Source organism: Rana temporaria, chromosome 4, assembly GCF_905171775.1.
Source record: "Rana temporaria chromosome 4, aRanTem1.1, whole genome shotgun sequence".
NCBI classification, from domain to species: domain Eukaryota; kingdom Metazoa; phylum Chordata; class Amphibia; order Anura; family Ranidae; genus Rana; species Rana temporaria.
In genome coordinates, this window is record NC_053492.1 from 404,845,553 (window position 1) to 404,989,731 (window position 144,179).

General features: G+C 43.9%; 2 protein-coding genes across 2 annotated transcripts; both read left to right on the plus strand.

Annotated features, from left to right (window-relative positions):
- Nucleotides 1-11,453: 11,453 nt before the first annotated feature.
- LOC120937766 (N-alpha-acetyltransferase 20-like) lies at nt 11,454-28,891 on the plus strand. The gene is made up of 6 exons (XM_040351243.1): nt 11,454-11,645; nt 21,148-21,172; nt 21,319-21,409; nt 23,663-23,798; nt 23,886-24,031; nt 28,662-28,891. The coding sequence occupies exons 1-6, from the start codon at nt 11,593-11,595 to the stop codon at nt 28,745-28,747; spliced, it is 537 nt and encodes a 178-aa protein (XP_040207177.1). The 5' UTR covers nt 11,454-11,592; the 3' UTR covers nt 28,748-28,891.
- A 21,212-nt stretch (nt 28,892-50,103) lies between these two features.
- Nucleotides 50,104-120,891, plus strand: SLC1A4 (solute carrier family 1 member 4). Its single transcript, XM_040351244.1, has 8 exons — nt 50,104-50,791; nt 78,661-78,703; nt 84,273-84,335; nt 91,259-91,425; nt 94,313-94,546; nt 101,885-102,079; nt 112,376-112,510; nt 119,634-120,891. The coding sequence occupies exons 1-8, from the start codon at nt 50,262-50,264 to the stop codon at nt 119,866-119,868; spliced, it is 1,602 nt and encodes a 533-aa protein (XP_040207178.1). The 5' UTR covers nt 50,104-50,261; the 3' UTR covers nt 119,869-120,891.
- Nucleotides 120,892-144,179: the final 23,288 nt, after the last annotated feature.

Sequence of the window (144,179 nt, forward strand, 5' to 3'; positions counted from 1 at the left end):
AACAGTTTTGTGCTTTTTAAAAAAAAAACATTAAAGTTAGCCCAATCTTTTTGCATAATATGAAAGACGAAGTTACGCCGAGTAAATAGATACCCAACATGTCACCCTTCAATATTGCACACGCTTGCGGAATGGCGCCAAACTTCGCTACTTAAAAATCCCCATAGGTGACGTTTTAAATGTTTTTACTGGTTACATGTTTTTAGTTACAGAGGAGGTCTGGGGCCAAAATGATTGCTCTTGCTCTAACGTTCGCAGCGATACCCCACATGTGTGGTTTGAACACCGTTTTCATATGTGGGCGGGACTTACGTACACATTCGCTTCTGTATACGAGCACGCGGGAACAGGGGCGCTTTAAATATTTATTTTTTATTTTTATTGTTAATTTTACTTTATTTATTTTAGTTTGACACGTTTTTCCCCAAAAATAAATGTTTTGATCACTTTTATTCCAATTACAAGGAATGGAAACATCCCTTGTAATAGGAATATAGCATGACAGGTCCTCTTTACAGTGAGATATGGGGTCAATAAGACCCCACATCTCACCTCTAGGCTGGGAAGCCTGAAAAAAAACAAGAAAAAAAACGATCCTGGCTTCGATCGCAGCGGTGAGTCAGAAGAAGCACCGGAGGGCGAAGGGAGTGGGGACGTCCCTTTTTGCCTCCCGTAAGAACGATCAAGAGGCGGAACAGCCGCCATGATCGTTCTTATGGTGTAGGGAATCGCCGGCTGAAAAAAATGATATCTGAATAATGCTTGTAGCTGCAGGCATCATTTAGATATCCCTGCACAAAGTCAAGGACCTCATATGACGTGGGCGGGAATTGGTTAAAACACATTTTTTCCCCAGAGTATTTTCTGGGTATTGCAAAGTATTGGCCGGGGTATTGCAAAGTATTGGTGCGGGGGTATTGCAGAGTATTGGTGCGGGGGTATTGCAGAGTATTGTGCGGGGGTATTGCAGAGTATTGTGTGGGGGGTATTGCAGAGTATTGTGTGGGGGGGTATTGCAGAGTATTGCGTGGGGGGTATTGCAGAGTATTGCGCGGGGGGTATTGCAGAGTATTGTGCGGGGGTACTGCAGAGTATTGCGCAAGGGGTACTGCAGAGTACTGGCAGGGGGTACTGCAGAGTATTGCGCGGGGGTATTGCAGAGTATTGCGCGGGGGTATTGCAGAGTATTGCGCGGGGGTATTGCAGAGTATTGCGCGGGGGTATTGCAGAGTATTGCGCAAGGGGTACTGCAGAGTATTGCGCAAGGGGTACTGCAGAGTATTGCGCGGGGGTATTGCAGAGTATTGCGCGGGGGTATTGCAGAGTATTGGTGCGGGGGTATTGCAGTGTATTGTGTGGGGGTATTGCAGAGTATTGAGCGGGGGTATTGCAGAGTATTGCGCGGGGGTATTGCAGTGTATTGCGCGGGGGTATTGCAGAGTATTGCGCGGGGGTATTGCAGAGTATTGCGCGGGGGTATTGCAGAGTATTGCGCGGGGGTATTGCAGAGTATTGCGCGGGGGTTTTGCAGAGTATTGCGCGGGGGTTTTGCAGAGTATTGCGCGGGGGTTTTGCAGAGTATTGCGCGGGGGTTTTGCAGAGTATTGCGCGGGGGTATTGCAGAGTATTGCGCAGGGGGTATTGCAGAGTAATTGCGCAGGGAAGGCAGAGCATTGCAGAGTATTGCGCAGGGAAGGCAGAGTATTGCAGGGGTTAATGCAGAGTATTGCACAGGGAAGGAAGAGTATTGCAGGGGTTAATGCAGAGTATTGCACAGGGAAGGAAGAGTATTGCAGGGGTTAATGCAGAGTATTGCACAGGGAAGGAAGAGTATTGCAGGAGTTATTGCAGAGTATTGCACAGGGAAGGAAGAGTATTGCAGGAGTTATTGCAGAGTATTGCAGGGGTTAATGCAGGGATGGCTGAGCAGGGATGGATGGATCTGTGACTGCAATAGTCACAGATCCATCCCACACTGCTGCTGCCATCCGCGCTCTCCTCTCACACTGTACCGATCGGTACAGCGAGAGGAGGGAGGAACCGGCGTCATCAAATGACGCCGGTTTGTTTACCTGTGATCGCGCCGTCATTGGACGGCGCGATCACATGGTAAAAGACCGCTGTTGTCGGTCAGTCACCGTGATCTGTGTAGCGCCGGGTCTCATAGACCCGGCGCGCACAGAATTTTCTGTGTGCGCGCCCGAGGCGGCGCGCATTACTGCTTCTGGTGGGCGCCGTTTCAGAACGGCGACCCCCAGTTAAGCAACCACCTTGCCGCCGTTTTTGGACGGCGACTGGTGGTTAAGTGGTTAAGCACCTAGGTGCAGGAAGTGGGAAGATTAACTATTCTGCCTAGCAACAACACTTTGAAGGCATCTAAAAAAATGTTTTTTTTTCTTAAAGGACTAATGACATTTTTTTAAAACTACTGATGTAATGTTATATTTATGGGTGAAACTCCACTTTAAAGAACCCTAGTAAACAAACAGCATCATGAAGGCCAAGGAACACACCAGACAGGTCAGGGATAAAGTCGTGGAGAAGTTTAAAGCAGGGTTAGGTTATAATCAAAATATCCCAAACTTTGAACATCTCACGGAGCACTGCTCAATGCATCATCTGAAAATGCACAACTGCAAACCTACCAAGACATGTCTGTCCACCTAAACTGACAGGCCAGGCAAGGAGAGCATTCATCAGAGAAGCAGCCAAGAGGCCCATGGTAACTCTGGAGGAGCTGCAGAGATTCACAGCTCAGGTGGGAGAATCTGTCCACAGGACAACTATTAAGCCCTGTACACACGATCGGTTTGTCTGATGAAAACAGACAGATGGACTGTTTTCATCGGACAAACCAATCGTGTGTGGGCCCGGTTTGTTTCCCATCGGTGAAAAAAAAATAGAACATGTTTTAAAATGTTCCTATGGATAAAAAAAAACATAGAAAAAAAACGATTGTGGAACTCCATTGGTCAAAAATCCACGCATGCTCAGAATCAAGTCAACGCATGCTCGGAAGCATTGAACTTCATTTTTCTCAGCACGTCGTAGTGTTTTACGGACGCGGTTGGATTTTTGACTGATGGTGTGTAGGCAAGACTGATGAAAGTCAGTTTCATCGGATATCCGACGAAAAAATACATCGGATTAGATTCCATCAGATATCCGATCGTGTGACAGGGCTTTAGTCGTACACTCCACAAATCTGGTCTTTATGGAAGAGTGGCAAGAAGAAAGCCATTGTTGAAAGAAAGCCATAAGAAGTCCCTACGGGGACCTTTTCACAATCACAAGATGCATAGAGGGGCCCCAATCCATGGAGCACCTTAAGGTGTTCAAGGGACATAAATTACATATCTAATTTTCTAACTACTTATCACATTTTTGAAGGCCCTGGAGCACCAGAACAATCGAAACCCCCACAAAAAAAATCATTTTGGAAAGCAAACACTCCAAGGTCTTACCTGAAAGACATAGTGAGATGTAAACATAGCCAGAATCTGGCAATTTGTTTCTGTGCCAGAGCTTTTTTTCTCAGAAAATAGGTGCAGGAACTCAACCACGACTCGTTCAGATTTCACAAACAGTAGAAGGGTCTTAAAGGGGCATTAAATACCAGAATTGCATTACATACAGAGTGCAGAGTTCAGGGGGTTACAAAGCTGTCACTTGTAAACACAGAAACCAGACTTCTGTGTTTACAAGTGATTGTGGTGAGCAGACACCAAAGGGTCTGAGCCAAAGGTGGTGGAACTGAGTTCCCCCAAGTTCCCCCTGAAAAAAAGCCCTGTTCTGTGCAATATATAAAAGCCTAAGTACAGCAATATTGATCGGGGGAGTAAAAATTTCCTTTTACTTGGTCTTGAATTTAGTGGGTGCAAGGTGGATAAAGTTTTGGGCGCCAGACACTTATTTTTTTGCTACACACAGTCAATTTCTGTGAAACAAAAAACAACGTTTTGAAAAACGACACAAAAAATTCAAGCATGTTCGAATTTTTTTTTGTCGTTTTTTTGAAGACATAAAATGACGTTTTGTCCACACATGATCATTTTAAATGACGTTTTTTTAAAACGTCGTTTTTTTTTCATCACAAAAAACGATCGTCTGTACGCGGCATTAGGTGTAATGCAACCCTTCTGTGGGACTACAAGTGTCAGCGACAGTCTGGATAGCAGAAATCCTCTATCAATCTCAGTCAATTACTTTACTGGGCAAGTGCCCGCTCACCGCTGTAGGTCCTCAGCTGGCTGGTACACCTTGCCTGGATGATGACTCTGTAGAAAAAATAGCGGTGTCACACCAGTCCCAAAACTCTCACCGGGAAACAGCTTCAAATGCTCTCAAGCGCGAACCGATCTACCTGCTCTGCCAGCAGGGCTGTCCTCCAAAGATGCCTCTGGGGTGGATGATCCGACTCTCCGCTGTAGGCCGCAGTCTCTAACTCTCAGTCGCACACAGACCTCCTGCTGGCTGTTCGATGACGCTATGCCTTGTGGGTCCGCAGCTTAGCATTGTGGGTCTGGTAGTTCTGAAACTCATTTACACAGTAAGAGTCACTTCCTCATTAAACCACACATCCCACGATGCATCACTATTATCCTTTTAACCCAGATAGAAATGTTCAAATAACTTTCAATGGTTACCAGAGGGAGTCAACCCCTTTGCTGAATAAACATTACATAACCTAATGCAATAACTTTCAGTAGCAATACCTTGGCTACAGAAGGTTTTGTATGCCAGTCAATAATAACAAAAGCATCAATGACCCAAGGATTTCAGGTAACAGTATATATAGAATTCAGATGTCTGTAGAATGTGTAACTTATATAGTAAAAGCAACTAGCCCTTCATGTTGAAGATTTAGGCTGGGTTCACACTACTACACTACTTTCATCCTACTTTGCTCTGTGTTCAATGTTTCCCTATGAGAGCGTCTTGTAGCGTCCTACACAAGTCGGTCCGACTTTGAAAATGCTCCCTGTACTACTTTTGGTCCTACATTGATCCTACTTCAGGCCCATTGAATATCATTGAAGTCGGACCAAAGTAGTATCCTGTTCATGAAAGTAGGATGGATGTAGGACCAATGTAGGATAAATGTAGGACCAATGTAGCAGAGCAAAGTAGGATGAAAGTAGTGTAGTAGTGTGAACCCAGCCTAAGGCTGGGTTCACACTACTACACTACTTTCATCCTACTTTGCTCTGTGTTCAATGTTTCCCTATGAGAGCGTCTTGTAGTGTCCTACACAAGTCGGTCCGACTTTGAAAATGCTCCCTGTACTACTTTTGGTCCTACATTGATCCTACTTCAGGCCCATTGAATATCATTGAAGTCGGACCAAAGTAGTATCCTGTTCATGAAAGTAGGATGGATGTAGGACCAATGTAGGATAAATGTAGGACCAATGTAGCAGAGCAAAGTAGGATGAAAGTAGTGTAGTAGTGTGAACCCAGCCTAAGCCTAGGTTCACACTGCTGCGAATTCAAAATCGCGGTAAATTTCGCGGCCGCGATTTTGCTGTGATTTCAGCCGCAATTTAATGTAAATCGCAGCCCGAAATCGCAAAAAGTAGTACAGGAACTACTTTTTGAAATCGCAGATGCGGCGTCGCACTGATTAGGACAGTGCCATTGCCGACAATTGCCGGCAAATGCCGCCGATTTGAGATGCGATTTGACATGTCAAATCGCATCTCAAATCGTTTCAAATCGTACCCAGTGTGAACCAGGGCTCAAACCAGGTATCTAGAGATAAAACATTGTCATCAACATCAGTGAAATTGTTCTGGTAAGTAACTCCTATAGCACAAACCAAGACCAAAATAATTAAAAAATAAGTCAAAGTCAGTCTGTGTATAGCCATCTGAGTCTACCCGTGAAAAAATGTGAAAGGAGAAAAACCATAACCTTTTCCAGTTAGGGATGACTCTGGTGAACACAACGATGGGCAGGAGATGGCAGTATTTGCTCAGAAATGTTGAGAAAAAGTTTTTATAGTGATCAAAGCTGCCTTAGTGTTCCTAAATTATATAGGAGCATCTGCCATCCTTATTCCTGGTGGGTACTTGTAGAAAAATAGTAATAAAAAAAAGAAATAGAGAAATGTAAGTGTAGCACTTACCCCCGAAGGAGCTGCTGAGTATTTTCGTGTGGCATGTTACCTCTATCTTTTCGCTGTCCAGGGTAATAAAAGAGTCTAAAGAGTTCCAATGACCACAAGAAAAAAGAAGTTTGCAGAACTTAGTAGAAAATAAGTAATTGTTGGAGAGGAGCAATAATGGACTTTATAGGCACCAATTATGACATTAAAATACGTTTATTGATGCAATTTCCCAAGAGGGTTATTGGATCAACATTACAGTAAATGCATATAAAAAACACATTAAAAACAAAGAAAGATTAACACAGAAAACTGTATTAAACAACAGAGGATCAGATTAAACCAATAATGATCCAGGAAAGGCATCAAAGGAATATGATGACTAGCATATGTAGTGGTAGATCACAATCAAGCTCCACATGTTTCGCGGGGAACCGCTTCTTCGGGAGCTAATAATATTTCTAGAGAAAAAACTGACTGTTATTGGTTTATAGGTGTATATTGGTATATACCTATACATCATATATATTAAACAGAACATATATAATATGTGCACTAAAGCACTGTATCACAGGGCATGCGAATATGACCATAACCACCATAGTGCCATCAAAGGAAGGGACAGCGTGCTGTGGGTCCCATAAGAAGGAAATGTAGGGACACATCAGGAAGAAAGTGGTATAAAGAACAAAAAATAGTAAGTTGGTACATGCAAGGATATGGGTTAATTGAATGATGTATTCAAGTATTGTAACCAACCCAGATGATCATACAGAACCATTGCAGGAAGTAGGGGTGTGCACTAGGGCAGGGAAAAATGGCAAAAGCACCAGAGAAAGGGAGTGCAGTAGTAAAGAAAGTAATAATAAAAATTATTATCATTATGCCTACCATCCAGGGTACTGGATAGAGTCTTTTAAAGGCCCGTAAGGAATTATGGATCAGAAAATATAAATTGTGGTAATAGATATGATATTCGGAGCTTGTCGGTAGGTCCTGGTGAAAATAAAGATGTAGGTGCATCTAACATGGAGTTATTCCATGAGAAAACAAACAAAATGAACAAAGTTAGACCTTTTTACTGGGAACGAATTCAAGTATTAATGTGCAGCAACTCTGTAAAGTAGGCAATAGTCACTGCAATGATCTATTGCTGTGCACCTCAGTACATACCCAATAAACAGCCGGGGAAGGAATGAACATGTTGGCCAGGTAACTTAATATGTAAAGATGGTGAAACCACCAGAAAACATAAGAGGAATCGTTATCCCATAGGATTTAGATAGTGCTTCTAAAATTGGTGTGGGCCACAGAGCACCTTGTTGGCTGTATCATGGGTAGATTGATATGCAGCACAAAATTGCACATCAATTTATCCTTGCTTATTTACTTTTTGTTTTCTGGCATGCGAGTATGACATGGCCTCATTGCCATCTCGGGATTAGCGTGCACCTTGTATCCCTTAGCTGGTCATGTACGGCTAGGTAACCGCAGGGCACAATTAATATTTCGCTCTGCGGGTTGGGGGAACGGAGAGACGGTCGGATCTACTCCTTCCCGGTGAGCCAGCGTCCTCACATCACCTGGCAACGGACGTGCTCTTTCGGCACGCCCCACTGGCTCCCATTGGCTTGGACGATCTCCTTCCTCCCTTCCCGACGACGCCTCTCACGCCCACCTCTTGCGGTGCAGCGTCATTCGACGCTGTTGCTTTGGGGCGGGCGTTTCGATTGGTCTGTCGGGACTTTGGCTGAGTCACGTGATGCGGAAGTCCCGGCCGCACACGTGATTGGAGACACATATAAACACGGGGGTGTGCAGCCCAGTAAGGCAGATGACATCTCCTGACGATCACCAGGCTGTTGGTTCCTAAGCGGTCTTGCTGGTATGTAACTTTGCCCTATCTTCACTCTTGATGTTCCTATTGGTTAGCGGGACTCTGTCCCACAAATAGGCCCAATTTTAACCCCTGTTTCTTTGCCTTTTGGCTTGGTCTTTTTTCTCTTATAGATATCTACCAATGATACAGCCAACAAGGTGCTCTGTGGCCCACACCAATTTTAGAAGCACTATCTAAATCCTATGGGATAACGATCCCCCTTATGTTTTCTGGTGGTTTCACCATCCTTACATATTAAGTTACCGGGCCAACGTGTTCATTCCTTCCCCGGCTGTTTATTAGGTATATATTACTGAGGTGCACAGCAATAGATCATTGCAGTGACTATTGCCTACTTTACAGAGTTGCTGCACATTAATACTTTAATTAGTTCCCAGTAACAAGGTCTAACTTTGTCCATTTTGTTTGTTTTTTATGGAATAACTCCATGTTAGATGCACCTACATCTTTATTATCACCAGGACCTACCGACAAGCTCCGAATATCATATTAATTACCACAATTTATATTTTCTGATCCATAATTCCTTACGGGCCTTTAAAAGACTCTGGGCCAGATTCACCAAAGAGATACGACAGCGTATCTCCTGAAACGCCGTCGTATCTCTGTGTTAGGGCTGTCCTAACTATGCGACTGATTCATAGAATCAGTTACGCATAGCTAGCCCTAAGATCCGACAGGTGTAATTGAATTACACTGTCGGATCTTAAGGATGCAATTCTAGGCCGGCCGCTAGGTGGCGAGGCCATTGCGGCCGGCGTAGAATATGCGAATGAATACTTACGGCGATCCCCGAACGTCCGAACGGCCCGTTGATCTAACTGTACGTCGTTTCCGTCGAGTTGCGCCGCGTAAAATTAGGGCTTAGCCCTAGTTGTCCTAAGCCATGTTAAGTATGGCTGTCGTTCCCACGACAACATTTAAAAATCAACGTCGTTTGCATAAGACGTCCGTGAATGGCGCTGGACGCCATTTATGTTAACGTCTAAGCAAATGACGTCGGTGCGACGTCATTTAGCGCAATGCACATCGGGTAATTTACCCGACGGAGCATGCGCAGTACGCTCAGCGCGGGAACGCGCCTAATTTAAATGGTGCCCGCCCCATTTGAATTGGGCGGGCTTGCACCGAGCGCATTTACGATACACCGCCGCAAGTTTACAGGTAAGTGTTCTGAGAATCAGGCACTTACGCTGTAAACCTGCGGCGGTGTAACGTAAATCACATACGTTACGCTGCCCAGGAGCAACGTAATTATATGTGAATCTGGCCCTCTATCCAGTACCCTGGATGGTAGGCATAATGATAATAATTTTTATTATTACTTTCTTTACTACTGCACTCCCTTTCTCTGGTGCTTTTGCCATTTTTCTCTGCCCTAGTGCACACCCCTACTTCCTGAAATGGTTCTGTATGATTATCTGGGTTGGTTACAATACTTGAATACATCATTCAATTAACCCATATCCTTGCATGTACCAACTTATTATTTTTTTTATTTTTTGTTCGTTATACCACTTTCTTCCTGATGTGTCCCTACATTTCCTTCTTATGGGACCCACAGCACGCTGTCTCTTCCTTTGGTGGCACTATGGTGGTTATGGTCATATTCGCATTCCCTGTGATACAGTGCTTTAGTGCACATAATATATATGTTCTGTTTAATATATACAGTGCCTTGCGAAAGTATTCAGCCCCCTTGAACTTTGCGACCTTTTGCCACATTTCAGGCTTCAAACATAAAGATATAAAACTGTAATTTTTTTGAAGAATCAATAACAAGTGGGACACAATCATGAAGTGGAACAAAATTTATTGGATATTTCAAACTTTTTTAACAAATAAAAAACTGAAAAATTGGGCGTGCAAAATTATTCAGCCCCCTTAAGTTAATACTTTGTAGCGCCACCTTTTGCTGCGATTACAGCTGTAAGTCGCTTGGGGTATGTCTCTATCAGTTTTGCACATCGAGAGACTGAAATTTTTGCCCATTCCTCCTTGCAAAACCGCTCGAGCTCAGTGAGGTTGGATGGAGAGCGTTTGCGAACAGCAGTTTTCAGTTCTTTCCACAGATTCTCGATTGGATTCAGGTCTGGACTTTGACTTGGCCATTCTAACACCTGGATTTGTTTATTTGTGAACCATTCCATTGTAGATTTTGCTTTATGTTTTGGATCATTGTCTTGTTGGAAGACAAATCTCCGTCCCAGTCTCAGGTCTTTTGCAGACTCCATCAGGTTTTCTTCCAGAATGGTCCTGTATTTGGCTCCATCCATCTTCCCATCCATTTTAACCATCTTCCCTGTCCCTGCTGAAGAAAAGCAGGCCCAAACCATGATGCTGCCACCACCATGTTTGACAGTGGGGATGGTGTGTTCCCAAGATACCAACCTCTTGCATGGTCCTCTCCAGGATAGGTCCTCCCCTGGCTTCCTTCATCAAGTGGCTTCCTCCTGCAGGACAGACAGCACAGGATCACCTTGAAAGCGTAGACCCAGTCTGACTACTGGGCCTACTAAGCTAAACCACAACCCCGAACCAACGTGGTCCCGGAGCCGGGATTCAGGAGCACGCACCCCAGGCCAGGCGGGCCACGAGGTGCGTGGGACGGCAGACCGACGACCCCGACACAATAGCGTCTGCCCATGAGTGGCACAAGCGGAGCGTCGGTCATTCATCCATCCATCCATGTTCAGCATAAAGCAATATTAGACCTCTTGTGTTTTGGGGGTCTAATGATCTGGCAAGCAGATTGGTTTGGTGGTGGCAAGGAACGCTGGATTAATAAAGGTGGTGCAATCCAAAGGATACACTTCACATTGGACTTTTTACTTTTATAGTTTATTTTTTTTTCAGAATTTGTTGTTTTTTTGCACTCAATTGTTTATTGAATTTAACAGCACAACACATTGGGGGTTATTTACTAAAGGCAGACCCACTTTGCACTACAAGTGCAAAGTGCACTTGAAATTGCACTGAAAGGGCACACAGTAAATACGAGGGGGACATGCAAGGAAGGTAAAAAAAACAGCATTTTAGCTTGCACATGATTGGATAATAAAATCAGCAGAGCTTCCCCTCATTTCAGATATACCCCTCAGATTTACAGCGACTGCACTTCCAAGTACACTTTCAGTGCAATTCCAAGTGCACTTTGCACTTGCAGTGCACTTGTAGTGCAAAGTGGATTTGCCTTTTCGTAAATAACCCCCACTGTTTATATATATATATATATATACAGTATATTCACCAAAAAATCCCCAGATAAAATGCTACGTTAATTGTGGCGAAGTAAGAAGTTCCCAGGCAGACAGACATGTCTGTATGCACTTAGCTAGTGATAATCTTGACATAACAGTCCACCTGACAGCTGTCCGTGATAAATGGCAGCAGGGGGAACGACCAGAATAGAAAGAGAAGCACAAACTCTAGCTTCAGCCAACCTATCAGCTGCTGAGTTTCACTTGCAGTGCCAAGACCACTCATTGTGAATTTGTAGTTTACCAGGATCCTGATGCCACTTCCATTCTGACTTAGTGCAAGTGCCACTCCAATAAGTATACCAGTGTGTGCCTTCTGTCCGGAGGATGACTTCCCTGAGACCCTTCATCTGTGATGATCTCTTCCGATTCAACAACATGTAAGGATATGGAGATATTTGGAATAACCATTTGTAATGTCACTTCCATTATAATGAAGACTAATGCCCCGTACACACCATCACTTTATGTGATGAAAAAAATCACACCGTGTGTGGGGGAAAACGTTGTTTTATGTCTTCTAAAAAACGACCAAAAAAAATTGAAGCATGCTTCAATTTTATGTGTCGTTTTTCAAATGTCAACTTTTACTTCACAGAAATTGACCATGTGTAGCAAAAAACGTCGCTTAAAACGAAGTTTTTTCACCCGCGCATGCCCAGAAGCTACTTATGAAGCGAGCTTCAATGGAAAAACGTGGTGGAACGTAACCTCGCTTTGCTAGAACATTGTGAGAAAAACGATGGTGTGTAGGCAACTTCGTCTTTGAAAATTGAAGTTTCAAAAACGTCATTTTTTACTTCACAGAAAATGTCGTTTTTTTTCATCACATAAAGTGATGGTGTGTACGGGGCATAACATGCAACTTCATATATATTTTGCAAACAGATAAGAAGACTTTGCAGTAGTTTTATTTAAACAGAGCAAATTATGTTAAATTATTCAACGCTTTAAAGTTTAACTGTTTTTGCAGGTTTCAATAAACATATGTGATCTGATCAGCATGATTTGCAGCGAATGACACAAATTTTAGGAGTAGCAGTTTTGCCACAAGAGTATTAGATCAATGCACTCTGTTCTGTTTTACTCTATTCACAACTATGCATGGTACAAGTACTTATAACTGTGCAAAAGTTGTTATATTTGATATAGTATATTTATCTTCAGGGCTTTTTTCAGAGAGAACGTGGGTGAACACAGTTCCGGCACCTCCAGCACTGAATGTATGTAATGCCCTGTACACACAGGGCTAGATTCAGATAGGTTAGCGGATCTTTAGATCTGATTTACGTTACGCCGCCGCTATTTATTTTTTGAAGCAAGTGCTTTATTCAGAAAGCACTTGCCTCTAAAGTTGCGGCGGCGTATCGTAAACCCCCCGGCGGAATTCAAATTCCGCGGCTAGGGGGCGTGTACTATTCAAATCAGGCGCGTCCCCGCGCCGATCGAACAGCGCATGCGCCGTCTGCAAATTTTCCCAGTGTGCATTGCTCCAAATGACGTCGCAAGGACGTCATTGGTTTCGACCTTAATGTAAATTACGTCCGGCCGTATTCGCGAACGACTTACGCAAACAACGTAAAAAATTCAAAACTCGGCGCGGGAACGACGGCCATACTTAACATAGGATACGCCGCACTTACCCAGGGGTAACTTTCCGCCGGAAAAGGCCGAACGCAACCGAACGCAAACGACGTAAAAAAAAAAAGCGCCGGGCGGTCGTTCGTTTCTGAATCGGCGTAAATGCTCATTTGCATATTTGACGCGTAAAAGATATGGAAGCGCCACCTAGCGGCCGGCCTGGAATTGCAGCCTAAGATCCGACAGTGTAAGTCACTTACACCTGTCGGATCTTAGGCATATCTATGCGTAACCTGATTCTATGAATCAGGCGCATAGATACGACGGTCGGACTCAGAGATACGACGGCGTATCAGGAGATACGCCGTCGTATCTTCTTTCTAAATCCGGCCCACAGAGTTTCCGATGTGATAAAACACAATGGAATTTTCCGTTGGAATTCAGTTCAAGCTGTCTTGCATACACACTCTCAGACCAAATTCCGACCATCCAAAACACTGTGACGTAAAACACTACGACGAGCCGAGAAAAATGAAGTTCAGTGCTTCCGAGCATGCGTCGACTCTTCATTCTGAGCATGCATGTTTTTTTCTCCGTTGGAGTTCCACACAGACGATCAGAATTTCCGATAGGATTTTTTTTCCCTGGAAAAAAAAAAACACATGTTCTATTTGTAAACTCAGATTTTTTCATCAGAAATTCAGATCGTGTGTACAAGGCATAAGGTTTGCTGGAGGGTCTGCTCTTTCTGACTGCTATAGGATCTATTGTCACTGGTGAGATTTTTTGCTGCGAGAGGGCTTATTTTTGCTGCGAAGGTCTGTTGTTGCTGGGGGAGTCTTATGTTGCCTGGGGGGGTCAGTTATTGCTGGGAGGGATCTATTATTGAGAGAGAGGCCTATTTTTCCGGCTGCTGGAGGGGTCTATTGATGCTGGCTGTTGGGAGATCTATTATTGCTGATAGGGTCTGTTGTTGCTGGAGCGGATCTTTTGTTTATGGGTGGGAGGATTTTGTTGCTGGCTGCAGCGGATCTGTTTTACTGCTTTACTTGTTATCTTTATCTAATTTCATACATATTACTTAGCACCACAAAAGGATACTTGTTTCTGTAGTCTCTAAAAGGAGCAGCACTGGGAGATGGGAAGGGGGTGGAACCAAGGGATGGTTTGTCGGAGGTGGATAGGGGGCAAGGACAAGGGGGGGAGTACTTGCACCTATTCTGTATTCTATAATAAGCCCTATTTATTGTTAACGTGCAGAATACTGTTCAGCCGCATTTGCCTACATAGGCTTTCTAGTGACAATTGTCATTCTTTGGAATTTTAAGGCCGGAGCACACTGTGTGTAGATAAATATTCTTTACAACAATACCACTAAGTTCTCATGAGCTCTTGATTTATATTTATTTATCTGGGAGTTTTGTTACAGCTCTATTCACCTTGAATAAGGTGGGAGGCAGTTCTATGAAGCATTTTTTCAAGTACTGGGCTGATCATTTGAAAAAAGAGAGAAATAAAAGTGTAATTGGGCTTTAAAGATAATAGTAAATCAACACCTCCAAAACACATGGTAGTGCTAAGTTCCAAATGAACACTGTATATAATACAATACATTGGGTAAACAAGATCTATTATTAAATTAGATAAAAATTAGATTGGGTCTATCTACAAAAAATTCTCAAGCATTCACACAGCCGTACTCACCATAATTTGCCTGATATGTTTACTTTCTGTAATCATCAGCTCCACCTAGTGGCCATAATGTGACATTGTCCCTATTGGGGTATTTCAGGAAAATACCCCAGCCTAGCCAGTCTCCAGACCTTAATCCCATAGAAAATATGTGGAGGGAGCTGAAGGTTCGAGTTACCAAATGTCAGCCTTGAAACCTTAGGGCCAAATCCACAAAGATCGTGCCTAACTTAATTTTTTCCATTTCAGTTACACTGCCCTAAAATTTCTACCTAAGTGCCCGATCCACAAAGCACTTACCTAGAAATTTTGGGCTGTGTAACTTAAATTCCGCCGTCGCAAGGCGTTCCTATTCAAATGGGGGCGATTCCCATTTAAATTTGGCGCGCTCCCGCGCCGGCCGTATTGCGCATGCTCGTGACGTCATTTTCGCGATGTGCATAGCGCGAAATTACGTTACGCCGAGCTTTGTGGATTGCGACGGGTCAATAAAGTTGCGTCGGGAAAAAAAAAAAATATGGCGCGAAAAAAATAATTCAAAATTTAAAGAAAATCGCGTCGCTGGACAGAAAGGTCTGCTTTTACATGGTATACTAACTTTACACCATGTAAAAGCAGCCCTAATTTTGCATATGCAACTTAATACTTACGGAGAAAAAACGAAGCTGAAAAGCTTCGTGGATCTCCGTAAGTGCTAATTTGCATACCCGAGGCGGCATTTCGACACGAAATGCCCCCAGCGGCGGATGCGGTTCTGCATCCTAAGATCCGGCAGTGTAAGTCCCTTACACATGCCGGATCTTCTCCCTAACTATGGAAAACTGATTCTGTGGATCAGTTCCATAGTTAGGAACAGGGATACGACGGCGTTACAGCAATTACGCCGTCGTATCCCTTTTGTGGATTTGGCCATTAATGACTTGGAGAGGATCTGCAAAGAGGAGTGGAACAAAATCCCTTCTAAGATGTGTGTAAACCTGGTGGCCAACTACAAGAAATGTCTGACCTCTGTGATTGCCAACAAGGGTTTTGCCACCAAGTACTAAGTAATGTTTTGCAAAAGGGGCAAATACTTACAGTGGGGATCGAAAGTTTGGGCACCCCAGGTAAAAATTTGTATTAATGTGCATAACGAAGCCAAGGAAAGATGGAAAAATCTCTAAAAGGCATCAAATTACAGATTAGACATTCTTATAATATGTCAAAAAAAGTTAGATTTTATTTCCATCATTTACACTTTCAAAATTACAGAAAACAAAAAAATGGCGTCTGCAAAAGTTTGGGTACTCTGCAGAGTTAATATCTTGTACTGCCCCCTTTGGCAAGTATCACAGCTTGTAAACGCTTTTTGTAGCCAGCCAAGAGTCTTTCAATTCATGTTTGAGGTATCTTTGCCCATTCTTCCTTACAAAAGTCTTCCAGTTCTTTGAGATTTCTAGGCTGTCTGTCACGCACTGCTCTTTTAACCTCCCTGGCGGTATGATTCTTTCAGAAAAAACATGCTGAAAGCGGTACCATTATTTGCAAGGAAATTTGGCGTTTTATATTGTAGGTCTGTAATTTTTAGAAATAACTCACTTAAATCTGACCAAACAAGATTCTAATAGGCATCCCGGGTATGACATTTTTTTAAAAACAAAATTATAAATTATAATATAATAAATAATTATAACAAATAATAATATAATTATAATAAAAATTATTCAATAATGTAATCAAATCAAAATCACTGAAATGTGCTCAGTTGCAGAATTGTTGCTGTCATTTTTTAATTTTTTATGACGAATTTCCCCACAAATCGCTATCGCACAATTCTGCAAGTGATTATAATTTATTATCGCTGTTTTCTAGCTGATCTAAAACCATTTTTGACATAAAGGGACACTTTTGGTTGCTATGGACAATCTACACTTTGCAGGGAGAAAGAAACTGTTTTATTATATAAAATGACATGCATGACACAGGACAGACCACTAGGGACAAGGGGGGTGTGTTTTTTTTGCATACAGTACTGTAATCTATAAGATTACTGTATACTGTATGTAAAGTGTTTGTTTACTTTTTTGAATTTGGCGCCGTTCTCCGTCCCCGTGCGTCGTAACGTCGCAGGGAACGGAGATCGGCGTCACACAGAGGCACTGTGTGAATCGAGCGAGGTCCCGCTCGCTCACACAGCGCGGTGGCATCGCTGGATCCAGGGACAAGGTAAGTAAACCATGCCTGTGGATCTAGCGAGGCAAGCCCGAGTCTGACTCGGGGTTACCGCTCGCAGCAGGAAAATCTAACCCCGAGTCAGACTCGGGAATACCGCCAGGCAGGTTAAGGTCTATCCATAGATTTTCAATTATGTTGAGGTCAGGAGATTGTGAAGGCCATGGCAAAACCTTCAGTTTACGCCTCTTGATGTAATCCCCCGTGGATTTTGAGGTTTAGGATCATTATCCATTTGTAGAAGCCATCCTCTCTTTAACTTCAGCTTTTTCACAGATGGCATCAAGTTACCATCCAAAATTTGCTTAAATTTTATTGAATCCATTTTTCCTTCTACTCGTGAAATTTTCCCTGTGCCACTGGCTGCAATACAACCCCAAAGCATGATTGATCGACCCCCATGCTTAACAGTTGGACAGACGTTCTTTTCATTAAGTTATGTGCCCTTTCTTCTCCAAACGTACCTTTGCTCATTCCGGCCAAAAAGTTCTATTTTAACCTCATCGGTCCACAGAACTTGTTTCCAAAATGCATCAGGCTTGTCTATCTGTTCATTTGCAAAGTTCAAATGCTGATTTTTGTGGTGAGGACGTAGAAGAGGTTTTCTTCTGATGACTCTTCCATGAAGACCATATTTGTACAAGTATCTCTTTATAGTAGAATAGTGTACCACAACTCCAGTGTCTGCCAGATCTTTCTGGAGGGATCGTGCAGTCAAACGTGGGTTTTGAATTGCTTTTCTCACAATCCCGCGAGCTGTTCTGTCTGATATGTTTCTTGGTCTTCCAGATCTTGCTTTAACTTCCACTGTTCTTGATGACTGCCATTTCTTAATTACATTCCGAACAGAGGATATTGACATCTGAAAACGCTTTGCTATCTTCTTATAGCCTTCTCCAGCTTTGTGGGGTCAACTATTTTCAGTTTCAGTTTTCTAGACAACTGCTTAGAAGAAGCCATGGTGATGATTGTTGGGGCAAGGTCAGATAATTCTGAGCATTTAAAACTAGGGTTGTCCCGATACCACTTTTTTAGGACCAAGTACGAGTACCGATACTTTTTTTCAAGTAGTCGCCGATACCGAATACCGATACTTTTTTAAAAATGTGTCCCCAAATGCAGCCATGTCCCCCCACATATGCAGCCATTGTCTCCCCCCATGCAGCCATTGTCACCCCCCATGCAGCCATTGTCTCCCCCCATGCACCAATGTATCCCCCCATCCAGCAATGTATTCCCCCATGCAGCCATTGTCACCCCCCATGCAGCCATTGTCACCCCCCATGCAGCCATTGTCACCCCCCATGCAGCCATTGTCTCCCCCCATCCAGCGTCTCCCCCCATGCAGCCATTGTCTCCCCCCATCCCTTATTTAAGGGACTGGTACTCTGAGGATATTAGAGGTGTGGTCCTTGAAAAAACGCCCCCCTCCTACCTGGGAGGTTTACACCCTGACATGAACCTATCAACATAGGTCTGCCTGGCCCACCTATGTGGGCGTGTATTTCTGTGCATATGTGTGTGTGTATGTGTATATATAGCCCCATTATCTCCACGGCGAGGGAGCACTGCAGACCACGTTAGCTCTGAGGAAAGGGGTACGCCCCCGAAACGCATCAGCTTTTACATCTACCGATTGGTTCAAACGATTATTCGTGTTCCACAGACGGTGCTGGACATCTGCTGTACTCACTTTTAAAGCCTGTTTTTAACTCCAATTTTGTGAGTATAACCATTGATTTTATTATTGGAATAAATATGTTTTATCAGTATCACACGAGGTCGGTGCGCCCTCCGCTCTCTTTCTTCTCTCCCCCCATCCAGCCATTGTCACCCCCCATGCAGCCATTGTCACCCCCCATGCAGCCATTGTCTCCCCCCATCCAGCGTCTCCCCCCATGCAGCCATGTCTCCCCCCCATCCAGCGTCTCCCCCCATGCAGCCATTGTCTCCCCCCATCCAGCGTCTCCCCCCATGCAGCCATTGTCTCCCCCCATCCAGCGTCTCCCCCCATGCAGCCATTGTCTCCCCCCCCATCCAGCGTCTCCCCCCCATGTATCCAGTGTCTCCCCCCATCCAGCGTCTCCCCCCATGTATCCAGCGTCTCCCCCCATGTATCCAGCGTCTCCCCCCATGTATCCAGCGTCTCCCCCCCATGTATCCAGCGTCTCCCCCCCATGTATCCAGCGTCTCCCCCCATCCAGCGTCTCCCCCCCATGTATCCAGCGTCTCCCCCCCATGTATCCAGCGTCTCCCCCCATCCAGCGTCTCCCCCCCATGTATCCAGCATCTCCCCCCATCCAGCGTCTCCCCCCCATGTATCCAGCGTCTCCCCCCATGCAGCCATGTCCCACTTACCTGCATCCCCGCTGCCGCCGACTGTGTCATACGCCGGGAACATTACAACTTTGAATCGCTGTAATGATTGGCGCTGCGTATAGACACTCCCCCTCGCTCGGGATTGGACAGTTCACCCGAGCGAGGGGGAGTGTCTATGCGCGGCGCCAATCATTACAGCTATTCAAAGCTATAATGTTCCCGGCGTATGACACAGTCGGCGGCAGCGGGGATGCGGCGAATGGCGGCGGGATGCGGCGTCACGGCGGCGGCGGCGTCGGCGGCGGCGGGGGGGGAGGAAGTATTCTATTTGGGTATCGGGGGTATTTGCGGGAGTACGAGTACTCCCCGCAAATACTCGGAATCGGTCCCGATACCGATACTAGTATCGGTATCGGGACAACCCTATTTAAAACCTTTGAGATTGGCATCACCTGGTCTTCCCAGACGATGATTGAGAACAATCCATGACACTGGCAGGTCTCAGCTTTGCAAAGGGGGCAGTGCATGCTATAAATTCTGCAGGGTGCCCAAACTTTTGCAGACGCCATTTTTTTGTTTTCTGTAATTTTGAAAGTGTAAATGATTGAAATAAAATCTAACTTTTTTGACATATTATAAGAATGTCTAATCTGTAATTTGATGCCTTTTGGAGATTTTCCCATCTTTCCTTGGCTTCATTATGCACATTAATACAAATTTACCTGGGGTGCCCAAACTTTCGATCCCCACTGTATCAATCCACTTCTGTTCAGCCACCCTATTGGATAGAAACTGCTCAATCAACAGCTGCAGTCAATGGCTGCAACACTGATCTGTGTATTCTGACAGTGGGGAAGTATTTCACTGTCAAAATACAATATTGTAGTGGGGAGGATTCCACCATCTACCATGAATGTGTGGATGGGGGAATTGATTTCGTTTTTTTAGTTCAGTCCACTGCAGTGGTGGCTGGTGCTAAAAAAAATTGGGGGGGGGCGCAAACAAACGAAAAAAAAACATCAATTGCAGCCACACTGTGCCCATCAAATGCAGCCACTGTGCCCATCAATTGTCGCCACTGTGCCATCAATTGTCGCCACTGTGCCATCAATTGTCGCCACTGTGCCATCAATTGTCACCACTGTGCCATGCCATCAATTGTCGCCACTGTGCCATGCCATCAATTGTCACCACTGTGCCATGCCATCAATTTTCGCCACTGTGCCATCAAACGTAGCCACTGTGCCATCAATGGTCACCACTGTGCCATGCCATCAATTGTCACCACTGTGCCATGCCATCAATTGTCACCACTGTGCCATGCCATCAATTGTCGCCACTGTGCCATGCCATCAATTGTTACCACTGTACCATGTCATCAATTGCCACCAGTTTGCCCCCACAAAAACGGCCAGTTTTCCCCCACAATAACACCAGTTTTTTCCCCGGCCCCCACCCGGCACTTACCTTTCTCGGGTCAGCCATCCTCCTCCAGACCTCCACGCTCCCTCGATGTCTTCTCCTGCCCTCAATGTCACTTCAGCCAATCAGGTTACCGGTAACCAGACCTGGTGAACCTGATTGGCTGAGAGGCATGTGGCTGTGCACCCTATGGTTAACTATTTGGAAGCCGATTACAGCCCACAGGCACTTCCAAAACACACCCACCGCTGTCCACCGTTGTAATTCAGATGGCCGGCGCTCACCAGGGGGCCGGCCATCTGAATAGTGGGCGGCAGCGGCATGAATGTATGTATTGATTGATGGATGCAGAAGAGAGATGGGGCAGCGCTCCTGCGCCCACTATGGATGCACTGCCACTGGTCCACTGGCTGGTTGGATTAACAACCTCCTGCAATAAGGAATATTATAATTAGTCTTTTTTGAGCCATATAAATGTGCTGTTGACTTGTACATAAAAAGTATTCTGAAATTCCTGAGTGAATGGTAATGGCTTTATAATTCATAATCAATGGTTCCACTCCTTTCATAAGAAGTACTTGTACTGTATATATTTTTAAGAGTTCACTTGACCCATTTTCAATATGCCATTTATATCATTTATTATTTTTCCGACAGAAATTTGGATCCCCTCACAGAAACTGTATCCTTCCTGAATCTCTTCTACTATAATTCTATTAATTACAAAGTACAGAAAATGCAGTGTAAAGAACCTCAATGTTTAGGATTTTAATTACAACGTATTTTGTTTTGTTAGAAATTGTTGGTTTTCCTTAATAACATTTCCAGTATAGAATTCCTTTCTATTTAGAGTACCTGTCACACTGGCCAGAGTATTGCATCATTGCGGAGGCTCCTGGAGGAGAACTTCTGGGCTACAGTAAGTACATATTTAATTCAAAATTGTAAAGTCAAAAAAAGAAGTTAAGAATTATTATAATGGTTTTAGCAGTCCCACAGCATGCTGAAGTCAATGTTTCAGGTATTGTCTGGTGGGTTGCCCAAGGTGGGCCACACAACAGATTTGTGTTACTTACCCCAACAAATCAGATTTACGCTAAGGCCCGTACACACGATCGGATATCCCGACAACAATTGTCCGATGGACGTGTTTTGTCGTATAATCTGACCGTCTGTATGCTCCATCGGACAACTGTCGGAAATTTCTGACAACAAATGTTGGATGGTGATGCTCTCAAATTGTCTGACAACAAATGTGTTCCGTCAGATTATCCGATCGTGTGTACACAAATTCGTCTGACTAAAATCCAAAGTACAAACACGCATGCTCCGAATCAATGCTAACCATAAGACAACATTAACAGAAGTTGCCCAAAGGGTGGCACTAAAGAGCAGAAAAAACATGTCGTTTTGTGAATGTTGGCTTAAAAAGTTCTGCCGTCTGTATGCAGAACAAATTCACGGCCAACGCCTTTCGGACAAAAATCCACAGATTGTCAGCCTTTGAGAGTGAAGAAAAAAAAACATGGTGTGGTGGTAGATCACGGACTGAAGAACCCTGAGTAGCTGGATATGGGTTTTTGGTAAAGCTCAGATTTTCCACCAAAAAGAAAAGAGAGGGAGGCAGGAGATTAATTCAAAAACAAGAATGCAGTGCTTCCACACTAGGAAAATAGGTCAAAATGGACTTACAACATTTTAGGCTGAGGTTGTGGTCAGCCAGCTGGGTGGGTCATGCGGCCTTCCTAATGTGGAGAAAACCTCTCTTAACGCAGGGTCAGTGTGTTTTCTCTCTATGCCTCAGGCATTCTCATCCTGAGTGTTCTTTAGGGGTTCTCAGGTGGGTGAACAAAGTGGTAGGAAGAATCAGCACAAAAAGGTTCCTTAGGTAGTTCGATTGGCAGAGGCACCTCATATGGTTGTTCAAAGGATAGGCATGAGGCGTCTGCTTTAGTAAAATGATTCAATTACTTTGTTGCACCAAATAAAATGCATTTTGTGGCTTTCACCACTTGAAAAGATTCACCCCCTGCATTCTGTACACTCTGCACTCCCAAGCTCCGCACTCTGTATACTGCGCACCCCTGAGCTCTTCTCTCTGTACCCTGTGCACCCCCAGCTCCACATTCTGTACAATGCGCACCCCACAGCTCTGCACTGTGTACACTGCACACCCTTGAACTCTACACCCTGTACACTGCTCACCCCTGAACTACACACTCTGTACACCGCATACCCCTGAACCCTGCACTCTGAACACTACGCAAACCTGAACTCCACATGGTTGAGTGTGTCCCAGGAGACATCCACCCATTTACATAGCGAGGCGCGGCTCGCGCATGCGCAGTAGGGAATAGAGCAGTGAAGTCTCTTCACTTCCTGATTCCCTCACCAAGGATGGCGGCGGGACAGCCGAGACCCGAGTGATTACTCGGCTTCGGCTGCCGACATCGCGGACATCCTGGACAGGTAAGTGTCCTTATTAAAGGTCAGCAGCTACAGTGTTTGTAGCTGCTGACTTAAAAAAAAATGTAAGCCGGACCTCCACTTTAAGCACATTACAAACTGATAAATCTTCTTAGTACTGTCCACATCAGTTTGTAGCCTACACGGCTCAACACATTTTGCAGCTGACAGTGCTACTTTTATACATTTTTTATGCACTATAACAATAAAGTGTCTTATCTTTTTAAATAAGAAATGTAAATGTTATAGAAGTTTCACATGTGGTGCCTTAAAAGTCCAAATGTTTACACCCCTAATTTGTTGGAGAGTAACTCCACTTTTGTTGAGAAAAAAAACATTCCCCTCTGGGTGATCTACTGTATGTACATTGCAAGGATTTTACGAAACTTTGTTGCAGATTCCTACCTTTTGTTATTCTGAAGAAATCCCTGTGTGTTTCACTGTGTCCATGTGGAAAGTGTATCTAATGGGAGTGGTTTCATAATTCTAAATCAGCTGCTGCACCTGCAGGGCTCTGAGGAGGAAAATTGCAGGGTCTGCATCCCTTTAGACGTGATTTACAGAACCTCTGACCATCTTTTTGCCTTTTTGATAAAGTTTATAGCATAGCAAGAGCTCATTGACCAAGCTTAGGAGACTATTTTTGGACTTACTGTATAGTTGCTTTGAACAATCTGTAAACATTATATATACGTTTGCTTTGCAGTAATGGGGAAAGCTGAGGGCTCTATGGCTCGAGAACAGTGGCATGGACATGTCACCGCAGTATCTGTGGCTCCTGAATTTCGACGTCTGGGCTTAGCCGCCAAATTAATGGAACTTCTGGAAGAGATTTCTGAGAGGTGACGGTCACCTTTTTACTATAATGCAGTGTGAGCTTTACTGCATATCAATCTTCCGCTAACTTGCTGACTTTTCTTTTCACTCAGGAAAGGAGGTTTTTTCGTGGATCTCTTTGTAAGAGTCTCCAATCAGGTTGCATTTAATACATATAAACAACTGGGATATAGTGTTTACCGGACAGTATTAAAGTACTATTCAACCAGCAGTGGTGAGCCAGATGAAGATGCCTATGGTAAGTAGTAAAGACATGGAGAATGATGGGAAAATGTCTGTTTAAAGGGAATGTATAGTAGTTTTTTTTTCTTGTTTATGACAGTATTGTTTTTTTAGTTGGCTAAAAATACTACAAATTTATATTATTTAGCCTTCCATATAGCCAGTAGGTGGGGCTCTAATCTCCATTTTGCATTAGCATGATTTGTTTTTAGCCTTGCTGAAAGAAGCTGCCTGTTTTCAGAACTCAAAAGTGTCATCAAAGCAGCGACTTCTCCCTTAAACATATGTCAAAAAAAGGATAAACGAATGGGTCTTTTGTGAAGGTGCTACCTCGCGAAGAATAACAAATGGGCATATAAGTATTATTAGAAACATATTAATTGTAATGACATAATCAAAACGCTAGTATTTGAATTAAAATCTCAAATCATAAAGACAGGATCGTTGCATTTTCACATTAATACAACAATGTGATTTATAGTACACCTCATAATGACTAGTCCATGCCTAATGCATATAAAAGTCAGTGGGCTAGATTCAGGTAGCTGCGCCCCTTCTTACGGCGGCGCAGCGTATCGTATTTATCGCCGTAAGTTTGAGAGGCAAGTGCTGTATTCACAAAGCACTTGCCTCCTAACTTACGGTGGCGTAGCGTAAATGGGGCCGGCGTAAGCGCGCGTCATTCAAATGATTTTGAGGGGGGCGTGTTTATGTAAATTAGGTTGACCCCGCATATTTTACATTTTTTTACGAACGGCGCAAGCGCCGTTCGTGAAAGAATCCCAGTGCGCATGCTCAAAATTACAACGCAAATCATCATTGCTTTCGACGTGAACGTAAATTACGTCCAGCGAACGACTTACGCAAACGACGTAATAAATTCAAATTTCGAAGCGGGAACGACGTCCATACTTAACATTGGCTGTGCCACCTAATAGCAGGAGCAACCTTACGCCGAAAAAGCCTAACGTAAACGACGTAAATAAATTGCGCCGGCCGTACGTATGTGTGTGAATCGGTAATTTGCATATTCTACTCCGAAAACAACGGAAGCGCCCCTAGCGGCCAGCGTAATATTGCACACAATTATACGCCGCCGCATTCAAGTTACGTCGGCGGAGGAAGCCTACTTTTTGAGCGTATCTGCCTTTGAGAATCGGCGTAACGATACGCCGGCCCAGATTTGAAATTACGGCGGCGTATCTGGAGATACGCCGCCGTAACAGCTACCTGAATCTAGCCCTTTGTCTATACATATCAATGTATCACCACCAACAACATTTAGGACTGATCATGCAGTAGATTGATGCATTGATTATGGATGTGGTCATAGTTCTAAACATTTGGTTTCATCAGGAGAAGTGAGGTGATAACTTACTATAATGCAACCAAGTGAGTGCAGTCTGCCATTGCCAGTGGGTAGATTTTAATCGAAATAGAAAAGTTTTGATTATGCCAATAAAATTATTATAGTACTTATAAGTCTTTTGGTCATTGTTTGAGAGATAGCACCTTCACAAAAGTTCTATTATTTTTCTCCCTTTTTGACATATGATTTATTAAGGGATTACAGTGCTCGAGGGATCCACCAAAATACCCTTATGTACATAGTATAAATTAGGTGGTATACATCTTTCTTTAGACAGCTGAATCTGTCTAATGCCCTGTACACACGATTGGTTCGTCTGATGAAAACGGACCGATGGACCACTTTTATCGGACGAACCGATCGTGTGTGGGCCCCATCAGTTTTTTTCCCATCGGTGAAAAAAAAATAGAACCTGTTTTACATTTTTCGTATGGTGAAAAAAACGATAGAAAAAAACGATCGTCTGTGGGGAAATCCATCGGTCAAAAATCCACGCATGCTCAGAATCAAGTCGACGCATGCTCGGAAGCATTGAACTTTTTCTCTGCACGTCGTTGTGTTTTACGTCACCGTGTTGGAAACGATCGGATTTTTAACCAATGGTGTGTAGGCAAGACTGATGAAAGTCAGCTTCATCGGATATCTGATGAAAAAATCCATTGGTTCGTTTTCATCAGACGAACACTTGATCACACCTGATGCACTGACAGCCTCAAATCTTGAGGCCCAGAAATGTCAAGAAAGTACAAATACTCCCCAAATTTCCCCTTTTGGAAAGTAGACAGTCCAAGGTATTTAGTAAGAGGCATAGTGAGTTGGGAAAATTAATAAATTATAATTATTATTTTTTTTTAACAAAATTATCATAATAACAAGTTATTTCTCACACAAATTAAACCCCAAAATACATTCTGCTACTCCTCCTGAGTATGGCGAAACCACATGTGTGAGACTTTTTCACAGCCTGGCCACATAGGGAGGTCCAACATGCAGGGAGCACCGTCAGGTGTTGTAGGAGCATAAATTGCACATAACATTTCCTAATAACCTATCACACTTTTTAATGCCCTGGAGCACCAAGACAATGACCCCACTTGGAAGGCAAACACCCCAGGATGGCAGAGTGCTCCTGCGGATGCCATATGACTATAGGCTGGTAGGGAAGTGGTTAAACAACTGCATTTTTTAAATCACCGTATTTTCCGGCGTATAAGACGACTTTTGGCATGTAAAAAAATGCCTTAAAACTCGGGGGTCATCTTATACGCCAATACCTGTGTGTTCTGGCTGCGGGCATCCATTATTCAAAAGCCGCGCCTCCTCCTCCATGCGGAACGCTCATTTTCCCAGCAGAGCCTCTGTTTCAGTGTTCCGCCTATCACGGATGCCTTCTCATCCTCGGTCTCGGACAAGAGGACATCCGTGATAGGCGGAACACTAAACAGAGGCTCTGCTGGGAAAATTATTGTTCCGCCTATCACGGAACAGCATGGAGGAGGAGGGGCGGCTTTTGAATAATGAACGCCCGCAGCCTGACAAACGGTACAAACAGGAGAAGGTAGGGAGATCGTGACAGTGAGGTTGGCAATGGCACAATGGGGCATGTGTAATGACACAGTGGGGCATATGTAATGGCACATTGGGGCATGTGTAATGGCACATTGGGGCATGTGTAATGGCACATTGGGGCATGTGTAATGGCACATTGGGGCATGTGTAATGGCACAGTGAGGCATGTTTAATGGCACAGTGAGGCATGTGTAATGGCACAATGAGGTAAGCAATGTCACAGTGAGGCACGTAATGTAATGGCACAGTGAGGCACGTAATGTAATGGCACAGTGAGGCACGTAATGTAATGGCACAGTTAGGCCCCCGTACACACGACCAGTTTCCTCGGCAGAATTCAGCTTCCGACCGAGTTTCTGGCTGAATTCTGCCGAGAAACCCGGCCGTGTGTACACTTTCGGCCGAGGAAGCCGACGAGGAGCTCGGCGAGGAAATAGAGAACATGTTCTCTATTTCCTCGTTGTTCTATGGGAGCTCTCGGCCCGCCGAGCTCCTCGGCGGCTTCAGGGCTGAACTGGCCGAGGAACTCGATGTGTTTGGCACGTCGAGTTCCTCGGCCGTGTGTACGAGGCCTGAGGCATGTAATGTAATGGCACAGTGAGGCATGTAATGGCACAGTGAGGCATGTAATTTAATGGCACAGTGAGATTTGAAAAAAGCTGAAAAAGCCTGTTTCTGTCAGCGATTGTTCCTGTCAACAGTTGTTCTGGCTACCCCTCAGCTTCGAGACAGACTAGTAGGAAGGGGGTCGTCTTATACGCCGAGTATATCCCAAAACCCAAATTTTAGCTGGAAAATTAGGGGGTCGTCTTATACGCCCAGTCGTCTTAAATGCCGGAAAATACGGTAGTAATAGTGTTGGTGTATTTTAAGTAGAATAAAAAAACAAAATGTCACAATTGTTTCTGGGTCCTACTACAGGTACAAACAACAAATAACATGCACATGTGATAATATCGCTGCGATCATTATGAGGAGAATTTATTTTGGGTTGTTCTTTGGTGGTATAATCCACCTGGCTATACAAAGTAATTGTGATCATATGTACAGTTTTACTAATACATGTCAAAGTTGCAATATTGGGTTTTGGTCGTTAAAGTGGAGTTTCCATCCCAATTTATTTTTTTCATTATTGTGCTCATTAGACCTAAAAAAGATAAAAAAAAAAATGTTTTACTCATCTGGAAATGCCTGTTGCTATGCAGTCACACGAAATCTGCCTTTGGAATCACCTAGGATCCTGACATCATCTCCCTCTAATGCTCCTGGGAAATGTGTGTCATAATTTCCCAGGATGCAGTGCGCTACCCAATTATCACTCCCCATCCAAGACTTTCAGGAAGTAAGTGCTTGTGGGCTTCACAATGCCCACAAGCAAAATGACAACGGTGTGGACATAGTTTTATAAACTATCTTTTTTGAATAACTATGCGGAGCGGCGGCGGATTGTAAAATAGTAAGGGACCAGATTTATATTATAAAAATGCATGATGAAAGGACATACATTTAAAAAATGCTAATTGTGGTTGGAACCCCGCTTTAAGCTTTGTTTTACCCTGGGTCATGAAGGGGTTAAAGATGCAGGCTCTAAGGCTGTTTTTTATAACTTTTTTTTTTTTATATTACACCAGCCTACAGTTTATAACTTCCTCGTGAAAAAATGGACAAAGTGATACATCTAATGATTAAACTGTATGTATTTTTACAGATATGAGGAAAGCGCTCTCAAGAGACACAGAGAAGAAGTCTATAATTCCACTTCCTGAACCTGTGAAACCAGAAGATGTTGGTTAACTTTGGATGTGCTGTTTTTTAAACTTGAAAAACGTACTTACAGTAAAATGATTGACTATTTAATTGTTTTTTAAAACATATGTATGTAACCGGAATAAGTCGATGTAAATGATAATGTTAACATGGGCTACCTTTTTTTAATAATGTTTTTCCATTTATTTAGCATGTATTTATACATGTACATGGGGGCCAGACTTACTTGATCATATGCATATTGTGCTTCTTTTGAAAAGCACAACACAGTCATAGTTTCTGACTCCTGTCACATCTCTTGCCAGTTTTTACCCAAAATTCACACACCTTTTAATTGGATTTCAATTTTAGAATCTTGTGTGAATGCTCTTTGAATTTTGTGGGAAACCATTTATAAATAGACCCCCTAGGGTCACTATACCTTAATGATCTACTGGCAATGTCAGCACCGCTGAGCAAAACTGTTTCAGGTCAGGGAATTGGCATATTTTAGGTGTTATTTTGTAAATAATATTCTTAAAGTGGAGTTCCACCCATAAATATAACATTACATCAGTAGTTTTAAAAAAATGTCATTAGTCCTTTACGAAAAAAAATCTTTTTTTGAGATGCCTTCAAAGTGTTGTTGCTAGGCAGAATAGTTAATCTTCCCACTTCCTGCACCTAGGTGCTTAATGCTTCCTAACCTACACCGCACAGACTCCTGGGAATGTAGTGGGTGTAACTTTCCAGGAGTCTGTGCACTCCCCAGTCTCAAAGAATCATGTGACTTGGACAGCACAGGTGCTGAAACCTGATCTGACACTGCTTGTGCAGCACTGAGCATGTGCGAGATCTGCAAGGCTGAAATCCAGGAAGTCATACAGTCTGGCTTCATGATGCCCACAATTAATGGCCCCAGTCAATTTCTATTTTATAAAGTGTCTAAATGCTGTAACAACCTAACAAAACGGACCTTAGTTTACAGGCCAACTTTACTAGAATACATTAAGCTTGTGTATTACAGGGGTATTTATATTTAAAAAGTGAAATTGTGGCCGGAACTCCGCTTTAAATTTGTTATAAAATATTTTATTATTACTTTTAGTATTCACTGAGCAATGGTACCAGTGCTTTATCTGTTAGATGGCGATCACCTAATACATTTATATACAGTATCTCACAAAAGTGAGTACACCCCTCAAATATTTGTAAATATTTTTTTATATCTTTTAATGTGGCAACACTAAAGAAATGACACTTTGCTACAATGTAAAGTAGTGAGTGTACAGCTTGTATAACAGTGTACATTTTTTGTCCCCTCAAAATAACCCAACACACAGCCATTAATGTCTAAACCGCTGGCAACAAAAATGGGTACACACTAGGGTTGTCCCGATACCGATACTAGTATCGGTATCGGGACCGATACCAAGCATTTGCGCGAGTACTTGTACTCGCGGCAAATGCTGCCGATGCCTGGTCCGATACCTGGGATGGGAGAGATAGGAGAGAGAGGTGAGAGAGAGGCGGGAACAACAGGAAGTCAGCGGCCGCGCAGGGGAAATCACTCACTGTAGTGTACAGGGATGGCAGCGGTGTGCGTGTGCACTCCTCCTGCACCCAGCATATTCTCTTCCCCGCCTGACAGATGCCTTCTAGTGCCGCCCCGTTGTTACATCGTTCAGCAGTTTGGGAGGAGAGGAAGAAAGTGCTGCTGGCGCTGCGGGAACAGTGTGCATGTGAGTAACATAAAATGCTGATCTGTTCACACACACTGTCTGCATAGCCCAAGAGCGGCTCTGCCCCCCTCCCCCAGCTCAACTCTCACACTTCCCTCCCGGGTCACGCTGATAAGACATGAATGATGTCTTAAAGAGGGCAGCTCTCTGATCTCTGGAAGTCTCTAAGGAAGGGAGGGGGCTTTGAGCTAATGGGGGGTCTCTAAGAGGGTGTACTGACTGCTGATATAATGTGTGGTAACCAACCATTAGATTAGCAGCACCCCCCTTGGAGACCCCCATCAGCTCACAGCCCACCTTTATATCAATGCCCCCCTCATCAGTGCTGCCTATCTGTGTCCATTATTGCCGCCTATCTGTGCCACACATATCAGTGCAGCCCTATAAGTGCTACTTCATCTGTGCCCATCATTGCCGCCTATCTGTGCCCATCATTGCCACATATCTGTGCCACCTGTCAGTACGTGCCACCTGTCAGTGCCAGCCATCAGTACGTGCCACCTGTCAGTGCCAGCCATCAGTGCGTGCCACCTGTCAGTGCCAGCCATTAGTGTGTGCCACCTGTCAGTGCTATCTTTCAGTGCCAGCTATCTGTGCCATCTTTCAGTGCGTGCCACCTATCAGTGCTGCATAATCAGTGCAACCTATCCGTGCCACTGCCAGTCATCAGTCTGTGTCACCTTTTAGTGCCCATCAGCCAGTGCCATCTATCAGTGCGTCACATGACATTAAACAAAAGTATCGGTATCGGCGAGTACTTGAAAAAAAGTATCGGTACTTGTACTCGGTCTTATAGTGGTATCGGGACAACCCTAGTACACACCTAAGTAAAAACTTCCAAATTGGGCACAAAGTCTTAATATTTTCTAGCACTACCTTAACGCTCTTGGGCATGGAGTTCACCAGAGCTTCACAGGTTGCCACTGGAGTCCTCTTCTACTCCTCCATGACGACATCACAGAGCTGGTGGATGTTAGAGACCTTGCTCTCCTCCACCTTCCGTAATTGAGTGAATCCTTGTGAGGGCTGCTAGGCGGTGACTGACCCCAAAGATTGTGACCTCATGTTTCAAAGTTAGCAATGCAATAACACAAACCCCAAACTGTGACACAGTAACCAAGTGTATTTACTGTAAAGTGCTTTCAGTGTAAGGAACAGTAATAGAGTTGGTAAATGTGTAGCGCTTAAAAAATACAATATATAATAAAATAATTATATTAACAGGTGACATAAATACTGGATACTAGTAGAAACAAACATGATATGACAACTAGTCCAATAGAGTCTCTTAAAAATTATATATATAAGTCGTGAACCAATTAATGAATGTCCATATGTGACCATAACAAAACATCCACCACATGTCACAAATGTGTTAGAAACTGGAACATTGAAGTGATGAAACAAATGATGAAAGTGACTTCTTATGTGCAGAAATAACCCTCCACCGATAAGGATGTAGGCTTACCGGAACATATGGACTCAAAGAAATATATATCTCATATGAGTCAAACAGGCTTAGGGATCGATGTGAACAAGTCATGTCTTCCTGTCTATGGTGGTCTTGGTCTTTTTCAACTCTCAATGCCAGGTGTGTCAGAGTACTGATCTGTTTCCAGAGTTGTGGCACAAGAACAATGGACCCCATAAATCAAGTGGCTCCCTTTGGAGGGCTTGTGGCTATTGTCTACTCATCATTGGGCGAATGCATCTCTGCTGTCCATATGTTCCGGTAAGCCTACATCCTTATCGGTGGAGGGTTTTTTCTGCACATAAGAAGTCACTTTCATCATGTGCAATAAACTTGTGCGTCAACTGTGCCAGTTGCTGGGCATAAAAAAATCCAGACCCTCTCCCTGCCACCCACAGGGAGACCTTCAGCCAGAGAGGCTTAACTGTACCTTACTGAACATACTAGGAACCCTACTGTCTGAGAAGAAGCAGCACTGGGGAAACCACATTGCTTCCATTGTCCATGCATACAAAAGCACGGCGAGTGATGCCACCAGGTTTTCCCCCTACAGACTAATGTTTGGCAGAGAGGCCTGACTTCCAGTTGACCTGGCCTTTGGAAAGTCTACAGACCATACTTCCCTAGCCTCCTACAAAGGATATGTTGACAAGCTGTGGAAGAACCTGAAACAGGCTTATGAGAAAGCAATAGGGAATGCTACTACTCAAGAGCAAAGGAACAAAAAAATCTTTGACCTGAAAGTAAAAATGCAGGACCTTCACGGGAGATCGTGTATTGTTGAGGAACCTGGAGGTGCAGAGAAAACACAAGTTGGCAGATCATTGGCGACCTCAATCCTATATTGCCTGCAAGAAACTCCCTAGGCTGCCAGTCTATCAAATACATCCTGAGGGGAGGACAAGCATAGAGAACGAGCACCTTGATCCCGTGTAAAGAATTTTTCTCCACCCATGCCCTTGGAAGGTTGTGTGTTTTCCACCTATTAAGTTGATCGCAACCTCAGCAGATGTAAATCATTTTTTAACTCTTCTCTTTATACTGTGGAACCACTCTCCATGTTTTTTAAGCTATTTACTACACTATAAGGGCTCTCCAGCCTCCCTCTTTTCTTTTCTGGTGGACACCCGTGGCTATACCATAACTCGCCCCCCCCCCCCTGCACAGCCTTTGCATATTGGCTTATGAAATAGTGCACTGTGTACTTTCAGTTCATCTACTATGTGTTCAAACCACCTAGAAGTGAAATTCCAGTAGAGTAGAATAACAGAAATCCGGATTCCACTAAGAAGGCGTTCCAGGTGTACAAGTGCAATGAGATCAAACTGTTTCAGCTTCTGATACAGTATGTGGAGGTGTGTATGTGTCAGATTGAGGGGGGTTAACAACAGACAGTTGGCCTAGGGGCAAAAATATAAATATATGATAGCAGAAAGACAAACACTCCTACACACAAGTGGGTACCGGGTAAACTAGGGTTGGGAAGGACGATGTCACGGGCCCTGCTGCCCTCAAGGATAGGGGCATCCTAGCGATCACAAGATAAAAGAAAGAAAGAGGGCACACCAACCTTGTGCATCATCATCCTTAGGTGTGTTTTATTAAAAAATTATGGAATAAAAAACTGCTCTCAAACAAGCGTTTTCGAAGGAACACCTTCTTCTTCTTCTTCTTCAGAGCCCAGCTTAAATATAAATATATGATCCTGATGATAAATATACAATCCCCTTTCTATTTATATTACAGAAGTAAGTACCAAATAACACAATTAGGCCCCTTTCATAGGGGCGGATAGAATTTAGCTTTTAGCTGAGGATAGATGAAGTTATCTTCCGCACCTAAACTCACACAATGCTTTCTCATGGCCCCATTCACACACTGCGTTTAGCAACGGTTTAGTTACATGGGGTTTTGTGCGGTTAGAAAATGTTTATTTTAATGCGCCCAGGACCAATCTGCACATAACTGCAGTTAATTGCAGTGTACTATTTCACCTGCGGATAGCAGCGGCAACAAGGGGAAAAAAAACAGGAAGCACATCAGAAATGGCAAGAAACGCAGCCACACGTAAACGCTGCTAATCGCAATGTACAACTGCAAGTGATCGCTGTGCCTGGAGTCTTGCAATTTCAAAATCACAAAACATGTTTTTAACAGCGGCAGAACAGCAGCAGCAACGTGTGAGAGAGGCCTTATGCCGCTGGTGGCATGCAAAGTTAGAATTACTTTAGACTTGGACTAAGCGGCAATAATAATGGTCTTTGTTTCTGTTTATCCTGAGAAACATGTGCCTGGCATGTTAAATATTTAATATAAGGAGAAACAGAACTTGTCATTCAGCTGCAATAACATTTCCCTCCTCCCGTATACCCCTCAGCATGAATTACCCTGCATCAGCAAATTTTTAGTCTGGCAGAAAGCTTGGGAAAAAGTATTTGTGTATTGAAAGGCTCTTACTAAAGAAACAAACAGAGCTGATGGTATGGTGACAAGTTAATTAAACCGTATTAAACATTACACAGTAAGGGGCAGATCCATAGACATCTGCGCCGGGCGCAGCGTATCTAAGATACGTTACGCCGCAACTTATCTTTTTTAAATTGAATCCACAACGAATCCGCGCCATAAGTTACGGCGGTGTAGTGTATCTGTCGCGGCGTAAGGGCGCGGAATTCAAATGGCTTTGATGGGGGCGTGTTTTATGTTAATACATCGTGACCCGACGTAAACAACGGTGACGTCATTCTACGCAAATTCCTATTCACGAACGACTTACGCAAACGACGTAAAAAAAATCAAAATTGTACGCGGGAAGGACGGCCATACTTAACATTGAGTACGCCTCAGTATAGCAGCTTTAACTATACGCCGGAAAAAGTCGAAAGCAAACGACGGAAAAAAATGCGCCGGGCCGACGTACGTTTGTGGATCGCCGTAAATAGCTAATTTGCATACTCGACGCGGATTTAGACGGGAACGCCACCTAGCGGCTGCCGAAAAATTGCACCTTAGATCTGACGGCGTACGAAGACGTACGCCTGTCGGATCTAGCCCAGATGCCGTCGTATCTTGTTTTGAGGATTCAAAACAAAGATACGACACGGGAATTTTGAAATTACGCCGGCATATCAATAGATACGCCGGCGTAATTTCTTTGTGGATCTGCCCCTAATTCTGCAACGCAGATCATCTATTTCTGTATGTTTTGAGAGGCCACCTGAAGTTGGTAAAATATTTGTACATAATTGAGGAATACAATTAATGACCAGCTCTGTACTCTATAAAAAGTGCCCATAGATAAATATTTCCCAATCCGGCTGCTTTTGTCCAGGATCTATTGATCCCCTTGAGCTTCTGACATCTGTAGGCAGCCATGAAAAACCATTACTCTGACAATCCTAACTGCAAGGCTCCTCCATTAATGTAAAATTTTATGGTTGGCTGAGCTGAATCTACATGTTTATCAAGTGCTCTTAAGGACAAATTTAACCCCTTCCTGCACACCCAACATCCCATTAACCACTTGACCTCCGCCACTTTTTGCGATATGGCACTGCTTTTGCGCAGTCATGCAACTCTGTAAGCAAATACAATTTATGCCATTTTCTTCCCTACAAATGGAGCTTTCTTTGGGTAGTATTTGATCACCACTGTGGCTTTTATTTTTTTGCGCTATAAACAAAAAAGATCAACAATTTAAAAAAAAAAAAAAAATCCAATAAAAAAATGAAAAAAATCAAATTTCTTTAAAAAAATTAAATTATGCCAATATGTATTCTGCTACATGTTTTTGGTAAGCGCATATTGATTGGTTTATGCAAACATTATAGCATCTAGAAACTATGGAATATATACTGGATTTTTTTTTGTTTTGTTTTTTATACTGGCAATGGCGGCGACCAGTAACTTATAGCAGAACTGCAATATTGTGGTGAACAATCTTACACTAACTGACCCTTTGCAGGAACCAGTGAACTAATACAAAAATCAGTGCTAAAAATATACACTGTACACTGTACTAATGTCACTGGCTGGGTAGGGGTTAAACATCTAGGGCAATCAAATGGTTAAATGTGTGCCTAGCCAGTGTTTGTGTTTACTATGTGTAATGCTTTTGCTAGGAAAGAAATGGATTTTAGTTCCTGCTTTGCAGGAACACAAAAAACATCCCTTTCGCCCTGTCAGAACAAAACTCTGCATTGTTTTTTAAGTCTATGCCTAAGGATCTGCGGGTGCTGGCAGACATCAAGTGCCCGGCACCCGCATATTGGCTTTTGCTGTGAATAATCACAGAAAAAGTAGCGTACACTCGCCACCTGCCAGTGAAAGTGCAGGATCATGTATAGATAAATATATATACAGTATCTCACAAAAGTGAGTTCACCCCTCACTTTTTTGTAAATATTTTATTATATCTTTTCATATACAAAAAATTTAACAACACTGAAGAAATGACACTTTGCTACAATGTAAAGTAGTGAGTGTACAGCTTGTATAACAGTGTAAATTTGCTGTCCCCTCAAAATAACTCAACACAGCCATTAATGTCTAAACTGCTAGCAACAAAAGTGAGTAAACCCCTAAGTGAAAATGTCAAAATTAAACCCAATTAGCCATTTCCCCTCCTCGGTGTCACGTGACTCGTTAGTGTTACAAGGTCTCAGGTGTGAATGGGGAGCAGGTTTGTTAAATTTGGTGTTATCGCTCTCACTCTCTCATACTGGTCACTGAAAGTTCAACATGGCACCTCATGGCAAAAAACTCCCTGAGGATCTAAAAAAAAGGATTGTTGCTCTACATAAAGATGGCCTAGGCTATAAGAAGATTGGCAAGAGCCTGAAACTGAGCTGCAGCACGGTGGCCAAGACCATACAGCGGTTTAACAGGATAGGTTCCACTCAGAACAGGCCTCGCCATGGTCGACCAAAGAAATTGAATGCACGTGCTTAGCATCATATTCAGAGGTTGTCTTTGAGAAATAGACGTATGGGTGCTGCCAGCATTGCTGCAGAGGTTGAAGGTGTGGGGGGTTAGCCTGTCAGTGCTCAGACCATATGCCGCACACAGCATAAAATTTGTCTGCATGGCTGTCATCCCAGAAGGAAACCTCTTCTAAAGATGATGCACAAGAAAGCCCGCAAACAGTTTGCTGAAGACAACTAGACTAAGGACATGGATTACTGGAACCATGTCCTGTGGTCTGATGAGACCAAGATAAACGTATTTGATTCAGATGGTGTCAAGCCTGTTTGGCGGCAACCAGGTGAGGAGTACAAAGACAAGTGTGTCTTCCCTACAGTCAAGCATGGTGATGGGAGTGTCATGGTCTGGCGCTGCATGAGTGCTACCGGCACTGGGGAGCTACAGTTCATTGAGGGAACCATGAATGCCAACATGTACTGTGACATACTGAAGCAGAGCATGATCCCCTACCTTCAGAGACTGGGCTGCAGGTCAGTATTCCAATATGATAATGAACCCAAACACACCTCCAAGATAACCACTGCCTTGCTAAAGAAGCTGAGGGAAAAGGTGATGGACTGGCCAAGCATGTCTCCAGACTAGGAATGAGCTGAACACCCCCCAGTTCAGTTTGCACCAGAAAATGCGAACAGGCAAAACATTTGTATGAACACGCGAACACTATTATGCCACGTACACACAATTGGTTCATCCGATGAAAACGGACCGATGGATTTTTTCATCAGATATCCGATGAAGCTGACTTTCATCAGTCTTGCCTGCACACCATCAGTTAAAAATCCATTTGTGTCAGAACGCGGTGACGTACACCACGTACGACGGCACTATAAAGGGGAAGGTCAAATCCAATGGCACCACCCTTTGGGCTGCTTTTGCTGATTTCATGTTACCGCGTGTTAGTAAAAGTTTGGAGAGAGCCGATTCGTGCTTTTCAGTCTCCGTCCTTTTCAGATTGTTTTCTAGTGTTCAGTTGGTGCTTGTGGGTTCGTATCTGTCTTTCAGTGTGTGCAGTCAGGTCGTATCTGTTTTGCAGTGCGTTCCTGTCCGCTCGTTTTCTGTTTTTCAGGTCGTTCTTTATAGGCCTTGCTGTTCCTCGGTGCGTTCTGATTAAAGTTCGTTCTGACCAGCCGACCGGTTTGAAGCCATGTTGGAAGTATACCATGTTGGAAGTATACCATACCATTAGTGGTTCGTGACCTTGGGGTCCTCTCAAGCGCCAGCAGGGAACCTGGTTCAGCATGGTGATTTTTCCCCATTTCTTTGGTGAAACTATGTTTTCCCTCTGAGTGGGGTGATCGCCGTGCTTCTGATCCGTCTTCCCTGGACCCGTTTGGGCGTTCTTTATACACATGTACATAATTTGGCCATTCATATTCCCTGTACATCGGTCACCACTTATATGGTGATTAATGTCATTACCCCTCAAGACCAATATTTTTATACCTATGACCCTCCTTGCTTAAATTCCTTCCCATTTTCGGGTCTTTTGTTTGCCCGTATATCAGTCCTGGTACAGCCCTATGTAGGTATAATTTCTTATGTTGCCATGACAGCGCATGACGCCAATGGACGCCGTTCCATGTGTGTTTGTTTCACACGGCGTCCATTTCCGGGTTCCTACGCTTTCGCTGGGCGTCCCTCCATAACCACAGGCACTCCCCTTCCGCCTGTTCGTTATCACCCCGCCCTCGCTGGGCGGTCCGTGGTCCGACCAAGCGCGGTGACGTCACACGCTGGTCACCGCCGCCCACAAGCCTGTCCATCACTCTTTCCTTACATCCCCGTGCTCTCACGGAGATGCTTCCCCTAGCACCAATCGGATCAAGGGGGCGTCATCTCCCTTGTTCCTCCCCGCATCTATCAGCCAGCTATTTAACCACATGGGCTGCCGCACTAGGACAGCGCCGGCTGACCGTGGTTACTAGCTACAATTCCTCCTACTAGGTAAGCTTTTCTACTTTACTTGCTAGGGTTGGAGACATGCTGGGCTTTGCTCCCCAGGTCCTCCCCTAATGGTAATTAATGATTTATACATTGTTTTCTACAGAGTCTTGGACAATTGGTGTTTTCACACTATAGTCCATCCTGACTCCTGGGACCGTCCCTGGCTCATCCCCTGCTTCATCGCAGGTATGCAGCATGTTTAGTTTTCCTATGCAATTCACGTTGAGCAATGGTTTCTCATGTGCCATATACTGTTCACAAATTATTTACACTAGATTTTAATTACTACCTATACATCTATTTTTTCCATTTTTCTTTGCTCTCTTAGGAGCCCTGTTTATAAATGATTTTGGATTCCCCTATTGGGTGCTTGGCTATGTTTTAGATGATTGGGACCATACTTGGCTGCTCCCCTATTTCCATCCAAGCAATTTAAGCCCTATTACAGGTATACGCCTCCTTATTTTTGGTCTAATTACATAACTTATCTTTATGCATACCAACAATTACTTATGCCTATTTTATCTATACTGCATTTTTTGCCTTCGCAGGAGTCGTGTGTGCATTACCCACACCTTCTTCTGCTCGCCCAGGGTTTGTCCTTAGGAGTTCCGGGACCCTTCACTGTGTCCCCTTTGGCTTGCTCCCTATCCACCTTAGGGATTCGGTACCACGGTGCTCTCCGGTCCTCTTGGTCCATATACATGGTGATGGGTATGTGGTTCATGTATTGTGCAGATCTTAATTTTTGCTTTTCTTTTCTTGTATATGAATACACCTTGTAATTTGTTTCATTATAATTTTTACTATATACAGTATAAATTTCGCATGGACTCTGGCCCCTGAAGACGGAACTCCGAAACGCGTAGGGCCTGAACTCATACCTGCGGATGCACACACCATCTATTGATGTACCTTGTTCTTAAACAATCTTGTTGCTCTATATATTTCTTTTTGTATTTCTTTATATAATAAATTTTATTACACCTTATATCCTCTCCAATTATTGTTACCGCTAAAGCCCCATTCTGGGGGAATTTTCCTTTTTCCTATCTAAACCAGGGGTGTTGGTAACCTATTAGGGTCTTCCATATAAGATACTTCCCCTTCTATTCCATGTTGGAAGTACGTTCTCATTGTCAAGCTCGTGCTGCGTATGGGCTTGTTTCTGCAATTCGTACTGTAAACCGAGCTCAGGCCGTGAACAGGGGGAGGAGGAGTTCCTGGGCCAAGAATTGGTTGCTCCAGCGGGTCCAATTCTCTCATATGCCTCTGCTGCGGGAAATCCAGGAGAATAACCCTGATGACTTCAGGAATTTTCTCCGTATGAAGGACCCCGTTTTTCACCGTCTGTTGGATTTGCTGTCCCCCTATATCACGAGGCAGGACACTGTGATGCGCCAAGCCATCACTGCCGAGCAGAGGCTCATTGCCACGTTGAGGTACCTGGCTACTGGGAGAAGCTTGCAGGACCTCAAGTTCTTGACAGGCATCTCCCCCCAGGCTCTTACGTAATTTACGTAAACGTCCAAACCAATGACGTCCTTGCGACGTCATTTGGAGCAATGCACGCTGGGAAAATTTCCGTGCGCTGTTTGATCGGCGCGGGGACGCGCCTGATTTGAATAGTACACTCCCCCTAGCCACGGAATTTGAATTCCGCCAGGGGATTTACGATAAGCCGCCGCAAGTTTTGAGGTAAGTGCTTTCTGAATTAAGCACTCGCCTCAAAAACTTGCGGCGGCGGATCGTAAATCAGATAGGTTACGCGGATCTAAAGATCCGCTAACCTATCTGAATCCGGCCCACTGTGTTTAAAGGCCTAGATTGTGATAAGATTAGGACAATTTAAGCTGACCTAGGGCCAGATTCACAAAGGACTGTCCGTATGTCCCAATCATCCTACGTCGTCGTATCTTGGGTGCATATTTACGCTGGCCGCTAGGGGCGCTTCCGTATATTTCCGCGTTGAATATGCAAATGAGCTAGATACGCCGATTCACGAATGTACTTGCGCCCGGTGTATTAATATACGCTGTTTACATAAGAATTACGACAGCGAAACTTTACCCCTCATAAAGCAGGTGTAAGTCATGTTAACGTATGGATGTCGTAAACGTCGGAACAGCGTCGTATTTTACGTAGTTTGCGTAAGTCGAACGTGAATGTGGATGGGCGTAGGTTACATTCACGTCAACAAAGCATTGAGCCGACGTATCTTAGGGAGTATTTGCGACGTGACTCTGTGCATGCGCGCGCATGTGCCGTTCGATCGGCCACTCATTTACATGGGGTCACGGCTCATTGTAATACAACACGCCCACTGCCTTGATAATTTAAATTACGCGGGCTTACGCCGGCCCATTTACGCTATGCCGCCGTAACTTAGGGCGCAAGTTATTTCTGAATACGGTACTCGCATCTATAAGTTACAGCGGAGTAGCGCATATGAATCTGCCCCCTAGTGTTTATATGTCTTTTGTTTGATCTTGTAGAAATTATGGATAAATTGAGACAGCCCGAGATTCTGATGAAATTCATTGATAAATATCAGGAATTACGCAACCTTGGGGAAATCAAAAACAACCTCTACCACAACAGTGTTGCACGCAGGGCAACAATTGAACAATTTGCCAATTATATGAAAACCTGGATTTCAGAGGCAGATTACAACATGATAAACAGCAAAATAAATAATCTGAGGAATGCTTATAAGAAGAGAGTGATGAGGAGCAAGCTGAGCTCGAAGAGCCGGATCTCAACATCTTCAGCCAGGTATAGTAGTTTACAACATATTTCTTGGCCTCAAATTATTGTTGGGAACGAGATGTTTTTAAACCAAAATGAAAGATTTTTTTTTAAAAAAACAGTCGTGGCCAGAAATGATTGTGACAGAGATGCCAACTGCTGGGGTCAGAATGAGAGTCTGTTCTATTTTGTTAATAACATTCTAATTGCAACAGTCATGAGCTTAAAAATGTGTGTGATTGATGAAGCAAAAACTAAAACCATTTCCCTTTTTTATACACATGAAGAGCTCAGCCAGGAGGACGAGGCTCCAGAATGTGGCAGCCAGGAGGAGGAAGGGGTGAGTGGCACATAGGAGGAGGCTGGGCCAAGTGGCAGTCAGCAGGTGCCCAGGCCAAATGGGAGCACACAGTCCAAGGTGCCTCCCCTCCACATGAGAGCCAAGAGACCCAAGCGGATGACACAGTTGGAGGAGGAGTCTCTGCAAGTAATCAGGGACGCAGCTGCCATCATGAAGGCCCCCCTCAACCCTGTAGAGGCCTACAGCTGTTACCTGGCCGATAAAATACAGAGAATGGAGGAGGGACAACGTGCCCTCTCTGAAGATCTGTTAGCCAGGGGAAGAAGGGGCCAGCTGACTGAGGCCACACATCTCTGTGACCTGGCCCATCCTTCTCCTCCTCCTCCCGCCACATTCTCACCACCAGAGCCACAGCCTGCAAGGGGGCGTGGAGGGAGCCGTGGAAGGAACACTGCAGGGAGCCGTGGAAGGAAGGCTACAAGGAAGACCAGAAAGTGATTCCCAGGCTTTAAGCTGCTCTGGCAGGAAACGCAGGTTGTTGTTGGAGTACCACAGCTTGGGGACATGTATGACATCTGCTGCTGCTCCTGATTTCTGTGATATGGGGACCAGATTGTGATCCCAATTAGAGGGACTCCTCAGATTATTTATTTTGCTGTTAATCCAATTCATGTTGTCTGCCTTTGGGGTCCAAAGTCTGCATATATTTGGCAGATTGTTCAATTGTTGCCCTTTTATTTTTCCAGAATAAATGGAGATTTTATTTAACCACTTACCCCCCGGACCATATTGCTGCCCAAAGACCAGAGTACTTTTTGCGATTCGGGACTGCGTCGCTTTAACAGACAATTGCGCGGTCGTGCGACGTGGCTCCCAAACAAAATTGGCTACCTTTTTTTCCCACAAATAGAGCTTTCTTTTGGTGGTATTTGATCACCTCTGCGGTTTTTAGTTTTTGCGCTATAAACAAAAATAGAGCGACAATTTTGAAAAAAATTAATATTTTTTACATTTTGCTATAATAAATATCCCCCAAAAATATATAAAAAAACTTTTTTTTCCCTCAGTTTAGGCCGATATGTTTTCTTCTACATATTTTTCGTAAAAAAAAATCGCAATAAGCGTTTATTGATTGGTTTGCGCAAAAGTTATAGCGTTTACAAAATAGGGGGTATTTTTATGTCATTTTTATTATATTTTTTTTACTAGTAATGGCGGCGATCAGCGATTTTTTTTTTTCGGTACTGCGACATTATGGCGGACACTTCGGACACTTTTGACACATTTTTGGGACCTTTGGCATTTTTATAGCGATCAGTGCTATAAAAATGCATTGGATTACTATAAAAATGCCACTGGCAGTGAAGGGGTTAACACTAGGGGGCGGGGAAGGGGTTAAGTATGCCTGGGTGTGTTCTTACTGTGGGGGGGGGGGTGGCCTCACTAGGGGAAACACTGATCCTCGGTTCATACATTGTATGAACCGAAGATCAGCATTTCCCCTGCTGACAGGACCGGGAGCTGTGTGTTTACACACACAGCTCCCGGTCCCCGCTCTGTACCGAGCGATCGCGTGTGCCCGGCGGCGATCGCGCCCGCCGGGCACACGCACGGGAGTCGGGGGCTAGCGGGGGGCGCGCGCGCGCCCCTAGTGGCGGCTGGGAGAGAGGACGTCATATTACGTGCTCTCGCCCAGCCGAGCCAACTTGTCGACGTATAACGGCGGTGGCCGGTCGGCAAGTGGTTAAGTTAAATACTTGTCTATGTGTTTTTCTGGTGAATAGCCATAAAACATTTCATAAATACAATGTGTAATTAACAAAGGACACCAACCTCCTTGAGAAAAAAAAAAGTGATAATGTTGTTGTGATTACGTGATGAAAAAAATGAATATCACCTGAAAATATTAAAAGGCAAAACAAAAAAAAAAAGGAGATGTGGAGTAAAGAAAAATATTATGGAGATCTGGCTTTTAAAAAAAACAAAACAATTATTCATGAGATCACAAGCAAAAATTACAAGAAGTCAGTATGTGAGAACTCTTAACTGTATAAATACCATCAGCAAAACAACTTATTTATTCTAGCATTAGAACGAAGAAAACAATGCACTGCATTAAATGATGCGCATGACTAAAAGAGCATAATCAACAATCGGTAAAATTAGCATATCATAAGGTCCATGTCAGTAACAAGGGAGAACAAAGGGAGAAAAAAATGAAATAAATGAATGTCCAATAATAGTCCAAAAACACTAGCGGCAGAAATCCTGAAGCAGAAGCGAGCTCTGAAAGATATACAGAAAAGAAGGAGATGCGCCAAACTAAGTGCAGTATGTAAGAATTTAATTAAAAATGATGTCATAAACAATAAATTGGTTACTCACAAACAGAGTGATAACACAGGCAAGATAGGGCAAGAAGCTGGTCCGGTGTCACAGTGTGTCATCAGCAGCTTCAGGGGTTCAAACTGGTATTTCTCAGGACCACAGTGCCAGAGGAGATTAAAATCCAAAGTCTTGGGAGCCTTAGGGAACCGCAGGAGGACTCCGCGCTGAAATAAAAAAAAATGGCGTGGAGTCCCCCCAAAAATCCATACCAGACCCTTTATCTGAGCACGCAACCTGGCAAGCCGCAGGGAAAGAGGGGGGGACGAGAGAGCGCCCCCCCCTCCTGAACCGTACCAGGCCACATGCCCTCAACATGGGGAGGATGTACCCATGATGGGGACAAGGGCCTCATCCCCACAACCCTTGCCTGGTGGTTGTGGGGGTCTGCGGGCGGGGGGCTTATCAGAATCTGGAAGCCCCCTTTAACAAAGGGGACCCCCAGATTCCACCCCCCCTATGTGAATTGATAACGGGTACATTGTTATCACATCAGGCTTTAGCCCCGACCAAACTCACATCCAAAGGAATTCCATCGGAGGAAAAGAGAACATGTTCTCTATGTAAACTCAGACGGAATTCCTCTGAATATCCAATGGAAAAACTCTGATGGGCATACACACGGTTGGAATTTCCGATGGAAAAAGTCTGTCTGACTCTCTCCATCGGAAATTCCGATCGTGTGTACGAGGCATAAAACTGATGGCATGGTGGAAGCAGCTATACTTAAAGGGGCGTGGTCATGCAGTGTTTCCTGTGAAGAGGTGGCGCTACGCTCTCTCCAGGGTTCTGTCCTGAAAGGCAAAGGGAGAAAGTTTGCTACATCCCATAACATAGCTGTAAAAGGCAAATATTAACCACGTGAATGTATCACATTTTTGTATCTAGTATTACAGTCCCCCCTCCATTTTTCTCTCTTTCCCTTTTAAGTGATGATATATGTTTTTACAGTGCATACGAAACATTGCAACTTAAAATGTACCTGTAATTAAAAAAAATCGTGTTATCTTTCCTAGTTTTATGGTGTATTTCCCCTGTGAAAGAGCCAGGTGTGTTCTAATGGTTTACTGACCCTGGGCTGTCAGTATCACTCACAAGGCACACTGCTTACCTGTTATAACCTGATAGTAGAGGTGAAACCATGAAGATGGAGTCTATTAGTTCAATGGCTGTCCAAAGGGATACCTATTTCTGAGACTTTAGCTAAGCTAGGATACTTGAACACTGTAGTGATGAATGTATATCAGATTCCTGGCAGAAAATTCCTGCATAAAAGCGCATAGATGGGTTTTGAGCTACATTCACATAGGTGTACACAATTTACTGATCCTATTATGCATCTTTTTTTAAGCACAAAAGTAATAATCAGTTTTTAAGGTATAAAACTATCACATTTTATTGGTACATCATAAAAATCCATATATTATAATTTAACAACTGTCATTTCCATGATCAGAATTGTGTATTCACATCAAAGATAGTAGCGTAGTATATATTCCAAACATGTTTCACCATTTGGAGCTTCTTCGGGGATTAAGTTATAGATAACATAAATCCATAATATAGTTTTATACACAAAAAATATATTATTTCTATGTTTATATATTTTTATACATATATTTTTGCGTGCAAAACTATATTATGGATTTGTGTTATGTATAACTTATTATTGATTGGACTTTTTTTTTTTCTGATATAGTAAACACTTTAGTAGCGGTCTGTAAAACCCCTGAAGAAGCCCTAAGTGGTGAAAACATGTTGGGAATATATACAACCAGGGCTTTTTTTCAGCTGGAACTTGGTGGAACTCAGTTTCACCACCTCTGGTTCAGGACTTCTGCTCTCTGCTTACCACTATCACTTGGAAACACCGAAGTCCGGCTTTGGTGTTTACCAGTGATAGATTGTCTCCCAATGCCCCCCACAGATCTGATATCCTCAACAGCTCCCACTGAGAGCAGGATTGGAACAAGAGAGATGCAGGTCTTCAGGGTCCACTGCGGATGCCGACAACCCAACTAGATGATCTACCTGCAAGTGAGAGACGAGGAGTCACCTACATTGTGTGGGGAGGTACTAGAGTCGGCTGGGTGCTTTAGCTTAATACAGCAACAAAAGTAAGAGATCTGGAAGACGGTGGAGCTTTTAAGGGGTAGGAATGGGTGAAGTGGAGGGAGAGTCGCATGCAGAGGTCAGTGCTGAAGAGGGGTGAAAATAAGATGTGGATGGGAGATGCAGAGGTAAGCAGCTGTGCAGGAAGGCTGGACTGAGCGTTCTATGTGTAGCGCACCCTAAACCCTGCTCCCTTTAGGCACTGCAAACCCCTGAACTCTGCGCTATGTACATAGCACACCCCCAAACTCTGCATGTAGTGCATGCCTAAACTCTGTACTAAGTACCAAGCGCACCCTGGAACTCTGCACGTAGCGCACCCCGGGGGGTGGTTTTGGGGGGTTGTGGTTGAGTTCCTGCACCTATTTTCTGAGAAAAAAAAACCCCTGTATACAACGCTACTAACTTTGATGTGAGTACACAATTTTGATCATGGAAATGACAGTTGTGAGGCCCCGTACACACGAGAGGATTATCCGCTGGAAACGGTCCTCCGGACCGTTCCCGCAGATAAATCCTCTGGCGGATTTTGATCTGATGGTTGTACTAACCATCAGATCAAAATCCGCACGGAATCCATCCGCGGTGACGTGACGCGCCGTCGCCGCGATGATGACGCGGCGACGTGCGCGACGCTGGAAGATAAAGACTTCCACGCATGCGTCGAATCATTACGACGCATGCGAGGGAGAGGAGCGGACGGATTGATCCGGTGAGTCTGTACAGACCACCGGATCAATCCGCTGGACAGGATTCCAGCGGATAGATTTCTTAGCATGCTAAGACATTTTTATCCGCTGGAAATCCATCGGCCCGAAAAATATCCACGGATAAATATCCGCTGGGCCGTACACACCACAGGATCTATCCGCTGGAACTGATCTGTGGATAAATCCCAGCGGATAGATCCGGTGGTGTGTACGAGGCCTTAGATTCTAATATATGGATTGTATACCTTATATTTTTTTCTGTTCCTTTTTGGCACCGAAAAAATCCCACTATATGTCTCTTGTGTTGTGAATATCATTGCAGGGATGTGGTGCCTAATAACTATGCAACCTAACCACATTAATATTGAAAAAAAAAAAATAATAATGATCAGTGAATACTTGAGTGAAATTGTTCTTTTTTTTTTTCCAATACCTGCATCTGCCATACTATACGTATGTTCTGAGACACAGATTTTTGGAATGTCAGTTCTAGATCTGAATGCAGTGCATGTTTACACATCTGTCTCCATCGGAAATTTTGTAGTAGCCTTCAGATCTGTCAATAAAAAACACTCATTAATACGTTTTTTCATGGCCATGTGAATAAAGTCATAAGCCATAAATGAGCGTAGTTGCATGTAAAAATTATTTCAGCTTTTCTTGGAGTGTGTCATACACATGTAAAATACTATCCAGCAACACAGATTTTTGTAAAAAAAAAAAATTCTGATCTAAATGTTTTACAATTTTACACGCTTGTGTGTACAGGCCCATTCACGTACGACTTACGCAAACGGCGTAAAATACGACGCTGTTCCGACGTTTCCGACGTCCATACCTTAACATGACTTACCCCTGCTTTATGAGGGGTAAACTTACGCCGGACATACGCCTTACGTAAACGGCGTAGCTAAATCCGACGGGCGCAAGTACGTTTGTGAATAGGCGTATCTCGGTCATTTGCATATTCAATGCGTAAATCTACGGAAGAGCCCCTTGCAGCCAGCGTAAATTTAGATCAGTAAAAAAAAAGTCTGAGGCCGCGATTCAGATACATTGTCGTATCTTTGAGCGGGCGTAGCGCATCTCATATGCGATACGCCGACGTAACATTGAGAGGCAAGTACTGTATTCAGAAAGCACTTGCTCCCAAAGTTACGTTGGCGTAGCGTAAATGGGCCGGCGTAAGCCCGCGTAATTTAAAGTAGCAAGGCAGTGGGCGTGTTGTATTGTAATGAAGCGTGACCCCATGTAAATGCATGGCCGATCGAACGGCGCATGCGCGTGCATGCTCAGAATCACGTCGCAAATACTCCCTAAGATACGTCAACTCAATGCTTTCGACGTGAACATAACTTACGCCCAGCCCCATTCACGTACGACTTACGCAAACGACGTAAAATACGACGCTGTTCCGACGTTTCCGACGTCCATACCTTAACATGACTTACACCTGCTTTATGAGGGGTAAACTTACGCTGGACATACGCCTTACATAAACGGCGTAGCTAAATCCGACGGGCGCAAGTACGTTTGTGAATCGGCGTATCTAGGTCATTTGCATATTCGACGCGTAAATCTACGGGAGCGCCCCTTGCGGCCAGCGTAAATATGCACCCAAGATACAACGGCGTAAGGAGACTTACGTCGGTCGTATCTTGCAAAATTCAGGCGTATCTCAGTTCCTGAATAAGCGCATAGATACGACGGTGTTTCTGGATATACGCCGTCGTAAGTCCTTTCTGAATCCGGGCCTGAATGTCTAAAATCCTGGCATTTTAAAGCATCCATGTGCAAGAGGCCTAGGTCTTGCTCACACCAGATGCTTTCAAAGGCATTTTTCAAATGCATCCTGAACGAATTCACAGGAAACTGTTTGCAAAAATCATCATAGTTCACACCATTGCATTCCGTTACAGGTACAGTAGCATGCATTCATTTTGCACCAGAACACGTACAAATGTATAAACACACTGGAATGCATATAGACACATTTTAACCTGCCCAGGCCAATTTTCAGATTTCAGCGTTGTCAGACTTTGAATGCCACTTACTCAGTCATGCAATACCGTACCCAAATGTTTTAATTTTGTTGATAAGAGCTTTCTTTTGGTGGTATTTAATTACCACTGGATTTTAAATTTTTTTGCTGTTTAAATAAAAAAAATACAGAAAAATTTAAAAAAAAAAAACACTTTTTTTATTTGTTTCTGTTATAAAATGTAGCAAAAAAATATATATTTTATCTAGGCTTCAACTGAAATTTTCTGTCGGAATTTCCGGCAAGAAAAATTTGAGAGTTGGTTCTCAAATTTTCCGACGGGAGGAGTTCTTGTCGGAAATTCCGATCTTCTGTATGCAATTCAGACAGAGAAAAATCCTACGCATGCTCGGAATCAAGCCGACGCATGCTCGGAATATTTGAACTTCATTTTTCTCAGCTCGTCGTAGTGTTGTACGTCACCGCGTTCTTGACAGTTGGAATTTGGTGTGACCATGTGTATGCAAGACAAGTTTGAGCCAAAATTCCGTTGGAAAAAAATCTACGTTTTTTTTTTGTCGGAATTCCCGATCGTGTGTACGCGGCATAACAGTGTATGGCCAAGTTTTGTTCTTTTTTAGGTTCTATTCCAGTCTCCTGTGAAAGATGTATATGCAAATAAATACTCTTGTTTCAGACATCCTGCACATCTGTAGAAGTGATACAACAAAGCAATAAATGATGTATAAAGAGCAATACTGAGATCCTCTTTGTGGTTCTGCTTCTACCTTCTAGTAAAGGTGTGAGAAGCCCATCACCTGCTCTATGCATGCCTTGCTCAGCCATTCTGTCCCTTGTCTTGCTGTAGCTGGGCACTGCATATGTGACAGGGCAGCAAGCCAGACTGTGAATAGAGAAATTGAGGGGTGATGAGGGAGACTTGGCATAGACAGGGGCCAGGAGGGAGGGCTATACAGACACATTTGCGGGTGGGAGGGAGAGGAGGAAGCTCTGTTGCATCAGCTGCAGCTTTTTTAGAGGCTGTGTGAGCCTCAGAGTAGAGCAGTGAGAGTCTGGAAGCAGAGAAAACACAAAGCACTGGTCAGCAGCTCCCTCTTTGCCATTGTGTGCTGAAGTCACTCATACCCATCTGATCATCATCAACTCCACACCAAAGTGTCACCAATGATGGAGAAGCCTTACGAAACAAATGGCCACATTGACAAGTATTCTGATTTCAATGTCTACCCAGTGGAAGAAACTAGAAAAGCTGCAAAGAAAAGTCCAGAGTCAAAATGTGCCCAGTTCCTCAAGAAGAATGCCATTGTCATCCTCACAGTGTCTGGGGTGCTGGTAGGGGTTGGCCTGGGCACAGCAGTGAGGACCATGAACTTGACCAAAGCTCAGATGACCTACTTTGCCTTTCCTGGAGAAATGCTGCTGAGGATGCTGAAGATGATTATCCTACCACTGGTGGTGTGCAGCTTGATCTCTGGCGCTGCCAGTCTGGATACCAGATCACTGGGCAAGTTGGGTGGCATTGCTGTGGCTTACTTCTTGGTCACCACTCTCATGGCTTCTGGGTTAGCTATAGCCTTAGCCTTCATAATTAAACCAGGAGCTGAGGCAAATGCTCTGAACTCTAATGCCCTGGGCATTGAAACCACATTCAGCACCACTAAGGAGACCGTGGACTCCTTCCTGGACCTTGCCAGGTAAAATCTTTACTCTACATTAGCCTTAGGATCCTGTGAAACCCTAAAGTTTGTTCTGAGGTGGTTAGGGGTTCCGTGGGCAGTGAGCACTGACCACTAATTTTAGGAAAAAAACAAAATTTTTATTATCTGCGTTTCTTTTCTGTTATGTTTTTTTCATGACTATTACTTAGAATGTGGTGGTATAGAGCAAGAGGGTGTAAAAAATGATCTGCCCTGTGTGTCGAATATACAAGGTATGCTATATTAATTATTCTTATATTTAAAACATTTTACAATTTAATGATCCCTCTATTGTACCACAAACTAATCACCTTTGCCCCTGGGCAAAGTAATGCTCTGGGGCCCCTACAGTGCAGGTAAACAGACATCAAGTAGGTAGGAGTTGGACAAGCGGAGCTTCCCCTTTTGGGTGGAGCTCCGCATTAAAGTGGTTATGCTACAGGTAAGCCTGGATTAAGACTTACCTGTAGCTATCCAGGATATCTCCTAAACCTGCACGGTTTAGGAGATATCCCCTGTCCCCTGCATGTGCCATCGGCACTGGGGAAAAACTGAAGCAATGGCACATATCAGTCTGTGTGCCGCTACCAGCGAAAGTGACGTCATCGTGGCTGCGGCCAATCACAGCGCCAAGCCGCGATACCTGGAAGTAACCCTTGGGAGAGATGTCGGTCGCCTGAGAGGTGTACGAGGACGGCTGCAGGGGCTTCTATATTAGATAAGTAATTAATAATGAGCTAGTATGCTATTTTCGGGGGCAGCGTGGGCTCAAGGACCAGCTACTTTGGGGAAAGTGCAGGGGCCCCACATGCAGCTGGGGCCCCAGGGCAGTGCCCAGGTGTGCCCTCTCATTAAGACAGCCCTGTGTGTACTATCACTTTATCAAGGGAGCGCTATCTTGTTGGGAAAGGAAATAAAACCTGATTATGATTTCAATGATATACTAGATATATATATTTTATTAGGGCGTGTCAGGATTTCTCTAATGATAATAATTCTAGGTGAGGAAACACCTTCCAAAGTAACTTTGAATTGGTAATATTGCCAGGAGTTGAAGATTTACAACAGCTGGATGACGATTGTATAATTTGGCCATAGGCAGGGAGATCTTCCATACTTGGGTGTTCGCCAACCTCATAGGGGCAATTATTTTTTATTTTTTATTAAATGTGCTTTTATTAGGGTTTCACGGGTTAACAGACACATGGATCATATAAGGTGCCATAAAGTGGATATACGGCATGTGCTTTGCTAGTAGAAAATTAGTAAAAAAAATTAAAATTCCATTGCACCTCTTTTTTTAAGTATGACAATATCTGGCCAGTAAAAAGATTGCTTTTTCTTTTGTTGCTATTGACTGGTTTCAAAAATGTTATACTAGGGGAATATTCAGCATCTAAAATTAGACACTTTCTTTGCTTTTAGAATTCATTTAATCCTTATATGTTAAAGAATATTTTAAGCAAAAACCTTTTTGTGTGTTTTGTATAGAGTAGGAAAAGGTTAAAACCCTGGTCATTATTTTATATACAGTAAAACCTTGGATTGCGAGCATAATTCGTTCCAGAAACATGCTTGTAATCCAAAGCACTTGTATATTTAAAGCGGTGGTTCCCCCTTAAAAACAACTTTTTTTTATTCCACTGACCCCCCACATTCTATCACGATTAAGGCACATATTTTTTTTTTCCTGCTGTACATACCTTACTACAGCATCGCTCCAGCGGCACGAGCGTCGGGCGTAAATACGCGAAGGTGTGAATGCAGCCTAAGTGTAGCAATATGGTTACATTTAATGAAGGTACAACATTTAGCAACTTATTGCTACACTTAGAGGTGCCTCTCTTCTCTTTTATACCCTGTAAAAAATGCTTAAAGCGGTGGTTCCCCCTTAAAAACAACTTTTTTTTATTCCACTGCCCCCCCACATTCCATCACGATTAAGGCACATATTTTTTTTCTGCTGTACATACCTTACTACAGCATATTCACCCGTGCATCCGGGTTGCGAGTCCCGCGGGAGTGGGCGTTCCTCACATGCTGTTGATTGACGTTTTTACCAAAAACGAGCTCTCCCCCCGTCACGTAAGCCGCGTCACGATTGGCGAAAGGAGCCGAACGGCGATGCGCATGCGCAGTATAGCGTCGACTCGCCGTTCGGCTCCTTTCGCCAACCGTGACGCGGCTTACGCGACGGGGGGAGAGCTCGTTTTTGGTAAAAACGTCAATCAACAGCATGTGAGGAACGCCCACTCCCGCGGGACTCGCAACCCGGATGCACGGGTGAATATGCTGTAGTAAGGTATGTACAGCAGAAAAAAAATATGTGCCTTAATCGTGATGGAATGTGGGGGGGCAGTGGAATAAAAAAAAGTTGTTTTTAAGGGGGAACCACCGCTTTAAGCATTTTTTACAGGGTATAAAAGAGAAGAGAGGCACCTCTAAGTGTAGCAATAAGTTGCTAAATGTTGTACCTTCATTAAATGTAACCATATTGCTACACTTAGGCTGCATTCACACCTTCGCGTATTTACGCCCGACGCTCGTGCCGCTGGAGGGGTGATTTTACATTCTTGTCTATGGAGATGGTTCACATCTCACGCCGAACGCCGAAACGCTGTACACCTGTCGCCTGAAAACAAGTCCCGGACCCTTTTTTTCAGGCGGCTTTCGGCGTTCGGCATAGACAACAATGTGTTGTAAAAAAAAAAAAAAGACCCGTTTTGTCGTGGCAAATCGTGGTACAATACGCTGCAATTTGTCGCGGTAAAATACGCTGCGTTATAGTGTGAATGCAGCCTTAGAGGCTCCTCTCTTCTTTTTTTATGCTCAGTTGTGACGCTACTCTTATATCAAAACATCCTTGTATATCAAGGCAAAATTTATTCAAACATTTTGCTTGTCTTGCAAAACGCTCTCAAACCAAGTTACTCTCAAACCAAGGTTTTTCTGTATATTTTTTTTGCCATGTGTCCCATTGGGGAGAATCGACTTTACTTCTTGTCCCATAGACTAAAACTGAGTATGATGAAATCTCTCCCAAAGAAAATCTCCTTTTAGGATTGCCATACAAGTTACAATTTGACTGTACAATCTATGTGCAATCAAATAAAAAAATAAAAAAAACATTGTTTTGGCTCTAGATACACCAAACCATGCATTTAGTAAGATTTCCCATATTAAGTGAACATGTGCTGTGCTATATGTCATGTTATGAGATGCTCGTGAGTCTATATACATCACTGGCAGGATAGGTGTTTGTTTCTCACCATGTTTCATTATATAATACAATTTAATTGACTGTAGAATAAATATTGTGTATGTTTGCCATATACATCAATGTACAAGTGCATGGTTAGCAGCATTCTCACACATTTAGCGCTTCCAAATAAAGAACTTACATTAGCAGGGTTATAGCTGCTCTGATATGATGCAATCCCACTACAGGCTTACATCTATATAGTGGGGGCACAATGCATATGCATTATTCAGAAGCCAGTACAAGGCTTTTGAACAACCATTCACAGCGCTGTTAGAACAATCATTTAAATATGTCAGAGCTGATGAATTTTACTGGCACGTGATTACAGCTAAAACTGATCCTGAGACAGAGAGCAATGATCAGACAGATGTTACATGTCTCAGTGCTGAATTGCAGATGTACAGCAAACATAATTTCTCGTATAATTTTATTTCTCTTTGCTTCTTTTTTGGTCTGTTAAATATACCATTGAAAGCGTTTCATTATATTTGTTCGAAAAGTACAAAAAAAAATAAAAATGTTGTTCAAGCCAGAAATCCTGTGAACTGATGACTCCCTGAACTTTCTTCCTCTAGGCTGTTAGTTATCATTGTTCCCTGCTATCTAGACCAGTGTTTTTCAACTCTAGTCCTCAAGGCGCCCCAACAGGTCATGTTTCTGTGGTAATTACTAAGGCAGTGAAACTGATCACATCACCTGTGCAAAATAATGGAAAGCCTAAAACATGACCTGTTGGGGCGCCTTGAGGACTGGAGTTGAGAAACACTGATCTAGACTACAAAACACTTTCCTTCTTATGGAGATGGGAGGGAGATGATATGTAGTCCTAACACACTCCCTATCCCACAGTAAGGCCGCGTACACACGGTTGGACAAAACCGATGAGAATGGACCGAGGTTCAGTTTCATCGGTCCAAACCGACGGTGTGTATAACCCATCGGTCTGTTGTCCTTCGGTCCAAAATTTTAAAACATGCTTTAAAATCGAACCGATGGCCCGCTGCCCGATCGGTCCAAACCGATGGTTAGTACAGAAAGCATCGGTTCAAAACCCGCGCATGCTCAGAATCAATTCGACGCATGCTTGGAAGCATTGAACTTCGTTTTATTCAGCACGTGTTTGACGTCACCGCATTCTGACCCGATCGGTTTTTGGAACGATGGTGTGTACGCACATCAGACCATCAGGCCACTTCAGCGGTGAACCGATGGAAATGGCCCGTCGGACCATTCTCATCGGTTTGGAACGACCGTGTGTACGCGGCCTAAAACATACCTCCCAACTGTCCCGAATTTGCCGGGACTGTCCCGGGATTTGATGTAAGTCCCGGCGGCCGGGCCATTCAAGGCTGAGTCTCAGAGTGGAGTCAAGTGCCAGAACAAGTTTAAGGACTTGGTTGCAGGAGGCGTACTAGTGCAGGCACTGGTTGCTTCTGCCCACCAGGTACGGCGCATGCGTGTACATGCTCAGAATCACGCCGCAAATACTCAATGCTTTCGACGTGAACATAACCTACGCCCAGCCCCATTCACGTACGCTTACGCAAACGACATAAAATATGACGGCTGTTCCGTTGTCCATACCTTGCATGGGCTGCGACACCTATAGAGGTGTTTTATCTTCACGCCGGCGTATGTCTTACGTAATCGGCGTGGCTTACTGTGACGGGCGTACGTACGTTCGTGAATCGGCGTATCTTGCTCATATACATATTCGACGCGTAAATCTGCGTACACGCCCCTAGCGGCCAGCGTAAATATGCAGCCAAGATACGACGAAGTAGGAGACTTACGTTGGTCGTATCTTGGCAACAGTGAGGCGTATCTCAGTTTAAGAATGCGCGCAAAGATACGACGGCGCTCATTCGGACTTACGATGGCGTATCTACTGATACGCTGTTGTAAGTCTCTCTGAATATGGTTATATGTCAGCAGACTGCAATTCATCTTTAATCTGGTGTGAAAATGGCGTAATCACATAGTAAACTTATCAGCAAATTTAGTCTAAAATAGGCATGAAAATCTGGACGGAAATCTAGATATGCCAAATTTGACCATTCCTATGTCCAAATCTAAAAATATCAAGCAGCTGGACCTTATACCATCACATTGTCGGTATAGGTGGCCTGATCTCACCAGATGAGGACAGGTTACATTAATATAGTGCGGTTACTTTGAAATCTTGTTTATTGGTATATAATTTCTTTATAGCGCAAGCTGTGCTCATACTCACTTCAATTCACATTGTGCTGTCTGTCCCCTGCCTGTTATGGGTTCCTGCACCTCAGTATAACAATAATGGGATTTTGTTCAGTGACAAAGCCCAGCGTACAGTAATGTGTTGTAATTGATTTGTGCTGCTATCCTGAACGGCGTTCCTGGAATAGATGAGGAATCCTGGGTAGACTGTCACACTCAGGGGTCTTAAATCATTTATTGGCTCCCAGCAGTGAGTGGCCAATAAAGCAGTTCTTATTCCTTCAGCCGGAAGTTCTTTACCCTGTGAATATAAATGTTTGATATTCCTTAAAAAACTGTAATGCCTCGTACACACGACCAGTTTTCCCATTGGGAAAACTGCTATGACCGCTTTTGGCCGGGAATCCCGGCCGTGTATGTACGCTCCATGGCAGTTTTCCCGACAGGGAAACTTCCGGGAATCCCGGCAGGAAAAATAAGAACATGTTTTCTTTTTTCCTGCCAGGATTCCCGGCGATTTTTAAGCCGCCAGTTTTTTTATGGGGAAAGCCTGCGGTGGAGCATACACACGGCCGGGTTTCCTGACTAAAGCTCTCATGGCAGTTTTTCTGCCAGGAAAACCAGCCGTGTGTAGGGTGAAAGAGCTACCGATCAGGTTCTCAGTTTTCCCCTTGGTTTTCCTGGCAGACTTTTTACCACCAGGCAAACCGATCGTGTGTATGAGGGTGTAAATGTATGGTCGTCTTAAGGGTCCTTTCACATTGACATTCCAATGAGATCCACCTATCAGTTTTTTTAGCAGATCTGAATGTAAGCTGAATGTTAGTCTATGAGCTGGCAGACATATGTGCGTCCATTTACATCCAATTAGCTCTGAATCTGTCTAGGTCTAAACGAGAAAAAAAAAATACTTGCATCTTTTCAAACCTAAACATGCCAGATTAGAGGTGGAAGGATTAAGCAGGTGCACATCTATTTACATCTACTTACCAACAGACCTATCATGGGTCTTGAAATTTCTGTGTGAGCTTGTATGAGTTGCCCCCAAACTAAAAAGACATGTTGATAGGTTGATTGGTTCAACTGAGTGTGTCCTCCAAAACAACTGGACACAGTTCTATGGAGGACACTTCTGTAAACAGCAGCAACGCAGTTTATTTTCACTTACAGCTGGGGACCTTGAGATATTTTATAAATCAGATGCAGCAAGACTGGAATAGTCTTTGGGTTCATGACTGGAGATGCAGTAACTTGTAGAACAGATAGGCTAGACTGCGACAGTCTAAAGATTCACAGCTGGGGACAATAAAGCTTGTAGAACAGATAGTCTAGACTGGAACAGTCTATAGGTTCTGCGCTGGGGACCATGAAGCAGCTTTAGAAGAGATGGGCTAGACTGAAACAGTCTATAGGTTCACAGCTGGGGACCATGAAGCAGCTTTAGATGAGATGGGCTTGACTGAAACAGTCTATAGGTTCATGGCTGGGGACCATGAATCAGCTTGTAGAACAGATAGGAGGCTCTACTCACAGAACCTTAAAACCAGTCCATAGGTGCAATTTTCAGGGCAGGCAGCCCCTCTCTTCTTCAGTTTACCAATCCATCCCCTTTTATGCCCTGTACACACGATCAGGCTTTAGCCCGACCAAACTCACATCGGAATTCCAAGGGAATTCCATCGGAGGAAAAGAGAACATGTTCTCTATGTAAACGCCGACGGAATTCCTCTGAATATCCGATGGAAAAACTCTGATCGTGCAGCAGTAGAGTAATGAGCAATGGAATTTATTCAGTTTTAATGCATTTTTTTTATCGACAATTGGAAAATCGGCATAAAACGGCACAGAATCAGAGCTTACTCTGGTTGGGCTGAGCTGTTTTTGGCCTCAGTACTACAAAATAATTATTCAGTGTGTCTACACCACAAGTTAATTTTTTATTACATTGCACTATTGACTCTGGATACTGTCAGCCTCAGTAGAAACATGTTACTTTATCTAACCTTTGATTTGAAGCATGTCCAAATGCTTTTTTCTCAGTGACAGATTCCTCTAAACTCTCAAGTACCAAAGTTAGTGTAGAATGCAGCTTGACATGTGCTGGGATATTTACAACATACTGACGTTATTTTTGTCACAGATATATAAAAATGGCTGACACATAATTCAAGCATAAACAGCAAACATGTTCACGGGCTAGAAAGCATAGTCAGGCAAGCTCAGATTTAGCCACAGCTCACAACTTCCCTTATTTGGAGGGACTTTCCTGCTTTGGGGACTAAGGGGCAGATCCACAGCCAGCCGCCGTAACTTATCTTTTCCCATTTAAGTTACACTGCCGGAAAATTTCTACCTAAGTGCTAGATCCACAAAGCACTTACCTAGAAATTTTCGGGTGTGTAACTTAAATTCCGCCGGCGCAAGGCGTTCCTATTCAAATGGGGACGAGTCCCATTTAAATTAGGCGCGCTCCCGCGCCGGACGTACTGCGCATGCTCGTGACGTCATTTTCCCGACGTGCATAGCGCGAAATTACGTTACGCCGAGCTTTGTGAATCGCGCCGGGTCAAAAAAATTGCGTCAAAAAAAAAAAAGATACGGCGGGGAAAAAAAAATAAAAAATAAAAAATAACAGCGTCGCGGGTAAGAAGGGTCTACTTTTACAAGGTGTAAACAGTTTACACTTTGTAAAAGCAGCCCTAATTTTACACATGCAACTTAATACTTACGGAGAAAAAACGAAGTGTAAAAGCTTTGTGGATCTCCGTAAGTGCTAATTTGCATACCCGAAGCGGCATTTCGACACAAAATGCCCCCCAGCGGCAGATGCGGTACTGCATCCTTCTGCCTATCTTTTGGAAACTGATTCTGTGGATCAGTTCCAAAGATAGAAACAGGGATACAACGGCGTATCAGTAGATACGCCGGCGTATCCCTTTTGAGGATCTGGCCCTAAATTCCTCCTTTCCTCTTTCCTTCTACGTTGTCCCTGTTTTTAGTCTGATGTATATCATTATTTTTATTATACAGAATTTGAATAGCACCAACAGTTTACGCATGCTTTACAAAATGGAAGGAGACAGTACAGTTAGAATATAATTCAATACAAGAGGGATCAGAAGGCTCTGCTCAATAGATCTTGCAATCTGAAAGGAAGGTTCAAGTGATAAAAAAGGTAAAAAAGAGGTACAAAAGAGGATGGGCTAATAGAGAATGTAAAAGTGTTAGTTAGAGGTGGGATAGGCTTTTCTAAAGAGATAAGATAGTCAGTAAGGACAGAGTAGGAGATAGTCAGGGAGAATTGGAATAAGCAGTTCCAGAAGATGGGAGAGGCTCTGGAGAAGTCCTATAAGTGAGCACGAGAGGAAGTGACAAGGAAGCTAGAGAGCAGGGGGTCTTGGGAGCAGCAAAGATAATGATTTGGTTGTTGTGGGTTTTTTTGGGACAAGGTTACTGTAGTGATGTAGCTGGGGACAGAATTATGGATGGTTTTCTAGGTTGTTGTTAGTATTTAGAACTATTATTTTTTGGATAAGCGGAAGCCAGTGGATGGATTAGCAGAGGGATAACAGACACTGAATGGCTGGTAGTTGAGTTGAGAGATAACCAGAGAGTGAATTTAGTAGCTTTGTGGTGTCATTGGTTAAGAAGGGGCGTATAGACCTCCACTAAAAGTAAAATTCAATTACATTAACGTTAAAATGTACTATTTGAAATATAGCTAAAACTAAAGCATTTTTTTTAGTTTTGGATAGAATAAGGGCAGATTTATTACCCCTGTTAGCTTTTTATTTTTTTTTTATTTTTTTTTTGGTACGTCTTGTTGGGGAGTTTTCCTTTGCTGTCTCATAACCACAACAGAAAGTGAAAGAAATTCTCTCCAAAGAGAGGGAAATCCTCTCTAAAACAGATGTCACTGGAATATGTGTATCGTATTTTCCGGCATATAAGACGACTGGGCGTATAAGACGACCCCCTAATTTTCCAGGAAAAATGTTGGTTTTGGGATATACTCACTGTATAAGACTACCCCCTTACTACTAGTCTTTCTGGAAGCTGAGGGGTAGCCAGAACCGCTGACAGAAACAGGCTTTTTCATATCTCACTGTGCCATTACATTACATTCCTCACTGTGCCATTACATCACTTGCCCCTCACTGTGCCATCACTTGCCCCTCACTGTGCCATCACTTGCCCCCTCACTGTGCCATCACTTGCCCCCTCTCTGTGCCATCACTTGCCCCCTCTCTGTGCCATCACTTGCCCCCTCTCTGTGCCATCACTTGCCCCCTCTCTGTGCCATCACTTTCCCCCTCTCTGTGCCATCACTTGCCCCCTCTCTGTGCCATCACTTGCCCCCACTGTGCAATCACTGCAAACGGTGCATTTACTCACTTTTTTTCTGAATAGCAGGCGGTGACAGTCTCCGTGCTGCGAGCGTGAATGATTTAAAAGACGCTCCTTCTCCTCAGAGTGTTCTGTGATAGGCGGAACACAAATTTTCCCAGCAGCGCCTCTCTTCTGTGTTCCGCCTATCACGGATGTCTTCTCATCTCGTCCGAGGATGAGAAGGCATCTGTGATAGGAGGAACACAGAACAGAGGCGCTGCTGGGAAGATTTGTGTTCCGCCTATCACAGAACACTCTGAGGAGAAGGAGCGTCTTTTAAATCATTCACGCTCGCAGCACGGAGACCGTCTCCGGTGTATAAGACGACCCCCGACTTTGGATGCATTTTTTGCATCCAGAAAGTCGTCTTATACGCCGGAAAATACGGTACCCATTGGAATGTTTCCCCTCTCCTGTTCTGGTGACAACTCAAAATTTTGGATCTTCTCTAGCTTTAACAGTCAGTAACTATGGTCACCAGGGCAAATTGGTAGGGTAAAGCACTAAAAACCTGTCAGTTTTTCTAATCCTTCTAACCCCTAGACATACATAAACTGCTGTTGTACTGCAACAACATTTTCATCCAATCTCTAAATTATTCCATATGTTATGTTAAAAAAATCCAGTACAAATGAAATATAGTGGAAAAAAATACTTAACTAAATATTTTTGGATTAATAATTTATGTAAATGAGGGTGTGGTCTCCACCAGGACCAGCACCAGTTAGCTGACCCGCAGCTCCTGCTCATCCTCGGCCTCCATTCTCATTTCAGCTTCCAGGTGCCACCTCCAGCCCTCTCCGACCACAGTCCTGCACCAGAAACAGGAAGTGTGCCCTGAGACTCCCTGGCCAATTGGCTCTCAGTTGGCCTGGGAGGAGAATTGGGAAGACAAAAGCGAATATTAATTTGCTGTTGTCACCCAACTGGGTGGGCTTAGGGTGCACTGCTCTGTGCACCGAACCCACCCTTTTTTCAAGCAAATTAAAACCTCAGGCTCTTATCATGAGTTTAATGGAAAAAAAAGCATTGGAATATATGCTTCCATCACCCTGCATGTAGATTAGGGCCAGGTGCATGGATTAGGGGGGCGGTGCACCTGCGCTCCATATGGATGGGCCGCCACTGCCTCTGGATGATCTATGTACATTACAAAGATTTTAACAAACTTTGTTGCAGATTTCTACCTTTTGTTACTGTGTATTTCTCTATGCCCATGTGGGAAAGTGAATCTAATGGGGGGTGGTTTCATATTTATCAATCAGCTGTGCACCTGCAGGGCTATAATGAGGAAAGCTGCAGGGTCTGCATCCCTTAAGATGTGATTTTCTATTGGTAGTGTAGGGGCCCGATGGTGAGCAGACATCCTTCCTTGTAGAGTGGGTTAACAGGCATGGTGGGTGTAATTCAAGATAAAAAGATGGGCACCAGTCACTTTTATAATGCGAACAAGAGATGTATTGTCTCTTAACAAGAACTGTGGGAGAGCGGGTTAGGACCAGGACACCCTTAGGTAGATGCTATGTTAATTGGCAGACTCTGAGACACTATAGGTAGACAGCTATACAGGGAAAGGCCTCCAGCCGGATGCCATATCTGTATAGGTAGGACCGCTGTCTCCTATGGCAACTTAACTTGTAACAGTCAGTCATACATAACAGGGTAAGGCCCCTTTCACACTTATACGATTTGTCCCACGATTTTGGACTGCAAAATTGCATAACAAGTCATTCTCCATGATTTTCAATGACTACAATTCGTGCCGACTTCAAAGTAGTTTCTGCACTACTTTTTTAGTCAAATCCCCGTATTAACGATCTGACTTATGCCGCGTACACACGATCGGTTTAACCGATGAGAATGGTCTGATGGACCGTTTTCAGCGGTCAAAACCGATCGTGTGTGGGCGCCATCGGTTAGTTAACCATCGGTAAAAAAAAAGCCAACTTGTTTTAAAATTAACCAAGGGATTCCTAACCGATAGGACAAAACCGATCGTTAGTAGGCACGACCATCGGTTAAAAATCCATGCATGCTCAGAATTAAGTCAACGCATGCTTGGAAGCATTGAATTTCGTTTTTTTCAGCACGTCGTGTGTTTTACGTCACCGCGTTCTGACACGATCGTTTTTTTAACCGATGGTGTGTAGGTGCGACGGACCATCAGTCAGCTTCATCGGTTAACCGATGAAAACGGTCCATCGGTCCGTTCTCATCGGATGAACTAATCGCGTGGACATGGCATTCGTCATGCGTCGTGCATGAAGGGGAATTCCACGCCAATTTTTTTTTTTAAACGGCATGGGTTCCCCCTCCAAGAGCAGTCTGGTATGGATTTGAAGGGGTACCCCCATGCTGTTCTTGTGGCGTGGGGGTTCCCCCCAAAATCTATACCAGACATGCAGCCTGGCAGGTCAGGAAAAGGGGTGGGGATGAGAGAGCCCCCCTCCTCAACCGTACCAGGCCACATGCCCTCAACATGGGGGTGTGGGTGCTTTGAGGCAGGGGGGTCCTGCACCCCCCACCCCAAAGCACCTTGTCCCCATGTTGATGAGAACAAGGGCCTTCTCCCGACAACCCTGGTTGTTGGTTGTCTGGGTCTGCGGGCGGGGGGCTTATCGGAATCTGGAAGCCCCCTTTAATAAGGGGGCCCCAGATCCCAGCCCCCCACTCTATGTGAATAAGTATGGGGTACAGATTGTTTGAAAGTGTTTAGTGGGGTTAGATCCAGAATTGTTGGTAATATAATCATTATGAAGGCCAATACAAGTTTTGGTAAACAGATAAACCTATCCAGGTTGATGTTATTTAATATTTGAGTTATCCAGTCAAGTGAACTCATACTGTACATGCAAGATGATATGCCTGCAACCTGTATTGTTATACTCTCATGGTAGGAATATGTAAGGAAATACCAGTATGTGTGTCTTTGAATGGAGGAAATGTAATGGGAGTCCTATTTTAAATTGCTAAACAGTGCTACAGACTAAGAACTGAGAAAGAGCCAGGCTACTGACGGAGAGCCTTTCAAAGAACAGGAACTTTGCCAGATGCCCCAAGTTTCAGCTCTTTGTTCTCTAGAAAGCACACTGCTACTGTATGAATAGACTTCCAAAATACGGCTGCTGAATGCTGAGAGCTTTATTGCACCAAAGAAAGCAGTACACTTCTGACACAGAATAAGTGAAGAACACGTTATTCACTAACATAAGAGAATATTCTGAACAGAACAAAAACATACCACCCAAATCTTCTGTTTTCTCGGCTTATCTTATGGACGATGGGCTTCTTGTCAGCAATTCTTTATTGTATGTTAGTAATTTTTCTTACATGACAATATACATTTAAAAACTCTCCTTGCATCCAGCAAATTAACCCTACTAATAAATATTCTAAATGTATTGATTTACATAGAGTTAAGGAAAGACATGGATAAAGGAAGTTAGAACTGCCATTATAGCTTGTGCTAAAGCTTTAAAAAGGAACAACACTTTTAATACATCATGTCAAATAGAGCTTCCAATAGCCATTACTTTTATTAAATGAATACATTATGAGCTTTTAGCGTTCCTTAATACATTTAGTCTAGGACCACTTTTGGATAAAACTGTAAAGCCTTGTACACACAACCGGTTTTCCCGTCGGGCAAAACTGCCATAAGAGCTTTTGGCTGGGAAAACCGGCTGTGTGTATCGCAGTTTTCCCGACAGGAAAATTGTCGGGAAAAAAAAGAGGACCAGCTCTCTTTTTTCCCGCCGGGTTTCCCGGAAATCTTTTATCCGGCAGTTTTCCTATGTGAAAAACTGCGATGGAGCATACACACGGCCGGGATTCACGACCAAAGCTCCATCGCAGTTTTCCTGTCGGGAAAACCTCTCGTGTGTAGGGGGGAAAACTTACTGAGCAGGTTCTCGGTTTTACCCTCGGGATTCCCGGCCAATTTTTTACCGTCGGGAATCCCATACATGTGTACGAGGCTTGAAACTCTGTCTTCTACTCAGTGATTGGTTGTTTTGGGCAAATACAATAGATTTCATTGGTTAGAAGGGATATGCTGTGGCTTAAGAGGCGTCAGAAGCACCCTCGTAGGGGGCTCCCAGGCTTGTAGAATACTGAGTAACACGTGGAGGATCATTGGGATACATTCTAAGCTCTGAGTAGATGTTCAGCCGATCCTACAAAGCATTATGTAGAAACAGTGTGGGGTCTTCTCTGCCTGAAACTGATGCTGCATTTGTATTACTAATGGTAGACCATTTGTCTTCAAGTTGAGGTTTGCTTTACAAAAAAATGCAAAAGCAATAATAGGAAGCAGTAACAAACAGGCAACCTATACTGCATCTATGGACCATGTCAGTTGCTGTTCAGTGTTCAGCATTCAGTAAAAGGAATGCAGTTTCCATGGGAGAGAGGAGAAGTCTCCACTTGAAGATGGAGGTCTGTAAGGAAGGCTCTAGTGCAGTGGTTCTCAACCTTTCTAGTGCCGTGACCCATTGATAAAATTACCCAAGTTATGGGGACCCCTAACAGTAACATGATTGTGTAGCGCGGGTTGTCAGCACCCAAGGCAAGGCAAGTAATTTGAGCCCCTAACCTACTGACATTTAGCGCTTCCCGAGTCCCTTCCACTCGTACTTTATTAAAACCCCTTATGGTACATTTTAGTATGTCCCACTCTTTCTCTTTGTTCTCCTTTCTTTCCCTTTTACCTTTCTCTATCTTAAAAAAAATGTTCCCCATCTCTCTCACTAGCCGTATTTTTTGTTCTCTTATTCTTTCTCTCCCTTTCTTTGTTCCTCCCCCTCTTTTTTTCTCCCTTCCATGTATTCTCTATTTTTACTCCTTGGTGGGGGGTGGGGGGATTTGGGATCAGTGGCAGTGCTGGGGGAGGAGTTCTGATCAGCCAACTTAGGTGCTCTTGATCAAGGTCATATGCTGATCTGAGAACTGTTTGGTGACCCCTGGCAAATCATGATTCGACCCCCGAGGGGGTCCCGACCCCCAGGTTGAGAACCACTGCTCTAGTGTTTGTGTGCCCTGGCACAAAGCAATGCTGCCATCTCAGTCCAAATTAGTAAAACGCACAGGTAGATTTTATATCTTGTCTGCAGAACAAACTACCTTCCAGTAAAAAAAAAAAGTTGCTACCCATCATTAGCAAGTATCTTCCCCAGGAAAAGTTTCAGCTTCCTACTTTGATAACATTTGGGTGCTGCTAATTAACCACCCAATTACCCTGCTATTATCGTAAGTGGCAAGATCTATACCAGTTGAAATGACCAATGAATGCTGTATGTTTGAAAGGGTTTCAGGTGATAATTTGGAGTAGTACAGTCAACCACCCTGTTCTGAAGGTTCTTATTCTGGCCATACACTCTACGAAAAATCGTCCGAACGAACTTTCGAAAAACGAACGTTCGGCTGTGAGAGCAAACGATATTGGCATCATGTAATGACCGATAAATCATTCAGTGGACATAAATAAAATAAAAAATGGTTATTTTTTTTACATATACCTAGTGCAGAAAGTTTGGACGGGAAAGACATTAACCTTCCGATTTATCGTTCGTTCGGCAAACTTTTTTTGGGTCAAAAGAAACGTCCCAACGATTATCAATGTTGTGGCCATTAACTGTTCGAAAAACGAACGAACTGTCTGAATGACCGAATTTCGGGCAATTTTTCGTATAGTGTATGGCCAGCATTACAAAGGTTCAGAACCATTGCTTTTTTTTTTGGAATTAAGTAGATGTTAAATTCACAAATAGAAAAATCACTTAGCTATGGAATTGTTATGTTATTCCATGAAATGTGCATTTACTGTTGAAACACCTAAAGTGGTAAAGTGGCTTCAGGATTTTTACCATGCATTGGGCAGTTATTCCAGCACAGTCCCACAACATGGATAGGGCAAAATGTCTTGACTCCTATGTTCACACCATTCAGTTCAAAAGTACTTTTTTCACCACAGTGCAGTGTGAGGCAATCCACGGACTCATACTGCATGTTCAGCAATTAAGCTTTATGTTTGACATCTCAATAAAGTTTGTTTAACCACTTTCCCCCCAAGGTACGTAATATGATGACCTGGGCTTTGAGTGGGGATATCTGAATGATGCCTGCAGCTACAGACATCATCCAGATATAATTGTGTTCAGCCAGCGATTCCCTGCAATGTAAGGACAATCATAGCAGCAGTTTAGCCGCTTGATTGTTCTTACAGGCGGCGGAAAGGGATGCCCCCTCTCGCTGCCCTCCAGTGCTGTACCGGCTCACCCGTGCGATCGGTGAGCCAAAGAAGGAATCCGCCGATGCCGAAATTTAGCCATAGAGAAAACCGAGGGCCAGATGGTCCCCGGCAGTCTCTATGACTCTCAGGGGCCCGGGCACAACATTATAATGTCACATCCAGGCCAGCGGAAGAAAACAATGCTGGGGACTTGGCAAGAAAGCCGGAGTTTGTTAATTGTTTTTTTTTTATCCAAGCCTTTCCAGCCTGGAGGAGAGATGTGGGGACTTATAGACCCCACATCTTTCTATACAGAGAACCTGTCACACACGATTCCTATTACAAGGGATGTTTACATTCCTTGTAGAAGGAATAAAAGTGATTAAAACTATTTTTTTAAAGGGAAAGTGTAAAAAAAAAAATAAACAATAAAAAAAAAAATTTAAGCGCCCCGTCCCTGTGTGCTCACACGCAAAAGAGAACGCATTCATACATCGAGCCCGCATATGTGAGATATTACTGTGAATCTTAGAGCAAGATCAATAATTGTAGCCCAGGACCTCTACTGTGACCTGTAGCAAAGTGCCGCCTATAGAGATTTTTAAGTACCAAAGTTTGGTGCCATTCAATGAATGTGTGCAATTTTAAAGTGTGACATGTTGGGTATCTATTTACTCTTATATCTTTCACATTAATCAAAAAAAAAGGATAACTTTACTGTTTTATTTTATTTATTTGAAAAAGCAGCCCCCCCTAAATACTTACCTGAGCCTTATCTCGATCCAGGTCTGTGTTCAAGAATTTCTCTCTCTCCCTCCTCACTGGATTCTCACTGTCAACTATTTTCAGTGACAAACAAGCAGGGGACAGGGCCGAGCAGCACAATGTGTGTCAGTAGACACACACAGCAAGGCTCAGGATCGAGCCTGCACATGTGCCAGCATAGGAAGCGGCTTCCTATAGTGGCATACAAAGAACAGAAAGAGCCAGGATCACGTGAGGGTGACCCTAGAAGAGGAGGATCAGGGGCGTTCTGTGAAAAACAATTGCACAGAGCAGGCAAGTATGACATATTTGTTATAAAATAAAAAATAAAAAGAAGGCCTGTAAAGAAGAACCAATTATGATCACATATATATATATATATATATATATATATATATATATATATATATATATATATATATATATTTGCCACTAGTAAAAATGTTTTCTTTTCCTTCTCTTCTCAATAGACTCATTGTTTAGGCTCACATTTTTTGCCAGCCAGAAGCTAGTTTTATATTAAAATGGTTCTAAAGCCTTAAAGTGGATGTAAACCTGATTCATGAAATTTGAGATGGGCACGTAAATCTGCAGTGTTTTCTTATCTCTCTCCAAAGCCCTAAGTCCTGTGGCTTTCTCCTGCCCCGTTATTCTGTTATCAGCATGATAACTTCTGACAAGTTCTCTGACACCTGTGATAAAAACAGTCTGAAATTTTTGTCAGGGCGGGTGCTATAAATAGATTAGTAGACAGCTGGTCAATTTACAGCACAACTATGCAAGTCTCTGCCTATGAGGAGAGGGGGTGTGTGCCTTTCCTCCAATTAGCTATCTCACAGTGTATGGCAAGACTACCCTCCCCCTGCTGGAACAGGAAGAGAAAATTCTAACAGGACATGCACTTTCTAAACAGTGTATAAATCTGAAGACAGCAGATATACATACAAAACTTATGTAGGGAGATTTGTTTAATACCTGTGTATCATCTGAGGCTGTTCACTTCACTGGGTATATGTAAGGGTTTACATCCACGTTAAGGTTTTTCACCTTGATGCAATTTATGCATTAAGGTGAAAAACCAACTGTGCTGCCACTCCCCACCAGACCCCCCTCCTACCCTTTTTTCTTACCCGAGTCCGATCCGATCCAGTGATGTACACAAATGCAGCAGCGTGAGCTGTTGTCTCTCTCCTCATTGGACAAATTGATATTAACATACACAATGGCTCCTGCTGCTGTCAATAAAATCCTGTGACATGAGTCCTGATGTCTGTTTCAATGGCTTTCAAGCGACTTTCCTTGGGGCACCTGATTAAGAGGGGGGCCTGGAGGTCCCCAGAAGAAGAGAATTTGGGGCTGCTCTGTGAAAAACTATTGCACAGAGCAAGTAAGTATAGGCATGTTTGTTATTTTTTTCTTTTTTTTAAACCTGAAGGTTTACCACCACTTTAAGGAGAAATAACTTTTATGATCATCTTCCTCAACCAACTTTTACAATTAAAAAAAAATAGAAAAGTGATGATATAAAGTACATATTAAAAATGTTGCTGATCTGTTTATACCATTAGTGAAAGAACGATCCAAAAAAATGTATGTAAAAATAAAAATAAAATAATACAAAAGATAACAAAAATTATGCACGTGTTATGCTTTGGTGAATTTAGCCATGAGGACACCATGCTTCTTGATACCACATTGGCTGCTATATCGGTCCTGGATTCATCCTTCATAAACTTTTACCTCCTTTGGTAAAGATGTCTTGTTATATTTGCGTTTTTGAACCTGATGAAAGGTATTTGTCAGAGATTATCATTTTGGGTCACATTGCCCTGAGCTGCCGCTTGATTAAACATTTTACCAGACAAAACACATTTATTAAAGTCTATTGTTAGAGGTAAAAAGTGTCATTTTTACCTACTGAATTGGACACAGTTCACCATGTAATTGAAGAGAGGGTTCATGTACGAGGGCACTGCTGTGTGTCTGTGTCCTGCTGTACTCTGTTCTGTTTTCCATTAGGTGAACAAGGTTTAGCTGGCACTTTTTTCCATAGGGATGAATTAACTAAGTTAAGAGTACATGAGACATGAGGACTCAGAATGTATGCATTTATGAGCGTTAAAGTATATTTGCACTTTCAAAGTCAAATTTGAGAAAGCCCTATTATATGTACATAAGGCACTAATGGATATACCTATTCAAGTATTCATTAATGGACAATAAGCAGGTAGTTTGTGGAGAGAACAAAGAAAAACCCCAACAACATTCACACACATTCAAGCCTATACCACCTAAGCCACATACGACCCTGTATCAATGGTACATTTTCAAGGTCCCCCTATGATAATTCCGCACAGAAAAATCCCTGGCTAATGTGTAGCCAACTTTCAGATCACTGTTCCAATGCTACATTAGTGGATAGAGACTCACTAAGTAAGTTGTGATGATAGGACATCCCCCCAAGAAATCCTCTAAGACATCTAGCCATGGTTGCCGTATTTTGGTGAATTTCTTAGGGCATGTCCTACTTTTATATATCAATTTAAATTGGGGAGAACCCCATGAACGCTACAGAAGAAGGCGTCAGCCGAAAGAGAGCCTACATCCTTCCAATGCAATAAGATGGTTTTACGTGCATAAAATAACAGTATATGTAACAAAGTCCTAGCATGTGTACGAGTAACATGATCATTAAGGACACCTAAAAGTCCAACCTCCGGGATATGAGGTATTGGCAAATGAAGCTTGTGGTCAAAAATAGGCAAATAGATCCTTCCAATAGGTCGAGAGTCCAGGACAGTTCCAAAACATATGAAAAAAGTTGGCAGCAATCAAATCTGAACATCTAGAACATGCAATATCCTGACCCAGTCCCATCCAAACTAGCCTGGCTGGTGTGTAGCGTAAGTGATGTATGAACTTAAATTGGATCAATAGGTCAGCAGTGCTGATTATATCCTGAAAACATATCTCGGTTGCCTCTTCCCAGTCCTCTTCAGAAAGTTAGGGCATTGACAGCAGCCATTTGCGATGAGAGTTCAGGAAAGGATTAGCCCCCACCAACTGGAGGCGACCATAACAGGTCATCACCAACTTGGAGATCTCCGGAAATGATAAGAGGTCCTCTATAGAAGATTACATGAGTTCAATGGTCAATGACCCAAACTGTGCTCGAATAGCATGTCGTGGTAAAAGATATTTTAAATAAGAACTTATTTTCAAGGCCATATTTATGTCTAAGTGTGTCAAAGGGCACCAAGGTATTATCCTCAACTATATGAGAGAGATGAGTAACTCCAAATCGACCCCACTAGGGACAGTCCGGGTGACCAAAGAGCTCAGAGAGATTAGGATTCTTCCACACGGGGATCTATGGCGACATACCCAAAAAGGCCTGTGTCAGAATTTTTCCCCCCTCCCTCCATGCCACAAAACTAACATCAACAGGAGAAAATCTGGAGCCACCGGATCTCCTTGACCTATGTAGCTTGTCCCTGAGAGAGGTGGAGGGTCCAAAGAGGGCTGAATGTGGAGGGAGTTTGGAGGTCAGAGTGTAAACAAGCATGAACGTAGGTGAGTTGGGAAGCAATAAAATAATTCCTTACGTTTGGACATGCCAGGCCTCCCACGGCCTTACCTGCCTGTAGTGAGGGCTTGGCTATACGTTGCTGTAACCATTCCAGAAAAAGGAAGAAAGGGTGAAGTCCACTTTTGCAAAAAAAAAATTGGGGAGAAAAATGGGGACAGCACGAAAACAATATAAACATTTTGTCAGGAAAATTATTTTAAAGATATTTATGCAGCCAATTAAATCGAGGGGCAATGACATCCAGGTATGAAACCTGTGCATCATTTGTTTGACTATAGGAGTAATATTGAGTTCTTCGTATTTAGAGAGATCACCATGTATTTGGATGCCTAGGTATTTAAAGGATGACGTTAATTGCAGATGTGACCTCTGTAGATATTCAGTGGGAATAGAAGGGCCTATGGGAAATGCCAGAGATTTTTCCCAACCCACCCGAAGCCCTGAAACCGCTCCAAACTCCTCCACTACATGCAGCAGCTTAGTGAATAAGCTCTTTCTAGCATCCAAGTATATAAGGGCATCGTCCGCGTAGAGAGAGATCTTCTCCTCTATTGAACCAGAGCGGATGCCGCACCGCTAGGGCCAAAGGCTCAATGGCCAGCGCGAACAGAAATGGAGAGAGAGGCCCCCCTGCCTGGTGCCCCTCTGCAAGGAAAATTACCCGGAAATATCTTTGTTGGTGCGGACTCTGGCCCATGGGTCAGCATATAATAGCCAAACCCACTAGACAAAGTGCGAACCAAAACTCATCCGTGTCATAGTTTCCCACAAGAAGGACCAACTCACAGTGGCAAGGGCTTTTAACACGTCTAAAGAGTGAACCAACCCACCACGTTTCACAAGTGATGCACTTGTATGGACATGTAGGAATAGCCTAGGAATTTTATCAAAGGTGCTCCTGCCAGGCATAAAACTGGATTGGTCCATCGGTATGAGAGATAAAATAACCGTCTGAAGTCTGAGAGCAAGAATTTTTGCTAGAATTTTTGCATCATTGTTCAAGAGAGATATGGGACAATAGGACCCACATTTCAGCCTATCCTTACCAGGTTTGGGTATAACAACAATAAGTGCTTCATTAATAGAGTCAGGAAGTTTCCCCTGCTTAAGAGAGTCCTGGTATGTCGTAAGGAGCCTGGGAGCCAAGTCCTCTATATGTGCCTGGTACCATTCTGAGGGGAGGCCATCTAGGCCCGGAGTTTTACTAGTTGGTAATAAATGTATGACCGTAGTTACCTCCTCTGATGTGATAGGTTTATCTCAGAGGAGTTCCCGGGGGGTTCTAAGTGCTTGGAGGTCAAAGAAAGAAACCCATAAAGGCTTGCTCGGGAGGTACAGCTGTATCCTCATATAACCTGCTATAGAATTCTGCAACGGTATGGTTGATAGTCAATGTGTCAGAGGTAGTTGACCCGTCTGGGAGTTGAATTTCAGAAATCGAATTGACCTGAAAGTCTGTGTGGGGGTGAGATATGCAAGAAGCCTACCGTTTTCCCCTCATGCTCATGAATACAAGCAGAGAGGTACAATTGTTGCTTCCTAGTCAAATCCACCATATGAAGCTACAGCGCCCTATGAGCATCCGTCAGCATACCATGAGTCTCAGAGGACGGGTTACCCGTATGATGGGAGCGTGCCTCATTCAGTAAGTTTTGGAAGCCTCCTGCGTGGCCCGCCCAAAGGATCTATAATGCTTAATGCTTGAGATATAGGAACCACTGCCTTAAAGGCATCCCAGACAGGCCCCCCTGCTGCAGAGTCAGAATTAGAGGACCAGTAGTTGACCATGTCAGTTGGAATGGACTCAAATATTTGCAGCCTGGAGATCCAGAGAGCGCTGAGTCTCCAAGCCCAAAACAACGGTCTTTGGCCCAAGTCAAACCCACCTGTACTATGGAATGATCAGACACTGTGTGGGACAGATATGCTATGGACTGAACACAGGGCAAAAGGTCACCCGTGGCCAGTGCATAGTCCAATCTGGAGAGGGCAGCATAAGACCTGGACTGGCAGGAGAACACCTTGTCCCTGGAATACTACCAACGCCATTATCCACATATCCATAGGTATCACACCACACACAAAACAATTTTGATTCAGATTGTAGAGGCTTCAATCTATCTAATTCAGGCTGCAACACAGAATTAAAATCCCCAAGAATGAGCATAGGACAGCTAGGCAATGAGGCAAAATGCACACTTAGTTCAGCAAACATTGCAGCCATGACCAGAGGGGGTAAGTAGACCGGGATCAACAGGAGGGAAATTCCATATATAGGTAACTATACCTTAGGGTCCAAAATAACCTAATGACATGAGAATGTTATCCCTTTAGAATCACATCCCCTGGAGACACAGGATGTCATGGACCTTGGAATGCTGAAGTGTATCTCCTTGAAATCTGTTACACAGTGGGGGGTCTTCTGCCCTGTCTTAAGGCTAACCCCCCCTCCAATCCCTGCTGACCCTGTTTCAAGTCCTCATTTGCATGGCTAAGAGGACATAATTGAGAACTACAATGTACTTTACAATTGACCAATAGGAAAGTAGTTGTTGGGGGCAGGGGGTTCAACTTGCTGTATAAAAGTGTGTGTACATCCAATAAAAGAGTCGCCTGTTTGAACTTACATACAGCCTGCCTGGTGTTTGTTCTGAGCTAACAAAATTGGATTTCGAACCGCACATAGCTGTAGTTCGAATCCCGGAGCATCGGATGGCCGAACCATCAGACGTTGCGATCTGCAATCTGATCCAATAGTAGCAGAGGAGTGTCGGGAGAGTGGAATCGAGCGAGCAAGGGTCTCGTTACATTGGGTGGCAGTGGTGGGATTTGCTCTCCAGTTACTGGGACACTCCAAACCACCACAGTCAATGACCAGCTATGCAGCCTGCAGGACAACCATGCTGAAAGACTTACTTGAGAGCCGCGGAGGGATCGGTGGGACAAAGAACAAGGCCACCCTGATCAGTGAGCTAGCCGAGATGGATCAGAGGGATGGTGATGCAGGACCCCGGTCAGTTGAAGACTTGTTTCAGCAACAAGTTCGAGAGCGGTTGGCATTATATGGTGCTAACCCATCAGAGACCGCCATACAGAATGCCATTAGGGACATCCAGCTGCAGGATGAGCGACAAGAGAAAGAACGAGAGCGACAAGAGAGAGAACGACAGCGACAAGAGGGAGAACGAGAGCGGCACCCTTTCGGGTGTTCAAACTATTAAAGGAAGGAGAGGAAATTGAAGCATTCCTGCAGGACTTTGAGACGAGACTATGCTGGATACATGAAGTACTGTCCCAAGATTGGGTCTCCTTACTGGCGAGTAATTTAACTGGCAGAGCGGCGGATGCGTATCGGGCCCTGGAGGACGAGGATGCTAAAGACTATGACCGGGTAAAAGAAGCTTTGCTAGCCCGATTTGCCATTACACCCGAAGCCAGCCGGATTAAGTTTTCGAGAATCCTGGAAACAAACCAACATAACATACGTGGAGTGGGCACATCGTCTGCAGCAGAAGCTTAAGGGCTGGTTCCAGGGAAGCCACACTCATACCATAGAGGACATCACCCAGCTGGTACTCTTAGAACAGTTCTTTAACCACACCCCTCCGGTAGTACGGGATTGGGTGCGAGATAAGCGACCATGGACTGTACAGCATATACATTGATCTCCCCCGCTGAGCTGTTGTATTCTGACACACTCCAATCAGCGCTCTCTGCCATTGGCTGAGAGCACTGATCAGGAGTCGGTCGGCTGCTGGTTTTCCAAACACATGGGCAGAATGTCAGACTTTTTAACCCGTAAATGTCTCTCAACATTGGGCCCGTGTGTACCCGGCTTTATTCAAGTTCAGTAACATAGACTTATGCCGCATACACAACCGTTTTTCGTTAGGGATATTCACTTTCTCCCCTAATGAAGCTGTTCCTCCCTTTGGATAGATTTACTTCCACTTCCTGTTGTGTCTACAGTAGAGGAAGTGAAGGAAAATCTCCTCAATGGGACACTCTATATTGGACTATAAAATAGCATTTTCAAAACAAATGGGCTGCCAATGCTGCAGTTATTTTAACAGCAACAGCTTCCACTAAAAATCCTGTGAACAGCAGACAAATAGCGGGATCAACAGGTAATTTCATTGGCATGCAAATAAGAGAAAATTGATGGTATCATTAAATGTGCATTGTTCTTCACTTATGTTGATTACATATTAGCCTGGAGATGCTGTGCTTGATTGCAGTGATATCAAGATCAGCAGATCGCACAATAGCACACAATAACTGTTCTCAACCTTCTACTGCTGGGTCATTCCTCCCATCCACCATCCTGAATCCAACTACAATTGAATGCTCTGCCAAATGTAAAAATGTATTATTACAGTAATGTTTTTAACATTCTGTAAGCATATCAAGGTACTTTAATGTTTCTGTGATCAAATAAGGTCAAAGCAGGGATGGACTGGCCATAGGGACTACAGGGAGTTTCCCGGTGGGCCGATGGCTCAGTGGGCCGTTTTTTAAAACAGAGAAGCTGCTTGGAGGACTTTTTTTAATGCCCTGGCAGCGCCCCAGTGTGAAAGCACTCAGGCTTTCACACTGGGACTGCAGCAGAAGCGTTTTTCAGTTGCTTTACAGGCGCTATTTTTAGCCCAAAAGCGCCTAAAAAACGCCTCAGTGTAAAAAGGGGTCCTATACTCACCCCCTCTCTTTTACACTCACTCCCCTCTCTCACCCCCTTTCCCTCAACCCTCCCTCTCTCCCTCTCATGATATACAATAATGGATGTAGGGGCCTTTTGGTGGGCGTGATTTTTCAGGGGGGTGGGGGCAGAATTTTATTGAATTAAAGTGGGCCGGTCTGGATGAAGTCCAGGGCCAAATTTTTGTCCCAGTCCAGCCCTGGGTCAAAGTATGGAAGAAAAATAACCACATGGAAAGGTTTTGACCTGGCTGTTGTCCTGTTTTAAAATGTAGCTCTGAGCAAAAAATGCTTTCTTATTTTGAATTGAATGGAGAAAGGGTAGACCCTCTGTCAAGCTTTTATTGATGACTCTATCGCCGCTCTACCTGTATTGATGACCATTGTTACCAAGAAAAAAAGTGAAGGAAAATTCAACATTTTAGAGTTGTTCTAAGAACAAGAGGTGAGGGGTCACAAATGTTCTGGGAACAACTCTAAAAGAGGAGTAATTCCCTCGCTTTGGGAGATTTTCTCTAACTTTTTGTTGTCTTTGTGGGACAGGAAGTAAAGGTAAATTTCCCAAAAGGTACACAGACAGCAAAAAATGTAATCATCTGGCAGTTTGACCCTTCCCTACTCTAATAAAAATGTTTTGGCTACACAATATTAAGGGCTGGTGGAATAGTCTTTATAATGCTTTTAGATCTAAATCTGTGGAAATACCTTACAGAGTACATGTCTTCCTTATTAAAGAGGTTGCAAACTTGCTCTGCACTACTAAAATTATATTACCTTTTTGTTATTTTTGGAGAGTTGTCTTCTTTCCTGTCCAAAACCCAGCGAGTGAAGTGGGAACAAGTGGGGACAAAGACAAGAATAAAAGCCTTAGAAAGGATCAAACCCTTGTCTATAACATTCAATGCATCAAAAATGTTTAGACTAGGCTTTAGATAAGTTAAGGTTTACACTTTACTTCAACCTGCGTATACAGTACATAAATAGATAGACTGAGGCCCGGATTATCGTACGAGTTACGCCGATGTATCTCCAGATACGCCGTCGTAACTCTGAGTCCGAGCCGTCGTATCTATGCGCCTGATTCTTAGAATCAGTTACGCATAGATTTATATTAGATCCGACAGGCGTAAGTCTCTTACGCCGTTGTATCTTCACTGCATATTTACGCTGGCCGCTAGGGGCGTGTATGCTGATTTACGCCTAGAAATATGTAAATCAGCTAGATACGCCAATTCGCGAACGTACGTCCGGCCGACGCAGTACAGATACGCCGTTTACGTTAGGCTTTTCCCGGCGTAAAGTTACCCCTGCTATATGAGGCGTACATGAGGCGTACCAATGTTAAGTATGGACGTCGTTCCCGCGTAGAATTTAGAACATTTTACGTTGTTTGTGTAAGTTGTTTGCGAATAGGGCTGGGCGTCATTTACGTTCACGTCGAAAGCATTGGCTTCTTGTGGGTTAATTTGGAGCATGCGCACTGGGATACTTTCACGGACGGCACATGCGCCGTTCGTAAAAAGCGCAATTTACGTGGGGTCACATTAAATTTACATAACACACGCCCACATCTACCACATTTGAATCAGGTGGGCTTACGCCGGCCTATTTACGCTACGCCGCCGCAACTTTGGTTCGAGAATACGGCACTTGCCTGTCAAAGTTGCGGAGGCGTAACGTAAATAAGATACGTTACGCCCACACAAAGATACACGCTTCTACGTGAATCCGGGCCTGATAGTTTTATTGTGCAGTTTTCACTGAAGGAACCTCAACTTTTTCTTATCATGTGTGAGATTTTTGGCTGAAGATCCTGAGCTTTCCTGCCTTAAGGGCCATCACTGTAGCATTTGGTTAAGGCCTATTTCTTACATTTATTTTCTGTCTCTATGAAGAATTCAAGAGAAAAATTGATAATCAGGTTAAATCCAATAGTGGTATCTGAGGTGGGAAAGTCTTGACTTTCCTAAAAGATCTTATTGCCGCGTACACACGATAATTTTTCAGCATGAAAAAAACTTTGTTTTTCAGCATGTCGAAAAAACAAAGTTTTCACAACTTCTTTATTAAAACGATGTTGCCTACACACCATCGTTTTAAAAAATTATCTAGCAAAGCGCAGTGACGTACAACACGTACGACGGCACTATAAAGGGGAAGTTCCATTCGCCTTTGGGCTGCTTTAGCTGATTCCGTGTTAGTAAAAGACGATTCGCGCTTTTCTGTCTGTTACAGCGTGATGAATGTGCTTACTCCATTATGAACGGTAGTTTTACCAGAACGAGCGCTCCCGTCTCATAACTTGCTTCTGAGCATGCGCAGGTTTTTACGTCGTTTTAGCCCACACACGATCATTTTTTACAAAAAAAAACGATATCGTTTAAAACAACGTAAAAAAATGCAGCATGTTCGAATTTTTTTTTTGTCGTTTTTCAGAACCTGAAAAATTATGTGATTTTAAATGACATTTTTGAAAAACAACGTTTTTTTTCATGCCGAAAAATGATTGTGTGTACGCGGCATTAGAACTGGATTCTGAAAGGTGAACCTGGTATGGATATAAAGTAATAAATATTATATGGGAGTTACAAAGGTTAATATTGTTTAAGCTCTATATAGTAATAAAATCAACTGAAAAGGAAAGGTCAATTAAACTATTTTCTGGCTTACATAATGTTTCACTTGGGTAATTAATATCATGTTAGTAAAAAGAAAAATCTTCCTTCTTTTATTTACAGAAACCTGATGCCTGCAAACCTTGTTGCTGCAGCCTTTAGATCGGTAAGACTCTCTCATGAGTTGTGATATAAAATATATGGCGAATTTAGACTACCAAAATTGAACAGATGGGATATCTACCTGCCCTCTGAACAGATATATTAAGTTCTGGCACCGGACATGTTAATTACTAAGTAAGACATATAAAATGAGACTACCAGCAAGGTAGTTTACATCCACAATACATCTATTCTGTCCAAAAACATTTATTACAGAGCCAATGTGTTTTGGTGCCCCTTTTATCCAGGCTCCAAAACAAAACTGGTTTGAGCTAATTCTGTATAAATGGTTCTCTAATGCCTCGTACACACGGTCGGGTTTTTGACCATGCAAAAGTCCGCCGTGAGTCCGTCAGAAGTCCGACGGAAAGTAAGAGAACAGGTTCTCTATCTAAGGTCCGTCGGACTTCCGACAAAAAAAGTCAGATGGAGGCTACACACGGCCAGACTTTCCGAGAAAAAAAGCCTGTCTGACTTTTTTCTCGGAAAGTCTGACCGTGTGTACGAGGCATCAGAGGTTGTATCTCAGTGAACTGCATTGCCAAACCAGCGACTGGAGCAGGTTCATGGAACCATATACACCATCTAGAATTTACTCAAACCAGTTTAGAGTTCTATGGAACCCACCAAAACGCATCTGATTTGTAATTTAAAGTTTTTTTTGGACAAAAAAAGTCTATTCAAGACTCAAACTATCTTGCTGAGGCTCTCATCTTCTGTTACTTCCTGGTAATTTTTGAGACCTAAACCAAGCCATGGCTTTTGGTTCATTTAGAAGAAAAGAATCAGGTCCTGCAAGAAAAAGAAGTTGGAAAATGTACGTGTGTAACAATGAGTACTTATTCTCACCCCCTTGGAAGGTGACAGATAGCCTGTATGTCCCAAGGTAAACTTAAATCAGAGGCATTGCTTACAATGCATCCGGAAAGTATTTACAGCACTTTACTTTTTTCCACAATTTGTTATGTTACAGCCTTATTCCAAAATGGATTAAGTTCATTATTTTCCTCAAAATTATTGAAACAATACCCCATAATGACAACGTGAAAGAAGTTTTTTTAAAATCTTTGCAAATTTATTAAAAATATTTAATGAAAAAAGGACATTTAGTAAGTATTCACAGCCTTTGCTCAATACTTCATTGTAGCTCCTTTGGCATCAATTACAGCCTCAGGTCTTTTTGAGTATGATGCACACCTATTTTTATGCAGTTTCTTCTTTACAGGACCCTTCAAGCTCCATCAGTTTGGATGTGGTGTGTCTGTACACAGCCATTTTCAGATCTCCCCAGAGATGTTCAATTGGGTTCAAGTCTGGGGTTTGGCTGGGCCAGTCTAGGACATTCACAGAGTTGTCCTGTTGCCACTCCTTTGTTATTTTGGCTGTGTGCTTAGGGTCATTGTCTTGTTGGAAGATGAACCTCCGCCCCAGTCTGAGGTCCAGAGCTAGTCTCCCAGTTCCTGAAAAACACAGCATGATGCTGCCACCACCATGCTTCACTGTAGGGATGCTATTGGCCAGGTGATAAGCGCCTGGTTTTCTCCAGACATAACGCTTGCCATTCAGGCCAAAGAGTTCAATCTTTGTTTCAACAGACCAGAGAATTTTGTTTCACATGGTCTGAGAGTCCTTCAGGTACCTTTTGGAAAACTCCAGGTGGCCTGTCATGTGCCTGAGGAGTGGCTTCTGTCTGGCCACTCTACCATACAGGCCTAATTAGTGGAGTGCTGCAGAGATAGTTGTTCTTCTGGAAGGTTCTCCTCTCTCTACAGAGAAACACTGGTGCTCTGTCAAAGTGACTATTGGGTTCTTGGTCGCCTCCCTGACTAAGGTCCTTCTCGCCCGCTTGTTAATTTTGGCCGGGGAGTTAACTGTGGGACCTTATATAGACAGGTGTGTGCCCTTCTAAAACATGTCCAATCAACTCCAATTAAATGGTAGAAATATCTCAAGGATGATCAGTGGAAACAAGACTCAGTTTTGAGTGTCATAGCAAGAGCTGTAAATACTTATGTACTGTACATGTGATTTTTGGTGGCTGGCGGACATCACGGCTGGGTGTATCTATTATACTAAGCATTTTGCGGTGGTTGATCAGCAAGTGGTTAAAAAAAATGTTTTTTGTTTTTTTTTAGAGTAACAAACGCTTTAACCCAATAAGGCTGTAAGATAACAAAATATGGAAAAAGTAAAGCACTGTGAATACTTTCTGGATCCACTGTATAATAACTGGGCCATCTATGGCAACCCTGTAAGTGCCTACAGACACTAGATGGCCAATCAAAAACTTTTCTTTTGAAAAATTGCTGTACAACAATCCACATTTGCAGCAGATAAATGTGCATGTTTTGACCTATGGAAGAGGGAGCACCTAGATTTCTGGCTTCTTCTTATAGAAACTTAACAGCAATTGGTAAAGAAAGTTCATTCCAGTCAATTAGTTTGTTCCATAAAGCAAATACTGGGAAATGTTGACATAAAAAACTAGAGATATAAAATCACTGCCTGATCCCGCTGTGATGGGCTGGATCAGGGGAACATTTACTCATGTCTGCAGGCCCTTTAACCATGAAAATATTTCTGGATTTAATAGGTTTGCTTTTATTGGACTGGTTACTTGTAATACTTGGCTATCAATAAGCTTTATCTTTGGTATCTATTTCCTTTCCAAACATAAAAAAGAACAGAACTCAAAACAAGGGATAAGTATCTTAGGAAAATATCACGGCCATTGATTTAAATCTGAAAATCATACAGTTGCTTCCATGTTCTCCTTGCAGCTAATTGCTGTGGATGTTGAAACATATTGTGCCCTTTTTAGAAGAAACAAAAAAAAAAGCTTAGTAATGCTGCTTACCAGACAAGAGATATTAAACTGAAAGGATTGCTTTCATCTCGGGGTAGAGGGGGTTGTGCCATAGTGGAATAGGTTCTGTTGTTACATCTAAATCTTTGGTGCAGCGATCCGTAAACTGATGGATAGAACAGAGACAAAAGTTAAGACTTGGAGATTATGAGATTATTGTGGGGCCTTGCATGATTAGATAGTTTTGTAAACTATATTCTGGTGCTCATATACATTATCCTATTTGACCATTGGGACTCAACTTGTAGCCCTCTAGTGGCCTTCATCAGTAAAGGAAAATATACTAAAGCGTAAAGTGCAAATATAAAGTGTATGTCCAGGCAAAACAGGAAAATAAAACATATTTAGTAAATATTTACAAAAAAAAAGCACATTTCTCCACGTTTTGTCTCTTTAAAAAGCTGCAAGTATCGGGCGCAATTACCCCAAAAAAATAGAGATTGCGAGATTCCACGGGATCCACCATCACGATATTCCTGGAAGGAAGTACAGAAGTTCTACTGTATTATTACTAGTGAATGTTGTGAAAAGCGGCATTTTCTGTAAACAGCATCAAGCACCCCGATCACCACATGGCTGGCAAAAGTGACAGAAATTCATAAGATTGGGGACTTGATTTTAAAAGAGACGCATGAGAAAAAATTTCAGAAAAAATGGTTTTACTGACATGACTATGAATACTCTTTGGCTTACTCATCCCTAATAAACAAATTTTCCACTAATAGTTCAGGCTGCCGCTGCTGGATCATATGGGACCTTAAAGTTTGGAAGATTGGAGTCTTTTCCAACAGCCCCCCCCTTTTCCCTTTTGCTATGTGTTCCTTTTAACCAATTACAAAATGCAGAGGTTACCGAGAGCCATTGTGTATGGAAAGCATGGCTTCTTCTCTACAATCAACTGTTTTGACCTAGTCAACCTGGGTCGATGGTTCAGCCATGTTCTCCCTTAATGGATTATATACCATTGTCATACCTGTGGCTGGCCCCAGGCCTATACCATTGTGTTCCCAACTGATGTATGATTGTTGAATTGGACCTCTGTACTGCGTTATTTTGCCAAATAAATAATTAAAAAAAAAGCTGCAGAAAAATACCTGATGATTCTGCCAAGAATCCAGTGGGCTCCTAATGTCCTGTTTGAGCTGGCAATTTTGCCCATGTTTCACTGAAATCCTAATTAGTGTTTTCAGCCCTGCCTGAGTTTTTGACTTCTAGACTACAGAACAGCTCCGCCATGTTGTAGGGTTTGAGGAGAAAGAGAGCTGTTCTGATGGACTCATCAGGAGAGAACTCAGCCAGAGAGGACAACACTATTTGGGATTTCAGTGCATCAAAGGAACTGTGTTGTCAGGTTAACGCCCCACACACACTGGGCTGTTTAACCTTGGTACATGGGGGTCCTGCATTTAGCCATTGGGGTAGGGCTCTGTCAGCGGCTTGTTAGGCTGATAGATGCTGCTGCTGAATGGTGCAGCGCGGTGCACCTAGCTATACTTATTTTGAATGCAGTATGAGCCCAGGGATGAATTCCTACAATGTAAGTCTGTATTCTGTCCATTCATCCTGAACACATACAGCCCTAAATTAAAGTACCACTGAGTGCACTGCCCAGCTCCATCCAGTCACAGCAGCTGTCAGCCTCCCATAGAGTTCCATGCACTGAGACTAAACACCCAGGCCCGGATTCACGTACGAGTTACGCCAACATATCTCCAGATACGCCGTCGTAACTCTGAGTCCGAGCCGTCGTATCTATGCGCCTGATTCTTAGAATCAGTTACGCATAGATTTGTATTAGATCAGACCGGCGTAAGTCTCTTACGCCGTCGTATCTTAACTGCATATTTACACTGGCCGCTAGGGGCGTGTATGCTGATTTACACCTAGAAATATGTAAATCGGCTAGATATGCGAATTCACAAACGTAGGGCCGACGCAGTAGGCTTTTCCCGGCGTAAAGTTACCCCTGCTATATGAGGCGTACATGCTGCGTACCAATGTTAAGTATGGACATCGTTCCCGCGTCGAATTTTGAAAATTTTACGTCGTTTGCGTAAGTCGTTCGCGAATAGGGCTCGGCGTCATTTACGTTCACGTCGAAAGCATTGGCTTCTTGCGGGTTAATTTGGAGCATGCGCACTGGGATACTTTTAAAAAGCTTTCAAAAGCGTCATTTACGTGGGGTCACATTAAATTTAAATAACACACGCCCACATCTACCACATTTGAATTAGGCGGGCTTACGCCGGCCTATTTATGCTACGCCGCCGCAACTTTGGTTTGAGAATACGGCACTTGCCTGTCAAAGTTGCGGAGGCGTAACGTAAAAAGGATACGTTACGCCCGTACAAAGATACGCGCATCTACGTGAATCCGGGCCTCAGTGTACACGGAGCCCTAACAGGTTAGGTCCCCCACTAAATTTCGGAGAGATCAACAGGTCATTTTCTGTACATGTAACAGAAAGAGAGAAAAACATGGGGAAATGTGCATGTATTGTAGCAACGTACTGAATGTTTCATTTTAGTGACCAGTGGTGTGTCCTGTAACTTGCATTCCCATGAATATTGATCCATCTCAAATAAAATGGACCACATAGATGTTAGATGTTCCTCTGATTACAATAAATTTGCTGCATAAAATTTAACATATAGTCAATAAGTTCTTCAGTGTGGGTGTAATGTGAATACTTTATTCCATTTTTTAGTACGCCACAGAATATATGACCTACAGAAGAAACACAACAGATGGCAACTTTACCATTGAACGGGTAAGTTGATCTACCAGCAGGAGTCATTTCTACCAAAATATTATGTCAACCATAATTAACTTAACATAAGGCTGTGTATATACGATTATTAGACAAGAATTTGTATGTCTTGGAGACATTTGTGGTGTTTTTATAAATTCCAAGAGGGGGCTGTCATGTTAGGGTTGCCTCTGAAATTAGGGAACCTGGATACCTTTTACCAGGGTGTCATCCTGGCAGAAGGGATTCATTGGAGCTTCAAAAACTATACAGAAGCAAAAAATGGGGCTGCTGCACCTAGCAATAAATCAAGTAATCTTTTATTTGGGAAAATGAAAACAAATATTGCACTGGTTTCTATAGGCTACAATTCTACTTCCCCCTACTTATTATAAATCAACCCTACTCACGCATGTAGCTTTACCTCTTTTCGTAATGCTGTGCAGCCAGTCTTGTGACTCAGGTACCCTGTCAGACAGACGATGGAAGTCTGCTGAAGCAGTAGCACAGCTTGGTCAATAACATGCCCCCATGTGTTCATTGGTCACAACTAATGAAAATATTTTAGTCGACTAAATTAACACCGGTCAGCACTAAGAACCAATCAGGCTCTGGTACAAGAACATATTTTGATAGGGAACTATCAAACAAAAAATGTTCTTGTACCCGAGCCTGACTGGTTCTTAGTGCTGACCAGTGTTAACTTAGACGACTAAAATATTTTCGTGTGACTAAATTAATATTATTTTAGTCGACTAAATTACGACAAAAAAAACAATTGAGGTGACTAAAATACGACTAATGCCCTGTACACACGATCGGTTCATCCGATGAAAACGGTCTGATGGATTTTTTCATCAGATATCCGATGGAGCTGACTTTCATCAGTCTTGCCTACACACCATCAGTTAAAAAAACGATTGTGTCAGAACGTGGTAATGTAAAACACAACGACGTGCTGAGAAAAATTAAGTTCAATGCTTCCGAGCATGCGTCAATTTAATTCTGAGCATACGTGGATTTTTAACCGATGGACGTGCCCACAGACGATCGTTTTTTTAACCATCAGATAATTTTACAACAAGTTCCTAGTTTTTTCACCGATAGATAAAGAAACGATGGGGCCCACACACGATCGGTTCGTCTGATGAAAACGGTCCATCAGACCGTTTTCATCAGACGAACCGATCGTGTGTACGCGGCATTAAACTAAAATGACATTTTAGTCAAAAGATTAAAATACGACTATGGTTAAAATTTGATTGAAATTTGACATCACAATTAACACTGCACTACCACATGAGAATATGTAGGGGGCATCTACTAAGCTGCTAAAAAAAAAAAAACTTTTATTTTTCTTCTTGATATTTAATGTTGGTAATACATTCAGGTAATATGTGCATGGCATTACAGTCAATAGAGTTTATTTTTTTATTATTTTTTTTTTTATATTTTCAAGTTATATTGCTCGTCAAAAAGCAATATTTTTGTTTGTTTATGATACTAGGTTTTATTTATAAAGACGTTATATATCGCAATGGCTAAATCTGTGTCTGTAGTGCATGTTCAAACCTTAATACCAGAAATAATAACATGTTTTTCGATTTTTACTCCAGGAGTATATACAGTAAAACCTTGGTTTGAGAGTTTAATGCAAGACAAGCAACAATTTTTTTATAAATTTTAACTTGATATACAAGTAGTGTCATGTCACAACTAGGTCCTGCTAGCCACATCTTTGGAGTGGTGAAGGAGCAGTGTGTTTACGGCTTCTCCACCACTTCTTCCCATTGAAAGCAATGGGAAACCGCGTCTATACCGCCGGCAATGCGCCTCTGCAGAGGCGCATTGCCGGCGGTATTAACCCTTTTTCGACCACTAGCGGGGGGTAAAACCGCAATTCCGACAGCAAAATGCTGCTAAAAATAGCGGCGCTTTACCGCACCTCCCGCCCCAGTGTGAAAGGGGCCTTAGAGACACCTCTCTTCTCTTTTATACTCTGTAGCTCCTGCTGGATTTTGCTTCTAATATATGGAGGCTTCCATTTGTGGATGTACATTTTATGGTTACACAACCTGGTCACATTGCAATAATCTTTTTATATGGACTTTAAACAGAAGGACTTATGAATAAATGGTTGTGGAATAAATCATTTGAGTTTCCATTATTTCTTATAGGGAAATTTGCTTTGATATACAAGTGCTTTGGATTACAAGCATGTTTCTGGAAGGAATTATGCTTGCAATCCAAGGTTTTACTGTAATGGGTTTGGCAATTCTAAAGAAATGCTTAAATAATGCATTCAATTTTAACTAACCCCATTAGATTTTAGTTGACTAAAATGTACTGGAGATTTTAGTTGACTAAAATAGGACAAAAACAATTCAGATGACTAAAATGCATCTGAAACTAAAATGGCATTTTAGTCAAATGACTAAAATACGACTAAAATGGCATTTTAGTCAAAAGACTATAACTAAAACTAAATTTAAATTTGATGTCAAAATTAACACTGGTGCTGACCCTCCTTGTTACGTTTAAATATACATGTTTTAGATCTCCATGATTTTTACCACATTAAGTACATACATTTTTTTTCCTCCTGGTTTACAGCTTTATATTTATACGTTTTACGAGTAAGGTTCCATGCACACTGGGCTTAAAAAAAACACCAGTTTCCTTGGCAGAAAAAAATGCTCATATAGAGCGTTTTTGTATGCGTTTAGGCTCATTTAGCACTGTTTAGCATTTTTTCCGCCATGAAGCTCCATTCAAAAACACAAACCAGTAGGGTTTTTATTTTCCTGCGTCTAAACGCTGAGCTTAAAATATGCCTCTAAATGTCCTAATATGCACGGACACATAGGATAGCATTGAGCTACTTCTACAGGCAAAATATAAAACTCCTGTAGAAGCCGCATTCTTTAACCACTTGTCGACAGTATACAGTAAATATACAGCTGTAAATCGGCTCCCCTAGGCAGGATCACGCACCTGTACGTGGACATGCACTTCTGGGTCACACAGCAGGTCACATAGCAGGAGCCAATCATCCTTTGGGGGATGGGAAGAACGGCAGTCTGCCTATGTAAACAAGGTAGATAGCCCTTCTGTGAAAAGGGAAGACTGTGTGTGATCTTGTTTTCTACAAAGCAGTAACACGGATCTCTGCATTCCCACATTGAGCCAGAGCTACAGTGGAATGGTTTAGATCAAAGCATATTCATGTGTTAGAATGGCCCAGTCAAAGTCAAGACCTAAATCCAATTGAGAATATGTGGCAAGACCTGAAAATTGCTGTTCACAGACACTCTCCATCCAATTTGACAGAGCTTGAGCTATTTTGCAAAGAAGAATGGGCAAAAATGACACTCTATAGATGTACAAAGTAGAGACATCCCCAAAAAGACTTGCAGCTGTAACTGAAGTGAAAGGTGGTTCTACCAAGTATTGACTCAGGGGGGCTGAATACTTATGACTGCAGGTGTTTTGTCAGATTAGCAAACCTGCGCATGCATAGAAAGTATTCAGCTGGCGAAACGTCAATTCCGTTACCTAATCTGACAGGTCGCTTTTTCTAACAGAACACCGTTCGACACTCTACTTCCTGATTGGCTCAGACACAGCAGTGGAGCCATTGGCTCCCACTGCTGTCAATCAAACTCAGTCAGCCAATCAGGAGAGGAATGAGGCGAGGCAGGGTTTGAACCGCAGCGCCGTGTCTGAATGGACACATGGAGCTGTAACTCGGCTCGGGTGCCCCCATAGCAAGCTGCTTGCTGTGGGAGCACTCAACAGGAGGTAGGGGCCAGGATCACAGAAGAGGAGCCCGAGAAGAAGAGGAATCAGGCTGCTCTGTGCGAATCCACTGCACAGAGTCCTGCTGGCTTCAATACTTCCACGTTATTGACCTGTAACAAGTATTCAGATCAGGAAAGTCAAAAGTCCTTATTTGTACACTTTTAAGTGTCGGAAACTATCAGAGGGTCAGGATGAAAGTCAGGCACCTAACATTTTTAGAATGAGATATTAACACGTCTCAAGTTTCCTTTCAATAAATTGGACATTAATATTGTATGATTTGCACTTACAGATTAGTAAGTCATTCCTTAACTGATTGGACCTACAAATACAGCCTGACTGGGTGCACTACATTGTTTTGCATTGAACAAGTTAGATTTAGTTAATTTCCAGCAATTCATTCATGTAATCTATCAATTAGGTGTTATTGAACTTGCACACTAATTTATAGAACATAATGCATATTTTGTGTTTCAATGTCATTTCCTATAAAAGTATATTTGACATGATATGTCCCTTGACTCACCTCCTAGTCTCAGTACGTTTCCTTCTATCTGCATACTAATGATGAATTTGGAATATAGAAAAACATCACAATTATCTCATTAGAACCTTGTCTGCTGTAGCTAATGATTCAGTGTCTGTTGAATTACAGGAAACAGGGAATTATTAAGCATTTATTACCATTCCACAATGTTCTTGTTGGATTTCCTTAGAGATTATCAGTATTTTTTTTATTATTGTGATATTAGAACAGTAGAAGCAAAGGTCAGATAATTGGCGCCACTTTTAAATCACTCTTACTTTATGACCTGCCATTTCCTTCCAAACAAGATGCAACCATAAATGTTGAAATAAAACTTTATCTGAAGTCTTTGTAATCTATGGATTTTCAGAGGCAATAAGCACATTGTGATGTTTGAAAATAAAATATCCACTAAAAAGTCTGTATTTTAGAATTTTTGCAATGGGATAATACTGAGAGAAGTAATCACTTGTTTATATCTTGTCAATGACTCCCGTAGGCCCAAAACATCTTTCAAACCTATGAAAAATGATACTAAGTGAACATAGGGTGGTAGTTGCTAGTGCCACCTATACCCTAACATGGTCACTCAGAAAGGACTGGTTGATTGGACGTTCAAGGTACTGATAACAAAACACGTAAATAATATAAAAAATAATTTATTATACATCAAAACATATAAACTAAAATCATCTGAGCCAAACCCCACAGTCAGAGCAATGATAGTAAATGACGGAGCCCCGTCACAGATCTGTTGTGGTGGAAGGAGGCTGAAAACCTCAACCGGTTTCGCGGGAAGACCGCTTCTTCAGGAGGGATATCGGTTTAGGTCCATGAACTGGTTTTGCCGGAAGAACGCTTCTTCGATATCATCTAAACCTAATTTGTTTTTGGTGAAAATATATAAGTGCATCTTCTCTGTAGAGCAGTGGTGGTCAACTCTCTTTCTAAAGGAAGCCCCTGGCATCACCAACGGGCCGGACATAACATTCAGGGGCAGTAATGCTACAGAAAGCTGTCAGTGACTGCAGACATGCAACAGGAGATGGTCATGGACTATAAACATGCTGCAGTAGATAGAACAAAAACTGTGTACATTGTGTAGGAGTTGTTGGACACTGGAAGCATGCTCTAGTAACCAATCACAGGCTAGAGACACATTACATGAGACTGCTAGAAATCACTGATCTAAAAACCATTACTTCCACATTGGTGCCCATCCTAAATTTACTTGCACCATATTTAATATTTCTCTTAGCAAGATTCATTATAAAAGAGGGGGGGAAAAAAAACATTAAAAGAGAAAAGGCATGAACGGCAAAGAAAAAAAGAAAATATCATGTAAAAGGGTTAAACCATACCATTTAACTACTAGAATTCATTTTAAAGAATATACAAGGTGGGCCATTTATATGGATCCACCCGGGTGGGCCATTTATATGGATCCACCCGGGTGGGCCATTTATATGGATACACCTTAATAAAATGGGAATGGTTGGTGATATTAACTTCCTGTTTGTGGCACATTAGTATATGTAAGGGGGGGAAACTTTTCAAGATGGGTGGTGACCATGGCGGCAACCATTCCCATTTTATTAAGGTGTATCCATATAAATGGCCCACCCGGGTGGATCCATATAAATGGCCCACCCTGTATTTTAAAAAGAGCCAGAGAAAACATCTAAGTAAGGGAAACACCGCCTACTGTCTGCAGTGACTCCCAAGGCTGCACTATAAGTGCCAAAGGGCCTCATGTAGTCCCTTGGCCGCAGGTTGGGTACCAAGGCTGTAAAGCTTTTATGCCAAGTACAAAATGTAACCTATTCTATACTGGAATTTGCAATATACTCATATGGAGAAAGCGGTAGCTTTTAGGTGACATGGGAAACAGCAGTACAGGCGGTCCCCGGGTTACAAACAAGACAGGGTCTGTAGGTTTGTTTTTAGGTTGAATCAGTTTATAAGTTGGAACAGGTACATTTTTTAATTGTAGCTCCAGCCCAAAAAAACTATTAATAAGCTTTTTAGATAGCATAGGGAATGGTTAACACTACTGTAACATTTGTTTTGCTGTCTGTGTCCCTGTTCAGAAGATTTCACCTCACTTTCTGTCCCAATGACAATTGGATTTTGAAAATTTGGAGTTATTGTGGAAGCAAGCTTTGGTGATAAAGCGTCAGTGGAGGTACCTTTTTCCCATAATAGCCCTTACAGGAGAGAATTTCCCTTCCTAGAGGTAGAGCTCCTCGCACTTCCTGTTTTCTCCCTCCGTTTGTAAGTAGGAGTCGTTTGTAAGTCGGATGTTTGTAACTAGTGGACCGCCTGTATGTAGTATCAAGTCAAGAAGGGTATGTAAGGGCAGGGAAGGAGGCACCAGGATTTTGAATGAGGGAAGATTTCCATACTGTGGTTCCAGTTTTAAACTCACTTGGAACAAAGAAAACCTGATCTGGGTGAGCTTGACCTTTAGGAATGAATAAGTGGTGATAAATGTAGTTGTACAAGTTGTTTCTCTTAATCTGTAGAAAAAAAAATGTCAAAAACGTGATTTTCTTAACAGTATGTTCAGATTATAAAGAACAAAGGAAGATATTTGACATTAAAAATCTATTCTTAGGTACCTGTTGGTACAGAGGTTGAAGGGATGAATATTTTGGGACTGGTTCTCTTTGCTCTTGTCCTGGGAGTGGCCTTGAAAAAGCTGGGACCAGAAGGAGAGGAGCTCATCCGATTTTTCAATGCCTTTAATGAGGCTACGATGGTTATTGTGTCCTGGATTATGTGGTAAGTAATTTTCAGATGCTTAATTTGCCTATACAACTACCAAAAAAAATTGTTATTGTAAATTGGAATTTTACTTGGCCAATAGACACATTTTCCCGATGGGCAATTGATAGATTTAAAAAAGTACATAAAATACCTATCTACTTAAAGCGGAGGTTCACCCTAAAACAATTATATACCATTACATCCAGCATACTTCCGACATGTACAGTATGCTGGTATTTTTTTTTGTTCGCTGTACATACGGTCTTATAGTTCTTTTTCTTTTCTCACTCCCGCGGGAAATAGGCGTTCCTATTAAGAGGCGTAGATGATTGACGTGTGGAAAATATCCGAACTGGGACTCGGCTCTATACGGCTCTATACGGCGCCCGGCTATTTTCGGAACGTCCGCGGGCGAAAAAAAAAATACCAGCATACTGTAGATGTCGGAAGTATGCTGGATGTAATGGTATATAGATGTTTTTTAGGGTGAACCTCCGCTTTAAGAGAGCAGTAGTACATACTATCACAATGAAATCAATGAAATGTCTTCCTTGTAAACAATCTCTCCATTAGCACACATACACTGATCATCTAAAGCTGGTCATACATTTAAAGATTTTTTTTTATTCAGAAATCTAACAAATTCCATCCTCAATGGTAAATAGCACATATAGGCGAATTTCCCCTGCCAGCTATTGTATTCTGACAGCGGCTACAGCTGTTGTCTGAATAATGGAACAGTGTCTGCATCTGATTGGATGCAGGTCCTGTTTGGCCATCATTTTTTTACCAAGCTCCTTCAACAAAAGTTAACTGGTCAGGGGACTTTTGGCAAGCTGGGTGGTGCTGACAGGGGCATGCGTGGCTCAAATTTCCAGCCAATTCACCATTAATCTCTGGAAATATAAGCTGTGTATGTCAGCCTTAACATATAACCAGTAACAGAAGCAGTGGTGGCCCTATCTATAGGTGGACTGCCCCCTTCCCCCCAAAGTTAGTCTCAAAAGAAAACAAAATGGTTGTAAAAAATATATATAAATATATATATATATATATATATATATATATATATATATATATAGGTCCTTTAAGTGCACTGTGTACAGTGCACTATGGGCAGTGTGATGTCTATGCAATCATGTAATTGCAGGTGAGACGCTTCATTTGCCTGGTTTTCTGAGTGCTTGTGGCGCAAAGAAATGCACCGCAACACTCCCTTATTGATCATTCGCCCTGTTGTGTTGGTTTTCCTAGGACATGGGCGATGCTTTCCTCTGAGCCATGGCGTCACTTCCGTTTTTTCTGTGCCAGTGGGAAACCGGAAGTGATGTGACTGCTCCGTGGATGGAACGCACAGCCTGAGTGGCGGTTTCTTTCATCTCTCGGCCAGATTGGTAGAATCTAAGAGAACGCTGGGCTGTATACCATATCTGTGATGCTGGGCTGTATACCATATCTATGATGCTAGGCTGTATACCCTATTTGTAATGCTGACCTATATACCCTAGAATAGAAAAATCGGTACATTTCATTCGTTTAGCTATGTTTCAGTGTTACTTTTAGGCTATGTTTGTAAAAGAGACCCTGTCACCAGACCTTACGTTTTAAATGAAGCCCTTGCACAAGTAGAAGACAGTAAGCACTTGCATGTTTCCCCACTTAAAAGAAGAAAAAATATATTTTCGATTGTCTTGACACATGTAACTTTTGATGCTGGCTGTATACTCTTGACACTATGGGTGGTATACAGGGAATGGAGTGGGTGGATTCTTTAAGGGGTGGGGCTTATGAGAAGTGTGAGGGATCAAAAAGGAAGGGCAGGGTCTGGCGCACCCCCATCATAAAACTTCATCAGCTGCCACTGAACAGAAGTAGGAGTAGTGGCCGGCGCAGACAGGAACTGACACATCCAAAAAGTTACGTGTCAAGACAATAAAAAATAATGTTTTTTTTTCTTCTTTTAAGTGGGGAAAATGCAAATGCTTATTGTCTTCTACTTCTGCAAGGGCTTCATTTAAAAAGTAAGGTCTGGTGACAGGGGGCCAGATCCTCAAAAGGGATACGCCGGCGTATCTACTGATACGCCGTCGTATCCCTGTTTCTATCTTTGGAACTGATCCACAGAATCAGTTTCCCAAAGATAGGCAGAAGATCCGGCATGTGTAAGGGACTTACACTGCCGGATCTTAGGATGCAGTACCGCATCCGCCGCTGGGGGCATTTCGAGTCGAAATGCCACTTTGCGTATGCAAATGAGCACTTACGGAGATCCACAAAGCGGTTTAGCTTCGTGAAATCTCCGTAAATACTTACGTTGCCATCGTAAAATTAGGGCTGCTTTTACAAAGTGTAAACTGTTTACACGTTGTAAAAGTAGACCCTTCTTTGCAGCGACGCTGATTTTTTTTTTTTTTCGCCGTATCTTTTTTTTTTCCCGACGCAACTTTTTTTACCCGGCGCGATTCACAAAACACGGCGTAACGTAATTTCGCGCTATGCCCGTCGGGAAAATGACGTCACGAGCATGCGCAGTACGGCCGGCGCGGGAGCGTGCCTAATTTAAATGGGACTCGCCCCATTTGAATTGGGAACGCCTTGCGCCGGCCGGATTTAAGTTACACAGCCGAAAATTTCTAGGTAAGTGCTTTGTGGATCGGGCACTTAGGTAGAAATTTTGCGGCAGTGTAACTTAAATGGCAATATTTAAGTTACGGCGGCTGGCTGTGGATCTGGCCCAGGGTCTCTTTTACAAACATAGACTAAAAGTAACACTGAAACATAGCTAATGGAATTTACTGATTATTCTATCATTCAAGGCATATGCCTTTAAGTTACTAAAACAAATGGTAAATGTGTTTTGTAAAATTCCAAATATAATGATTCATCTTGCATTGTTATTTAGGTATGTCCCTATTGGAATTATGTTCCTAGTGGGCAGCAAGATTGTTGAGATGGGAAATATCGTGCTCCTGGTGACCAGCCTTGGGAAGTACATCATAGCATCTATTCTGGGTCACATTATTCATGGAGGAATAGTACTTCCACTAATCTATTTTGCCTTTACGCGCAAAAACCCCTACACATTCTTACTTGGGCTGATAACTCCTTTTGCAACTGCCTTTGCAACATCCTCAAGGTGAGTAATTGCATGGTCGTTCAGCATCCTCAGACTTTCAGTCTAAAGTAGTATCATGTCTAAGAACATTATAGGGCTTTATTGAATGCTAAGCTCTTCCCCAATACAAAGCCAAAATATTATAAATTTAGCATTAAATTCTTCAAGATGCACGAAAATACAAGAATTAAATTATAAAATATTAACAAGATGGTACTATACGCCAGCGCGTTTAAACACATTTTTTCCTGAAATGTCAGATAGATGTTGGAGAGGCTGTGGAGAGAAAGGGACAATGCTACATACATTCTGGGGATGTCCAATAATACAACAATTCTGGGAAACAGTACGGAGAATTACACAAGTATTTACGGAATATCATATTCCAGATGACCCCTCGTTTTTTCTACTACATCATGCTGAAATGTATCCGGTGAGATATAAGGGATCAATGATGTGTCATTTGATAAATGCGGCGAAAAGTTGCATTGCAACAAAATGGAAAGACCCCGAGGCACCTCCAATATCTATGTGGCTGAAAAAAGTAAGGAAAATAGGGATAATGGAGAAACTCCTCCCAAAAACAATAGATAAGAAAGAGCAAATTAAAATGATATGGGCACCTTGGGAATTATTTTTACAGTCGGAGGAAGGTAAAAAGCTATTAGGAGAATAAGATAAAGGGTAGTAGATGGAAGAAAGAAGGAAAATAGGAGAGAGAACATTCTGCGCACGGTGGGGGGACAGCGGAGGAGGGGAGGGTTGTATTGTCTTATTAATTTTTTTTTTAATTAATTTTTTTTTTTTTTTTCTTCTCTTCTCCTAATTCTTCTCTCCGGCCTGAGGATATAGACGGCTGGAGGAGGGGAATGGGGGAAGAAGGGGGTCTAGAGGTAGGGATAAGGGGGGAGGGAAAGGGGGGATAAAATGAGGAAGGAAGTGCTGCGGGGATAAGGAGGGAATTAGTACTTTAGATAAAGTATAAATGGATATTTAGTGGGAGATGGAATACTCGGGTAGTCTGAAATTTAGTTTAGAAGTAGAAAGTATTTGGTCTATCATAGAGGAATGGATTGAAACTAGTAGTGGTACAGATATTATGAACAGTAAATAGAGTTGAAGAGAGAGAATAAATATAATTTCCATATATATGTTGATGTATAGGACTGTGTTTAGTCCTCTTCTTATGTTTCCTGTATCACTTTCTTGCTTTCTGTTTTCTTGGAAAAGATACGAAATAAAAAGGAAAATTTGAAAAAAAAAAAAGAATGCTAAGCTCTGAATGGTCTTTAGCTCTTTATTTAATGGGCTACAACTAGGGGGACTGTTTATACCCTACCTTATACCTTAACGACCACCACACCACTGCAAAATCCTCTGCAATGCTAGGCTGGGAGGCTGAAATTGGCCAGGAGCATCTTGCGGAGGACTGGTTTGATATGGTCGCCAATTTGCATAAGTGTACCTGCTTGGTTGCCATTAAAGAGACTGTGGTCAAACTTCCTACCAGATGGTACTACACCACTGTTAAGATACACAGCTTTTTTCCATCTATTCCAGATACATGTTTCAGGGGATGTGATGAAAGAGGTACACTCCTCCATACCTTCTGGAGCTGTATGGCTCTGCAATCTCTATGGCAACAGACCTCTATGAAGGTGCTTCAGATAACTGGCACACCTATCACTTTGACCTACCAGATGTGTATTCTGTTTTCAGATCTCCCATAGGTCCCTCCCCCAGATCAAAAACAGTTTCACGCACTGTTTAGCCCTATTCACTGGACTGGGCTATAGTTTTTAACTGGTGATCCCCAACAGTTCCTTGGTCCCAGGTACTTCTTCGAATGGAGTCTATTAAATTAATGGAAAGAATTCTTATGGACTCCATGCAAATTTTCGACTGCAAATGGGACTAATGGCCAGCCTATTAGGTAACCAATGTGGGCAAGATTCCTCCTATTTTGCTCGGCCGAACCTACTGGATTGGCTAATGGAGCTTGGGCCTCGGGTTTGTACTTTTATCCCCTAGTTAAGCTCTGACAACACAGCTTATGATGGCACACCAAACTATCAAGTATGTATATGCAGATGTATTCTTGTATTGCTCTAGACAAACATTATTATTTCACTTATTTTTGGTTAATGTTATGATTTTATTGTTATACTGTTTTATAAAGAGTGGCACTTCTTAACTATAAAATGAAAAAATTGCGCTAAGTTACTTCTTAACTACCATGGTTTCTTTTTTTTACCTTAAGTATGATATAGGAAAACATTGTTTTCTGTATATACAGCACTCTCAATTCACAGTATATATTTTTTGTAACTGCCTTAATTACCCTAATAAAATTTATTTGTAAAAAAAAAAAATATATATATATATATATATATATATATATATATATATAGCCACAACACATAGCATTTAGCCCAACTCACTTGAACAAAATTGTGTGCAGATCATAGATAATTACAGCTATATATGTCCTATCCTATGAATAATAAACTATTCAGTGAGAACATCAGTTAATTTGTATTTAATATAATATTGTATATAAATTGTAATAAGGCAGTAAAGAAAATGAAATTTAGAGTCAAGCTTTAAAACATTTACAGGAGAAATAGCTTGTTATCATGCAGGCCTTGCAACAGTACTCCGGACTACCTTCCTGTTTGCTTGTAAACTGGGGTTCAGTGTGTGTTAAAGTGTGTTACTGTACTCATGACATACCCATATAGAGCTAGATTCAGGTACAGCGGCGTACCTTTTGGCCGGCGTAGCGCATCTCATATGCGATACGCCGGCGTAAATCAGGGAGCCCAGAACAGTATTCTGAAAGATCCCGTGCCGTACGTTGTGCCGGCGTAGTGTAATTAGGCCGGCGTAAGCCCGCCTTATTCAAAATAGGCAGGTAGGGGGCGTGCTTCATTTAAATTAGCCGTGACCCCATGTAAATGAATTGCCGTTCGTACGGCGCATGCGCGAGCATGCTCAGAATCACGTGGCATATACTCCCTAAGAAACGTTGGCGCAATGCTTTCGACGTGAACGTAACCTACGCACAGCCCCATTCACGTACCACTTACGTAAACGACATAAAATTTGATGGCTGTTCCGACGTCCATACCTTAACATTGGCTGCGCCTCATATAGCAGGGGTAACGTTACGCCGGACGTAAGCCTTACGTAAACGGCGTAGCGGGCGTAAGTACGTTCGTGAATCAGCGTATCTAGCTCATTTACATGTTCTACGTGTAAATCTACAGAAGCGCCCCTAGCGGCCAGCGTAAATAGGTACCCTAGATACGACGGCGTACTAACACTTACGTCGGTCGGAGGAAGCTGAAATTCAGGCGTATCTAGCTCCCTGAATAGCACGCATAGATACGACGGCGCATCTTATAACTTACGCGGCGTATCAATAGATATGCCGACGTAAAGCCTTGGTGAATCTAGCTCATAGTATTTTGTGTTCCTTTGATGTCTTAGCTCCTCCTATGAACATTTTCACAGCTACCTGCCCCTGACCCCCACACATTCTTCCCAACCCACCTCTCCCTTAAATTGTCTTATCTTGCATACCCTCTGTTGTCATAAGTGAGGGAAATCCAACCCAGGGGCCCAGTGCCAATCCTGTAAAAGAGCAAGAGTGGCTTTTGTGACTTTAGTTCAGTTGCAGGTTTCCTGGAGAAAATTACCAATTCAATAACGGACCTAACTCGTTACCTTAGGCTGGCCATGCAGTAGTAGAATTTCTTTTGAATGTTTAGAAGGAAATGCAGAAAATCATTTGTCAGAGCATTTTATAATACCATTAGGGACTCGACAAAGTTCATATAAAAAACGATTTCAAGATGCGTTTGTGCATTACAATACGTATATTTTCCCCGAATAAAAGCCACATTTACAGTTGAAAATTTTGTTAGTTCAAGAATATATTGTACCTTTTTTAAATGAAAATGAAACAAGAATAATTTTTTAACCAAATTCTACTAATTAAAACAACAGAGCCAGCGATTAGAATTACAGTATTTTTTTAAGCACTTATAGTGGGCAAAATAAAGATTATCAGTCTCTTAGCAGTTTACCTTAATTCTGAGTTTTATATAATATGCTATGTCTCTATTGAGCAAGGCTTTGGGGGTTATTTGCTGGAGGTAAGTATTTACATTTCTGGACTGAATGGTTTACTTTGGCAAATAAGAATATTTCACCATTCTCTGCACTCTTGTTATGGGACAAAGGTTGGTCTCATTTTCTTTTTTTAGTGCCTTGTGTAATAATTGTTTTTTAAATTAAATAATTCCATCATATTATTGGTATGTCCATATACAGGTTTGTTACATCATAGGCCCCGTACACACGAGGGGATCTCCGCTGGGAACGGTCCGCCGGACCGTTTCCAGCGGAGATTCCTCCTCCGGATTTTGATCCGATGGCTTGTACACACCATCGGATCAAAATCCGTGCGGAATACATCCGCGGTGACGTGTCGCGCCGTCGCTGCGACGATGATGTGGCGACGTGTGCGACGCTGGAAGGTAAGCACTTCCACGCATGCGTCGAATCATTACGACGCATGCGAGGGAGGGGAGCGGACGGATTGATCCAGTGAGTCTGTACAGACGACCGGATCAATCCGCTGGACACGATTCAAGCGGATAGATTTCTTAGCATGCTAGGAAATTTCTATCCGCTTGAAATCGATCGGCCGGAGGAATCTCCGCGGATAAATATCCGCTAGGCCGTACAGACGACCGGATTTGTCCGCTGGAACTGATCCGCGGATCAATCCCAGCGGATAGATCCGGTCGTGTGTACGAGGCCATAGACATACATAAATAGCAGCTCCAATCTACCTAGCTATAATTAAAATCTATGCCGTGATAATTGTCACTGTGTGAAAAAAAAAATACTGAGGCCTGGTACACACGATAGGATTGATCCTCTGGCAGATTTGGATCCGTTGGCATGTACTCACCATCGGATCCAAATCTGCGCGGAATTCAACCGCGGTGACGTGTCGCGCCGTCGCCGCGATGATGACGCGGCGACGTGCGCGACGCTGTCATATAAGGAAATCCACGCATGCGTCGAATCATTACGACGCATGCGAGGGACGGGTTCGGACGGATCGATCCGGTGAGTCTGTACAGACCACCGGATCGATCCGCTGGAGCCGATTCCAGCGGATAGATTTGTTAGCATGCTAACAAATTTTTATCTGCTGGAAATCGGAAATATCCGCGGATAAATATCCGCTGGAACGTACACACCAGGGGATCTATCCGCTGAAACCGATCCGCTGAGATTTTTCAGCGGATGGATCCTCTCGTGTGTACGGGGCCTTACTAGCCTATGAAGCTCAGCGTTGTCTTCCTAGCAGCCAACATTCTCCCTTATTGCTCTACTCCGGTGCTGCCATGTTGTAACAAGATCCTGTGCATGCGCAGACATGTCACAGACAGAGACCTGTCTCATGTCTGCGTATGCACGGAAAGCTGCTGGTCTCTGCCAGGTCCCATAGGCTGCCAGAGTTCCAAGGCTTTTCTGCACATTCTGCACATGGTCGAGGGGATCACGTGCATGCACAACATGTCAAGGGTCTCCAACAAGTCCCATAGACCGGGCAGAAACCTGCAGCATGTCTACACATCTGTGACATTTTGGGCTGAGCACTAAGGCTAGGTGAGGATTCAGGAAGTGAAATAGTAGAAACAATACAGAAGATTAAAGGTATTTATGATTTTGTTTAAATGTCACAGGAGGGGAAGGGGAAAAGAAGAGATGAAATGCTATGCATAAGTGAAGAGCTGCTTTCAAGCAAGCTCTGCATGTGCTTTTGTTGTGTATAAATATAAAGTATGCATGTTTCCAAAAGAATTCTGAACAAACTTTAGATGCTTCTCAAGTAATTTGGCTATTATTTATAGATATTACATAGGATGCTAGGTAAATTTAGTTATTTGCTCCTTCTGTAATCAAGAAAACAGTAGTCATTTGTTCTGTCCTGTTCAGGGTTTCAAAGACTGGAAGCATGATTGCATTTTCCTGCCTATGAAAGAAGCTTCCAGAGATTAGGGCAGGACATTCAAAACCACAAACCTAAACATTTATTAATTTCCAGCCAATCCCTGGAGAGGAGTGTCCAGTAGGAGGCTGTAATGGTGATAAATAGTCTGAGATACCAAAGAGTGAGGTTCCTTCTATTTAGGAGGGTTTCAGAGCCAGAGGGTCTGCTGTCCTCAGGCTGCTCACAGACTGAATAGCTGCTCTCGGGGCCTCAGCCATGCCAAAGCTGAGGGCTTGGATGGACTTTACCTGGAGCTGATTGTAGAACCACACCACAATAGATCTGGTCTTGGGAGGTGCTTTCTCCCTCATTGGACCATGTCTGGAGGAAGCTGGCAAGTGGTAGCTGTACTGGGAACTTGGAACTAGTGACCTTAACCTGTTCCCTGTGACTGGATAGTGCATTGGAAACTGCACTGGGTACCGGCAGATGCCAAAAATACTTGCCTCATGGTATTCAGCTGTGGGGCCTTAGATTATTCAATACTTGCTACTACTTCTAGAGAAGATTGTTTTCTAACTACTGTGTGTTTTTGGGTATCCCATATCCATGCACCCTCTCCTATTGCTCTGTAGGCAATAAAATACAGAAAGACATCCCCTAGACTGGATTATTGAAGCTGATATTGATAGTAAAGTTTTGTTTTCTTCTTTTTTTTTATTAAAATAAAAAATATGTTATACTGACCTGCTCTGTGCAATATTTTTGCACAGAGCAGCCTCGATCGTCTTCTTCTGGGGTCCCCCACCAGTGCTCCTGGCTCCGCCTCTTCGGTAAGTGCCCCCATCGAAAGCCACTTTCTATGGGGTGCACTCATCGCTCCGAAGCCACCTTGCCTGCATCTATAGACACAGATGGCGCGGCCCAGCAGCACAGAATTTGAATGACAGCAGCGGGAGCCAATGGATCCCGCTGCTATCAATCTGCCCAGAGAGGGGGGAGAGAGCAGCTGCTTTCATCCACAGTGCTGGATCAAAATAAGGCTCAGGTAAATATAAGGGGGTTACCCTTTACCTTTAAATGCATTATAGTAAGAAATAATTAAATTTAGCTGATCACATTAACTAACATATACTGTATATCCAGAGATGTTAAATGGCTTTAGGAGCCCTCTAAATTACTATAAGTATCTTCACCTCTCTGTGTCTCTGGTGAGCCGGTCTCTCTAATTAGTATTTCTACATAAGCAAAGCCCTTTGGCTCTGAGTTTTTTAATAGTATACGCAGGTGATTTGTTACAAGCATGTCTTGTGATAACAAAGTATTTTATTTTCTGACCTTAGCTCTGCAACTCTCCCAACTATGATCAAGTGCATTGAAGAGAACAATGGAGTGGACAAAAGAATCAGCAGGTTCATCCTCCCTATCGGAGCAACAGTGAACATGGATGGTGCAGCCATATTCCAATGTATGGCAGCTGTATTCATTGCCCAGATGAACAACATCGACCTAAACGCTGGACAGATCTTCACTATTCTGTGAGATAGCAATCTATGTTGTTATTACTCTCGACCACAGTACAGGAAAATTGTGAAAGTGTTTATATGTAATGCAGCTATAGTTATGGAGACAGACATTTTATATATACTGGCCCAGATTTACGTAGATGGGCGCAAAATTGTGCGGGCGTAACGTATCTCATTTACGTTACGCCGCCGCAAGTTTTTCAGGCAAGTGCTTTATTCACAAAGCACTTGCCTGTAAAGTTGCGGCGGCGTAGCGTAAATCACCCGGCGGAATTCAAATTCAGCGGGTAGGGGGCGTGTTTCATTTAAATGAAACACGTCCCCGCGCCGAACTAACTGCGCATGCGCCGTCCGTAAAAAATCCCAGTGTGCATTGCTCCAAATGACGTTGCAAGGACGTCATTGGTTTCGACGTGAACGTAAATGACGTCCAGCCCCATTCACGGACGACTTACGCAAACAGCGTAAATTTTTTAATTTTTGACGCGGGAACGACGGCCATACTTAACATTGGCTGCGCCTCATAGACCCAGGGGCAACTTTACGCCGGGAAAAGCCTAACGTAAACGTAGTAACTTTACTGCGTCGGCCGCGCGTACGTTTGTGAATTTGCATATCTAGCTAATTTGCATACTCAACGCGGAAATCGACGGAAGCGCCACCTAGCGGGCCAAAAAAAAATTGCAGTTTAGATTCGACGCCTGTCGGATCTAATGAATATCTATGCGTAACTGATTCTAAGAATCAGTCGCATAGATACGACGGCGTATCTGGAGATGCGCCGTCGTATCTCTTTTGAGAATCTGGGCCTCTGTATATATATATGTGTATACCGTATATATATATATATATCAGTAAGATATATTTTTTTTTTGTGCTGCCCCAGGCCTAACTAAACTCGTTCACCCCCGAATTTAAATATGACCCACCCCTTCCTGTCAAGGCCACAACCCTTTCTGTTTATGATCCGCCCTGAAATTTTTGAGTGAGGACACTAGTTCTGAGGGCCTGAGGGGGAAATGGAGTCCCTTAATTTACATAGATTTTCTCTCACTTCCTGTTTGGCTATGGGGCAGGAAGTGAAGGGAAATCTCTGCAATGGGACAGGGATGGTAAAAAGTAATCTGACAGGGGCTATAACCCTGCCTTACTCTATCCAAAATAAAAAAAAAGTGTTGCCTATAGTTCTACTTTAAGCACAAATTTCTGATAATTCATACCAATGGTGCAGCAGAAAACATATAGCACAGTGAGGAAGGTTTGTGGTCCAGGATGATAGGACAGCCAAAATTAGAAGCAGCGCGGCGTGAGACTAATTTGCACAGTCCACCCCATCAGACTGGCGCTACACTAAGGCCCCGTACACACGAGAGGATCGATCCGCTGAAATTGATCCACAGGTCGGTTTCAGCGGATAGATCCGCTGGTGTGTACGATCCAGCGGATATTTATCCGCGGATATATTTCGGGCCGACCGATTTCCAGCGGATAAAAATTTCTTAGCATGCTAAGAAATCTATCCGCTGGAATCGGCTCCAGCGGATCGATCCGGTGGTCTGTACAGACTCACCGGATCAATCCGTCCGAACCCATCCCTCGCATGCGTCGTAATGATTCGACGCATGCGTGGAATTCCTTATATGACAGCGTTGCGCACGTCGCGGCGTCATCATCGCGGCGACGGCGCGACACGTCATCGCGATGGGAATTCGGCGCGGATTTCGATCCGATGGTGTGTACACTCCATCGGATCAAAATCCTCAGAGGATTTATCCGCGGAAACGGTCCGGAGGACTGTATCCGCGGATAAATCCTATCGCGTGTACTAGACATAACAGTGTAGCGCAAGTCGGCGGGGCCATGCTGCCCCCCCCTGCAAAGTGCTGTCCTAGGCCTGGGCCTTGTTGGACTAGGCCAGGATACAGCATTGATGTGTGTGTATATATATATATATATATATATGAACTGTGTAAGTGTACCCTGCAGTAAGCAGCCACAGATAGAGATGCTTTGATATGCATTATACAGTTGGCAGATGCTACAAGCTCCATATTTCTATGAACCTATTCTTATACTCTCATTATAAGTAATTACTGATAGCCATAAATACTTGATACTTTCTGATATTTCATAGAGGCAGAAATTTACCTGGTGCAGGTATGGGACTGTATGCAGAATGTTTTACCTGAAATAACGACTTCAGAGGCAGGAGGTGGAGTAAACTTGGCCGCAGGCCTTTATTACTGGTATTATTTGTTTAAATTGACCATATTTATTGAGCAATTAACCAACTCAATATATACACCATATAACACATCACTTATTTACTTAACCACCACCATTCATCAACCCAGTCACTACGACTCAGGTTGGATCCACTTTATTATTAACTAACCCCTCTTGTTCATTACAAACCAAGAGAGAAAACCAGTAATAATTAGGCCGCGACAAGGGAGGGGGGGAGGGAGTTCACAGGTAGGGATCACTTTGCGTTCTGGCTGCTGCAGCCTGTTGCCCTGGCTTAAATAACCTTCTACCCTTCCAGAAGGTTCCCCTGGGACATGTGACCCGCTCCTAACTATCCATTGGGCCCTGGCTAATCCACCTGGGATTTTACCTTTCAGGTGTGCAGGGGAGGGGCCACCCTCCCCGCCCACCAAGGCCAAATTACCTATTAACCCCAGGTGTGGGGGAAGAGGGAGACATAATCTTTCCCTCTGCAACATCCCCATGTGCTCAGGGAGCTTAAAGCAGCTCCCTTCACATTCATGGGACTGTATGCAGAATGTTTTACCTGAAATAACGACTTCAGAGGCAGGAGGTGGAGTAAACTTGGCCGCAGGCCTTTATTACTGGTATTATTTGTTTAAATTGACCATATTTATTGAGCAATTAACCAACTCAATATATACACCATATAACACATCACTTATTTACTTAACCACCACCATTCATCAACCCAGTCACTACGACTCAGGTTGGATCCACTTTATTATTAACTAACCCCACTAGCCGGGATTGTTTTCAATCTGGCCTCCTAAACAAGACCGGCCCAACCACCCCGCCTCGCGGCCAACTCCACCATATTCTGAAGGTTATTGTTGAAAATGTCGAGCCCAATTTCAGAAAGATGAACCCCATCCGATCTAAAAAGTCCCGCAATTCCCCCTTCTAGATCTACGTGCCTAAAAGACAAACCCCCAATAGTGGGCATGAACTTTGCTATTGCCCTGTTCAACCTTTTCCTGACCCTCTCAAACGGAGTCCTCGACCATACCAGTCTCGGAACTATTTCAGAAAAAAACAAACATAACTCAGGGAAGGACTGATATAACTGGCCCAGATCATCCTTTGGAACAACAAATCCAGGGACTTACTACGCCCTATATCGTTCCCACCGAGGTGGATGATTAAAACATCTGGGATAGGCATGGACTGGAACAGTAAACCCAACTCTTCGAACAGGTTTGCCCATACCATACCCCTCCTACCATGCCAGATAACGTTCACCAACTTGAGGTCGAAACTCAAACTCTCGGAATACACTCTTCGCAGAGCTCTCCTTTCGGCCCAGAATACGAAGGAGTGCCCTACTATCCATACTGATAGGGCCTGACCTGAAAATTAAACACAACAATGAGGACGAATGTACAATTTATAAGCGTCAGATTGCCATCTACCTATCCGTTTGATGTTAACCACGTCAAGACCCAACCTAGCTGCCTCTGTCGCCGCACCAATACGAAATGAGTGCGAGGAGAGGGGCAACCTCTCCATATCCAGTACAATTAAACACTTGTGAAAAACCGAATTGAATTGGTAACTGGTCAAAGGAAGGCCGTTGTTGTGTATAAAGAACGACCCCCCTTTTGAACCCCTTACCTGCAGGAACTGACCTACTAACTTGACCGGGCAAATGGGGGAGCCCGGGAAAGCCTGTAGTTTCATCCACGCTCCCTTCCCGAACTGGTCTGTTTTTGATCTGGAGACAAAAATTGTAAGACGAGAACTTTCAAGAAAAACATGAGACATGTGCATATTGGACTCGGACTCGGCCTTCTTATTGGGAGACACGATCTCAGATAACCTAAACGCACCGAAAAACATTAACGAAAAAAAACGCCCGGAAAAGGATCGCCTCATAACGTGAAAAACAAACGAATTCTGTTGCCGAGCACAATTTTGCGAGGATAGCCAGGGTTATCGCCATTCTGCTGTCCTTGCTGCCTGCGCCTTTTTTGTAGCCTTTCAGGGCCTGCTTTACTGAAAAGAAAGAGGAGCATGAGGGGTGGTTGTTCAGTTTTCCAAAAAAAGAAACCCCCGCTAAAGTTTTATTCACCTGAGACCAGGATACAGAGCTGGCCAGTAATTTGTTTAAAAAAGACAAAACCAAACCTTCGGAAAATGCTAACTCATCCTCTGCCATAGAAGATACGTGAGCCAGCCACATCCGCCAGGCTGATGAGTATGCTGCCAGGGTAGCGGGGGCGACAGACTTCATAATATTTGAACGAACCAGATCTAGATCAGTTCCCATAAATAGGCCGGGCACTGGAACCCCTCCTCGTCCGCAGCTGGGAAAAGCAACTTGAACCTCCTCATCTGTAAACGCGAGAGAGAGTCCGCAATGACATTCTGTTTCCCAGGCAAATAACGAGCCTTTACCCAAACATTTAGACTCAGACATTTGAAAACCAGGTACCTAATCAGCGAGATGACAGGAGGAGATTTGGATGATAAACAATTTATAGCGAAAACACTTTTAAACCCTTTATTGTCGGTGCTGAAAAGTAATCTTCTATTTACAAAGTACTTACCCCAAATCTCTAATGCGACCAGAATGGGAGACAGTTCTAAGATTACTATGTTCTTGAGATAGCCTTTTCTCCTCCAGCAAGGATGCCATAGCGAAGCGCACCAGTGGGTTCCCCATATAGCTGACAAACCCACTGATCCCGCTGCGTCTGTGTATAAACAAAAATCTTCGTCTGTTACAAACTCTGACTGAAAAATTGCTCTGCCATTGAAATTAACCAAAAATTGTGACCAGACCAGCAGATCCTCCCGAATCTCAGCCGAGATTCTGATATGGGAGGAAACCCGAAATAGCCAGATAAAGGCGTCTAGAAAATATCCGCCTTACAGGCAGAATTCTGGCCGCAAAGGCCAAAAGACCGAGTAATTTTGGGATTTCTTTTAATATGACCTTCTTTTTCCTTATTATGATGCACAGATGTTCCCTCAATTGGGAGACCTTCACGGCTGGAAGCTCAAACACCATTGCTACTGTGTCAATGGTAATGCCTAGAAAAACCAACTGTGTTGTCGGGTATATCGTTTTGTCATGAGCCAAAGGGATGTTAAACGACTCGCAAATTTGTAAAAAAAGAAGACAACACGTTTGAGCAATTGGCCGACGAGACCCCCAAGAAAAGGAAGTCATCCATATAGTGTAACAAAAAAGATGAACCAGAGTGGCTCTGCACCACCCATTCCAGAAAGGTAGCGAATGATTCAAAATACCTGCAGGAGAGTGAGCAGCCCATTGGAAGGCACCGATCAAAGAAAAAACAGTCATCAAAAAACAAAACCTAAGGAACTGAAAGACAAAGGGTTAATGGGTAACAAACGAAAGGCTGACTGAATGTCGGTCTTAGCAAGAAATGCTCCTTGACCTAGCAAACTAATTTTAACCAATGCATCGTCAAAAGTTGAATACTTCACTGACGACATTTCCTCACCGATTTGATCATTCAGAGAATCCCCTTTTGGCGAAGACAAGTGATGTATCATCCGAAACGATCTTTGTTCTTTTTTAGGAACGATCCCCAAAGGGGATACTCTGGAATTCTCAAAAGGAGGGTAAGAAAAAAGGGGCCAGCAATCCTACCTTCCTGCAGTTCCTTAATTTTTTTTTTTTCCCTAACCACCTCAGGTAAGTCTAAGGCTGACTTTAAATTTCTACCTATGTCACAACCTTGACCGTCAAAGGGAGGAAGAACAAAACCGTCCCTAAACCCTTCAAATAGCAGCTGGGCCATCTGCCTGTCTGTGTAAATTTGCAGCCACGGCCGCATTCTTTCCAGGCTCACCGGGGATAGTGCTTTTTGGAAAGGATTAGAAAAAGATTGAGCCATAGCCCGATATCTTTTGATCCCCACTCCAAATTGGGGTGCACTTCTAACTTCTGACGAAACGATTCGTCGTATACAAACCATGCAACCCCCCCCAAAATTCTTGTATGCTTCCAGCACGATGTCCACATGCTGCAGGAGGCCCACACTTTTCTCAGGACATTTCTCACATATAATACTAGAGTATATCAAAAATGCCTGTAACCAATTACTGAAGCTTCTGGATAGCCTGCGCCTATCCTCATCACCTCTCTCATCCTTTTTATCTTTAAACAAAGACTCCTTCGCAGAAGGTAAGAGTGACCGTAAGTCCACGAACTCACCTCTGACAATTTTTTCCTTTCATAGCTGCTGTCAAATAGTAGCCTAAAGGGGAGAGCGTGCATGGCAGCACTTCCCTGGCGCAGGTTTCAGGCACATTATTAGGATTATGATTAAAAAGTGATCAGCGCTACAGTATATGTGAAAAAACACAATAAAAAATAAGTGAATGGCTAAGGAGCCAACCCTCATTGAGCTGTGTAGTAATCAGATGGGCTACAGCAGCAAAAACACCCAAAAAGTGTACCTATCGGATGGGCTACAGCAGCCAAACCATAAGGGTGATTTCCTCAACCTAGAGAATATGAGGAACAGTGTATCAATAAACAATAAGGAATTTCAACACTATTTACAGTCACCTTTGGTAACACAGCCGAGGGGGCTACATTACCCCCCATTCCTTGTCCCCCCCCCGTACCTCCTCGGGGCTAGCCCATACTGAAGCTACAGAGCAAGGAACATTCTGACTAGCTGTAGACAGATTAGGCGACATACCCGCAATCAGGGAGGACAAAGAAGCAGTTAATGAGGTTAATAAATGTAATTGAGTCAAATTCTCGTTACCTGGACCTGGTGAAGTCGTCTGGGAACACACCACAGGTATCTGCTGTGCCTGAAGGGATGACTGGCCGCCTCCCCTAGCTCCAGCTGTACTTTGCGGCCTGGTGGCGCTGCTGCCGGGACCGGCCGGCAGCCTGGGGTCCTCTGTGCTGCTACCTGCTGCTTGCGACACCTGCCCTGGAACCTGTGGGAGAAAAGAAAAAGATGGTGCAGGCTGTCCTCTAGGGGGAGCACCCGACCCCCTGCTGCGTCCCGCGCGCTGTCCTCGGCTCCTCCCAGCCTTCTGTGCCCCCCTTCCCGACGGTGGCAGGCTGCCTGTGGGCGCAGGGGAGAGACGATTCAACCTCCTGCGTTTGGTTGGAAGAGGCTACGGAACATCAAGCAGAGCTGGGATGGTAAAGTCCGCCTCCTCCTCCCTGCCGCCAATAGGAACGACCACCGCTGGAGTGGCAGCTCCCTGGTCCATCGACCATGCAGACGCCGACAAAGGCTCCAATAGGCAGGGAGAGATGAATGGGGAGTAGAGAGTGTGCTGAGGTGATGCCAGGGGGGACGCTGCGATGGCCTCAGGGGGAGAGGCAGCAGCAGCTGACACGGACTGCTCAGCTGAGAAGGATCCCAGCAGATAACGTCGCTCTGTACCTGGGGATAAAGAGAGGCATTGCTGCATCCACGCCTCGCCATCCTCGGCCCCAGCTCTCTCCAGGATACGACAGACCAGGCTCTTCATGGCAACAACACAGGAACAAGTTCACAGGTAGGGATCACTTTGCGTTCTGGCTGCTGCAGCCTGTTGCCCTGGCTTAAATAACCTTCTACCCTTCCAGAAGGTTCCCCTGGGACATGTGACCCGCTCCTAACTATCCATTGGGCCCTGGCTAATCCACCTGGGATTTTACCTTTCAGGTGTGCAGGGGAGGGGCCACCCTCCCCGCCCACCAAGGCCAAATTACCTATTAACCCCAGGTGTGGGGGAAGAGGGAGACATAATCTTTCCCTCTGCAACATCCCCATGTGCTCAGGGAGCTTAAAGCAGCTCCCTTCACATTCATTCTTTATTAGATGCTAAACAATGTCCGATCTACACAAGTTTTTAAGTCTTTAAACTGATGGCATGGATTTCCTTTTGGGTACTAGGTCTATCACAATCTAGGGGAAAAGGGAGTAGCCGCTCCAGGTGGGAACCCAAACGAACATCCACCGCTGCAGACAACTCAGGTGCAGGCAATGCACTTAGCAAAGCAGGAACAAAAACTATCACAATCTAAAAACATTTAGCATCTGGGCAGACAGACTTAGCAGGTATATGTGACTCTGTATATCAGTGTTGTATGGAAATAAGACTGTAGAAATTATGTGGGATCAACGCTGACTAAAACATAGTTACATGGGGCCAGATCCACAACGAGCGGCCGTAACTTAACTTTTCTTATTTAAGTTACACCGCCGCAAAATCTCTACCTAAGTGCCCGATCCACAAAGCACTTACCTAGAAATTTTCAGCGGTGTAACTTAAATTCGTCCGGCGCAAGGCGGGCCCAATCTAATGGGGCGAGTCCCATTTAAATTAGGCGCGCTCCCGCGCCGGACGTACTGCGCATGCTCCCGACGCGATTTTCCCGACGTGCTTTGCGCGAAGTTACGTTGCGCCGAGTTTTGTGAATCGCGCCGGGTAAAAAAAGTTGCGTCGGGAAAAAAAGAGATGCGGCGAGAAAAAAAAATTTTTAAAAAAAATTGACAGCGTCGCGGGAAAGAAGGGTATACTTTTACAAGGTGTACTAACTTTACACTTTGTAAAAGTAGCCCTAATTTTGCGTTTGTAAACTAACAACTTACAGAGACTTCACGAAGGGAAACCGCTTTGTGGATCTCCGTAAGTGCTCATTTGCATACCCGAAGCGGAATTTCGACGAGAAATGCCCCCAGCGGCGGCCGCGGTACTGCATCCTAAGATCCGACAGTGTAAAACTATTACACCTGCCGGATCTTAGGAATATCTATGCGTAACTGATTCTGTGAATCAGTCGCATAGATAGAAACAGGGATACGACGGCGTATCAGTAGATACGCCTGTGTATCCCTTTTGTGGATCTGGCCCATAGTTACATAGTTAGGTTGAAAAAAGACAAATCATTATTTTTTTTGGTCTTTGCAAATAATTGAAATTGACCTTTCACTAAAAAAACAAGGTCTGCTTAATACATCTGGGCCCCTTCCCAATGGTAAATAGCAGTAAGAAAAGGGAAAATAATAATAATAATATCCTTTTTTGGGGGGGTTATGAGAAAGAGCTCTTCCTTAACAGGATATTGAACCTATAGGTAACCCAAAACCTGTACCAAGTGGAAAACTGGGTTTGATAAAAGAGTTGGCAGTGCCTCCACGCAGACAGGGCCTCTGTGAACAGAGGGGTTCCCTTTCTTGGAAGTTATTTAGTAATCTAATCAAAGTACTTGGGAGCAGAGAAACTACTGCAGCCAGCATATAATATTAACCATAAATATATAGATTTACACCATAATGGAAATAGAGCTTTGTATAAGAAAAGAATAGTAGTATATACAGGTATTTTCAGAAAAGGGACCCACAAGAGTCCCAGTGGAATTGTGCACATATACCCAAGCATATACCGTAGTTATTAATAAAGATACTTTCAGATGAATCTTTAAGCAAAGTTCAGTTTCAGGGGCACCTGAGGATGATCATGACCCAGTGTCAATGTGAGAATTTAGAAGTGATGATGAGGATATTCTTCAACCATTCGGTCCAACCAGCCTGGAATGCTGTCCCATGGACAAGACATGCTTCTTAGACATTCTCAGTATCTCTCCACTTCCTTCTTCTGGGATTTTTTATCCAACAAGGCAGGAAGTGCAAAAGGAATTTATAAATATAGACAGTCGAGTACAGCAGATCCCTAAAATAGCATAGATGTAAAGTATTCTGAGAATACCAGTCCCAGGTATCTAGTGTGAAGCAGGGTTCTTAATCTCTGGTGTCTGCATGCTATATAGGGTGTTCATGCTTTGGTGGCCATGGTTACTAATATGCAGAAATCAAAACATACCTGAGGCAACCCATATAGCTTTTTATACCTTTGGAGTATTCTCCGTTATTCTACTGTCCTGAAGAAAATGTTTCTATTATGTAGAATTCTTGCTCCCAGGTCAACTTCTTCCTATTAATATATTATAGAATAGATACAAAAAAATAAATTACCCCCATAACTAGCACTGTCTGAAATGGAACCTAGAGGTCAAGGTGGGTGTCTAATTGTACTTTATTTTTTTAGTGTGACAGCAACAGCGTCAAGTGTGGGAGCAGCTGGAATTCCTGCCGGAGGTGTCCTCACTATCGCTATTATTCTAGAGGCGATTGGCCTTCCGACAAACGATTTGTCACTGATCCTGGCGGTAGACTGGATTGTGTGAGTATTCCTGTGAAAGAAATATTTCATTAGACATTCTACTACTAATTCAACACACTACTGACAAGTGAATAAGAGAATTTAGGGCCAGATTCTTGTAGAACGGCGTATCCTTGCGGCGGCGTAACGTATCCGATTTACGTTACGCCTCCGCAACTTAGACGGGCAAGTGCTGTATTCTCAAAGCACTTGCTCCATAAGTTGCGGCGGCGTAGCGTAATTCGGCCGGCGTAAGCCCGCCTAATTCAAATTTGGATCAGGGGGGGCATGTTTTATGCAAAACTACTGTGACCCGACGTGGTTGACGTTTTTTTCGGAACGGCGCATGCGCCGTCCGTGGAATTTCCCAGTGTGCATTACTCCAAAGTACGCCGCAAGGACGTCATTGGTTTTGACGTGAACGTAAATGACGTCCAGCCCCATTCACGGACGACTTACGCAAACGACTTAACTTTTTCAAACTTCGACGCGGGAACGACGGCCATACTTAACATTGTTGCGCCGTACTTATGCCACCATATAGCAGGGGCAACATTACACCGGGAAAAGCCTAACGTAAATGTTGTAACTTTACTGCGTCGGCCGCACGTACGTTCGGGAATTTGCGTATCTAGCTAATTTGCATACTCAACGCGGAATTCGATGGAAGCGCCACCTAGCGGTAAAAAAAAAATGCAGTTTAGATTTGACGGCGTAAGAGACTTCTGTCGGATTCCTGTCGGATCTAATGGATATCTATGCGTAACTGATTCTAAGAATCACGACGGACAGATTAGGACTTCCGACAGCGTACATGGCGCTGCGACGTCGTAAGTCCTTTGAGAATCTGGGCCTTAGTATATTAATTTAGGCAGAATCATGAATACAACTTTATTTGTTTAAAAATCTTTAGAGCAGGAGTTTCCAAACTCTCTGGGCAAAGGGCCAGTTTACTGTCCTTCAGACTTTGAACGGGCTAGACTGTGGCCAGCGTGAGTAGAAAATGCCCTGTGGTCAATGAGAGTAAAGAATGCCCCATCATTGGCAATATTGGGAGGAATATTAACTCATTGTTGGTATTAGGGGAAGAATTGGTCCCGCATCATTGGTGTCATTGGGAGGAATAGAGCCTTGCAGTTGGTGTCAGTGGGAAGAATAGTGCCCCATTGTTGGGGAGTGTGGTAGGAATAGTGTCCTGTTGTTGGTATAAGTTACAGGAATTATGCCCCATTGTTGGTGTAGAAGGAATAGTGCCTTGTATCTGTGGGAGGAATAGGGGCATGATAAAGGCAAGCAAAGGGCCACATCTGGCTCTCGAGCCGCAGTTTGGAGACCACTGATTTAGAGGTTCATTTATAATGGAGGTGGGATATAGCTATCTTGTGTGCTCTGCAGGGTTACGCCATACAGTTACCTTTATGTCCCAGATGCATTTACATTACAATTATTAAATGCAGTCTGCGGTGTAGGTGGATTCCTCTCTGTTTAACTGAACAGTTTGGAGGTTTTGACAGTGACTAGGCTCTCCTCTTGGCTTTTCTTTTATTAATTTGTATTTCCCTCTGTGAAATGCAATACATGTTTCTAAATCAAACTGCTAAACTTTATATATGTGTAATAGCAAGACCATACTGCTGCTTTATGAATGGACCGTTACAATTAGTTATCAGACAAATATTATTTAAAATAAATGCCTGTCACGTTTCCTGGTTTCCCTTATTCCACACCATAAAATTAGGTTAGTTTTATTTATTATTCAACAACTCCATGGTCCCGCTGCCTTGAAATAATAGCCAAACTGCGGTCCGGGGGGTAGATGTGATCCTTCAATTGACTTTATCTGGCCCTTGGGCACTATTCCATCAACTAAAACCTCTACTGACACCATCAATCGGGCACTATTCTTCTCGTTGATACCAACAATAGGGCACTATTCCTCCCATGAAACCAAACTGAGGCACTGATGCCGAAGCATTTTCTACTCCCACTTGCCAGTTTTTTTAGTCAGTTAGTTCATAGTAGTTAGTGGATTTGTAGATTTTTGATTGTAGATTTTCCAATAAAGTGGAATGAGTTTTTGACATAAAAAACAAGATATCACTTTCATAGGATAGTGCCAAGTAGCCCAGACAGAGGTGGAATTCAGTAATTTATGATCAACAGCTGTATTGTGTGTACCTCTCAGTGATAGAGAAGTGCAGTAGGGAAGAGGAAAAGCATAGACACAAAGGGACTTATTTACCAAAGGTTGTTCACTTTGCAAGGGAATTTTCTCTTGGCTTAGTGAATGTGGCCAAAAATCACTACAAAGGATACCCACTCACATGCCAGGAAACAAAAATAAAAAATAAATATTATTATTGAATGATAGAAGTAAGCAGAGCTTCAACTTATTCACTAAGCTAAGGGGAAATTACCTTTCAAAGTGAAAATTCCTTTGCAGTGTTAAAGTGGAGTTCCACACATTTTTTTTTCTCCTAAAAATCATAAAATAAATAAAAAAAATTGAAAAAATGTTTTTTTTATACTCACCTGAAAGGGCGGTTGCTATGCGGAAGTAGCTCTTCTGCCTCTTCTTCCACTGCGGAGGATCTTCAGGCTCGTCCTACGTCACTGTGTCTTCTTGTGAATAAGCCGTGCTGCCTTCTGGGAACTATGGGCCAAATTCTCAAAAAAGCTGCCTAACTTAACTTTCAGCAGTTAAGTTACACAGGCGTTAAATTTCTACCTAAGTGCCCGATCTTCAAAGCACTTACCTAGAAATTACACACCGTGTAACTTAAGTGCCTCCGTCGCAAGGTGGTCCTCCTCTCCGGGGGGCGATTACAATTTAAATGAGGCGCGCTCCCGCGCCGGCCGTACTGCGCATGCGTGTGACGTAATTTTCCCGACGTGCAGCGCGCAAACGTAATTTACGCCGGGCTTTGTGGATTGCGATGGGACAATAAAGTTGCGACGGGTGGAAAAAAAAATACGCGCCGGAAAAAAAAAAAAAAAATTGACAGCGTCGCTCGGCATGCATTCCTGAGAGGGAGGACTCCATGCCAATTTTCAAAAAAAAAAACGGCATGGGTTCCCCCCCCAGGAGCATACCAGGCCCTTATGTCTGGTATGGGTTGTAAGGAGACCCCCCCTACGCCGAAAATTCGACGTAGGGGGTCCCCCTACAATCCATACCAGACCCGTATCCAAAGCACGCTACCCGGCCGGCCAGGAATGGGAGTGGGGACGAGCGAGCGCCCCCCCCTCCTGAGCCGTACCAGGCCGCATGCCCTCAACATGGGGGGGTTGGGTGCTCTGGGGCAGGGGGGCGCACTGCGGTCCCCCCCACCCCAGAGCACCCTGTCCCCATGTTGATGAGGACAGGACCTCTTCCCGACAACCCTGGCCGTTGGTTGTCGGGGTCTGCGGGCGGGGGCTTATCGGAATCTGGGAGTCCCCTCAAATAAGGGGGCCCCCAGATACTGGCCCCCCACCCTAAGTGAATGGATATGGGGTACACCGTACCCCTACCCATTCACCTGGAGGCAAAGTGATAGTTATTAAACACACAACACAAGGGTTTTTAAAATCATTTATTAGTCTGCTCCGGAGGCCCCCCTGTCTTCTTTAGCTCTAATACCAGGGGGGGCTTCTTCTTCCGCTCTACGGGGGTCTTCTCCGCTCTCCGGGGGGGTCGTCTTCTTCCGCTCTCCGGGGGGGTCTTCTCCGCTCTCCGGGGGTCTTCTTCTATCTTCGCCGCTCTCCCCTGTTGACTCGGCGCACCCCGGTTCTTCTCCAGCTGTCCGGTGCCTTCTTCTTCAGCGCTGGCTGCCTGCTATCTTCGTGTGTTAGCTCAATTACTAGCAGGCAGCCAGCGCGGTCTTCTGTGACGTCATCTTCTTCTCTTCTCTTCTTCTCCCTTCTTCCGATGTTGACCCGACGCCTCTTCTCACTGCAATGATGGAAGCGCGCCTTGCATCCCATTTATATAGGCCTCACCGTCCCATCATGCTCCGGTAGGTACCCACGTGGGTAGGCACAGATGACGTCACAGAAGACCGCGCTGGCTGCCTGCTAGTAATTGAGCTAACACACGAAGATAGCAGGCAGCCAGCGCTGAAGGAGAAGGCACCGGACAGCTGGAGAAGAACCGGGGTGCGCCGAGTCAACAGCGGAGAGCGGCGAAGATAGAAGAAGACCCCCGGAGAGCGGAGAAGACCCCCCCCGGAGAGCGGAAGAAGAAGACCCCCGGAGAGCGGAGAAGACCCCCGGAGAGCGGAAGAAGAAGCCCCCCCTGGTATTAGAGCTAAAGAAGACAGGGGGGGCCTCCGGAGCAGACTAATAAATGATTTTAAAAACCCTTGTGTTGTGTGTTTAATAACTATCACTTTGCCTCCAGGTAAATGGGTAGGGGTACGATGTACCCCATATTCATTCACTTAGGGTGGGGGGCCGGTATCTGGGGGCCCCCTTATTTGAGGGGACTCCCAGATTCCGATAAGCCCCCGTCCGCAGACCCCGACAACCAACGGCCAGGGTTGTCGGGAAGAGGTCCTGTCCTCATCAACATGGGGACAGGGTGCTCTGGGGTGGGGGGGCCCGCAGTGCGCCCCCCTGCCCCAGAGCACCCAACCCCCCCATGTTGAGGGCATGCGGCCTGGTACGGCTCAGGAGGGGGGGGGGCGCTCGCTCGTCCCCACTCCCATTCCTGGCCGGCCGGGTAGCGTGCTTTGGATACGGGTCTGGTATGGATTGTAGGGGGACCCCCTACGTCAAATTTTCGGCGTAGGGGGTTCTCCTTACAACCCATACCAGACCTAAGGGCCTGGTATGCTCCTGGGGGGGAACCCATGCCGGTTTTGATTTTACAAATTGCCGTGGAGTTCTCCCTCAGGAATGCATACCAAATGCCGTCGCTTGAATGTGCTTTTACATGGTGTTACTAACTTTCCACATTGTAAAACCAGCCCTAGTTTTGCGCAAGCAAATCGGAACTTACGCAAAAATCACAATGCTGAAAAGCTTTGTGGATCTGCTTAAGTCCTCATTTGCATACGCAAAGCGGCATTTCAATGAGAAATGCCCCCAGCGGCGGATGCGGTACTGCATCCTAAGATCTGACAGTGTAAGTGTCTTACAGATGTCAGATCTTCTGCCTAACTTTGGAAAAAGCCTTTTGAGGATCGTTTCCAAAGTTAGGCACAGAGATACGCAGGCTGAACAGCAGTTCCGCCTGCGTATCTCTTTTGAGAATTTGGCCCCATGTGTATCCCAGAAGGCAGCGGCCCGTTCACAAAGCGACATGCGAGTCACGCATGCGCAGTAGGAAATGGGCAGTGAAGCCGTAAGGCTTCACTACCTGTTTCCCTTAGTAAGGATGGAGGCGCCAGGACTGAGGGATCGCCTGCGATTGCTGTCGAGGGACCGACATCGCGGGCAACTAGGACAGGTAAGTGTCCTTATTAAAAGTCAGCAGCTACACTGTTAGTAGCTGCTGACTTTTAAAAAAAAAAATCGCCTTTAGCAAATCAACCACAAAACCTTTACAGATGTAGAAAGTAAAATTTGCTCCTAGACACTTGCCATGCTTTTTTTAACATCTAAAGCCAGATATCAAATTTAAAACGAGTAGTGTGTAGAAGGGGACCAGTAGGTGGTTTTCAGCAAAGAAGAAAAAGAACACAAATAGATCATTTTTACTGAACACTTATCCAGCGTGGAATTATACTTTAAATTGTACCTGCTTTACATACACAGCAGATTTAAAGTGCAGATTTCTACTAGCTGTCAGGCCTTGTACACATCAGTCCAAACCGACCGTGTGTAGGCCCCATCGGTCCGTTATGCTTCGGTCGCAAAATTGAGAACTTGCTTTAAAATTGATCCGATGGACGCCTAACCGAGCGGTCCAAACCGACGGTTAGTACGCAAAAGCATCGGTTCAAAACCCGCGCATGCTCAGATTCAAGTCGACGCATGCTTGGAAGCATTGAACTTTGTTTTTTTCAGCACATCGTTGTGTTTTACGTCACCGCGTTGGACTCGATCGGTTTTTGAACCGATGGTGTGTAGTAGGGGTGCAACGGATCACAGTTGATCCGTGATCCGAACGGGTCACCCCCTTCGGATCGGAAAACACTGTGATCCGCGGATTGCCACGGCTCCGGAGCTAGGCCGAAGCCGCGGCCTTTCCTAATGTTATGTCCGCGGCTCCAGAGCTAGGCCGAAGCCGCGGTCTTTCCTAATGTTATGGCCGCGGCTTCGGCCTACCTCCGGAGCCGCGGCCATAACGTTAGGAAAGGCCGCGGCTTCGTCCTAGCTCTGGAGCCGCAGGAATAACATTAGGAAAGGCCGCGGCTTCGGCCTAGCTCCGAAGCCGTGGTCATCTTGGTACACCCGGCGGCGGCCCTCCTCTGTTTACACCCACAGAGGAGGAGCCCGCACTCGTGGGGAAGAAGCACACGCTGGGAGTGTCTGTACTGCCCAAGGGGGGACTCTTGCCCTTAGAGGAGGTGGGGTCTCTTGCCCCTAGAGGAGGGGGGAGTCATTTGCCCCGAGAGGAGGGGGGTCTCTTGCCCCAAGAGAAGGGGTGGGTCTCTTGCCCCGAGAGGAGGGGGGTCGCTTGCCCCGAGAGGAGGGGGGGTCTCTTGTACTGAGAGGAGGGGGGGTGTTTGCACCGAGGGGGTACTATAGTTGGTGGGGGGGAAATGTGTATATTACAGTGGAGGGGGAGATGTGTATATTACAGTGGGGGGGGATGTGTATATTACAATGAGGGGGGGGGGAGATGTGTATATTACAGTGGGGGAGAATTTATTTTATTTTATTTGCCGATCCGAAAAATGATCCGATCCGTGACTCCTGATCCGAGGAACGATCCGAACCGTGAGTTTTTTGATCCGTTGCACCCCTAGTGTGTAGGCACATCAGACCATCAGCCTTCGGAGCGTTCTCATCAGATGGACTGATCGTGTGTACAGGGCCTAAGAGTGGCAGGGCTCCCAGAGTAGCTCCAGTACCTACCCCAAAGTGGTAGCAGGAGAGGCACAATTTACATATCCATATTTTTTTCCCTAATTTTAAAAGGCTATAGATTCCATTAAAGTAATTGCTTAGGTGTTTTCCAACTTTGCTGATACATTCTCTATGTTATTGTTAACAGAGACCGGACAACTACAGTAGTAAATGTTGAAGGAGATGCTCTTGGGGCAGGAATTCTTCATCATCTCAACCAGAAGGAAGTAGCAAAAAATCAACAGGCGCTGAATGATGTTTATGTTGAGGCTGTGCCAAACTGCAAGTCAGAAGAAGAAACTTCTCCTCTTGTAATGCCCAGAGACCAAACCTCAAAATCCATGAGCATGGCTGTGCCATTATCAAACGAATCCGTACTGTGATGTGCCATGTAATGCTGCTGTTTTCATTAGACTGCGGGTCGATTCTTAAGACCAGATGTTGCTCACTGCCAGTATGGACTGCTAGAGTCTAGAATAGTAGCTCATTCCTGAATCTGCCAGTATTCACAGGAGTGATTAGTGTTTAAACTCCAAACCACTAAAAAGCAAAATACCCTAAATCAATACACAGTCCACTCCATATAGAAATATTTATCACACCAGGGATGAAATATTTCCTTTGTTGCGGGGCGTTTATTCATGTAGCATTACTTGAGAACCCTCTTCTATACCCATAGGGTTAGTATCCCTTGTAGAGTGATAGTGGTCTGATGCCATACTTTTGCCAGAGATTTTATCTCTATTTTATGCCAGTTTGCCAAAACAAGGCTATCCCGTGGTATCGAGACCAGGACTGATCCTTGTGGAAAATAAGTTAAAAGGGGACTCACTAGGGCTAAGTTACAGAATAAAGGGTCTGTGGGACCTGGAATGTTTGTCTGTATGCTTATGTATACCAGTTTAGATCGCTTTACAAAAATGCATTCTGCTTTCGGGTATGGTACAGGAACCTTATTAATACATTCTAGAAAACCCTAATTGTTTTTTGGGCAGCAATTCAATGGCCACCCATTTAAAAATATGTGTAGCACTTACAGTTTTCTATTGGTCTCCCTGCAAAGTCTAACAAGTCTAACAACTACCTATTGCCTCTTCCAAAAAAAGTCTGCGCCATGCAGCTTACTGTGATGGAGTGACAACACTGCTGCATTGCTCCTGAATTCAGAGCAGCATTGTCACCTTCATATAACTCATGCCTAGAGTGAGATGAGTAGATGGATCAGAGGGCTTGGCTTTCAGCAATGTTACAAATGAAGGAGAATTTGTCTCAACCAGGAAAAGCAAAGGACATTGTTTTACTTTATGAAGCTTTTGCATCACATAACAATAGAATTTGGAACCTGTTTAGACTGTCACACAAAGCCTTTAAATATACTTTAATTTGAAATAAAGGTATATTTGCATGCTGAGCATTGGAAGACATGCAAGGAGGTAAAAGGGCAAATGCTCCCAAAGGCATTCTTGTTGAAGGCAGTACTGTAGTTGAGTGGTTGAACTAGTCTCCTTCAGGACACAAAGAATTATTAATGTAAAAATCTAAATGCCTTTACAACTGTACCATGGGTATGAGCGGGGAAGGAAGGGAGGATTAGATCAGGGGTGCATAAAAAAAAAAATGTAACTTTGGGCCAGATTCACGTAGAATCGCGGCGGCGTAACGTATCCAAGATACGTTACACCGCCGCAATTTTTCAGCGCAAGTGCCTGATTCACCAAGCACTTGCGATGAAAACTACGCCGGCGGCCTCCGGCGCAAAGCGGGCCAATTTAAATGGGCGTGTGCCATTTAAATTAGGCGCGCTCCTGCGCCGGACCTACTGCGCATGCTCCGTTTCTCAACTCCCGCCGTGCTTTGTGCGCCGTGACGTCATTTTTTTGAACGGCGAAGCACGTAGCGTACTTCCGTATTCCCGGACGGCTTACGCAAACGACTTTAAATTTTGAATTTCGACGCGGGAACGACGGCCATACTTTAGACAGCAATACGCTTGCTGACTAGAGTTAGGGCACCAAAAAAAACGACTAACTTTGCGACGGGAAACTAGACTAGCGGCGACGTAGCGAACGCGAAAATCCGTCGTGGATCCGCCGTAACTCCTAATTTGCATACCCGACGCTGGTTTACAACGCAAACTCCCCCCAGCGGCGGCCGCGGTACTGCATCCTAAGATCCGACAGTGTAAAACAATTACACCTGTCGGATCTTAGGGATATCTATGCGTAACTGATTCTATGAATCAGTCGCATAGATAGAAACAGAGATACAACGGCGTATCAGGAGAAACGCCGTCGTATTTATTTGTGAATCTGGCCCTTTATTCTTTCAAAAACAGCAGTTGTACCTTGTGTACACAAATCCCATAAAACACATTATATCTTTGTAACATTATTCCAAGTTAAATTAACTGCTCATTATAAATTCTGGTTGAAAGTGTTCCATTTCCTGTGCTTCTTTGCTCTAATGTGTAGGTGGATAGAATCCGAGTGCTAAAAGAATCTAGTTTTTAAATTAATAAAAAGCATTACTTACATCCGATGTGTCCCTTGTGCTGCTGGCTCCTGCATTAGTTGATATCTTCCTCCTCCGATCCCCCTCTCTACGCCCGCTACCATAATCTTCCAATGCAGCAGGGGTTAATAGCAGCACAGGAGCTATGACAGGCCCTCATCAAGTGTACTGACTATGCACAGCCTTTCTGCCCTCCTCTATTCATAAAAGCTTTTTTTTTTATGTCACAATGTAGAGAATAAGATTTCCTATCATCTGTGCCCAGTCTTGCCACACAGAGTTAATCCAGCGCTGAGCAATCCTCTTTTTATTGTTCAGTTAAATAAAACAGACTTTCAGATAAAGACCAAAGTCCTTGCTTGAGTGACAGGTTATTTACATATCTCGTGCACTAGCTTGCAGACATGCACAGCTTCTGTAAAGTGCACAATTCACATCCCCCTCCCCTCTCCTCCTCTCCTCTCCCATGCAGCTCTCCCAGGATTGGCTGTCTTTCCTGTGTTTTGATTAAATGTTTTCAAAATATGGGGTGATCCACAGTTCAGTGTAAACAGCCATCAGAATATACATAGACAATAAGCTGTGCATGTCTGCAAGCTAGTGCACGAGATATGTAAATAACCTATCACTCAAGCAAGGACTTTGGTCTTTATCTGGAAATCTGTTTTATTTCACTGAACAATAAAAATAGGATTGCTCAGCGCTGGATTAACTCTGTGTGGCAAGACTGGGCACAGCTGATAGGAAATCGTATTCTCTACATTGTGACATCAAAAAAAAAAAATGGGGGGTTTACATCCACTTTAAGTGAATGAGATCTATGGATGGAGGAGGTAGACCTTTCATGCATCTTTAATCTTCTCATCCAGACATTGTTTTTCATTAATAGATGCTACAGTACAGTATCTATGAATGGAGGAAGTGGGTTGAAAGGGAGGGAACAGTTGGCACTCTTGATGAGTATGTGCCATACATCTATCAGCTCTATTAACCCCACTACACCAGAAGATTACCGAGGCAAAGATGGGGGGGGGGTCAGAGGAGGGAGATTTCAACTAATGTATGAGCCAGCAGCACAAAGGACACATTGGAATGACAATAAGTAATGTCCCTTGTGCTTTTTTATAGCCTACTAAACCTAGGCTTAAAGGCAAACACTGTTATAGCTTTACATTTAAAACCTGCTCTTTAGTACACTGATCGTTTTGGCTCATCAGTCTGTCTTCTGCATAAATTACTATGGTCTTATGTCCAAATCATTTGGTGGAGGGGGGATTATGGTCTTTTTAGGGGTTGGGCTTGGCCCCTTAGTTCCAGTGAAGGGAACTCTTAAGGCATCAGCATACCAAGACATTTTGGACAATTTCATGCTCTCAACTTTGTGGGAACAGTTTAGGGATGGCCCCTTTGTATTCCAACAAGACTGCGCACCAGTGCACAAAGCAAGGTCCAAAAAGACATGGATGAGCGAGTTTTGGGTGGAGGAACTTGATTTGTCCTGACCTTAACCTGATAGAACACCTTTGGGATGAATTGGAGTGTAGACTGTGAGCCAGGCCTTCTCTCCAACATCAGTGTCTGACCTCACAAATGTGCTTCTGGATGAATGGTCAAACATTCCCATAGACACACTCCTAAACCTTGTAGATAGCCTTCCCGGAGGAGTTGAAGCTGTTATATCTGCAACTCAATATTGAACCCTATGGCCTAAGACTGGGATGCCATTAAAGTTCATGTGCGTGTAAAGGCAGGCGTCCCAATACTTTTGGCAATATAGTGTAATTTTGAAGCAAGTGAAGCCCCATCAATTCTACAGAACTGGTAAAAAAAAGTGCCAATACGATAGGAGGAAACCTACCATTTGACTTTGACAGGTCAGGTGGCTAGCATTCCCTCATAACTGGGGGTATGTTTTTTTTGCAGAGCTATGCAGAGAAGACACCACAGGACACTGACAGTGGTTGTAAACCTAGTTACACCACTTTTACCTACAGGTAAGCCTTAAATGGGTTGTAATGGTACAATTTTTTTTCCTAAATAGCTTCCTTCACCTTAGTGCAGTCCTCCTTCACTTACCTCATCCTTCCATTTTGCTTTTAAATGTCCTTATTTCTACTGAGAAACCTCACTTCCTGTTCTTCTGTCTGTAACTACACACAGTAATGCAAGGCTTTCTCCCTGGTGTGGAGTGTCGTGCTCGCCCCCTGTCTTGGACTACGGGAGAGTCAGGACACCCACTAACAGGACACCCACCCACTCCAAGGGAGGGGGCGAGCACGACACTCCACACCAGGGAGAAAGCCTTGCATTACTGTGTGGAGTTACAGACAAAAGAACAGGAAGTGAGGATTTCTCAGAAGAAATAAGGACATTTAAAAGCAAAATGGAAGGATGAGGTAAGTGAAGGAGGACTGCACTAAGGTAAAGTAAGTTATTTAGGAAAAAAAATTGTACCTTTACAACCCCTTTAAGGCTTACCTGTAGGTACTGGAAATATCTCCTAAACCTGCATAGTTTAGGAGAATTTTTACCATATACGCTTGGACCGACGTCATCGGCGCATGCGCACTGAAGAAATGGCACGATCGCGCCGTTTCTAAAGGGCCTGTGCTGTGACCAGGGGCTCCCACGCACACGTGTGAGAGTGGCATCATCATGTACAACAATAACGTTTTCTACACTTGAAAGGTTTGAAACTTCCTGAAATTCTTTTGGAATTATGTTATATAATCCTTTAATGTAAATAACTCCTAGTGTTCTTTTTGTAAGGCACTCTGGGTGGAAATTGTGTTTTTACCCAATTTTATAAGGTATTTTGGAGTGGTGGACAGTATCTTGTTAACAAGACAAACTCATCACGCTTTAGGCCTGGGGATTTTCGTACAAGGTTTTTTTTTTCACATTATCGTTTAATGGTAAGCATAAGCATGATGTGTGAACAACCATGTCTGGTACAGGCTACAAATACAGCATGCTTATTGATGTAGGCCAGTGATGGTGAACCTTGGCACCCCAGATGTTTTGGAACTACATTTCCCATGATGCTCATGCACTCAGCAGTGGAGTTGAGCATCATGGGAAATGTAGTTCCAAAACATCTGAGGTGCCAAGGTTCGCCATCACTGATGTAGGCTGTTAGTTAGGAATCACATAGTGCCTATAACTTCTAAACTATTTCTTCTGTACAGGGCTTGAGAAAGGTTGTAAAACATTTACCCATGATGCCAGTGAGAGAGTTGTGAAAAAATGATTAGATACTACAGGTTTTTGATATACTAATGACATTGTCCATTCTATGTCCATACTTTTGTACAATTGGAAATGCAATTTAAGCTAGTTGTATAGCAATGACATTGTAGATGTAATGTGACTATACATGTAATTATGTGGGACTGTGTGATAATGGTGCATTTTCAGGAGTTCATCAATCCAGTGAGCAAAGAGTTTGGCTTGGCAGTGAGTAAAGTTAGTGGAATTTTTGGGTGTATTACTAGAAGGGTCACCAGCAGGTAAAAGGAGGTCCAGATTCCCCGATTTAGGGCCAGATTCACATAGAATTGCGGCGGCGTAACGTATGTCATTTACGTTACACCGCCGCAAGTTTTAAGCGCAAGTGCTTGATTCACAAAGCACTTGGCTGTAAACTTGCGGCGGCGTAGCGTAAATCTGTCCGGCGCAAGCCCGCCTAATTCAAATGGGGTGTGTGCAGGGGTGGACTGACCATTGGGACTCTCGGGCACCGCCCGAGGGCCCCATGCCACTAGGGGGCCCCATCAGGGTTGCCAGGCTCAATAAAACCAGGGACAGTATGTAAAAATCTGTGTTTTTTTTTTACATCTGTCCCCGATATGTCCAAAACCGACATGCTTTTGATGTGAAAATGCTGAGATTTTAGCTGCCCTGCCTATGCAATGCCTCCTGGCATGGTGGCCATCTGTAAGCCCAGGGGTCCCATAATCTTCTATCGCCCAGGGGCCCCATAGTTGTCAGTCCACCCCTGGGCATGTGTCATTTAAATTAGGGGCGTTCCCGCGCCGAACGTACTGCGCATGCTCCGTTTTGAAATTTCCCGCCGTGCTTTGCGCGAAATGACATCGCACCGACGTCATTTTTTGAACGTCGACGTGAGTTACGTCCTTTCCTATTCACGGACGACTTACGCAAAAAAAACAAAATTGAAATTTGATGCGGGAAAGACGGCCATACTTTAACATGGCAAGTCTAAGGATAGGCCATGAAATACCAGCTTTAACTATATGACGGGAAAAGCCGACTAGCGACGACGTAAGAGAATGCAACGGCCGCGTGTACCTTCGTGAATCGCCGTAAACAGCTAATTTGCATACCCGACTCGGAAAAACTATGCAAACTCCACCCAGCGGGCGCAGAAGAATTACACCTACGATCCGAAGGCGTACAAAGCCGTACGCCTGTCGGATCGAAGCCAAAAGCCGTTGTATCTTGGTTTGAGGATTCAAACTAAAGATACGACGTGGCAAATTTGAAAATACGCCGGAGTATCAGTAGATACTCCGGCGTATTTCCTCTGTGAATCTGGCCCACAGATCTTTAGTTAGACCCCATTTAGAACGCTGTGTCCAGTTCTGGAGGTAATATTGATAAGACAAAACAAGTCCAGATATGGGAACACAATAGTGAAAGGTCTGAGGGATAAAACATATCAGGGCAGAGTACAGGAAGTGTAATTTAATACAGTGGAACCTTGGATTATGAGCATAATCCGCTCCAGGAGAATGCTCGTTATCCAAAGTACTCGCATATCAAAGCGAGTTTCCCCATTGAAGTCAATGGAAACCAAAATAATTTGTTCGGCATTGACTTCAATGGCATGCAATACCGCATGCGGCCAGAGGCAGGGGGGCGCCTGAGAGCCTCGAAAACGGCCACAGTTCGGCTGACCTCGGCAAACCTCGGAAAGACTCCGTTCACGAGGTCAGCCAAACTGTCCTTGGGCCTTTCCGTGCATTTCCGAACTGTGCCGTTCGGCTCCGGCGCCCCCCCATCTCAGGCCAAATGCGGTACTGCACACCGCTTTGGCCTGAATCTTGCTAGTTTTGCGAGACAACACTCGCAAACCGAGATCGTATTGCGAAACGCTCGTTAACCGCGTTACTCGCAAACCGTAGTTCCACTGCATATACATATAATCTGAAGGAAAGAAGGGAAAGAGGGGACATAACTGAAACATTATGGAGGTGAATAAGGTTCAGTAGGGCAGTATTTTCAATATGAAGCTAGGATGAAGAACATGGAGACATGACCTCAAACTAGCAGTTTCAAACTTAAACTTACTTTACTGAAATGCCGCGTACACACGAACGGAATTTCCGACAACAAATGTTCGATGGGAGCTTTTTGTCGGAAATTCCAATCGTGTGTAGGCCCCATCGGACATTTTCTGTCGGAATTTCCGACAGCAAAAATTTGAGAGCTGGTTCTCAAATTTTCCGACAACAAAATCCGTTCTCGTAAATTCCGAGCGTGTGTAGACAATTTCTGACGCACAAAATTCCACGCATGCTCTGAATCAAGTACGAGACAGAAGCGCTCGGTCTGGTAAAACGAGCGTTCGTAATGGAGATAGCACATTCGTCAACGCTGTAACGGACTCAAAAGCACGAGGCTGAAAAGCGCAAATCGTCTCTCACCAAACTTCTACTAACACTATTGGTATTGAACGTCATTTTAATAGTGCCGTCGTACGTGTTGTATGTGACCGCGTTCTTGGCGATCGGAATTTCCGACAGCATTTGTGCGACCGTGTGTATGCAAGACAAGTTCGAGCCAAAATCCGCCGGAAAAAAAAAATCCACGGTTTTGTTGTCGGAATGGGTAGTTGATGCTTGGAACAGATTTTCAGGAAATGTAGCGAGTAAGTCAACAGTAATAGGATTGAATTATGCTTGAGACAAACATAGATCTAAAAAAATAAAAATAAACACAAAATAAAAAAACTTTTTTTAAAAAAAGGGCAGGCTCAGTGATCCACTTTGTCTTTTACTGCTGTCACTCTTCTGTGTTTTTATTGTACTGTCTCTATGACACTAGTCATACATCTGTAATAGAATATGTGTAGAATGTATTGTGGTCCATGATGAATTGTGCATTGTACTGAATTGAATAAAAACATTTTATGCCTCTAGAATGTTTTTACATTAGTAAACCTGAATTTGATTCCACTATTTTTTTTTTATATACATTTGTGTCGGTATGTGCAGTGTACATGTTCAGTGGCAGTAAGTACGCTACAACCCTGGATTGTTGACACAAAACAAGATACGCTATATTTCTTCCAGAAACGCATTTGTGAGGTCAGGCACTGATGTTGTGAGGTCAGTCACCACTCTAATTCATCCCAAAGATGTTCTATTGTGTTGAGGTCAGGACTCTGTGCAGGCCAGTAAAGTTCCTTCACCCTAACCTCGCTCATCCATGTCTTTATGGACCTTACTTTATGCACAGGTCCAAATAATTTGGTAGAGGAGGGATTATGGCGTAGGGTTATTTTTCAGGGGTTGGGCTTGGCCCCTGAGGCCTTGTACACACGACCGAACATGTCCGCTGAAACTGGTCCGTCGGACCAGTTTCCGCGGACATGTCCGACCGTGTGTAGGGCCTACCGGACAGTTTTCCGGCCTAGTGGACAGGTTTTCAGCGGACAAAAGTTTCTTAGCATGCTAAGAAACTTGTCCGCTGGAAGCCTGTCCGTCGGACATGTCCGATGGTCAGTACGACTCATCGGACATGTCCGCTGGCCCGAAATCCCGTGCATGCGTCAAAGTGATTTGACGCATGCGTGGAAGCATTGAACTTCCGGATTCGCGCACGTCGCCGCGTCATCATCGCCGCCACGTCACCGCGTATTCTGTCCGCGGGGAATTTGGTCTGATGGTGTGTACACACATCAGACCAAAATCACCCAGCAGACATGTCCGATGAAAACGGTCAGCGGACCGTTTTCATCGGACATGTCTGGTCGTGTGTACAAGGCCTAAGTTCCAGTGAAGGGAACTTTTAAGGCGTCAGCATACCAAAACATTTTGGACAATTTCATGCTCCCAACTTTGTGGGAACAGTTTGGGGATGGCGTCTTCCTGTTACAACAAGACTGTGCACCAGTGCACAAAGCAAGGTCCATACAGACATGGATGAGCGAGTTTGGGGTGGAGGAACTTGACTGGCCTCAACCCGATAGAACACCTTTGGGATGAATTAGAGCGGAGACTGTGAGCCAGGCCTTCTTGTCCAACATCAGTGCCTGACCTCACATTTATGCTATTGAAAGAATGGTCAAACATTCCCATAGACACACTCCTAAACCTTATGAACAGCCTTCCGAGAAGAATTGAAGCTGTTATAGCTGTAAAGGGTGAGCCAACTCAATATTAAACCCTACAGACTAAGACTGATATGCCATTAAAGTTCATGTGTGTGTAAAGGCAGGTGTCCCACTCAGAAGTGTATTTAGGTTTTGTGCTGCCCTAGGCCTGACTAAACTCGTGCACCCCCTAATATAAATATGACCCACCCCTTCCTGTCAATGCCACACCCCATTGCTGTTTAAGAACCACCCTAAAAATTTTGAGTGGGGACACTATTTCTGAGAGCCTGGGGGCAATGGATTCCCTTAATTTGCATAGATTAACTCTCACTTCCTGTTTGGCTATGGGACAGGAATGAAGGTAAATCTCTGCAATGGGACAGGGATGAAAAAAATAAACTGACAGGGGCTATAACCCTCCCTTACTTAAAAAAGTGTTGCCTATAGTTCTACTTTAAGCACACATTTCTGATAATTATATGGAGAGGACTAAGAAGATATAACCATGCCAATGGTGCAGCAGAAAACATATAGCACAGTGAGGAAGGTTTGTGGTCCAGGATGATAGGACAGTCAATTAGAAGCGGCACCCCCCCCCCCCCCCACACAGTTGTGGAATGCCGACTGCCTGCATACCGAAAGCAGTACAGCCGCTTTATGGGGGCGCTAGACTGATCTGCCTCTCAGCCCAGTCCACCCCATAAAGTGTAGCGCAAGCCGGCGGGGACTCTTTCTGTACTGCCCCCCTGCAAAGTGCTGCCCTAGGCCTAGGCCTTGTTGGCCTAGGCCAGGATACAGCATTGGTCCTACAACCTTTGACAATATATAGCTAGATTCAGGTAGAGTTAGGTCGGCGTATCAGTAGATACGCAGACCTAAATCGGAATCTACGCCCACCTAAGTTTAAGTCTATTCTCAAACAGAGATACACCTAAACCTATCTAAGATACGACGGCTTGCGCCGTCCTATCTTAGGGTGCAATATTTAGGCTGGCCGCTAGGTGGCGCTTCCATTGCGGTCGGCGTAGAATATGTAAATCACTAGATACGCCTATTCACAAACGTACGCCCGGCCGACGCAGTACAGATACGAAGTTTCCGTAAGAGATAGGCCGCCTAAAGTTATTTCATCAAATAGATGGAATAGTAATGTTAAGTATGCCCGCCGTTCCCCGCTTCAAAATTCGAAAATTTTACGTCGTTTGCGTAAGTCGTCTGTGAATAGGGATTTACGTAGTTTACGTCCACATCGAAATCAATAGGCCCGTGCGGTGGACTTAGCCGCAATGCACTCTGGGAAATGTAGGCGCCCGGCGCATGCGCTGTTCATAAAAAACGTCAATCACGTCGGGTCAAGCCTCATTATCATAAAACACGCCCCCTCAGACAAATTTGAATTAGGCGCCCTTACGCCCGCCCGCTTTAGGCTACGCCGCCGTAACTTAGCAGGCAAGTACTTTGAGAATCAAGTACTTGCCTCGCTAACTTACGGCGGCGTAGCCTAAACACGCTAAGCTACGCCGCCGCAAAGTTAGGACACCCTACCTGAATCTAGCTATTAGTGTATATCCATACTGCATATGCAAAATACTTATGGTACTATATGCATGTCGCTGCAGAGACTGACACCTATCGGACTGACACCTTGTAAGCATCATTTCACAGTTTTTAGCTGACAAAGGTGAAACCCAGAATATCAGTGTCTATAACTAACTTACTGGCCTAACTGGCATTTAGTTTCCAGGAATATAGCTATTCCCTTTTTTTGAATATTGGTACCACATTGGCTTTTCTCCAATCAGCTGGTACCATTCCTGTCAGTATTCTCTGTCCGCAAAGATTAGGAACAATGGTCTGGCTATAACCTAAATGAGTTCTCTGAGGACACTGGTGATTTATTTGTATTAAGTTTATTTAGTCTTTCCTTGACTCCGGTCTCTGTTAGCCACGAGGGTACGTCCTGTGGTGTTGTGTCACTAACAGTCCTGTCGTGGTCTGTATACACCTCAAAGGCATTTAGTACCATTGCCTTCTCTGTGTCATCCATAACCGTCCTCCCTTCCTCTTCCTTTCGAGGGCAATGTGCTCTGATTTTGTCTTTTTACTGTTAATATATAAAAAAAAATGCATTTGGATTTTTTTTACTCTCCTCTGCTGTGTGTCTCTTGTAGATCCTCCTCTGCAAGGTCCTGCAAGCCAGGCCACGCTCCTCTTACCTCCACCACCATCACTAGACCTAATATTTTTCTACAGTAAAGGTGGCTAAGATCACAAAGTTTTCCCATTTTGTAATAGCTAAAAAGTGCATTTTATATACAATTATATAGATCAGACCACAATGAGGGACAAATGAGGGTGAAGGAGGGACAGAGGGACATGCTCCAAATCAGGGACAGTCCCTCGAAATCAGGGACAGTTGGGAGCTATGCCTGAGCACCCTAGGTGATAGAACCTTTCAAGTATCTGCGATCTGTGAACCGATCTGGGGGTGTCATTAACATTGTATTGACACCCGCAGCGGTTCACAGAAGGCAGTCTGAACTGCCTGCGGGAGAAGAGGCGATGTGGGAACCGGCGCTGTAATTACACTGGTTCCTGCATCGCTACAGTATGAACCGAGGACAGTGATGGCGAACCTTGGCACCCCAGATGAATATCTATGCATAACTGATTCTAAGAATCAGTCGCATAGATACGACGACGCTACGCAGAGATACGACGGCGTATCTGGAGATGCGCCGTCGTATCTCTTTTGAGAATCTGGGCCATTGTGTTTTTTCCAAAATTGTCACACTTTTTTGTTTATAGCGCAAAAAAAAAACAACAGGAGGTAATCAAATACTACCAAAAGAAAACTCTATTTGTGGGGAAAAAAAGGACATCAATTTTGTTTGGGTACAACGTCGAAAAACTGCTAAATTGTCAGTTAAAGCGACGCAGTGCCATATCACAAAAAAAGGGCCCGGTCATGAAGGGGGTAAATCCTTCTGGGGCTGAAGTGGTTAAAGGCTAGGTTCACCTTTGTTCACCTTCTTTTTTTTTTCAAGCTCCCCTATGTACCAATATAGCATGTACTTCTTTTGCAAAAATAAAACAGCTTTCCATTTATTCGACATCGGCTTACCTAACTCTCTCCTAATGGATGTTCAAACACTGCTCGATTAGTTCTGCCTTACTTCCTGGTCAGACTTTAGTTTAGGACATGACACAGAAAGGAGTTGACCAGCTGAGGGTAGATGATGCAGGGTGTGTGCTAATGAGGTCAGCTGGTCAACTCCTTTCTGTGTCATGGTTCTGACGGGATGTGTGTGTTTACACCGGGGGCACACTTCGGGCACGCGCACACTGCCGGAGGCATCTTAAAGAACTGATGAACAGCTACGATGGCTCGCACAGGGGGGCCAGCCTGCCGCAGTATAACTGCGACGGCTGGTCCAGAAGCAGTTAAAGTAGAACTATGGGCAAATGTTTTTTTCATTTTGGATAGCGCAAGGGAGGGTTATAACCCCTGACAGATTTTTTTTGCCATCTGTGTTACATTGCGAAGATTTCTCTTCACTTCCTGCTCCATAGCTGAACAGGAAGTAAGAGGAAATCCCTGCAAATTAAGGGACTTCCTTGGGAACCCCCACATCACCAGAACTAGTGTCTCCTTTGGAAGATTTCCCCTATACTGTATTACTTTTCTGGGGACAACCCAAAATTTGGGATTTCCTTTCATTTCACTTTGAGTGATAATGGTAAACAGGAAATATAGGGAGGGGCGATCTCCCTAAGGCCTCGTACAGACGACCGGATCTATCCGCTGGGATTGATCCGCGGATCAGTTCCAGCAGATAGATCCGGTCGTGTGTACGTCCGAGCGGACATTTCCCGGCGGATAAAAATCCAGCCAACGGATTCCCAGCGGATAAAAATTTCTTAGCATGCTAAGAAATCTATCCGCTGGAATCCAGTCCAGCGGACTGATCCGGTCGTCTGTACAGACTCACCAGATCAGTCCGTCCGCTCCCCTCCCTCGCATGCGTCGTAATGATTCGACGCATGCGTGGAAGTATTTACCTTCCAGCGTCGCGCACGTCGCCGCGTCATCGTCGCGGCGACGGCGCGACACGTCACCGCGGATGTATTCCGCGCGGATTTCGATCTGATGGTGTGTACAGCCATCAGATCCAAATCCGCCAGAGGATTTATCCGCTGGAAACGGTCCGCCGGATATCCTCTCGTGTGTACGGGGCCTAACTGTGCCACAGACAGCAATACAACTGACAGGTGTTCTAATCCCTCTCCACTCTATTCAAAACTGAAAAAAAAATTGCATTTAGTTATACTTTACCCACCTCAATACTGGGCACTTTGATCCCCTTCCTGCCCAAGCCATTTTTCAGCTTTCAGCGCTGTCACAATTTGAATGACAATTGCGCGGTCATGCAACACCTTACCCAAATGAAATTTTAATATATTTTTTTCCCCACAAATAGAGCTTTCTATTGGTTTTTGATCACCTCTGCTTTTTAATTTTTTTTCGCTATAAACAAAAGAAGAGCGACAATTTTAAAAAAAAGGAATATTTGCTATAAAAAATATCCCCAAAAATATATATATATAAAAAAAATGTTTCCTCAGTTTTGAGAGATATGTATTCTTCTACACATTCTTGGTAAAAAAAAAATCGCAATAAGCGTATTTTGATTGGTTTGCGCAACCGTTATAGCGGCTACAAAATAGGGGATAGATTTAGAGCATTTTTTTTTTTTACTAGTGAGGCCTCGTACACACGACCGAACATGTCCGCTGAAATTGGTCCGCGGACCAGTTTCCGCGGACATGTTCGGTCGTGTGTAGGGCCGATCGGACAATTTTCCGGCCTAGCGGACAGGTTTCCAGCGGACAAAAGTTTCTTAGCATGCTAAGAAACTTGTCCGCTGGAAGCCTGTCCGTCGGACATGTCCGATGGTCAGTACGACTCATCGGACATGCCCGCTGGCCCGAGAACTCGCACATGGCGTCGAAGGGATTGAACGCATGCGTGGAAGCATTGAACTTCTGGGTTTGCGGACGTGGCGGCGTCAACGTCACCGCCACGTCACCCGCTGTCTGTCCGCGGGGATTTTGGTTTGATGGTGTGTACAACCATCAGACCAAAATCTCCGAGCGGACATGTCCGATGAAAACGGTCCGCGGACCGTTTTCATCTGACATGTTCGCTCGTCTGTACAAGGCCTAATGGCGGCGATCAGTGATTTTTATCATGACTGCGATATTGCGGCGGACACACCGGACACTTTTTGACACTATTTTGGGACCATTCACATTCATACAGCGAACAGTGCTTTAAATATGCACTGATTACTGTGTAAATGTGACTGTCAGGGAAGAGGTTAACACTAGGGGGGCAATCAAGGGGTTAAATGTGTACCCTAGTGAGTGATTCTAACTGTGGGGGGAGGGGACTGACTGGGAGAGGAGACCGATCTGTGTCTCTATGTACAAGGGACACAGCATCGGTCTCCTCTCCCTGACAGGACGTGGATCTCTGTGTTTACACACAGAGATCCACGGTCCTGCTCAGTTACTGGGCAATCGCGGGTGCCCGGCGGACATCATGGCCGCAGGCACGCGCATCGGGTTCCCAGTAGTGCGGCGGGAGCGCGCACGCCCCCTAGTGGCTCAGCAAGGCGAGGAAGTCATATGACGTCCTCCCAGAACTAGAGCACTATCGTGCCGCCGTCAATTGATTAAGCAATTGGTTAAGCAATCTTCTCTACAGCAATGTTTCTCAACTCCAGTCCTCTAGACACCCCAACAGGTCATGTTTTCAGGTCTTCGCTAAGATGAAACAGCTGTGATAATTACTAAGGCAGTGAACACCTATGCAAAATAATGATAAGGCTGAAAATATGACCTGTTGGGGGTACTTGAGGACTGGAGTTGAGAAACATTGTTCTACACTATAAGGTGATGTGATCATTTAGGATGTGGAATGTGCTTTATCTCCAGTGAGCAATATCTTTCAGTCAAGGTTGATGCGTGTAACCCAAACTTGCTGCATGTAATACTTCCCACACTATTGTTCTCAAAACAAAATTCTTTACAGCGTAATCTTATATTTGAAATTTAAATAAACTTTTCCAGCAGGGGAGGTTTAAAACTGCCATATTTTTTTATTTCTGTGTCTCATTAGGAAGATTTTCTGTTCTGTAGATTCAACTGAAAGTGAAGGGAAATCTTTCCCATGTGAGGGAAACCACGACCTAGGCCCCTTTCTCACTTGTGCGACTTTTCCTGCGACTTGGGACTGCAAAGTCGCATGAAAAGTCCTACACCATGATTTCCAATGAGTACCATTCATATCTGTGCGACTTCAAGTCGTACCGACTGCAAAGTAGTCCCTGTACTACTTTGGTCCGACTTTGAGGCCTTGTACAGACGAGCGAACATGTCCGATGAAAACGGTCCGCGGACCGTTTTCATCGGACATGTCCGCTCGGAGATTTTGGTCTGATGGTTGTACACACCATCAAACCAAAATCCCTGCGGACAGACAGCGCGGTGACGTGGCGGTGACATTGACGCCGCCACGTCCGCAAACCCGGAAGTTCAATGCTTCCACGCATGCGTCGAATCACTTCGACACCATGGGCGGGTTCTCGGGCCAGTGGACATGTCCGATGAGTCGTACTGACCATCGGACATGTCCGACGGACAGGCTTCCAGCGGACAAGTTTCTTAGCATGCTAAGAAACTTTTGTCCGCTGGAAACCTGTCCGCTAGGCCAGAAAATTGTCCGGTCGGCCCTACACACGACCGAACATGTCCGCGGAAACTGGTCCCCGGACCAGTTTCAGCGGACATGTTCGGTCGTGTGTACGAGGCCTGATATGATTTACTCATAAAGATGATCTATGGAGTGTTCGCACACCCCACGTGCAGAGCCCGCCAGGAAGTCGGCACTGCGCTGCGCTAATCAAAGGCAGTGAGACATTTCCCGATCTCTGCAGCCGCGCATCGGGACAATATCTCACTGCCTGTGATTAGCGCAGCGCAGTGCTGACTTCCTGGCGGGCTCTGCACGTGGGGTGTGCGAACATGCCAGAGATCATCCTTATTACTCAGGCATCCCTTGAAATCGCCGCAAAATCGCGCAACTTTGAAGTTGCGGTAGTGTGAAAGGGGCCTTAGAGAGTTGTCACAGGAACAAGTGTCCCCATTGGAAAATTACCCTTTTACATACCTCCCAACTGTCCCTGATTTCGAGGGACTGTCCCTGATTTGTCCCTCATTTTGATCTGATCTATATAGTTGTATATAAAATACAGTTTTATCAATCAAAAAAGTTTTCCAGTGCTAAACCTTTCATCTGATTTCTAAATTCCAAAAGCCAATATAAAGGAAAAGTAGTGGTAAAAAAAGCACTTGTGGGTTTAACCAATCTCGTTTTTTTTGTACAATTCTACTTTAAGGGGGTGTGGCAAGGGGTGTGTCATATGCCTGCATACTTTTGCTGATAGGTGTCCCTCATTCCCATCTCAAAAAGTTGGGAGGTATTCCATTTCATTCCTGCTCCAAATTTTGGATGTACCTTCACTTTCATTCCTGGTGACCTAATAGTAATACAGATGGCCACTTTACCAAATCTAAACATTTGATTTTACCTTTAGTTATACTTTTAAAACAATTCCAAGTATGGATACTGTATACATAGTTACATGGGTCCAGCTTGGCGAATGTAACTATGTAAATACCATACCTGGCCAATGCCCCTAAAAGCTGGAAATCAAAACAGATGTCTACTTCCATGATTTACAGCTTTCAGGGGCATCAGCCAGGTATCTCCACTTAAAGGGGCTGTAAAGGAAAAAAATTTTTTCCCTAAATAGCTTCCTTTACCATAGTGCAGTCCTCCTTCACTTACCCCATCCTTCCATTTTGCTTTTAAATGTCCTTATTTCTTCTGAGAAATCCTCACTTCCTGTTCTTCTGTCTGTAACTACATACAGTAATGCAAGGCTTTCTCCCTGGTGTGGAGAAAGCCTCTTGAGGGGGCGAGCAGGAGTGTCAGGACGCCCACTAACACACAGCTTCTTTCTCTATCTGCAAAGTAGAGAGTGTCCTGACACTCCTGCTCGCCCCCTCCCCCCTCAAGAGGCTTTCTTCACACCAGGGAGAAAGCCTTGCATTACTGTGTGGAGTTACAGACAGAAGAACAGGAAGTGAGGATTTCTCAGAAGAAATAAGGACATTAAAAAGCAAAATCGAAGGATGAGGTAAGTGAACAAGGACTGCACTAAGGTAAGAGAAGCTATTTAAGAAAAAAAAATGTTACCTTTACAACCCCCTTAGGTATAGTGGGCCAGATTTACATAGAATTACGTTGCCCCACAACAGCGTAACGTATGTGGTTTACGTTACACCGCCGCAGGTTTACAGTGTAAGTGCCTGATTCTCAGAACTCTTACCTGTAAACTTGCGGCGGTGTCGCGCGAATCAGGCTAATTTGGGCGTTTTTTAACGTTTGTATTCCCATAGAAACTAATGGAAACGCTCGATTCAAACGTCTAGCGCGACAACGAGCGTTTCTACGGGCGTTTTGTCGCTTTAATCTGTTCTGTGAAATAGAACATTCACCCAGGAAGAAGATACAAAAAAATCTACAAACATAGCAACAAGTGATGAAAGAGATGATCATTTTTCCTATTGGCTAAAATAAAAAACGTCGAAGTTCAAAAACGTCGGACAACGCTGTATGCAAATGCGCAAATATGTGTGAATATGCGCGACAAAACGTGCGACAAAACACCAGAAAAAATAACCGAAAACGCTACGCTCAGGTGTGAATGCGGCCTAAGGCACTCCAGAAGTCAAGATGGTAGCGACTGTTCGGCAAAGTCAACACAGATCATGAGGGCCAATGAATGTATGGGTCCCAAGAAATGTGAGGCCTGGCAACATTGCAAGTCTAGGAGTGCACGAAATCAGTGGCGGCTGGTGAAGTTTTAGGATGGGGGGGCGCAAGACCCCGCCCATCCACATTTGGCCCCTCCCACTTCACATAAGCCACACCCCTTATATAATCCATCCACTCCGTCCCCTGTATTCCACTTGCTTCCACTCATAGTGTCAGGAGTATACAGCTCAGCATCACAGCACAGAGTATACAGCCCCAACATCACAAATCATGGTATATAGCGCAGCCTTACAGATCGGTGCAAACAAAGTAAAAAATTACACTGTTAGTAATGAAGGACTCAAAATGGGCAGGAGATTACCAGAGACTGCGGACATACTGCACAAGATTACCAGAGACTGTGGACATACTGCACAAGATTACCAGAGACTGCGGACATACTGCACAAGATTACCAGAGACTGTGGACATACTGCACAAGATTACCAGAGACTGCAGACATACTGCACGAGATTACCAGAGACTGCACAAGATTATCAGAGATTACCATACTGCACAAGATTACCAGAGACTGCGGACATACTGCACAAGATTACCAGAGACTGTCGACATACTGCACAAGAATACCAGATACTGCGGACATACTGCACGAGATTACCAGAGACTGCACAAGATTATCAGAGATTACCATACTGCACGAAATGACCAGAGACTGCAGACATACTGCACAAGATTACCAGAGACTGCGGACATACTGCATTACTTGTCCTGCGACTTGGGACTTCAAAGTTGCATGACAAGTCGTACCCCATGATTTCCAATGAGCACTGTTCATATCTGTGCGACTTCAAGTCACAGCAACTTCAAAGTAGTGCCTGCATTCCTTTGGTCCCACTTTGATGCAACTTGAGGTCCATAGACCTCCAGAATACACAGGCATTGCTTTAAGTCACATCAAAATTACGGTAGAATTGTGCAACTTTCAGACTGCGTTAGCCTGAAAGTCGCAAGATTCTGCCACAATTTTTTGCTGCGATTTTGCAGCGACAATGCCTATGTATTCTGGAGGTCTATGGACCTCAAGTCACATCAAAGTGGGACAAAAGTAATGCAGGCACAGTTCTCATTGGAAATCATTGGGTCCGACTTATCCTGCAACTTTCCAGTCCCAAGTCGCAGGACAATTTGCAAGCGGGGGGGTGGTTTGGTGTTGACGGCCGATATTTTCCCCGCACATTAAGTATAAAAAAAGTGTTTTTTTAATAACTGTGGGGGTGGTGTTGACGGCCGCTATTTGTGCTGTAATCAATTTTTACATAGAAAAGAAATGTTGGTAATAAGTGGGTAAATGAAGTATAAAAAAAGTTTTTTATAATAGCTGGGGGGGGGGGGGGTGCTTGACGCCCGCTATTTGTGCAGTTATTCTTATGTATTAAAGAGATTTTGTTAATAAGCGGGGTGGGGGGGGGGGATGGAGTGCTAAATTAAATTAAATATAAAAAATAAACTGTTAATAATATTAAATATAAAACAAAAACATTGATTAAAGTGGTGGTGCCTGGCGTTATTTTCGCTTAATATTAAATATTAAAACAAAATTGGATTAAGCGGGTGTGGGGGGATGCCAGTCGCCAAATATTGCATACAAAAACATATTTTTTTTTAATAAGCAGGGTAATAAGCAATAGTACATATATAAAAAAAATCAATAAGCCGGGTTTGTATTGGCTTTGCTGGCCACCGATTATTAGATATAAAAAAAAAAGAAAACTTGTAATAAGCGGGGGGGGGTTGCTGTTTTGCCGTGTTGTAATACAGTTAGCAGTTAGGGTGAGTGGAAGAGGAAGACATAGCTCAGCTTACCCGTTCCAGCGGGACGCACTGAGCTCCAGAGTGCCGACGTCACTTCCTGTTTTTCGAGTGACGTCGGAACTAGCACAAAGACGTGCGGGTGCACACAGAAAGTGTATGGACCCGCTCGGCGATAACACCAATGTCCAGCGCGCCGGAAACAGTGGCGCGCTGGGAAGCGCCACAAAAGCATATTTTCCCTGCCAATGTAGCGCCACGTCTGCAATCCCGTGATTGCACAGACGTGGCGCTACTCCAACTGCACTGTGCCCGGCGTCCGGCGCGGGGACACAGTGCACATAAGGACGTTTTTTTGGATTTTTTTTTTTTCTTAAAGGGACAGTTTTAAAAAATATATATATATATATATTTTTTTTTTTTACTGACTGGGGGAGGGGGGGGGGGCGGCGCCCGGGCGCCCCATATGGACGGGCCGCCACTGCACGAAATGTTTTTTTTGGGGGGCAAGTTATCAGAGAAATAACTGATGTTAGCGCTTCAATGGTCACGGCACCATGGTTGTTATGGTGTCATGATGATTGAAGCGCATTATTTATATTATTACATTGTAATATAAAATGACATGGTTCAATTCACCATAATACAGAATCAGTGGGAGCCACGAGTGTGTCACTTGCCACGCCACCTGCCACTAGATGCAGCTTGTCACTTGACACGTCGCCTGCCACACGTTGTGGATTGTCACTTGCCACATCGCCTGCCACATGTTGCGGATTGTCACTTGCCACACATTGCGTATTGTCACTTGCCACGTCACTTGCCTGCCACCAGATGCAGATTGTCACTTGCCACGTCACCTGCCACATGCTGCTGATTGTCACTTGCCACGTCACCTGCCATATGCTGCTGATTGTCACTTGTCACGTCACCTGCCACAAGTTGCGGATTGTCACTTGCCACATCATCTGCCACATGTTCCTGATTGTCAATTGCCACAAGTTGCGGAATGTCACTTGCCTGCCACCACATGCAGATTGTCACTTGCCATGTCACCGGCCACAAGTTGCAGACTGTCACTTGCCACGTTACCTGCCACATGTTGCGGATTGTCACTTGCCACGTCACCTGCCACATGTTGCGGATTGTCACTTACCACATGTTGCAGAATGCCACTTGCCTGCCACCAGATGCAGATTGTCACTTGCCACAAGTTGCAGATTGTCACTTGCCACATCACCTGCCACCCGATGCAGCTTGTCACTTGCCACGTCACGTGCCACACATTGCGGATTGTCACTTGCCACACCACCTGACACACGTTGCGGATTGTCACTTGCCACAAGTTACGGAATGTCACTTGCCTGCCACCAGATGCAGATTGTCACTTACCACCTCACCTGCCACATGTTGCGGATTGTCACTTGCCACAACACCTGCCACATGTTGCGGAATGCCACTTGCCTGCCACCAGATGCAGATTGTCACTTGCCACCTCACCTGCCACACCTTGCGGATTGTCACGTGCTAAGGTGGTGTTTTGCTTGTCAGAGTCAGGCAGCAGAGAGATGATGTAATCTCTCTGCTGCCTGCACAGTGAGGGCGGAAGTTACTGCAGGGATGCAGGGCAGGTGCGGGGCGGTGAGAGATGATGTCATCTCTCTGCTCCCCCAGCGGCCGGATTGTTGATTGGCCGGCCCCCCGCTCACCCACAGAGCTGACCAGCTGACCACCCACTTTCGCACTCGCCGCCGAGTCGCCCGCCCACACGACGAGGCACCCGGCAGTCCTTGCTGTCACCCGCCCGCTCTGTCACTTGCACGCAGACTCTACGGTGCCCGCAAATTCCGCAACTAGAAATTAGCTATTTTCTCGGGGGTGGCAATTGCCCTGTTGCTCCCCCCTGGATCCGCCCCTGGGGGGAGTGAAGATATTTTTTAAGTCCAGAAAAAAAAGTTATAGTACTGAACATTATAGTAAAATTAAAATTTACAATATTACATTTTTGAGAAAAGCCATAAAAAATCCTTTTGACATGCTTGGCAACCACAGATAAAAATGCACAATCCAACCACTAGATGGCAGAAAGTGTGCAAATACTAAAAGATACTGGGAAATGTCAAACATTACATTTTGGAAGAAGGTGTGCTGGCCTACATTTGCACTGGCAGTACATATTTACAATGCTATGCTTAACAGACTTTTCTTACATGGAAGACAAATGATACACAATCTACAAGCAGGTCATACAGTAGATTTACATTGGGGGAAGGAGCAGTTAATTATGTCAACCACTGTAAGGGCACTGCAAGGCCAGAAGCAATGTGTGTAATGGAATATGGCAATTATTTTGTTCTAGCTGATTTTTTTTTTCATATGTAGCTTAAAGGTGTTGTAAAGGTTCGTGTTTTTTCACCTTAATGCATGCTAAAGGTTTTATTGTCAAAGCTTAAGCCCCCTTTCACAGTGAGGCGATTTGCAGGCGCTATAACGCTAAAAATAGCACCGGAAAGAGTCGCAGCTGTCTCTCCACTGGAGCGGTGCGCTAGCAGGATGGTAAAAAAATTCCTGCTAGCAGCATCTTTGGAGCGGTGTGTATACCGCTCCTGCCCATTGAAATGAATGGGCACCGCGGATATACCGCCGGCAAAGCGATGCTGCAGCGCCACTTTAACCCTTTTTCGGCTTCTAGTGGGGGTCAATAGTGCCCCGCAAGTGGCTGAATAACACCGCAAAATTGACGGTAAAGTGCCGCTATAAATAGCGGCGCTTTACCGCTGACGCACTCACCTCCCCAGTGTGAAAGGGGCCTAATTGAACAAGCTGAGGTTAGAAGCTGATTGGCTACCATGCACAGCTGCACCAGTCTCTGAGTGCACCCGTTTTAGTAAATGTACCCCAGTATGTTGCCCAGAGCTCTTTTTTTCTCAGAAAATAGGCGCAGGAACTCAACCACGACCCCGTTCAGATATCACAAACAGTAGAAGGTTATTAAAGGGGCATTAAATACCAGGATTGCATTACATACAGAGTGTAGAGTTCAGGGGGGTTACACACAGAGTGCAGAGCTGTCACTTGTAAACACAGAAACCAGACTTCTGTGTTTACAAGTGATTGTGGTGAACAGGCACCAAAGGGTCTGAGCCGGTTTTTGTAGCTGCTGACTTTTAATAAACATAAAAAAGCTGGAACTCCGCTTTAACAAAACTCATCAGTGACAGCTCCAAAATTCCTATTCTGGAGCTGGTAAGATGGGCATTTATGTTGAATCCATCCTTATAATCTTACTTTAGGCCTCGTACACACGATCGAACATGTCTGCTGAAACTGGTCCACAGACCAGTTTCAGCGGACATGTTCGGTCGTCTGTACGCGCGACCGGACAATTTTCCGGCGGATCGGACAGGTTTCCAGCCGACAAATGTTTCATAGCATGCTAAGAAACATGTCCGCTGGAAGCCTGTCCGTCGGACATGTTCGGTCGTCTGTACGACTTACCGGACATGTCCGCTCGGCCGAAAGCCCTCGCATGCGTCGAAGTGATTCGACGCATGCGTGGAAGCATTGACCTTCCAGGGTCGCGCACGTCATCGTCGCGGCAACGGCGCGGCCACAGATTCTCAATTTGAAAACCATTTATTATTTTCCTCCCGCTTCACAATTATGTGCCACTTTGTGTTGGTCTATCACATAAAATCCCAATAAAATACATTTACATTTTTGGTTGTAACATGACAAAATGTGGAAAATTTCAAGGGGTATGAATACTTTTTTAAGGCACTGTATACATATCTCAAAGATATTTCTTAATGGGAGGTCATGTGATGAGTGTTGAGTGTTATGTCCTGTGTACTCTGTAGATTGATAGACCAAAGTGATCTGTCGTGTTGATTGACTTGCTCATGCCATAGCGCAAGGCTCAAAATTTCAAGTCCTGAGCTACTAGCCAGGCCTCAAGGGTTACTCGCTACCAGTGCCCTACTCAATCCCTACCCTGCCCCGCCTGAACAGTGCCCCGCCCTTAGACACGCCCTCATAAATTATCTCATAAAAAGACACTTAAATGTTTTACTCAAAAATAAGTTACAAAAATAAATATTAACAACTTTATCAATGCAGCCTCAC

Bases quoted from the DNA above. Each gene is read 5' to 3' on its own strand.
- SLC1A4 (XM_040351244.1), top strand. From the start codon at position 50,262: ATGATGGAGAAGCCTTACGAAACAAATGGCCACATTGACAAGTATTCT. The intron at 50,792-78,660 runs GTAAAATCTTTA...TTTTATTTACAG, and splicing joins TCCTTCCTGGACCTTGCCAG to AAACCTGATGCCTGCAAACC. The intron at 102,080-112,375 runs GTGAGATAGCAA...TTATTTTTTTAG, and splicing joins GGACAGATCTTCACTATTCT to TGTGACAGCAACAGCGTCAA.
- LOC120937766 (XM_040351243.1), top strand. From the start codon at position 11,593: ATGACTTCCCTGAGACCCTTCATCTGTGATGATCTCTTCCGATTCAAC. The intron at 11,646-21,147 runs GTAAGGATATGG...TTTTTCCGACAG, and splicing joins CTCTTCCGATTCAACAACAT to AAATTTGGATCCCCTCACAG. The intron at 21,173-21,318 runs GTATCCTTCCTG...TAACATTTCCAG, and splicing joins TGGATCCCCTCACAGAAACT to TATAGAATTCCTTTCTATTT.